The sequence below is a fragment of the Canis lupus genome, chromosome 13 (genome assembly GCF_003254725.2).
Source record: "Canis lupus dingo isolate Sandy chromosome 13, ASM325472v2, whole genome shotgun sequence".
Classification (NCBI taxonomy): Eukaryota; Metazoa; Chordata; class Mammalia; order Carnivora; family Canidae; genus Canis; species Canis lupus.
Window position 1 is genome coordinate 16250796 of NC_064255.1, and position 144179 is coordinate 16394974.

Genomic DNA, 144179 nt, shown 5'->3' on the forward strand with positions numbered 1-144179 from the left:
ATAACACATAAGGGCATAGATGAGCATCTCCTCCAGATTGATGCTAAGGGATGCAAAACTTACGCCTCTTGCTGGGCCAGCTTAGCTCTAGTCCCTTCTAAGTGATGCTTATTAATAAGCTGGCATTCATCTTACTCTTGTGAGTTTATTTTATCACAGAATCACTGAGGGGAAAAAAAAAAAAACATTGCAACTTACCACAGTAAAGTAAATATCACAAGATAAATGACAATGTTGGAATGGAAACCACTTAGGGCCTCAGAACGGTCAGTCGCAAACAGTTTCTAGACTATTAGCTGTGAAAGGTTATGCCTTATGTCACCCAAAAGGGTTTTCCCCTAGATTTATAGCATGGTCTCGAGGAAGATTTATTGCCATCTTAATTTTTTCCCCCGTTTTAACTTTGTGAACCGTCAGCCTGGAATTCCTCTTAAGTTATTTAAGAACGAGTCGCTGGTTTTTAAGAAATGCTTGTGGTACATTTTCTGTGATCTTAGTATCCTTATTATGGATCAGATCATAATGCACTTGAGTAGGGACCAAACCATCCTCTTTCTCACCCTCCAGTTTTACTCGATAACATTTTCCATCCTGCTCCCTGTCCCTCGAAATTGACCTGTAAAGATACAGAAGCAGCTCTCTTGCCGTTGGGCTTCTGGGTGGGTACAGACACTGGGAGAACTGGCCAGATGTTGGAGGCAGGGAGGACTTGGGCTTGAGGCACTTACTCCCCCAAATCCCTTCTCTGTGCTCCATGGCTGGCTGCACCCTGGATGCAAAGTGGCAGCTCCTGCCAGGTAGCCCTCACTTCACAGCTGTCTCCAGGCTCCAATAACCACTCCCTCTCTTTTGTGTCATTTGTTCACAGATTTCCATTTTCTCTCTCAAAGCAGATTATGACCTCTGACCCCACTGATTTTGGACTTGGCCATTTGACTTGCTTTGGCCAATGGTATGACACTCTCTTCAGAGCAGAAGCACAGATGGCTCTGCCCTTCCTCTGCCCTCCGTCATGAGAACGGCATGTCTTATGTCTCTTAGTAAGAGACTACGGTGGACTGGGGTTTTCAGATGAGAAGGCAGGTGCAACTGAGCCACGTCAGCCAAGCCTGAGCCCACTTGAGCCCAACTGAGCGAGGCTGAGCCCAGCAGAGTCAAGCAGAAACACTGCCAGCCTACAGTCCTCGGTAATAATAAGCACAGGAAATGCAAGTTTGTGTCATAAGCCTCTGAGATACTGCGGTTGTCCTTGATCACCACAAAAATCAGCTGATACGCTCTCATTGCCCCTTCAGATCTAGGGGTGCAACTGGCACCTGTTTCTTCTAGGTTCCTAAGCCTTTATAAATAGCTCCTTTATTAAAGACTTCTCGATTTCCCTGGTATGATAAGGTCATCTGTTTCTTGCTGAGACCCTGACTGATAGACGTCCTGTTTAGAGCTGAGAGGAAACCACACAGAGGCTGGACACAGGGTAACGTCTACCCAACTCTATGAATAAATAACAGTGAGGAGAAAAAGAAGGGCAGGAGGGAAGAAGAAGAGAAGGGAGAGGAACACATGGAGAAGGAGAAGAAGAGGAAGAGAAATAATGGAGAAGGGGGAGGGGGAGGAGGAGGAGGAAAGAAAGAAGCAGACCCTCCACTGAACAGGAGCCAGACCTGGGGCTCGATCCCAGGACCCCAAGACCATGACTCGAGCCAAAGGCAAACACCCGACCAACCTAGCCACCCAGGTGCCCCCCACCCTGGCTACTATTAATGATGCTCCTTTTGTAAAGAAGGAAGATAAAGGGAGGAAGCAGCTCCTTCCAGGTTGCCCACAGCGAAGTCCAGATAAATTGGTCCACAGCCCGGAGAGAGAAAACATCTGGTAAGGGGTGGTGGGAAGGCCTTGTGATGACAGGCCTAAGAGGCCCTTGAAGGACGGGGTGGGAGGCTGGCTATTCCCGGCCGTTGGCCAGTGAGGCCCAAACGTGGGCCTAGCCTCGGGGGCACGTTGACAACCACGGTCTACAAAATACCAACAGAGAAGCAAGGTGGGCTCTTGCCTTTCACCAAGTTTGAGTCTCTGGGTAGATGCAGAAGTCCAGGTTCTAGGAGAAAGGCTCCATTGAGCTGCCCTATGGTGCACAGAAGGAGCTTCCCGGCCGCCGGGACTATGGACTGCAGGGCAAACTACGGCCAATCCGGGGCTCCCCTCTGAGTCAGGAGCGTGCATACAAGTTCCTGCAGCCCCTGGAAGCTTTGTTTCTGCTTCAAGGTTGTCCTCACAAAAGGGACAGTTTGAAAGAAGCCCCCACCTTGAACCCCCAGTCATACGTCGTCCATGCACCAGGCTGGCACGGAAGTGTGTCTCCACCAGTGCAGGCAGGTGTGCCAATTCTAATGAAGCTTCTGGAAGAAGCCATGCACCACCAGCTCCGCAGCATCACAAACGGCCACTTACAATGAACGCCTCATTATCCCCAGGGCTGCAGACCCCACTGTTGGGTGACGTGAATCCTCCATCCCTTTCAGTTTCGCATCCTTGACTGTAAAGGCTTCCGGTCCCTAGTACATCTGCCACGCTCCTTCACCTCTCCTGAGAAGTCCTGACTGGGCTGCCCTGGATGGTGGTTGAGCAGAAGCATTCATTCATTCATTCATTCATTCATTCATTTGTATATATATTTTTGTATATTTTTTATTGGAGTTCGATTTGCCAACATGTAGCATAACACCCAGTGCTCATCCCGCCAAGTGCCCCCCTCAGGGCCCATCACCCAGTAACCCCCAACCCCCGCCCACCTCCCCTTCCACCACCCCTTGTTGGTTTCCCAGAGTTAGAGGAGTCTCTCATGTTCGAGCAGAAACATTCTATTGCTCAAGCTCCCGGGTTGAACCCCAGCCCTGCGATGGACCGGCTGTGTGGCCATGGGCAAGTCACTTCACTCCTCCTTGGCTGTTTCCTCAACTGTCTAATTCATTTTAAATATTGATGGCCAAGCCAAAGAGCAGTAAAGCCCTCTAGGCCAATAAAGCAGTAATGCCCACCTCACAGGGTTGTTGTAAGAAATAAATGTCACCCTATGTGGAGAGCTCAGAGCGGTGCCCGGTGCCTGGTGGGCAGGGGGGACACGTGTGCATTATTTGCATCTGGCTTAGCTCCCGAGAACGGTGCTCACTCGGTCTGTCTTTCCAGAGGGACTTGAACAAAGTCCTTCAGGGAGGGATTCTGTGTGTCTTACTCCACATCCCTAGCTCCTTGCCGGGTATGTAGTAGATTTGGGGGAAATGTTTCACGTCGGCTGGTTATTTTGAGCCTTGCTCAGCCTCTCCCCCTGCCCCACACTTGGGCTGGCTCCATCAGCCCCCCCGGGGGACAGAACAGGTCAGGCCCCTTTGAGGCTGATCCGATAACAGCTAACCCACCCAAGTATGGTCTTCCTTTTTTGAGACCAATCATCCCCCTGCCCCTCCAGCTGCTCCTGGGTAGACCACATACACTGCGTCTCAAACTCAGAGGCCCACAGGGGCCGGGAAGGGAACACACTGGGGTGCACCAGGGCAGAAAAGAACAGCAGCAAGGGCCAAGGAGGTGCCTGCCTGGAGAAGGAGGCTCCCACCCACCTCCGGCTCATCACTGCCATGGAGTCTCCCGGTCTGGTGGCACCATATCCCATATCCTCTGAGGTCTCCAGAGCGGCCAGATGTTTAAGGGCCCTCTCCCGATGCTTAAATGTTTGTGACGAGGTCAAAAAGCTTCAAAGTATTTTGGTGATCAAATAACACACATCTGGAAAAAAATTAATCCATGAGATGATAGACGGGTTAATCAGCTAGAGGGAGGGAATCTTTTTACAATACGAATGTAGATTAAGTCACCACAGTCTATATTTTAAATATCTTACAACTTTGTCAATTACACCTCAGTAAAAGGGGGGTGCGGTGGAGACGGGGGGGAATAATGCACACCTGTACTAGTTAGCAACTGGTGATTGAAGAGCAGTAGCTACCAATCAGCCCACGGACAGTCTGAGTACATAGCACTTAATGGTCCCAGCACAGGACCAGCCTTCAGCTACAATGCTAACGGACTGACAAACTAGTTCTGAAGATGGCCTGGTTCTGCACTCAAGTCGCTTACTCTGTCCTGTGGCATGCAGTCCCTCTGATGATCTTATTTACTTTGGTTCAAAGCCCCATTTTTCTCTCACTCGTTATTTTGCTAAGTATTTACTGAGCAACTACTATGTGCTGGATTTTAGAAACTAGGAATGTAGCAATGTACGTGATAGATGATCTCTACCCTCAGAGAGCTTGTAGTTTCAAGTATTAGGCTTTGATGACTTCCTGATTTTTACATATTGATGATTATATAAAAAAGATTAAAAATTAGGGCAGCCCAGGTGGCTCAGAGGTTTAGCACCTGCCTTCAGCCCAGGGCCTGATCCTGGGGACCCGGGATCAAGTCCCACGTCGGGTTCCCTGCATGGAGCCTGCTTCTCCCTCTGCCTGTGTCTCTGCCTGTGTGTGTGTGTGTGTGTGTGTGTGTGTGTGTCTCATGAATAAATAAATAAATAAAATCTTTATTTAAAAAAAAGGAAGATGGAGAGAATATTCAGCAGATTCTCTGCTGAGCACAGAGCTCGATGTGGGATAGATCCCACGACCCTGAGATCATGACCTCAGCCAAAACCAAGAGTCAGACACTTAACCAACTAAGCCACCCAGGCGTCCCACCTTGTGGTAATTAAAAAAAAAAATTTTTTTTAATGGAACACAGCTCGGGTTCATTACTAGATCATTTCTCTTTATAGTTTTATCCAAATTTAATATATGTTCTGAAAATTGAGAAAAGTAGAACTCTGATTCAAGAGGAGGGGAAGCAACATACCATTTACTGACTGCTGGGCATGTATAGCCCTACGTCTACAATCTCCCGCGATCCTATTCCTTCCTAGAGGAAGCTATTATTGCCTTCATTTTACCAATGAGGAGGCAGGGTCATGGAGGTTAGGTAACCCCACAGGAACACAGCTCCTAGTGTTACTACTGCATGCTCTGCCCCAGTATAGACCACTCGGCACCAGCCATGCACCTGCCATGTCCAAGGCCAGAATTGTCCTGGGAGTGGTAAAGCCTCATGGGTATCTGCTAGCTGCCTGTGGTCAACCATACTGATATTCAAAGCCTCTAATGCCGTTCTTGGAGGGAGATTTATTTCCCTGCCCCACTAGCAGCAACCTTGGCTATGGGACTTGATTTTGCAAGAGGAACATGAGCAGAAGAGATGTGTGACATTTCCAAGCAGAAAAGCCAGCTTAGAGCTCAATGCAAACAACACAACTTTCAAGATCGAGGCTGTTCCATCCGCCTGGGTCAAGGAGTGATGCCGCCCACAATGAACATGAAGCATGACTGCAAGATAAGCCACTGGCTCACAGATCACTGAGATGGGGTGACTGGTCACTGCAGCATGACCTCGACTCTTCAGGGCTCGGAAACTTGCAACAGGGAGATCCACCCTCTGACGTTTGTCATCTTTTAAAATTTACGATAAATACTAGAGTGGGCCAAGAGTCCACAGTCAGGTTGAGTTGGGCCCGAATCCTGACCTCACCATCCTTGCCCTGCGCCGTGTTGTCAAGCCGTGCAACCCTTCTTAGCCTCCTTTTCCTCGTGTATAAAGATGGGAGTAATGATCTGACCACATACACATTTGAGGCAAAGCCTAAGTGAGATCACCAAGGGAGAGGCCCTTGATCTGTCTCCGGTACTCCAGAAACATGCCCTCAACCTTTCTCCATCCCTAAGTGCCACCCCGACACACACACACACCTGTGCACACGCACCCACATGCACACCCTCTCCCGGTTCTCACAGCACGTCCCCATTCCCTGTGGGCCCTCTCTTCCCTGTCCTGTCCTGATGGCCAGGTGCTCAGGCCATGCCCATCCTCCTCTGTGCCTTTCCTAGCACTTAGCTGTCCCCTGCCCGCACACCCAGCCACTCATCTTCCTTCTGACGCCTTCCCTTCCTCCCTCCTCCAGGCAACGACTGTCTTACTTAAGAGACTCGACCTCCTTCCCTGCATCTGTAATCATCAGTGAAATGCTGAGCACAGCTGGATTTTCAAAGCCAATGGTTAATTGCAGGGAGCCGAGGGTGACCCAGTGGCAGTTTCAAGTATTTGGAGTGTGAAATAATGACGACGCCGGCGAGCAGACAGCCTGAAAATCAGCGGATAGCCCCCCTGAACAGCTTCCAAGGGTTCTGATGAAAGCCGCCTCTCCCCAGCTGCTGAGGCTTGTGCTCGAGCTGGGAGGCGGACGAGAGCCAGAGACCACCCCAGGGAGCTGCGCGGCGGGAGAGTGCATCCTCAGACCTGCAGAAGGGGTCTGGTAACTTCCCAGTTACCATGGCAGCTGGGCTCCGAGAGGATCACACAGGAACTAAGCAGCAAAACCTTTAATGAGGTGCTGACCTTGAGGACCCAGGTCTCCCCCTGGCCACAACCGTGATTTCCTGATCCCCATCACGGTTAATGAGTGACCCTGGCTGAGGCCCTCCCCACAAAGAACAGGCCTGACCGCATCATGGATGACCAGGGCGCCTGATCAGATATGTCATTACCTCGGCTTAGTACTCTCAAAACCAGCAGGACAGTCAGTCTGTGCCTCCCGTCATATCTTTCTTTGCCCACTCTACAATCCAGATTGATGGTAGGCGGACAAATACCCCAAAAGACCACTCTACAGGCCATCATGTGGTCTCTTGGGATTATAAGCATAGATGGAATTTCCTCAAGATTCTTCAACTTCTAAGACACAGCATTTTAAGGACTCTGTGTGCCAGCACTGGGGACAAAGCAATGAAAAATCTAGGTCCCAGCTTTTAAGGGATTTATAGTCAAAGGGGAAGAAACACAAACCAATAAGCAATTTTAATAGTGAGGTAAGCCCTGGGTGGTGATAGTGGAGAGAGGCAAAAAGTGCTGACCACATGATAAGTGCTGGGCAAAAATGGAATCAACATATCAGGCACCTTCTGCCATGGGACATTTGTACCTCCCATTCCTCTGTCTGGAACATTGTCCCCCATCACCAGTGTACCGGCTTCCTACTTTTGCTTTACCAACTTCTAGATGTCACCTATATTGACTCCTGGCCCATCCTCACATCACTTCAATTTCTTAAATTGGTCATAATATCTCCTACCTCTGACTGACTCTTTTTGTCTTCCTCTTATAAGCACCCTTGTGATGACACTGGGTCCACCAAGAAAATCCAGAGTAATCTGCCCATATCAAATTTTTAAATTCAATCACATCCACAAAGTCCCTTTACCATGTAAGCTAATAGTCATAGTTGTGGAGATTGGGATGCGGACATATAGGGGGGGACATTATTGGGTGTATAGCAACCCTCATGGCTCCTGTCCTTAAAATCTTGGTTTAGGGGCACCTGGGTGGCTCAGTGGTTGATTGCTGCCTTTGGCTTAGGTTGTGATCCCTGGGTCCTGAGAACGAGTACTCCCTGTCTTCCCCACCTTAGTTTATCTTCCCCCCCACTTCTTATATCCCCATGTGCAGTATTATTATTTGCTCATTTATTTTTTTTGACCCCCTATCTCCTCAATTAGAATGTAAGTTCCATGAAGGTAGGTACTTGGTTGGCTCTATGTCACCAGAGCCTAGAGCAGGGCCTGGCAATTAAAATGAAAGAAACTAACCTACAGATATGATGGCGTTGATGAGGGGTAGGCCAGGCCAGGGGCAGTCAAGAGAAGAAAGGGGCATGGGGGGCCATAGGCAAAGAGAAAACACGAACATGCAGGAAACACAGTTAGTTCCAGAGACAGAAAGAGGTTCAGCAGCTCTGAGGTGGACACTTTTGGTTGCCCAACCACCATCCATTTCCCTACTTCCCTTCTAGCAGAAGCCCAATTTTGAGCACATGAGCACCTTCCTGTACACACGCATTCAATGCAACTCAACCCAGTGCTGACCCCATGCTCTGTCTGTATCACCAAGACCCTGACCCCTGAAGGCTGCATTTCCCAGCTTCCCAAGTCAGCCACAGTTTGACCCATGGAATGTCCTGGTAGGAAATGGGCAGTGTTATGGGCTGAAGTGTTTCCCCTTATCATTCAGATGTTGAAGCCCTAAGCCCCAGTGTGATTGCATCTGGAGATAGGGCCCTGAGAAAAGGGTGGGGTCTTAATCTGAAAGGACTGGGCTCCTCACAGGAGGAGGAGACACCAGAGCATTCATTCTCTCTCCTAGTGCACGCACAGGGGAAAGGCCATGTGGTCTTGGACATACAGCCTCCAGGACTGTGAGAGAACAGACGTCTGTTGTGTGAGCCACCCTGTCTGTGTCTTGCTATGGCAGCCTGAGCTGACCGAGATGGGAAGGAAGGAGAAAGAAAAAGTCAGACCATTTCTCTCTCTCCTTCCCTGACTCAGGCGCTCTAACTCATCAGGGACTTCTTTTTTTTTTTCATCAGGGACTTCTGCTAGACAGATCCACATGATCGCGGCCTCTGTCAGTGACCCAGGCCCCATTTGTGGCCTTTGTCCCTTCACCTATGCCTTTCTCTTTGCTAATCTCTTGACAGCCATATCACCACCCGTTGGCTTCTCAGCCCTCCTTTACCCGCCTAATCCCCTTCATTCAATTCCTTCTGTTGTAAGAACTCAGAGTCCCTATTTCCCTGGTTAGACTCTGCTCGACACTTCATATGGCACAGAAGGTGTGTGCGAGGCAGGCAGCACCAGAGGATGGTGAAGGGCACTGCAGGGGCCAGTTCACCGAGTTCCTTGCCTCTCAAATTGCTGAGGGCATCAGAAGCTCAAAGTGGGGCATATCCAGGTGGCAACGGGGAGTCAACACAGAACATCTTCGGCAGGGGGAGGGCCATTTTGAGGGTTCCATTTCAGCAAGATCATGTCATAAAAGGCATCTACCTCCACCACCTGGAGAATTTATTCTGTGGGGTTTACATTCTCCATATGGTTTCTCTAATGCTGTGTAGACACTAAGACTTCTCTTCCAGAACAAATGGCAGTGGGAAGGGGAAATGAGACAACAAAGTGAACAGAGGTGAGAGCTGGCCCTCCTACTCACTCTGGATCTAGACTTTGTACAAACCACCTCCCACATGGTGGGACGTGCCACAGGCACCACCATGTCCCCACACCTACCCTCCTTCTCCTTACAAGCCCCGTATTCTTGCGCTTCGAAGCCAAGCAGGAGCTGAGAAAATGCAAGCCAGAAACACCCCAGTCAGCACTCTGAATACAGAATTTATCTGTTCCAAATAAGGGTGTCATATGGGTGATGCAGCGAGTGCCAGCTGGTAGCTGTAACTCAAAAGGCCAGCATCTTGGTCTGTACAATCAATCATATGCAGCAAGCAGAGGCCGATTTGTTCTTTGTCATCCTTCACCAAAACTTCTCTCTCCCTCTCTCTTACTTGGTTTGCTTTCCTCCCTTCTTTCCTCTTCCCTTTCACTCTTTTTTTTCTTTTTAAAATATTCTTGGAAACACTTTTCTGCCAATCACTGTCAGCGGCTCCTCAGGCCTGGGTAAAGCAACAGCAGATGCACAGATTTGGAAACGAGCTACGGAGGGTGCGTGGGAGGGAGTATTCCTCTCTTGCAAGAAAGAGAAGATAAAACATGAAACGCTAATACAGCCCAAGACAGATTCTCATCTAATAAGAACCATTCTTCAGGTGCACAGGCGGGCAGAAAACCGAAATGAATGCTTCATCACACAGAGCTTATTTCTTTTAAGTAATATTAAAAATGTTATTCTCCGACAAGAGAAGGCTGCTGAGATTTATACATATTGCTAATATATTTAAGGCAGAAGAGGAAAAGACCACCCTGTGTCTCCAACAGGGGCACAGAAACTAAACAGAAACAATGTCAGAAGTCAAGGTAGGGCTTTCCATCCCAAAGGGCTGGGAATCATCTGAGACGCTCTTATGACCAGTGCCCTTGATTATCAGAGGGTCTGGTTAGGGTGTTTCGGTGAAGGTAAAGGAGTTTTAGGGGCACTGGCCTCTTTTAGAAATCAACTAAGATTTCTAGTGTTTTAAGAAAAGCCATAGATTTCAGAAAAAGTCTCATAGGAAAGTCAGGAGATCTCTCTCTGTCTCCTGGCCCCTCTCCCACAACACCAACGTGCATGAATCAGGGCTGATGCACACGGGCCATCCTCTGTCATCTTCATGACCTGCGCAGAGCCACCGACATCACCGAGGATCCAACAGAGCCTATGCCTGGGAGGCTGCGTGGGGTCGAGTGGACAGGACACCACCTCGTGCTTAGACTCTTGCTGTCCGTCGGCAAACATTAAAGTGACATACTGTGTCCTTGAGATACACTCATAGGACTAATTTTATAACCTGTTCCTGCACTTCATTTCTCAATACAGGGGAGATGACCAGGGCCTCTCCTCAACACTAGAGGTCCTTGGTAGCAATGGCCAGATAAATTCTTCATCAATAAGGCCAGGATGTCCCAATCCCCCAAGGATTCTTTGGAATCCAGACTTCTTTGGATTTTTGATGTACAAAGTCTCAGCCGGGTCTCCTTAAGAATGTATGGTTGGTGGGGAAGCGGTCAGTTCTTTTTCCTGGGAAAAAAAATGCAACCACTGAATCCCAAAGGAAAGAATATTAGGAAAGAACAGAAATGATCCTTTTTTAAGCCCCCCAGAATTTCTAGGACAGCTTGTCAGACATCAACTCTATTGTCTCTCCCTGGAAAGCCCCTGCCTCTCACTCTCTCTGGAAGAGGCTTTCAGACCCTCTTCACCTGGCCAACCTCTAGGTGTCTTTCTAACTTGGCCCCAGGAAATCCCTTCCTCCACGAAGTCTTCCCAACCTTTCATAATACCAGGCTCTCTGTGATACCGTCTCCTGGTCTCCCGTGCTTCTCTTCCATGGCTCTAACTACAACTGCAAATCATGCTTTGCTTCTGAGATTAATACCTGTATCTCCCTCCAAACTAGAAATTCCATGAAGGCAGTGTGACAGCCCTAAAAATGGGCCACTCAGGCCTCCTGCTGTCCCGAGGCTGACAACTGGCCCCAGCTGCTGTGCTCCAAATCCACCAAAGTGTTGTGCCACGGCCTCATTCCCCGTAGGCTATGCCCAGCACTGACCTAGGAAGCACTGAGTGGAGATCATTCCTGCCGGATGTGGGACTCCTCTGAGAGGGCCAAAGCTTTCTTAGAACTGAGCAGCAGTCTGAGATTCTCGCTACTCAAGTTCCTTCCTGTTCTCTCTCCTTCACAGGACTATCTGAAGGCTCCCCCCACCAGCTCCCTCCCCTTTTTCTCTCAAAAGGCTTCTGCTTCCTGAGGACTCACACTTACACAGGCAGTAATTCTCACTTATTCTCCAGTTTTTCCTGGGCCTGTCACAAAGCCTGGTGTGTAAGAGGTCCCCAATTAATGTGCATAAAATGAATATATGCTTGCAGACATGGTGAAGCTTGGATGAGAGAATGTGGATGAATCAGAGCAAATCTAACTCATCCTCTGGGAAACTGAAGGAAAAAGCTGTTCTCGACATGGTAACATGGTATCCACACAGTATGGTCATGGCTACCTTTAATTGAGCACCGTGTACAATGAAGGCATTGATTACACAATTTATACACGTTAATTTATTGTGTTCTTTACAAAAGCCATAAAAGGTTAATCTTACTCCTATTTTGCAGATGAAAAAATTGAGGCTAAGTCAGAACAGTTTTAAGTTTTGCTGTAGTGACAAAAAACCCCAAATCTTGGTGGCTTAAAACTATCATATGTAAATCTGAGTTCTGTGCCTCCTGTTAACCTTCCAAGGAAGTCAAAAACACTTCTGAACAGTGCCAGGCACCAAAGTGTGACCTTGACATCCTGAGTCGGTGAGGCCTTGCTCAAATCACACGGGAACATCTATAACTTCTTTGCTTGAGTTAAGCTTCAGGGACCTGAGGTCATAGCAGCTGATCGTTCCGACACTCCCAGCTCTCAGCAGGTCTGGCCAACCCAAATCAGGTGGCTTCCCAAACACAGTGCAGAGCCCCCTCACTAACCATTCTTGTCACGGTGGAAAGCTGGGACAGCTCTTTCAAAGACATGGCATTTTATTAATTTTAGTCTTCACTGCTGTGACTGTGTCCAGAACCCCCAATTCTGGGCTTGTTGTTTCAGCCAGGCAACTAGAAAAGAGTTTATTTGTATTTCAGTCTTCTTATTTCCCTCCCCTTAATAAACATTAAAATCTCCTAGTCTCCCAACAATTTTTAGTATGACTAGTTATCCCAAGTGGCCAAGAGAATTCGAATGAGCTTCACTTTTGGTAATTCACCGAGGCAAGTGCCAAGGTGGGCAAATCACATAACCAACTGATTCTCTTTTCACAATGTCCAAAGCACAAAATTAAACTAGACTATTAAATAAGCTTCTTCAAACTATACCGTTCACTCCCAGCTCCCCCAACCCCCGGGGGCCACATTGGGCCTCATCAAGCCCTCTGGGCTGCTGACCACCACCATAGACTGGGGTGAAAGGGTAAGACACGTTGCTCCACCTCTGGATGTGCTTAGTGAAAGGGAAAGCGACAAATGATATCACAACCATCTAGACAGTGAATCCTGAATCCACTTTCAGGACGTGTCTCCACTGAGAGATCTCAGAAGGGGCCACTCCAGGGACATTAGAAACCAGCAAGCGAAAGGAAAAAGAGAGACCCAGTTTCCACATGTCCTGCTTGTCCCTGACAGGCTGCAGCCTAGGGCTCACAGCTCTGATGCTGCCGGAGCTCCTGCGCCCTGAAAGCAACATCTGGTTTCCTGATTCAAGCCTCTCTTTGTCAAAACAGGTTCTCTCCCGGCAGGGTCTTGAGTCCCTCTAATATTTCTTAAGCCTAATTGGAGACGGGGGTCTGAGAAGCCTCAGCCGTTCCTGAGAGTCAGGGAGTCCCAGGGAGGGAGACCTTGGTCCCATTCCTAGGACCTGCCAGTTGTGTTGGCCGGAGTCCTACATCCAGCGAGTTGTGATCTGAGCCAATCCCATAACCAATTTCAGTACCTCAGTTTCCCTACCCATAAAACTTAGCTCTGGGACTTGGGAGCCTTAATGAGCATTGGCCTTTCCTGGATAAATTAACCAGGTGCCGGAAACATCTGTGGCTGGAGGCAGAGTCTGCTGTATAAACAGAATATTGTATTCTTATACACAAGACTGCAGCTAGAGCTCAAATACCAACTAAACCTGACTTCATCCTAAGTCCTATTCAGTAAGTATCTTGGGAAAAGTCAGTCCCTTCTCTAGACTAACGTTATATTTGAAGAACTCACCTTCTCATTTACCTTGCTCTATTCTTCTCACAGGACAAAGAGATGCCTGTAAAAAGTGAAGAGTCAATAATTCTTAGAGCACCGCTTTCCATTTAAATCATAACAACACTCCGAAAATAGATACCCCAAGAGAACGTATGCTCTGGATGGACAAGGGCAGTATCTTATTCACAAATATATCCATAAAGTACTGATCCCTAGAGGATACGAAAAAAGAACTTGTTGAACAAGTGAACAGATACTAGCCCTAGAAAAATACTGTTCTCTGTCTGCATAGGTTTTTTTTTTTTTTTTAAGATTTTATTTATTTATTCATGAGAGACACACAGAAAGGAAGAGACATAGGCAGAGGGAGCCCGATGTGGGATTCGATCCCAGACCCCAGGATCACGCCCTGAGCCAAAGGGAGAGACGCTCAACCACTGAGCCACCCAGGTGTCCCTGCATAGGTTTTAGACTGCCTTTCTGGCATGTCCTTCCACGCTGTTCTTAGTTTAAAGCTTTATTAGGGCAGAAAATAGAGTCACTTGATAAAACTAGTAAGGCTCAAAGACGTCAACTTGACAGGCCGTAGCAGATCTGGAAACAAAATCTAGGTCTCCAAACACCCAATTCAGTCTTCATATCTTTACAACTCACTGCTTTCCTTGGTCTGAAGTAGGGGTCCGAAAACTTGGTCCCGGGGCCAAATACCGACCATCGCCTGAATTTTTATAAATAAAGTTTTACTGGAACACAGCCGCACCCATCTGCTTACTTATTCTCTGTGGCTGTTTTCCTGCTACAAGAGCAAAGCTGAGTAGTTGCCATAGAGACCTTCTGGCCCACAAAGCCTAAAATATTTACTGTGTGGCTCTTTATGGAAAGCACGCCGACCCCAGCTCTCTAGCAACCTTCCCTAGAATCCATAGCCGTCCTGGAGCTACTGCTAGAGACCAGGGCTCCTTGGTCACACTGTTTTGATCACGTGGCCTACACAACACCAGTCCACCAACGCTTGCTACTGTGAGTGTCAAGAGCTCCACACCCATTACCTTATGTAATTCTCCCCACAAGCATAGGATCCAGCTGGGCCTCACTATGCTCATACATAGCGTGCAAACGGAACCAGGCTGAATCATGTGAAATTGTTGTTTTTTGGTCAGTCAAATCCTAGCAACTTCCACGTTGAAGATGTGCAAAGGGCAGCACAGTTAAGTGGAAGTACGCAGATGCTAACCAACTCTGTGCCTTCGCCACTGGCTATACAGTTGCTTCTTAGAATTTGACGCTCAACTTTTTGTATTATTACAGGTTGTGCAAATCTTGAAGAACCCAACCGAATGCCGTTCAAGTAAACTTTTCCTAAGTTTATGTGGCTGGAGAAGTTCTCGGGATCTCCCCCCACCCCCCTCAGGTAGCACATATAAATATCCTGCAAAACTAGTCTTCCTTGGGACACACTGTGGAGACACCTCCAGTCCCCCATCCCCATCTGAGAGGCTGCAGCATTTCATGTCCCCGTCCCCCTGACTGTGCCAGCTCCTGCCCCCTCAGAACACCCACACAACTGCTCTGGCGATGCCCAATTTGAGACACACTGTACCTCCCTCCACGGGCAAATGGAACTCCATTTTCACTAAAATAACCTGAATAGTCCATGCTGTTGCTGCAGGCTAATTCCATTTACAGGAATAATGAAACTCCATCCTTGGGTGGCGTTGGATGTTCATTTAATACACTTTAACCATCCCATACCTCCCATTTGTAATGCAAATAAACTGCATCTTCCATCAGAACCGCTCACTTTCCCTCTAAGTCCAAGTTCTTAGGATTTATGTGCCGGATCAGTCGCAGGCTTTTTTCCAAAGGTAGTATCCAAAATCCAGTATCCAGAGGCTGCCTTTTAGTCCAGGTCAATTAAACAATGTACTTGGCTGTTTCCCCCCCTCACATACACCCCACTTTTTAAAAGAGAATAATTGCTAGTATATGTAAAGTTTGCAGTTGGGGCCTCATTTATTACAAATTTTCTCCAGGAATAATATTTAGGTCCATAACTTATCATAAGTGTCCTCTCCTACCCCCTCCTAAAATATTAACTTGGTAGGGAGGTTAGAAATCTATCATAACCAATGACAGACACCCATGCACAAAAATAGCAAGTCTCAAGTTTAATATTTTATTGCCATATTTTGAAACAACTGGTTACACAGCTGCTACTGTTATCTTCCAATTATTTCGCATTTTTCCAGAGTTTTAAATGCAAGCTGTAACAAATTAAATCTAAATTTCTATATGCTCCTTAAAAAAAAAAAAAGTTTCAGAGAACACTACCAAAAAAAGTTGAAGTAGAGAGGAAGAAAGGTTATCGACAGCAAGAAAGAGAACTTATTTTTAATGTCTACAATGACTTGTTCCACTGCCACCAGGTTTGTGGGTACGCCTTCCCCCAGGCGGTTCATGCAGCCTCCATTCCCAGCAGGCTCTTAGTTTGAGACTCTGCAGTTTGCTAAAAATGCACTTCTCCCTGCCAATTTTGTAAAGGTGCTCAAGAAATCCCTTCACTGAATGCTGAATGTTTTGCATGCTCTGGTGTAACACTACCAGTGGTGCTCAAATACCCAAGGAATTTCTCCCAGGATTGAATGGGTCATGTTTCGGTGCTATCAGTTCAGAAAGAATTACAAGTGATTTTGATTGACTACAAAGGCAGAGAACAGTGTGATTATTTTTTTCCAATATCAACATGATTTTTACCATGAATTATGGGCCTTGGGGGTAATATATTTTTGCTTAAAAAAAAATACTTAATTGAATCTTGTGTTTTTTTTCCTTTTGGAAAAATCTGGCTCCTTGACCCTAATTAGGGGAAGCTGAAGATGAACATAGAAGGCAGGCTATCACAGTGCTTCTCCCTCCCGCTGCTGAGATTCAACGTAGATTTCATGTCACCGCGGCTTTGTTTGGTGCAAGGCTGTGAAGTGGCACACACTTGCTGTCCTTTTTGCTGTAGCATGCTAGCAGGTGGCCCCTGCAATCACTGCCGGGTAAACAGAGCCCTGCTATTGTAGCAGATACCCTGTACTCCTGGTTTGAAATACTGGTGACTCAAGAGAGAAATTCCCTCTGGGACTCCTTCCAGCCTTTGTCTCCTCTCCCTCAGGCCTGGGTTCTTTCTGCGATGCCTGGAATCCCCTTCCTTCTCAATGATCTGGCCTATTACTCTTAACTTCTAATAAAAGTGGCTACTCTTTACCTTATTGAAATGTCTTCCCCAAATTCTCTCTGGCAACTTAAAAAAAAAAGGATTCCCAGGACTGATTTCAAGACCTTTTTAAAGAAACTCTCCAGGCCTTAATGACACAGAGACACACATTCAGGAACAACCAGCAAGCACTGGGATTACCCAGGATGGCCGTCAAAGTGCAGGTTGCTTGGCTCTGACCAACACTTAGCTCCTAATTCGGTGTGTCTGGCTTGAGGCCCAGGAATGTGCATTTCTGACAAGCTCTGGGTGATGCTCCTCCAGGGGCCACACTTAAGAGAACCACTTGCTCTTGGGTAAGCCTCCTGAGGGTCAGGATATACTGCCCCTTTGTTCCCAGTGTGAGTGGTATCTGGCACATTCATCTGAATGAACACCTGAAGCTGCCCTAATATTGACACCACACACAAGAAAACCCGTGATGATCACCATCTTTAAAGTGTTAAGTCTAGGATTCTACTTTCATCCCACAGTGATGCTCCACTTGCAGAGATAAAACCCAGGTGCCAATTTAGACACAGAGACTCAAAAGTGCTAAACCTACAGGGTAAGGTTCTACACTCGATTCTCTTTAAGGAAAAATGCCACTCTTATTGGTTGGCTGGTAGGTTGGTTGACTTTTCATCTGAGAGGTAATGAAAGGCAAGTGAACACCTAGTATATGAAAGCATCAGGAGAAAATCATCATTTGTCCAAGTGTGCCTTAAACTGGGAGCAAAGATTTACTACTAACATTGAATTTATTCAGAATCCATGGAGGATTTGCATGGCTAGCCTCTAATCACTTTCAGCAGAGCACCCCACAACTGCCACAGTCCGTTGAAACAAGATGAGAGATTGTCATCAGAGATTTGCCACATCAGGGCTTCATGAAAATACAAAATCAACACCTTCCCTTTCTCCCTCTTCTACCCCAGATGATTTCTGAATTTCTGTACATTTGTTATTTAACAGAAGCATGAACAGAATGACGTGAACATCACAAATGCAAATGTCTTTGTTCCTAACAAATTGCTCTAGCTTCTCCCCTTCTCTAAGTTTGGAAGTGGGAGGGAATGGACTCCATACAGCATTTCATCTTAAGTACAGAAGGCAAAGGCGAGTTATATTTTTCCAAAATTTTCTGTTAGGAGTCTTCACACACACACACACACACACACACACACCCTCAACTTTTTTTTTTTTTGCAACGCTGCTCTGTACTTTAATAAAACTGACATCTGCATCTCTAAAGAAATACTTTACTGTCAAAAGCATCTAACTTAGTCTCATTTGCTTGAAATGTTTTCATCTCAGACCAAATTTAGAATAACCCACCACCTGTTTACACCACCAATCTCCAGCAATGAAGCAAAAACTCACCTCTTCCATCCACTTCCCAGATGGAACAGTCAAGGTGACCCAGATATCCAAGAGATTTTTAACTAGTCCCTAACTCCTTGAGAATGTCTACCTTCGTGCTTCAAATGTTGCAGAGTACACATGAACTTTGCAGTGCATTGGAGAGCATTTCCCTCATGGAAAGATTCAGTGTAACACTTGATTGAGCTCTTTACAAAATTCTGGTCGGGGGGGTATAGGGTGAGCAAAATGGGTGGAAGGGGTCAAAAGGTACAAACTTCTAGTCATAAAATAAGTCATGGGGACATCATGTACAGCATGGTGGCTATAGTTCATACTATAGTGCATATTGCAAAGATGCTAAGAGAGTAGATCTTAAAAGTATTCACCACAAGAAAAAAATTTTTGTAACTATGTACAGTGACAAATGTTAACTAGACTTACTCATTTTGGTTATTTGGCAATACATACAAATATCAAATCAAGAAAAAGAAAAAATACTGAGGCACAGAAGAATACTGAAAGAAGAGTGAACAATCTAGGCTGTTTTGGAAAGAATATTTAAAGCTCTTGGAGCCTCTTTCCACATCTGTGAACAGGAGGTTTGTGGTGGCCTGATCTGTTGATCAGGCTAGGTTCCCTCCTACTCTAAAATCCTATTAAAATTTTTGCTAAGTAACCTTTATTCTATTACCTCTTAAGGTTGCGCCTTTTCAAATCTATTAGGCCTAACAGCAAATAAGCCTTGGCATATACATGGGTTGAGTTAGGTATTTTTGAGATTAAAAGCAACAAAAACCAACTCAAAGGTGCTGAAAAAAAAAAAAAAAGCAGTGTTACTAAGATTCAGCTATGCTTTTATGAGACCCAAGGGCAGGAAGACAAACAGGGACAGAGGGACTGGAAACAGAAAATCCAAGTGTTAAGAACCGGAGGCATGCTTTCATTTTTGCACCTCTCTGCTTCTTCCCCTACACGCCGCTGTGCAACCCAGCCCTGTATCACAAATGGTTACAAGAGGTTAAATATTCTCTACTCAAGAAAGAGCCTGAATGGACACTAGAACCCCTGAATCTCATTTCTTGCACATCAACCAGAAAAGGGTCCAATTATAAACAAAGACATCGAGAGCTCACCACTGGGAGCTTATGAATTTAGGACTTGCAGTGAATCACTGTGATGACGAGGGTGACACAATTCTCTGAAATTGGTGAGTGAGGGGAGAGTGGTTCACCACAGAGAAGATACATCACGGATGGGAATCCATATTGAACTAAGAATTATTTTCCTCGAGCTGTGTCAAGAAGGGAAGTTGTCCCAAGTACTGGAAGAGGACCCAAGACCTGAGCTCCAGTCCTGGCCCTGCCACCTAGGAATATGTTTGCTTTAATCAATCACTCTTTTGAAGTCTGGTTTCATCTAAGCAATTCATTTGAGCAAGAATTATATGTTTCTCACTCCCTTAGTATTCTCAATACCAAGCACATTGGCTTCAGAATGCATTTGTCCTCCTTTCCCATTCTAAATGAGAAAATATATGGGAAAGTACTTTGTGGACTGTAAAGTAATATATTAATGTAGATCATTCTTCAAAGCTGATTCAAATGCAACGTAACTAACTATTCACTTTCCTCAAGTATCTGGGTCTTTCGCCTCCATAATAAAGGTCCCCCTCAGCAGGTATGGACTATCAAAGACTATATGCCAAAACAATACCACCCATCCATTAAGACCATACTAGATATTTTATGTAGGCAGCACATGCATTTTGTATTTCTTTGGCCCATTGCCTCATGAGAGTGCATTTCTGTTATAGTACAGTGGGCTAGGAGTGGAAATCATCAGCAGCAATTCCTCTCTGTATCTCATTAGAGGTCTAGTTTCCCCTTAATGCACATGAAGACCTTTCATTAGCAATAATGGGAGCTGCACGCATCAAAGAGAAAAATAGACCCTCACCATTGTGATCTAGGAGATGAGGTTACTGGGACCCTTGCCTGCCTGACTGGAGAATTATGACATTCAGAAATGCATGATCAGATTAAGGAAAAATTAAAATCTGTGTGACTATTTTAAAAAATAAAATGCAGTTTAAAAACCTCAAGCCAGAGAAGGGCAAGAATCAAAACTAACACACACACACACACACACACACACAAAATAAAAACACAAGCAGACTGAATCTAGGAATGAGTTAAGCAAGTGAAAGCCAAATGACAAGATAAACAAAGGTGGGGAAAGATTACTCGGGGGATCTGACAAAATAAGAGCTGTTTCCAATACATACAAAGTAAAACATTGGCAAGAGAGACTATGGTCCAAGAAGAAAAGGCAAGGACCATTTACCGTCAGAAGCGGTAAACACTGCTGAAAAGTTAAACAAATCCTTTGCCTCCATGTCCACAAAGGAAGATGGAAGATGCCAGAAATGGCTGTGCCCTGGAGAAAGGTCAATGAAAAAAAATATTACTGAAGGAAATAGAAGTGACACCTGAGTTTATGTCTTGAGGTTGACACAAATGCCAGAAGCAATATTTTCCTGCTGCAATCAACTAAACTTATAAATAAGGAGACATGGGCCACCCTGTATTGTTAGAGGTCTGTTAAAGTGGTAGAGTCTTTCACTTTTGTTCAAATATAGAAACAGTAATTTGGGGATTAAAAGAAGAGAAAGTCATTTTTACCTTTCTTTGTAGTATAAGGTCAATGGATTATGATTTTCTTAGTGTTTTCTCGAAAGGAAGATACACATAGAAGACCAAAGATGTATCTGCAACCTACTGAAAAGGGCTTCCAGCAAGTCCCACTACAAGAATAGATTTGGCATCCCATCTACTATCCCTTCAACTCATGAAGGTTCCAGGGAATACTTAAATTAGTAAGACTCTAAGGCTACTACATCCAATCTTTTCAAAGAACTGAAATGGGTTGTCTAACTCAGTCCTAAGAAAATGCAACTGATGTCAACATCAATCCCATGGAATCAAACAGTGCCTCTAACAAACAGATCATATGACAATTGATGTGAGGGCCTAACTCTGTGAGAGTTCTGAGAACAAGAATACAGGGAATCAAAGAATTGTCTAGGATGAACCAAACCCCTATGGACTGGCCCAAGCTGGGGGTAGTAGCTCTTGGAAAGCATTTCTGCATCCATGGATTTTCTCTCTTAAATCACTATTGAGGCTTTGGTATAGCCATTATGGGTTCTACTATAGGGCCAATCAGGCTTAAAGTACGTATCACTCTTTTTTCTACATAAAAAGAAAAAGAAAAGCTCAAGGCAATGGGCATTAGGCCACAGCTGTTTGCTCCAGCAAATTAGAATTTCCCAGTAGTTCTGGCTCCCCAGCCCCTCCCTCCCAGTCTCAGGTAATCTGGAGTTAGATCAATCCTATTCCAATCCATGCAAAGAGGTTCACTCTAATTTGGAAGTCACCACACGATAAGCCAGCTCTAACTCCTCCATTGCACAATCTTGACTATGGGATGCAGAAACCACCCACTGCTTTTTTTTTTTCTCATCTTTGTAAACATTAAGGGACTCGGGATCCTCATTTCCCCCCTCATTATTTATCTACTAACTGCTGCCACAACAGAAGGAATCCTGTTGAGACAGACCAAAGCACTGTCCAAGACACTGATGGCTTGATCAGGCTCTCTGCAGATGGGCACTTGAATCATTGCTAAAATAGGCCCTACAGGCATTTGGCTTGACCCCACGTTAGTATTATCTCTTTAAACATCCTTGTCCCGTTTCTATGATAGGACTATCACAGAAGAAGATGCCCAATGAGAAGATTAAGGGGAAAAAATGACTATCATAAACAAATAAATACATAAATCTTTAGGGGATCCCTGGGTGGCTTAGCAGTTTAGTGCCTGCCTTTGGCCCAGGGCGCTATTCTGGAGTCCTGGGATTAAGTACCGCGTCAGGCTCCCGGCATGGAGCCTGCTTCTCCCTCCTCCTGTGTCTCTGCCTCTCTGTCTCTCTCTGTGTCTATCATAGACAAAGGGGAAAATAATGGACAAATGGCATATATTTAATATGAATGAGAAATGTTTACCATAAAACTCAAATAATTCTTTCGTAAGACTCTAATATCTACATCAGAGTTCAATGCCAGCATGGTTTGAAAGTGAAGGTTTCACTTAGATTTTCCAAAGACTGTTAATAAAAATAGTGTGAACAACACTAAAAACACTAAAATCTGAAAATCCAAAATGATTAAGTAAACATTAGATAACTACACCTCCATTTCCAGGCTTCCAAAAATGCAGAAAATAGTTTTTAGTTTACCTCAATATTTAAAAAATAAGGTTATCCGGGGCAGGCTAAAAATTTATTCTCTCAGGTAGTTTCAATTAAGAATAATGCTATGTCTTCTAGAACCTTAAAAAGGTGATCAATGATCATGGGGTCAATTTCAAGTATGTTTTACTTTTCCGCTTTGTCACATTTAATTTTCCATTAAATTAACATGCTAGTTTTTTCTGTCTTTTTGTTCTTGGGTAAGTGAATGATTTATTAGACCTGATACTCAGTTTATGAGCTTTTCTCATTTTAACTTGAAGAAACTGCAAATATTTATAGAAGATGAACCATACGTATCTGTTCCTGAAAAATGTCAGAATATAGCACTCAAATCAAATGCCGAACAGAAGCTAGTCTCTAACACTACATACTGTGCAGATTTAATTTCCACTGACATGTTTCCCTAAACAGTTTTTCCCACTACAGTAATTCCTAACCCAAAACACCTAAAATATTCCATTAAGTGTGTACTCACATATTACTCTGAGTTATGGGTATCTAAATAGTCATACGGAATTTAGGAAGTAACCACGTCTTTAAAAATATAATTGAATCCTGTTAAATTAATCTTACACCATGAGGAAAACAGTAATTATGTTTGAGCTGATTTTCCTTCCTTCTATTTTGCTATTTGATACCTCAAGGGTGTTTTAACTCCCAACAGAATTCCAAATGTAGGGAATTAGAATGCAAGGAAATAAACCAAGAGTATATAATCCACAAGGACAGAGACTATGACCAGTTTTGCTTATCAATACATCTCATCTATGTAACACAGAGTCACACTCAAAATATGTGACTCATATAAGGAAGCACCATGGGTGGGAGAGCAAATCAGTATAACCTTTCTTGAAGGCAATTTGGCAATACGGGTAAAAAGCCTCAGAATTTTACAGACTCTCTGACCACTAAGTCCATTTCTAGAAATTTATCCTAGAAAAATTAACTTGTGTGAGCAAATATCTGAATTCTACAATGTTCTTTTTAAAAGATTTTATTTATTCATGAGAGACACACAGAGAGAGGCAGAGGGAGAAGCAGGCTCCATGCAGGGAGCCCAAATGTGGGACTCGATCCTGGAGCTCCGGGATCACGCCCTGAGTCAAAGGCAGATGCCCAACCGCTGAGCCACCCAGGCGTCCCTGAATTCTACAATGTTCAAAGGCCATGACCTTTTAAAAGCAAAACCCTGCTAACAATCCAATATCCCAAGAATTTAACTCTCAACATAAACTCTATGGCATCTGTGACATAACAACCACTGTTCTAGGTGCTTTACCCCAATCTTCAGTAAACTTTTTTTTTTTTTTAATTTTATTTATGAGACGCAGAGAGAGAGAGAGGCAAAGACACAGGCAGAGGGAAAAGCAGGCTCCATGCAGAGAGCACGACGCAGGACTCAATCCCAGGTCTCCAGGATCATGACCTCGGCTGAAGGCAAGCGTTAAACCGCTGAGCCACCCAGGCTGCCCTTCAATAAACTTAACACTCACACCCACCCTATAGGGTAATATACTTGTCTCCTTTTCTCATCTAATTTGGATGAGGAAAATGAGGCACAGGGAGACTAAGCAACTAGTTTAAGGACACCTTAGAGGAAAAGAGTCAGGTTTCAATCCAACTGTTTGATTCTGGAGCCCCAGGGGTACCTCCAAAACAATATGGGGGGGGGGGGGAAGGGTTTCTCAACTCTTCTTATCCTTTACCCATTCTTTGTCTTCCTATGGGCCATATCTTCAAGGTGAGAATCACTAAATAAGAGCCTCACAGACACACTTCCACCAACTGTAGATCTCACTTACTTTGGTGTTAAAATAGCAGGATTTTTTATTTTTAACAAGATTTTATTTGAAAGTGAGAGAGTGAGAGAGCCAACGATAAAGAAAGAATACGAGCAGGGGAAGATGCAGAGGGAGAAGGGGACTCCCCTGTGAGCAGGGAGCCCAATGCAGGGCTGGATCCCAGGACCCTAGGATCATGACCTGGGCCAAAGGCAGATGGTTAATCAACTGAGCCACTCAGGTGCCCCCTTGATGATCTCTCAAATATTAAGTTAAAAGGTTCCCCCTCCCTCAAAGTAGTACTGTTTTTCCAATTCTTCTCTCCCCACTTAGAAAATATGCTGTCAGCATGTTTCATCGTATAGAAAAGATAAACAAGTTCTAAATAAAATATATATACACAGAATGTATTTCATTTTCATACAAAATATGTTTTTTTGGATGAAACTTTTAAAAAAATTATCGTGCCTGATTAATGACCTATCAACATGGGGACTGGTTGACCACTACCTATGGAAGTGAAAAAGTGGAGCAATGAGAAGCATGCCAAGCAATTCTAGGCCTGAGGATGAGGGCTGCCTGGGCAAGCTCACAAAGCCTGGACTTCTAGGGGCACTACTTTGGGAGCAATGAGGTAAAGAATTCACAGTAGGTGCCAGGGCCTCCGGGTCAGGAGTTAGGACAAGTAGCACTGGACTATATGTTGAAATGTGGCACCTCAGATGTAGCAGCAAAGGTGAGGGAGCCCCTAGCTCTGAGCTTGATGTAGCTTCTGGTCAAATCTGTTTTATCTTGTGGAGATAAATAGCATAAGCAAAACAAAAATAACAAGCTATATATACTACACGTAAAATCAAATAAGCAAGCAGTCAAGGTTGTTTTATTTTTATTTTATTATTAGCTAGAAAGACTTTTCAATACACAAATGTATTTCTTCCAAGGATTGCCCCAATGTGATCTCAAGAGTCCATGTTAACTCCTTTTCTGGAAACTTCCTTTTCTCAGTTGTTGTATTCCTGAAGAGCCTGGGCCATGAAGAGTTTGCCCAAGTTTTGGGCAGTGAACTCCTTGATGTTCTGGCAGTAAGTGTTAATCTGGCCTGTGCATTGGGGAAAGTGAGAAAGAAAGTCATAATGTTCCACAAATTACAAAATGACTTAGAACACTAGGGAAGCAAGAAAATCAGCATAATACAGAATCATCAAAATTTTGTTTTCAATCAGGAGTTTATAGGAATCAATTCTGTTTGTCCCCACCTTTATAATAAAGAACATAAGTTCTTCTGAAAAGAAGCTACCTTCCACTCTTGGTTACGTGAAGACTGAAGAAAAACTACAGTGGTTACATACACATTAGCTGTTCAGAAGGCAGTGACCATGGAGATCGGACACACGCTGTACTAAGACAAGTGGGAAAACAGCACGGACTCTCCTCAGCCAGGTACAAAGGAGATGCGAAATCACAGAACTACAAACGAAATGGCCCCACCTGACCCAGATGTGCACAAGTGCAGGAGTTGTCAGGCTGTGCTCTGAAAATATTAAGGTTTCCTTTTCTGATCCAAGACAGAGCAGAAACAGAGTCCCCATGAAGAAAGGGCTCCGTCACTGCTCTTTAAGTCTTAAAACTCATTATCTAATCTGATACAACATTCATGCAAGGTGTTTTATATATATAATACAACTCCGCCTGAACTGGATGTTAAGTAAGGAATGTGCCTCGGTTTCCCAAATTTAATTTATATGTGTTCTAGAAAGTTTTTAAAAATCTGGAATCTGACCCCACCCCCCCTACACACACTGAAAATGTATAAGCAGAACTGAGAAACTGTGAAATATCAGCTTTTCTTTAAGTAGGATTTTCACTCTAATAAATCTCTCACAGGCAACCGGCTGATTGAATCAAACAGTATTTAGCAACATTTATACAGAAATAAGGTTATTATAGATAAATAAGAGCAAAATCAAGTCCTGACATAGGACATAAGACTCCACCACTGAAAGGCAGTATTAAATGGTAGATACTCCCAAAGCACATCCAGAATTGCATTCCTGTTGCTACAATGTAAGGCAAAGTAAGGGAAATCCTTTTCCTGCAGTCAGAAAATCCAATTCAGTTCAAACACCCACATGCAGACGTGGGGCTAGGCTGGAACATGAAAAGCAAGCAGCTTGAGCTGAATGATCTTCTGCTTTGGAACGTAAACATTTTCCGCTGGTTTCTATGAAAGATGACTCAAATAAAATCTTTCCACTTTAGAAAGTTTATAATGCCATCTCAAAAATGTTTAGATAAACACAGAATGAAGAAGCACTGAAAGGACCTTAGAAATAACAAAGACTGACAAATTCTTAAATTTCAGAAATTATAGGTGCTAGATTCGAATTCATCATTCAACCATTTTAAATACACTAGCTTTTACGATGTATTTTTCAGTTTATAAATCTCTTCTTGTCTTCTGCTTCCTAAGGAAAAGAGAAAACTAGCCATGTTTGCACTGGCTAACAATACCTGCAATGAGTAGAGAATCCATCCTGGCAGGAGGCTGAGGTGGTTTGAAAAGTTTGGACAGATCCTCCTCAGGCAGTGGGGGTTCTCCCCGACTCTGGCGCTGCATATTCTCCTGCTGGCGACGCTGCTGATACTAAAATTCAGAGAAGAAATGATTTGGTTATTTTTCTCTACCCGAGGAGATAAAAAGCCTCCTCAGTTATGCAATCAGAAAAACCCCGTTGCCCTGAATTCCAAGCTCAGTTTTATAAATGGTAATCCATGGTAACTCCTCCTTCTAAGAAGCTAATAAATATGACAACAAAGAAAATTTCTTTATCGGAAACTCTTGTGTTACTCTGAGCTCTTAAGAGTCTATAACCATGGGATCCCTGGGTGGCGCAGCGGTTTGGCGCCTGCCTTTGGCCCGGGGCGCGATCCTGGAGGCTCTGGGATCGAATCCCACGTCGGGCTCCTGGTGCATGGAGCCTGCTTCTCCCTCTGCCTGTGTCTCTGCCTCTCTCTCTCTCTCTGTGTAACTATCATGAATAAATAAATAAAATCTTTAAAAAAAAAAAAAAAAGAGTCTATAACCAATGACATGCAGCAAACTGGTTATGTGGCAAATGAGGGCTTAAAGGCAAAGAAGCTCATGATTAGTGAGTGAAGGGCAGTGTTTTTACCATTTAGGAAAATGGGGTAAATGACAGCATTATAAGTATGACTCATCTTAACTGTAGTAACAAAGTAATCAATCACCACACTGGGGAACTTTTTCAACTTTATCCCTACTGACCAAAACAACAATAATGCTGATGATGCTGATACTGTTAACATCATCACTATTGTTATTATAGTAAATACTTCTACTAATCAGCTGTGCTTTTAGCTCTATAGCTAAGAATGAATATTAGCTTCGATAATGTTTCAAAAACTGTCAAATTAGATTCCTAGAAATCTAAGAAGGTGGGCATACATCTAAAGGTATGTACAAACTTACTGAGAAAATTATAATCAAGAGATTAATACTTATGGGTTGCTCACAATAGCAGAGGGAAAATATCCCACATGCAGCCTTAGAAGGTCAGGTAATGAGAAACCAAGGTGGTAAAAAATTTAAGAAGGAGAATACCCTCCTTTTTGCAAAGATTTCTAAACTTATCACAGGGTTTGAGGGTAAAAGCCTGACAAATCTAAAAAGGGTACTGAATGGTGCTGGTACAAATGAACATCAAATGCAAAATTTTAAGACATGCTGGAAGTCTGGAAAACATCTATAAGATTGGTTCCAGAATCAAGTGTCTTGATACTCCAGGTTGCATCCTTTACCTATGGGAAGAATCAGCAGGAGAATGGAATTAAGCTAGGGTTTTTTTTTTTTTTTGTCTTCCCCTGATCCTTTATAAGTTTTTTTTACCATTGCCATCTTTACCACTCATTTTCTTTTCGGTTAAAAAGTATATACTTTATAGATTCATATGTCTTTTAAATCCTCAGTGCAGCAGAAACAAAGTATTTCAAATTTTACTATATATGAATATTGATATTAAAACAATTTTTAAAAATATAAAATTCTCAGAGACATTTAAGTTGTAGTTGTGTTGAAAACTATAGTTAATACCTAATTTAACATATATTTTAATGAACACACAGTAATCATATACAAATGCTTTCACAGATGAACATTCTGGAATCAACTTATCTATGAATCAAATGCTATAAGAACACTGCAGAGCAATACAGTCTAAAAACAATATTCCAGGAACTGTGAAAATCATGTGACCGTCAAGCAACACGAATAAAGAAAAGGTTAAATGGCCACAGCAGTATATATGTGCATATGAGAATATTCAGATAATTCTGGGGTTTTTATCTGTATTATACTATCTATTTCACAGCAGTTGGTCTATTATTTCCTATCAAAATTGCTTGCTCTTAATCACAATTGCTCAGTTTTTCAAATGAACTGAAGATTGCTAACTATGCTGCAATGAGCCACTACCAAACCAATTATAGTTAGTAAAGAAATGAGCTGTGACACTCCAGAATCTCTTTTGCCTCTGATTTTCTCAATAAATGTATCTCTTATTTGCATAACACTGCCATCACAATCTGAGCTTAATACATCGGCTCTCTTTAAAACAGGTATTTTTAAGTACAACTTAGAAATAATATATGATAATAAATTAAATATGATGTAGAGTTACTAGCTAATAGTCAATGCTTTATCAAATATGATTTTGATCATTTTGAAGATAACTCTTGAAGCACCATACTTAGAAATGAATTGTGTTTGTCAAATTTTCCCATAACACTAACCTGATGTTTCTGCTGCTGTTGTTTACTCGTGTTCCTCATGTATGTGTTATATTTAACTATATCTTGGCTCATTTCATCCACTCTGTCCATCAGCAACTGTAGATTCTTCCCCAAATGATTGCTGAAAGGTAAATATACCGACATATCATACTTTAAAGCTATAGCTCTGCCACTGCTCTAAACACTCCTGAGATATTATATTGATCTGTCATTTGCCAAATGAATGAGAGCACACATATGCATGAAAGCAGGGGACAGGAAAGAATCTGAGTCAGCTTGTTATTAAACTTTCCATACTGAACCCACAACTGTAACCACCAGAGTATCTGATATAGCTCAGTTTCTTATTGTCAGAGCATACATATATCAGGGTAGGGGCTGTTAAACGTATCTAGCAGGTTATAATGTGTATTTTCTGAACAACCATGTTTAACTTAAGCTCAGTACTCCTGCACCTTTTTTCTTAGCACAACCCTCTCCCCAACTGTGCTGCAGAGCATTTAAATGAGGAGCCATGCAAAGGAAGGACCATGCCAACACACTAAGACTTCTGGTACATGGTTTCTCTATCTAGCAGGTTCTAAAAGAACAACAATAGCATTTATTCTGGAAAGCCAAGTGAAGAAAGAAGGCTCCTTTCTTCTTGCCCTTCCTAGAATCTGTAGTACAGTCATTCACACTTCTTTTCCTCTTCAGAAATTCCTATTACAATTCACTTACCAAAATCACCTTAGAAAATGATGCTCCCGGTTAGTACTCTGAACACCATATTCATTAATTTCTGCTTGCAACTATCTCCTACCAGAGTAAAGCCTGCTACTACATATATGTATTCTTAAAATAACTAGTTAACAAATAGTATTTGCTCATTCATTTCAAACAAGGACAAAGTACCTATTATGTTCTGACTTCAGTGTTAGCAAACAGAGAAACAATCATGAATGAGACATTCATGGTCTCTATCTTCACTGAGCTTACAAATGAGTGGGAGTGGGAAGGAGAAAAAAGACATACAGATGGTATGGTTGCCATATCTCTTTCCCTTCAGGAGAGAACAGGCTGAAAGCAAACGATCAGAAGGAATCAACCAAGCAACAAAGTATTTCAGGCAGAAGACAGCATCAGTGCCGAATGCCTGAGCAGGGCAAGAACTAGGCAGACAAAAGGAAGAGGTCTGGCATGTCTGGAGCACAGGGACAGGTTACAAAGGACAAGCACAGCTGGGAAGCCATTAGATGCACTACAAAATACACCAACCACAGTTAGCGTGAACGAGACTCCACAACTTCAACATAAATGGTGTCCTTGAGTTGTACATGGTTGCAATAGATTTTGCCATAAACTTTTAAATGACTGGGGCATCTGGGTGGCTCAGTGGTTGAGCATCTGTCTTTGGCTCAGGTCATGATCCTGGGGTCCTGGGATCGAGTCCCACACTGGGCTCCCTACAGGGAGCCTGCTCCTCTCTCTGCCTATGTCTCTGCCTCTCTCTGTGTGTCTCTCATGAATAAATAATATCCTTAAAAATTATTTTTTAAATTTTTAATGACCACTCTGGCTACTATGCAGAGAACAGACTGGAGAGTAGAAACCAGGAGATTAGTTAAGAGTTGATTGTGGAGTACGGGCAAGGATATAGAGAACCCAGAACACCCATACACTGTGGTGGGAATGAATTTACAATGGTACAACTACTATATGAAAAATAGTTTGGTGGTTTCTCAAAAAGTTAGGTTACCATACGACACGGCAATTCCACTTCTAGGTAGATATACCCAAGAGAACTGAAAACATTTGCTCACAAGACACCAGACATGTATGTTAAAAATTGTATTATTCATAATAGTCAAAAAGTGGAAAAAAAACAAATGTCATCAAAAGATGAATGGATAAATTGTGGTATGCCCATATAACAGAATACTATTACGTCATAAAAAGAATGAAGTCCTGATATATAAATAAAACTTAAAAACATTACACTAAGTAAAAGAAGCCAGATACAAAAGGCCTCTTGCTGTATGGTTCCATTTATATGAAATATTCAGAATAGGCAAATCCGTAGAAACAGAAAGTAATGAGTGGCTGCCAGGTTGTGGAGGAAGGACGGGTGACACTGTAAATATATTAAAAATCACAGAATTATACTCTTTAAAATGGTTAAGATGGTAGATTTTACATTATGTAAATTTTATCTCTACTTTATACTCATTTTCTTTCAAGATTTTATTTATTTATTCATGAGAGACACATGGGGGGGGGGGGGCGGGACACAGGCAGAGGGAGAAGCAGGCTCCATGCAGGGAGCCCAACGTGGGACTGGGACTTGATCTCGGGTCTCCAAGATCACATCCTGGGTTGAAGGCGGCGCTAAACCGCTGAGCCACCGCAGCTGCCCTTATCTCTACTTTAAACACTATACACACACACTCATACATACACAGAATTATTGTGGTATTACAGAGAAAACAGTGATGGCTTAGATGAGGATGGTAGCAGTAAGCATGGGAAAAATGGGCAGAAGTGAGAGAAATTAAGAGCGACTCCCAGTTTCCTGGCTTGAGCAGCTGAATGGTTGGCTATGGCATTTCAGAGAAGGGGCAGGTTTAGGAAGGAACAGACTGGGAATGTTGGGAATAAATTAAAGTAATCCAGTTACATTATGAATCCTAAACGGACTGTATCTGTAACCTGGAGAAAATTAGCAAGTTTTGGCTCCTTCTTAAATAGCAGAAAGAGCACAGAAAGGGGGGTGGGGGGCACACCACACATGTGCACGCATATGAATAAATGTAACCTCTAAGCCTAGGATTGGCTGTGTGTGTGTGTGTGTGTGTGTGTGTGAATAAATGTACCCTCAAATCCTAGGACTGGCAGCATCTACATAACCTTGGCCCAGTGACTTGGCCTAATGACTTAATCTTTTTTCAAAAGTTTCAGTTTTCTGAAAAAGTGCTTTTTTCCAGTTAAATTTTCATATTTTTCTTATTCCATTTAATTGCATTTTAATTTTGTGAATCATTTTTTTTTACTTTAAAATATTTCTTTTTCTTTGGAAATGAGATTAAGTATTTGTTTCTGTTTCCTTCTAATTTTTTAACAGCTTGATTTTAACTCACCTCTAATTAAGTGTCTGGGCCAATGTTGCAAGCTGAGCAATTAAAATGATTTTTTCTATCAAGCAGCTACTCAAATGTCCAGGTCCACTGAATGCATAGCCACACTGTGTTCCAAACTCCTTCAAGATTAAAATTTAACAATAATCTGTCCGCTAAATGTACTCTTTCAATAGCTACTACTGAGTATACATGAACTTTGCCAGTCACTCTACCAGCTACTGAAGCTATGTAAGACATTGCTAAACTCCACCTATGCTAGTGAGAAAACAGGAATGCAAACAGATAAACACAGCATAGTGGTGTCTTTGCTCTAACAGAATGGAAGCAGAAAAGATAGTTTGGTAGGACCAGATGAGACCTTCCAGATTATTTGACAGTCGAATTTTGAGTTTTTGAAGAGGATCTGGAGACAAGGAAAACAGGAAGGACACTGCAGCTACTGGGTGAAGGCAGTGTGTTCGGACACTCTGACATGAAAATCAGAATGCCTCTGAAGAAATGCCCAGAAGGGTGAGACTGGGAAGAAAGACAGCAGTGAAACTAAGGCAGACAACAGGCACAGCACAGTGACTTGGACGCCGGGACTAGAAGTTTGGATTCTATTCTAAGGCCAGTGGGGAACCAGTCAAAAAGTTAAGCAAAGGAGTAATATAATCATACAATTTGCATTTAGCAAGATCACTACAATGAAAGAGGAAAAGGTTAAAAGCGGGAAGTTAGGAGACTGCGAAAGTAATCAGGACTAGAAATAATGAGGCCCTGGCCAAAGGTAGCAAAAGACACAGAAATAAGATGAAATCACCCCAGGAATGTACACATGGGAAGACAGACCCTGAGGTACAATGATATTTAGGGATGAGCAAAGAGGTCTCACTGTGGAGAATGAGAAGGACCAGAGTTGTAGTTGCACAGACTCCAAAAAGAAAGGTTATTTCAGGAAGGAGTCATCAACACATTAAATGTTTGAGTGCCTACAACACCCAGTAGTAACACAGTGATAAAGTCACCCTTTGTGACTTTAGTGAGAGCTCTGACAACAGAGAAGAAAAGGAACACTAAGAAGTTTGACTATAAAAACAGGTGAATACAGGACGCTTGAGTGGCTGCTCAGTTAGCCACCCAACTCTTGATTTCCACTCAGGTCATGACCTCAGGGTTAGGAGATGGAGCCTTGCATGGGGGAGGAGTCTGCTTAAGACTTTCTCTCCTTCTCCCTCTGTTCCAACCCCCCACCCCATACTTACTTGTGCTCTCTTTCCAATAAATAAATCGATCTTAAAAAACAAACAGGTGACTATGAACCAAAAGATGAAAGGAAATGGATAATAACAGCATGAGGTCAAAAAGTGCTCTTTTTGTAACTTTGTTTTTTAAGATGAAGGAGATTTAAGTTTAAACATTCTTATTCTTGGGAGATGTATGTTCAAACAGGGGTTAAAAGTCATGTCAGCAATTCACTGTCACATGGTTCAGAAAAAAAAGCATGTACTTATGTGTATGGACAAAGAGCAGGTACAAATATGGCAAGATGGATCAGTGGTGAATCTAGGAAACGGTTTACGTGTGTTCATCAGCTCATTCTCTTTCAGTTTTTCTAAGGAGCTGAATATTTTCAATTTTTTTTAATGGGAAAAACAAGTCAAGAAAGCTAATAGAAAACCAGTACAGATAGCAACTGAAAATATGAGGAAAGAGTATAGAAGAATCAAGTTGGATCCCAAGAAGGCAGGATGGATGGGAATCGGACAGCCTTAAGGAAGGGGGAACCAACTCTCACTTCCCCAGTAGAAGATCTGAGACTCAGAGAGCTGGCAAGAAATGCTGTCATTACACAATTAGTTAGGGTGGTGGGTCAGAGATGGTAGTGATGGTGGTAGTGACATTGGAGAAAACCATAAAGTACAGTTACTGCCAGATACAGAGACAGAGCTATTATTTGTTTCCACACCTTAAATCCTAGAGACAGATTATACTGATTTTAGCAATGAGAAAGGTGCTACTAGAATAGACCTTCCCTCTCCACCAAAAAATGTCTTTGATATAAAGTACTATTATTATATATTGTTAGATATATCCAATTACTGAAAGAAGACAAGCACAGATATGTGGCCTTTAAGCATTTCCTAACATTTATATTACTACAATGTTTTTCAGAAATATATCCAATAAGAAACACTCAAAAATTTGCATGACAGATATTGAAGGACAAAAATAATTAAAAATAATACTTATTTCACAGATAACATTCACAGGGAATCGGGTCCATTACCAAGAACAACTTTATGGGGATCTTTTTAGTACCAATTCAACTAGAATACTGAACTAGGGAATTATTGCTAGGAGTTTCAGTAATATACCCTTTTCTTTTATTGTCAAGGAAACAAAGAACTGAAAAACAGCTCACTTAAACAGATGTGAAACCAAGACATGCAGTGAGAAGTCTGCTCTGGTTGCAGGATCAATTTATCCTTATCCTTAATGTATAATGCCCATCCTCAGTTTACTTGTTTAAAGGAGAAATAAAAACAGAATCATTTCTTCATGTGTGAAAAGCTGAAGACTTGGGTAGCAGATTTTTAAAAATTTTTAAAGGCTGTTATGAAAACAGCCATTGCTAGAACTTCCAACAAATACAATTAAAACTAAAAAAGAAAAAAAAATTAAATGAAAGGAAATGTAGTATGTTTTATTCACAGCCTAAAACAAATTTATCAAGTAAACCAAAAAAGTGGAATCCACATATGGGTTGTGAAAAGCAAGACCAAGCAAAATATTTGAGGAGCTGTTTGGACATGATTTCTGATATGGTTTCTCAGAAAAAATCTTATGGTGACTGGCCTGATTATCATCATGCTATTAAAGTTGGAAATTAAAATTTGAAGGGTGCCTGGGTGGCTCAGTCAGTTAAGCATCCAATTCTTGATTTCGGCTGAGGTCATGATTTCAGGGTCGTGAGATCAAGCTCCATGTTAGGCTCTGTACTCAATAGGGAGTCTGCTTGAGATTCTCTCTCTCACCCTCTCCCTCAAACCATCCCCCTGCTTGCATGCTCTCTCTCTAAAACAAATAAATCTTCAAAGAATTAAAATCGGAGATGTACAAAGGTTATATTTCATTCTTATAAAACAGTACTGTCAGTTTGGATGAATACAATAGCCGATTAGTATAGGCACTGCTCCAGGGTTGCTTGCCTTATTTTTTTCCTTCCAACAAGAACACAAATTTACCTTTTAAATAATTTCACACGAAAAAGAAGGGGCCCCTCTTTCAATTTCACTTAAAATACAGAAGATAAAAACTATAATAAAACATTTTTCTAGATCTTAGTTGCTATGGCAAACTGGGAACGTTTTCTTGGCTATTAAAAATGCTGTTTTGGGGCCAACTGGGTGGCTTAGTCCATTAAGTGTCTGCCTTCAGCTCGGGTCATGGTCCCAAGGTCCTGGGATCAGGCCCTCCCATTCCCTCTGTCCGCTCATGCTCTCTCTCTCAAATAAATGAATAAAATGTTTTAAATAAATTTTTTGAAAAATGCTATTTTGGACAAACAGACATTATGGACCAGCTCATTGGTAATTTAAAGCACAAAGAGGCTATATTTGTTTTGTATGCTCAATAAACTTGGAAAAGGTGAAGGCATAAATTATATAAGCAAACGCTTTCATGTAGTAAATTTAAAATTACTGTATAACTACATATACTTAATACATCAAATTGTAACCTTGCACACTAAAGAAATGTTCTTAGCGCAATGCTTTAAGTACAGGTGTGCTGAGTGTGTTTGCAAAAGCAATAAAGAAAAGTATGACCTTCTAAAAGAGACAAATTAAAGGACTATTATGAATATATGTTTGCAGTCAACAGTACACTCTTCAGTGCCAAATTAGCCTTGCAAGCTGGCTGCATTACTTAGCACTCCGTTCACCATGCAGTTTCCGTCTCCTTCCTCTGTACAGACTTTCTAGTGGCCCCTATGATGGATTCATGCAATAAAAAGTGGCACTTAAAGCACAGTCCTATCCACCCCAGAGCACAGAAAACAACACTGGGTTCTCTGGTCCTCCTGGGTTTACCCTAGTTGTCTTATAACAAAGAAGTACAAAGTCTGTAGATTCTTTTGTATAAGCTTCTATCTGGGATAAGAGAAACTTGATAAACAACTGTGCTTCTATTCCAAAGTGGTTGCTTAAGAAAACATACCTTGTTTCTTCCAGTCATTCAACAAATGCATACTGACTACCTACTACTCTATTTAATTTCATTCTACAGGTCTGCTGCTAGCATACTCCCACCACAAAACAATCACCAAGATCAAGCTTACAGGGGATTTCATAGGAGCTACCTATAGATGATTCTGCTTATATTTCTGTTAAGAGCAATAAATGATAGAAAAGAAACATTAATTCCATAAAGGAAATAATCTATTTGGAACACATCAGTCAGCACTTTACCAATACAATAAATAATATCTAGCAACTAGATAGCTAAACCAGTCACAATGGAGGAAGTTATGTCACCCCCATCTAAGATACCAAAAGCCAGGGTCAGATTCGGAAAATTCTAATTTTAGTTGAAAAGCCACATTGGAAATTCACTAAGAGTCTGCATCTGAACAAGGGCAAGTGCTACCAGTAAAACAAAGAAGCATTTGCATTTTTCACAGTTTTCCTCAGCATTATTGAACATCCAGACATAATACCATAATCCTCTAAGGACAGTGTACAATAAAGCTAAGCACCCCCTCCCCCAAAGAGCCCTCCCTCATGGGCATTTACCGTATCAAAGCAAAAATAATACAACAAAGGCATCAGAGGGTTCTTATAACAGTATTATTAGTATTCGAACACTGTTTATCAGTTTGGCCTTTTTCCTGAATTCTCAGCAGGGCTGGACAAATACTACGTGTCGTAATACAGGTCCTAAGAACCTCAAAATGTACTTGGGTAATTTTTTTCTTGGTCCATGAGTTAAATTCTAAGTGAAAGAATATTTTCACAGAAAGTGTTGTTGTTGTTTTTTTTTTTTTAAAAGGACTTTTCATTAGACAGGGCCACTTACCTGCTAGCAAGACTGAGCAATTCATGTTTATCTGCTACAGCTGACTTCTTCTCAAGCTCCCACATTAGGACGTTGATCAGATGTGAGTTTTTAATTACAATCGGCACTTCTTCAAACATGTGCTCAAAGGTGATATTTCCCTTTTTCAATCTGTGAAGCGTGTTAAAAATACTTTAGTCTGGTGGTCAGAAGTAAGTGTTAAATTGACTATTTCATACATCTTTCCCTAATTACAGGCCCTCTCCAGGATCTCTGTTTCATTAGCACTCTTTTAAAAAGAGAGAAACTAGTTTTACAGAGTCAAGCTGAAGCTGAATGATATGAATAACATTGAAAACAATCCAAGTTTGAGCTATAAAGCCCCAAAAACAAGATTCTTGGCAGAAGAAACTAGTCTTTCTTTATAATCAGGTATCTTCAAAATTTCATTGATACTAAAATGTAAATGTCATGGGAAATTATGTTATATAACTTCTATCTAAAACATTTAAATAAATAGCTGGAAAAGAGAAATACTGCAGTTCTTGGAAAGTTCCATTTTAAAAGTCTACCAAACTAAAGAAATTAACAACTAGCAGAACACTCACAGTATATCTTATATACAATAGTTCAGAATACAGCAAGAAAATGGTTTCTCATAAGTTAGTTTTAACTACCATACCCAGGAGTTGTTCATGAGTTAGCTTTTAAAATTTTTTGCAACCTAATTTCTTAAAAAGCTATTGGAAAACTAGCAAAAACCTGTCCCAAAGCTGCTAACTTTAATAAGAAACCAAAATTCCCTTAATTAACAGAAAATGAAAGAATTCTAATTTTCAAAAAATTTTAACAAATATTCCAATGCCATTATGAAAAATCATAAAACAGCTTTACCAATTAATTCTGTGCATATCTAGCACCCATAAAATTTCCAAAATGCCACATTCCTTACTGATACCTTAAAATGTTTATGTCTTTCCCATCCCCACCTTCATGAAATAGGACCCAGAACATAAGACATATAGCTCACAATTATCCTGACACAGAGCTATGGCAGCCACTGGTCACTCATCCCATTCTCTCTCTTCAAATCCAGTAGCTATTTAATTCCCCCTCCAACTGAATTCATACACAGTGTGAACAACAGATGAGACATTCCATAAAGAACAGTTTAAACATGGAAAGGGAGAAATCAAGAGGCACTTGGCCATGCAAAACTCTTCTACAGTCCACATGGCAAAAGCATTGCCACACCACCACCACCAAGGATTCAATAAATGTGGCAAACTACAATCTTAAGAGGAAAACAGCCAATGCTTTACCATATGCCTCACAGGCCCCCAAACACTTACGCTTCAGGAGAAAAATCCTTCTCTTTACAAACTTCCATCAGTTTAGGAGTCAGTCTGTATGCTTTCAGCGAGAGGGACCCTTGGGCAGTTTTTATGGGATCTCAAATAAGGAAAAGAGAAAGAAATTACTAACACTTTTGTTACTGCCATTGCTTTGCTTGAATGACACTGGTTCTAGGCACACTATTACTAATCGTACAATCTTTGCAAAATGAAGATCAAAATAAATGATCAGAACTCAGTCTGAAGCAGATTCAAATCATATAGCAAATAGTTAAGTGAAAAAACATAGGAACCCTATCATCCTACTTGTAATAGGTAGAGTAACTTCCTCCCTAAGGTAAAAACAGAAGATTCAAAATGCAGTTATTTTTAAACCTATTCGTCTGCTTGATCCAGAAATCTTGGTGAAAATTAAACATCTCCTATGTTCTGTCCAGCTTATATTCATCTTGTATAATTAGAAGAAAAATATTAATGAATATTAAATATGAAAATACACCATGAAGTTGTGTAATTCAGTGGACTAATTTAAATGAATGGCCCTGTGAACAAAAGTTTATCCATCCTAGTAATCATTGTCCAATTTTTTTAGTTAAAAGAGATTCTAAAAATGACTAAAAAGTGCTATCACAAAAGTGTCTTTTTAGTTTCAGAGAAACTTATTTGGTCAAAACTAGCTGCTTACACACTCCATGAGTAAGGGAGCTTAGCACTTGCTGCATGATAACGGCTCCGGCATGCCAATATTCGCCTAAAACCTGTGTTAACATTCATGTTGTCTGAAACTTAACACAGTGAAACTTTTAGCAATAGGTGATAAAATGAAAACCAAAATAGATTGAAACAAGTGGAAAATTCATCAAGGTCTGATGATGCAATGTTTCCAGCCAATATAAGTACACTTTAACAACTTGTTCTTTACTGTAATCCAATTGTTAACATACTGAAACAATTTTGGGGCAGCTCATAAGATTGATCGTATTCATTAGTATTTTTTCTGACAGATACTCAGGACGTTACATTTACTTCTCAGCTGGAAACTATATGCAAGTCTGCCAGATATGGCAAACTGTGAGTGTTTGGGGAGGGGGAAGGCTATAAAGCTGTTAAATTGCCTACAGTTCTGATACAGCACAGAACATCTGGTCTGGAGAGCTTGAGGAAACACCATTAAATAGGCCGAAAAGAAAAAAATCTTTGTGCTAAGAAACAGTCCAGGTTTTGTACGCTGCTGTCAGAGGTATAAAAAAACTTGGCACACTGTGTTATGATTGGTCAGTCACGTACAGAGCCAGACACTCTAGCAATTGGGGTTTGTTAGACATCTGGTCTAGTTCCACCAGCCCCTTCAAATGAGGGAGGGGAGATGGAGGAATAAAAATGAAGCAGCTACTCCAGCATTCCAAAATGTACACATCAGGGCTCTGATAGCAAGAAAAATAAACAGAAAGAAGGAAACCCTGTCTAGACTTAGCTGCTGCTGAGGCTGCTGCAGAAACAGGGTTGGTATTTACTTGAGAAGGCCTGCCAGGCTGCTCTTAGAGGCAAAAAGACAGAAAGCAAAAATAGTAGTAATAACATTAAGGGAAGAAAAGAATAATAAAGGAAACTCCTACTAACCGTAAATGAGAACGACAGATTCTTCAATGGCATGCTGGTAACTGAACTGAGAATCCAGGAGTGCTCGGGTGACGAACGAGCCATAGTACGTGGACTGATACCAGCCCACGTGGAGGTGATCAATGTTGACATGGCGAAGGCTGCGCATCATTTCCATCTGATACTGGACTAGATGACAGGGACAGAGGAGTAAAAGAAAAACTAATGATGCTACAAATAGTAAAAACAAGATTTTTTTGAAATGAATTTTTACACAACCATTTATTAGCTAAAGGGCACAGGTTTCCAGGTTTAAAATTCAGTCAGTTCACATATAACAAAAACGAATTTAAGCTTTCAAATCATTTCAAATCACTGAAGCTTTCCTTTTTTCAATAATGAAACGACCTACTGTAGAAAACTTACTAAGAACACATTAATGCCTTGTTCTAAACAAGAAATTATTTATTAAATGTAGTTTTCACTCATTTCTTAAAACTCTTAAAAATAGTAATAAATCTTTAAGAAAAAGATTTGTGTATTTGCTAAACTGGTTGGTTTTTTAAGATATTCATTTGAATTAGTAAAGTGAGAATACTTATCAAAGTCTCTTTCAACTCAGCTTTTAGAACTGAGAGGTTAAAATCATCAAGAGAATGAATAGGGAAACAATTAACTACCATATTATTTAAATATGAACAGAATACAAGCCGTAGCTGATTTAAAATATAAGAATTCATTTTTGCCTTCATCTGGTGCCCCCTGCTGCATATGCTAAATTTTAAAAATAATTCTTTTTTTATTTGTATGTTCTTCTGTGTTAAGTAACAGATATTAATTTTTCATCAGTTATATGTTAATCACCATGTATAGAATGAAAAGGCTGAAAGGCTACACTTTCATCAAATTAATGACTATAATGTATAACATTAACTTAAAGCAATATTTCTAGAATAGGTGCGAACTGAGACCATAACAAGTAAAAGATTTTAAGAAGCAATAAAGCCCAATAATGAGTAGCAAGTATGTAATACAGGAGAAAATTTTATAGTCAACATAATATCCAAGCTATTTCTATTATAATGAATGTACAGCTATGTGGAATAAATATATTTGCTTAACTCGGAATCTTACCATTTCATTTTTAAAACTCTCGATCAGGTTTTAGCAAAAGTAAAATGATATGCCTGTGAATTCCTTGGTTATAGCACTACGGTTTTATAAAACAAACAAGATTCAGGATCATGAAGTAAAAAAGAACCTCCCTCAGATGTCACAATCTTATTTTTCAACATTTGTTACTAGGCAAAGAAATTATAAATCTGCTATTCCAAGGAAGGTTATAATTCTCATGATAAAATATGGCAGCCAACTTTTTAACTATTCAAGAATTGAGTTTTTTAGTTTTTCTTTTTATATACAAATATGATGGCCTCAAGAAGAAGTGGTATAAAATTAATATGATAATCGTATATCAATCACCTTTTACTTAAATTTTTGTCTCTCCAGCACCTAACAGACCTCCTTCCCTTTAACAGATTCATACACACCAACCACAAAAATATGATATAGAACCATTGCTATGGTCTCTTTCTGCTTTAAAATTCCCTCTTTTAAAGTAAAATCACTCTTTTGTCTAATGGAATTTAATCAAATTTAATGCACACAAAGTTCCAATATCACAAGTATAACAGGAGTCAGACTAAATTTACTATTCATTTTAAAGGAGTAGGGAAGAGATGGGGAGAGATTACCAAGCAATTGATAGTACAAATGTGGTTGTGTAGGATGATTTTTTAAAATCAGTATTTTCAAAATATCTGCCAATATACAATTTAGGTGTGTTATAAGCAGAAGTTAGATTCAGTTTACAACAGTAGGAAAAAAAGAAAAGACTTGGAATCTTGGGATCTAGGTTCTCATACTAGATCTTAGATTCTTTTTCTATGGGGAATCTTGCTGTCCAGTTATTGCTCCTTATCCGATGTTCAGCCTTCCCATCTCCAGAAAGATTTGAGAGCACATCACAGTCAAAATGTTTTGACTTCACAGTGTTCACTGAATATGCTAATTATAAGTAGTAATTTTACTACAAACTAAGCAGAGCCTCCAGCATCCATTGATACTTAAAAATGCATTCCTCTGAAAAAGAGTTGGTAATCTTACTAAGTCAGTCCCCAAATAGCCTCAATACAAAATGTTTTATAATAGCATTTTCAGGATGCAGGAGGTAAAATAAACTTTATGATCAGTAGCAAACCTCCAAATTCCTTCTTCACTCAAAATCTTACCTACTTTACAACCCCTTGGACAAGAATGAAAATAAAGTATTCCTCTCAGGTAGGAAGAGACTAAGGAATAGAAGGCTTGTCTATGGGAGATACCACTGCTCTAGTGTATTCACTTCTTGAGAATTTACAAGTAGAGAGATGAGTTTGCAAGGCTCTAATAAAAACCTATTTTTAAGGTCACAAGAGTTTTCATATGACCTAAATATGGTAAATAAGTATTAAAATGTAAGGGGTAGGAACAAGACAAGTAAGTTGATAAATTGGTTCTAAAAATCTACAAGGCAGTGGAATTTCACTATTGCACAAAAAATATATTCTGGACCTATTCTACATGAAACTCAACTTTAAAAATTAAAAAACACAAAGAATGCCTCTTGGAGGCATCACACACAGAAAGATAGGATCTTAAAGGACTGCAAGTGATGGGACACCTGGGTGGTAGAGTTAGTTGAACATCTAACTCTTTGGTTTCAGTTCAGGTCATGACCTCAGGGTCATGAGACTGAGCCCCAAGTCAGGTTCCATGTCGGACTTCACACTCAGCATGGGAGTCTGCTTAAGATTCTCTCCCTCTCCCTCTGCCCCTCCTGCTCATGCTCTCTCTAAAGTCAATGAATAAATCTTTAAAAAATAAAAGGACTGCAGTGACCTGTGAAAAGATAAGCATTGGGGCTCATCTTTGAAGCTGCAGCTTCAAAGTAAAGTTGGGGTACACTGAGGCCCAGTCCTTACCAGGACTATTCATATGAGCCTCTAGTAAGTGCACAGTTCAAAGAGGTAAGTTTAATTCAATTAAAAAATATATATATATGAAATGATATGCTTTTCTACTATATACAAACTGAGGAACAAGAAAAACCTCACAGCCAGCCAAGTGAACTGCTTTCTCTGCAGACTTTTCAGTGTGTGTCCTCCCTTCTAATGATGACAAAGACAAGTCTTCTCTTCCTTCACCCACCCAGTGTTTCCTTTCTTTCTCCTCCAACCCAAATTTTCAAAAAGCACAAAACCAATCTGCAAAAGAACCCTCATAAACCTAAGTAAGGATAAGAAATGCACAGCAGACCATCCCATGAAAATGGTCTCAAATCCATGCTCCAGGCAGCTACCACCAAATGATCTGAGCTGCCACACGAGCTAACACCTATTTACCCCTCTGGCCTATGGAAGACACAAGGGAAAAATCGTGACATAGTGATGTGCCAGTAAATTTTATGCAGGAAAGTAAGGATGGATCATTGCAGACTCTAATCTCCCAGGTGAATGCCACTGCTTTTATGGCTATGTAGTTCCTCTCAGAAGTTACACTGGAGGTGGGTACTTAAGGCACACAAGAGACCCAATTCAGCTACAATACTAAGGTAACAGGAGAGAGGAGGAAGCTTTTGCTTTCTGGAAGTGGCTGTGAGAATGCCTTGTCCCAAGCCAGAGGCTCTGGGTGAGTGGGAGATAGAGCCATATTAGCTTTCTCCTGCCCAGCTAGACTCACTTTACTGGGCTGGAGTTGTAAGAGAAAGACATAAAAGATTTGTCTAGGCAGAGATAAGGTTCACCCCTGTCTAGGAAGTGCCTCACACCTCAGAACTCAAGCGAATAATAGCAAAAAATAAAAAAATAAAACGAGAAGAAAGGAAAAAATGAGGCTCCCTGATACAAAGTACCACAACTCCCTATTGTTAATGCAGGTCAATGAAATAAGGAGCACTTCCTGACATCTTTGAGGGTTGGTCTAGGACTAGGCACACTTTCACTTTCGTTCTAAAGTTCTCATATTTAACAAAAAGAAGCCCAAGCAGCAATTTCAACCAATGATATTTGCCTCTGAATTAATATTCCTGGGGGAGTTCCCAAAGATGAAGAGCAAGAGGAAAATTGTTTTTGGAAGGGGACGATTTTTAAATCATGGTAATATCCAACAGAAGGAATTGTATAGTGAAAAGTTTAGGAAAGAAATTTTTAATTTTTAAGCATTCTTAGTCTAAAAAGCAAATATCCTACTGACCAAGGAGAAACAGTACACAGCAAATAAATTTCAAAAACAAATTGGTAGTTACTATTAAGCCAACTCAAATTACTAATACAAAAGCTATACTTATTAACATGCAACTGAAGTGATATACAAAATTTGGAAGGATATTAAAAATGAGCTGAAGTTTTATAAATCTCTTCAACCTCTAGAATTGTCTTAATTGGTAAAGCCTCTCCCAAGCAAAGGAGAGCCTGGTTTACAACACTGAATAACTGTTCGAAGTTTGGCACCAGTATATTCACATTCACTTTTTCCAGATATCCTCTTTGCAAAACAGTCAATTTTAAATTGCCTTGAGCTAAAACTGTCTTAACTGAGGCAGGCTGCCCAAAAACTATTCCTTTCAAAAATCTACCACATTTGTTAGGCTTTCTCATGTTTTTATCTCCAAATATGAAAACACTGAAAATAATATGTTGTTTTATATTTAAATGCTATATCTGGAGTTACACTGGCAAACAACAAAAAACCTTTAAGAGTTGAGTCCTAAATATCACTGAGAAGAACAAGGAATTAGAAGCTTTTTAGCTCAGTAGAATAGTTAATCAACATTCTTCAATTCTTCACCCTCATCTTTAAAATCATCTTTTTTATTTTATTATTTTAAGTGAGCCTTACTGAAATATAATCTCTCAGTAAAAAACAAAGAATTGCCACAGTAGGCTAGGCTGTGATGAGCTGAAGGCAGAAAGTTAAAGCTGTAACATAGTCCAAAACTCAAGATTAATGTATGTCAGACTAAGGGAGGAAAAAAAGGGTTTTATAGATATCTTATTAGGGAACTTTTAAAAGATAATGTGACCTAATTTAAATTTTAGAAATTAAAGACAACTTAATAGATGTACTGTTTCATTTAATGACTGAAAACTATTATTGAATAAATACAAATTATTTTAAAATAAAAATAAATGATAAAATTATATAAAAATACACACACACACACACACACACACACAGCCTAGATGCAAAGGACAGAGCTAAACACCAGGAGAGAAACTCGCACTTACTGAGCACTTACTATGTCAGACTTCCTGCGAAGTGGTCTACATATGTTATTTGACTTTATTCCTCACAATAACTCTAATGAGCTAATCACCATTACTGAAAACCTCTTAAAAAAACTGCTTACCACAGCTTGAAAAATGGCAGGACTCAATCTGACTTCAGACTCTCTGACTCCAAAGCCCAGGCAACCACTCACAGAATTTCATCTCCTCTTACTGGTAAAGTGTAAATTATTTTTGAGCCAATAAAGCATAACACACTAACACAACAGAAATATACAATTTCTAGATTTTGAGAAAACACAGCTTGTGCACGTTTGACCACTAAATCAACAAATAATTTAGCAATACCAGCAAGATTTTAAGTTAAAAACTACCTAAAAAGATTTGTTAAATATCCAAGTCCATAGTTATCACAAATATGTAATCAAACTTCTCAACACTGCATTCTATGTTATTATTTGAAATTTACGGCAATACTACCTTGTAACTAAGAACTGGCTTAGATCAAAAATGGCTTGTACAAATACATCAAGTAAGGGAACAGCCACCGGAATTAGTATAAATGCTCTCTGCAAGCAAAGAAACCTACTAAGTTCAATCTAGAGATGCAAATGGCTTTAAAAGCAAACAAACAAACAAAACCCCACAACCTGAAACAAATCAATGATTTCAACAAACATGACAGGGAAGTGGAATACATCAAAACTTCCTAGCTGTTTTAGCTCAACGGCTAACCTAAGCAGGACTTTTAAAAAAATAATTACAAGCTTTTTTCCCAGCAGTAGCATGGGACACCAGTGAGCACTGACAGGCTATGAACTGTGAAGGCTTTGCCTCATTATTTAACAAGACAAACCATTCTGTGCTTTCCTCTTCATATCAGACTTTCTGCCAAGCTGCACATACGTTTCAGGCAGTGTTCAAAGCTAGTAGCAGATGTAGATTTAAGCAAACAGAATGTGCATTTGAAGAAAAAAAAACTTAAATAAGAGTCTACTTTGGGTGAAGAGAATTATGGAATAACTGCATATTCTCTTCACCCAGTCTGTATCATATATTCATCCTTTTTTTCAATTAATACATCTGTTATTAAGGCCACCCCTGTGAATGCTTAAGGATTCTGGTAACAGTTCATTTTTCACATTAAGTGCTTGATATATATTCTACTCTATCTAGAGTAGAATATGAAAAATACTACTTTTCTTAATAATCTTACAGAAATATTTTTCAATAGTTCATTTGTCCTGGGTGGTTTAATTTCTTCTTTAAAGTGTTTATGAATTCTGACCAATAATTTCTTCTAAATGCCAAGATGAAGATAAGGAAGGGAGGGGGCTATCTTTTAAGACAAGTAAGAGCTCTGAAAACAGGAAATCAGGAGGGGTTTTTTTTTTTTTTTTTGAGGTCTTTATGTGTCTCTAAAAAGTCTTTTATGAAATAAACTGGACTCTTTACAGAAAATAACATGTACATCTTGTACAACCAAATCATGAAACACAACCAAGAGATCTTATTTCTTTGAGGTCATGAAATTTAAAATGTATATACATTTATGCCCTTGGTCATGAAAACACATGCAGGTAACTGGATGACAGAGAGAGCAACTAAGAAGTTAACTATATGTCATCTGAGATCTGTTTATACAAAGTGAATTCACCTGAATGAGACAAAGGCTATAGATCTCCTTGCCCATCACCTTGAAGAATTCTATCTTGAAGAGCAGCCTGTTGACCACTGCTACCTCTTGCTACAATTACAAGGATGATATGTTAGAAGATCAAAGGAGAATCTCTGGATTCAGAAAAATACATGTTTCATACTAGGTTACAGGCTCTTTCATGAGGACAAGTAATACCTCTGTTATATTTACAGCTATATATCAGGTACTACATTAATTCTGGCCCAAAGTTAAGTACTGAAAATATTCAGAAAAAAATAGAGTATTTCAAAAACATGATTGTTGTTAATGTACTAAAAACGTCACAACTAATAATAAATTATATATATTATATATATACACATATATAAAATTTTATAAATACATAACCATGTTCACAAAGGACATGAATTAGCTTACTTTAAAACATCTAAAATCATCAGTAAATCAGGACTAGGCAAAGTATAAGTTAGAATACGTAAAGTAGAAATTGCAGGTGAGGCAGAGACCCGAACAAAATCAAGTAAACCATAGATATTTTCATTTGAATACACAAATTTGGCTCTGAGCAACCTGGCCATCAAAGCAGTAAGGGAAATATGGTCATTTATATTATTATCCAAAGGGAGAAAAACATCAGAGCTCAAAGTTGGTAAGACTTTTCCTAGTACTAGTTTCCCTAGTACTAGTACTAGGTTTCAAAGCAAAACTGTGCAATCTTTTGAGAAACAGAAGACATTTCTGTAATAGAATAGTCACACTTGATTTACCTTTCCTATAAATCTGAGTTTTTAATGTAAAACAAGGAAAGAATGGCCTCATGAGTACTTGTTACAGCAAATAAAAGTCTACAGAAGAGGAAGAAGGAAGAGGGAGGAAGAAGAGGAAGAAGGAGGTGGGAAGGAGGAGGAGGAGAAAGAGAAGGAGGAGAAAAGAAAGAGCTGCCAAAATGAATTAATATTTTCATCCCCCGGGGCACATGGGTGGTACAGTCAGCTGCGTGTCCAACTCTTGGTTTCAGCTCAGGTTATGATCTCAAGGTCATGGGATTGAGCCTCAAGTTGGGCTCAGCGGTCTGCTAAGAGCTTTCTCTCTCCCCTTCTCTCTCTCTCTGCCCCTCCCATGCACATATTCGCTTCTCCCTCTAATAAATAAATAAATCTTAAAAGTTTCATCCCCTATCAATTCAAACTCCAGTTGTTCGAAAAATATAATGAGATGTTTTAGCAGTGAGCAGTAAAGTTTCATAATGGAGAACAAATGATCACTTCTGAGAGGTACTGTTTGGAATGTACAAGCAAAACTGTACTGACACCATTTACTGAGCACCACCTGTGCTGGGAGCCTCATAAAGTTATAGTGACACCATTTTCTAAAAAGTGCCCTCTTCAATATGGCTGCCCAACAAGCTGGTGGTAGTTAATGCATTTATCTCTCTGAGCTTTAATTTCTCCAGCTGGAAAATGGTGATTTCCACTTCCAACCATATAATGATGGCAATTTAAAAAATTTACCTCCAGCCCACATGGCTTTGTGCTTACTGAGCATTTTCAGGAGAAAGTCCCATAGATACTACACACTATAAACATATACACTGACTTTATCCATCCCACCCAAAAACCCTAATCTTGACCACATTGCTCATATTCAGCTTATATAGCTATCTACTGTTTGAACTGGTCTCAAATTTATTTTCTCCAAGGCATTTAGAATGTTTCTTAAAGATTTATAAATGACTTGGGAAAATGTTCATGAGATGCTACTAGGAAAAAAGGCAGAATATAAAACTATAAACCATATAAATGCCAATATGTGAACAACCTGGGTTCCTCCCTCCTTGTAGTAGGAAAGACTAGGAAGAAATATGCTAAAATGGTAATGGCAATAGTTCTCCAGGGAGTGACATCATACATTATTTTTGTTTTCTTACTTATTCTTGCCCTTACTTTCCATGTTTTCTGGCAAAAGAATTGTGCAATACATATGACATTAAAGGCATATATGCAATATGTATCAAAAGAATTTTCTACTGCTGGCTAACTGGCCTACATTTACCATGCTTATCAAATAACCTGGGTACTAGCACTCCTAAATTATGGGAGCAGGGAATAGAACAAGGTTCCAGACTACTCAGAATCTAAAGTAGCCAACCTGGTCTAAATACCATCTGCTCTAGACTGAATCATAATTCACCCACTCAAAATTCTTAGTTAAAGCCCTAACCCTCCAAGGTGATGGTATTTAGAGATGGGGTCTTTAGAAAGTAATCAGGTTCAGTTGAGGCCATGAGGGTAGAGCCCTCACAATGGGATTAGTGCCCTGTAGATACAACAGGAGGAGACACCACAAAGTCGGCTTCCTCCCTTTCTCTCTCTCCCCATCTCCAACCACAGGCAGTATGGACTACCTGTGCCATGTGAAGTCACAGTGAAACGTGCCAGCTCTGTAGCACCCTAATCTTGGACTTCTAGTCTCCAAAACTGAGAAATAAATTCCTATTGTTTAAACCACCAATCTATTATATTTTGTTACAGCAGCTGGAGCCAAGACACAATCTTTAACACATACCAGTTGTATAACCTACACAAAATTATTTTGGCCTAGGTCTGCTCTGTTGTAAAATAAGAGGGAAAACAGTACCTACTTTAGAAAGTAGTTAACCTCAGGAAGAATTAAATAGGTCTTCACCACCACCTATTATTCAGAAATGCTACTTAGAATTGAGAAGTCATGGCACTTATCTAAAGTGAAGGAAAAGGTTTTGGAAAATTGGATTTGATTAACTTGGTCTCCAAGTGTCATATAGACTCTCTTTTGCCCATTTCCATATCAGGAGTAGGAGGGAATGAGGAAAACAGAGAAGGAGGTTAGAGGTTGTATGTGTGACTACAAAAAAAAAAAAAATATATATGAATCTGTAACATCCATTTCATGAAACTGAATTCATATGTACAAATATGAATATGATCAAAAAAAATCTAGCATGAGAAAAGATTATTAAACCAAAAAAATTACTTCTTAGATACTAAAACTATAAGCTAATTATATTCTGCACAATAAAGAACAGATTCAATAAAGAAAGAGACAAGCTACAGAAATTAGATTTCAAGAAAAGGTAATCTTGGGTGTTCTATTATTACTGTGTATATAACAATATAACTGCATTGTACTATATAAGTTTCTATCTCCTGATTCCATTTGCAACTCTTCCAAAGAAAGAAAATAAGTCCCCTGCCCCCTCCCAACAGGTGACTTTAAAAACAACACAGAATGCAGGTGGGGATGGGAAGGAAGAATGAGCAGTAATGACAGCTTACATGGGAATTAGGTAAAGGCTACTGGAAATACTGTCACTCCAAGTAAAATAGTAAACTCAATCAGATATAGCAAACAGCTTTATAACATGCCCCTATTGCTTAGAGAGATGATCCACTCCGGCAGCCTCAACTTTCCAAAGATAGGTTCCTTTACCTTCAAGCATCATGATAATTTGGACTAGAAAACCAGTACTAAAGATGCCATAAGAAGAAAGCCTAAGGGGCCTAGTCTTTGAAGAATATCCCTAACTATTAACTAAAGAAGGGAAAGCTGGCAAAAATGGCAAATGACCAGAGTTAAAGAAAAGGTTAGGAAGGGCAAACAATTTCCTATGGATTACTTAAATCCACTCTCCATTCACCTGTTTTTGTGTGTGTGTGTGTCCCTCACCTCTTTCCCCACACGCTCTGCTTCGTCCAAACTTACTTTTATAGGAGAAGGAACATAAGAGTTCTATGCTGAGAAAATAATCAAGCAGAAATCCTTATGGCAGCCACAATAAATCTGAGGTTAGAAAACCATGGCTTATTTTTAATGAGGCCATGTTGCCTTTCCTGTTACAATCTCCTTTTCCCAAAACCATATGCACATGCACTCTTGTAGAGAGAAGATCGAAAGCTTTCACTAAATTTTCAAAGGGATTCAAGATCCAAAAGATGAGTAACCAGTACTGAGATGCCATGGAGGACAGGCCAAATGTGGTCCCACCTAGGGATTACCACTCCTCTCTACGTATGTGGGGAGAGGAGAAGGGGCTAGGTGTGAAGCAATAATCGATTCACTTCAGGGGTAGCCAAACAGCAGCACAAACAGCAATGAGATCACTAAAGATAACACTATCCAGAAGAGTAAGAATGGCAGGCCAAAGGACCAGAGAAAACACCAACTTTCAGCAAGATACTCAACAATGTCACTTTTACCCTTGTCCTACCAAGACCAGGAAGTCCATCATGGAGAAAGCTGGATGGAGGCTTCACCTAAACTAATCTGTGACCAAGACTAGTAATTCCCAAAATGGCCAAGAGAAAACATGCGCTTACCCACACAGCGACAGTGCTTTACAAGCTAAAACTGTTCTAAAGGCAGGGAGGGAGTTGTGATCCTAAAAGAGAAATAACCCTTCTCTATTTGGGAAGAATACACATTTTGGGGGGAGAGGTTGGTCTCCACCAAAAATACTATATTCTAAAAACCAATCATATTCTGCTATGATACAAATGTACCTTGGCAATACAGCTCTACAGACACACACTAACACGAACACCATCCTCAGGCAACTCAGCAACCCTGTTATCTTTTAGAGTTTTTACAGAGATCTCTACATGCCATTACTGAGACATATCTAATCAGCTGTCCTATGTAATCTGAAGCTCCTAAAGATGTTTTTCTATGGAAGGCCTCTTGGATTAGTGAGGAAGATGAAATACAGTGTGCAGGAGGAAGCAAAAATCATTGAAAAGCAAGAAAATTACTACAGAAAGATGTTGGAAGGCTACAAAACAGATCAAATAATTCTCTTCCGCAATTGGCAGGCAAGATCCTGCCAGATGTTTGAAATAGAATTAACCTCTATGGGCTACACTGATAGAAATAAACTGCATAACTATAAATAAATAAATATCTAGGGAAGCATAAATAACTATCTAGGAAGGGCTATCTTTGTTTTACTTTCTCTGAATTTGTTTCAGATTATTTCTCCCACCCCACAAAAAAAAAAAAAAAAAAAAAAAAAAGCTGTCCCTCACAGCAGTGTCCATAGATACTGAGAGCTCACAACTTATGCCAAGGCTTTTGAAATTATGCCAAAGGCAAACCAAACAGTATCTCCTTAAAAAGCTGAGTTTAATCAGAGTATTTGCAATGTTTCAAAGCATTTTCAAACTAGGTAATATTACCTTAACAACAACAAAAACTCTCTTTCATCTCCCAAGGGTGTGTGTATGTATGTGTGTCTGTGTGTTTGTGGTGTATATATGTATATGTATATGTATGTGTTTGTACAGACACATTTTTTCCCTTGCAGAAAAGATTACAATAGTCGGTTAGATAAAGGCATTATAAATGGCTTACAGATGTTTCTTCCTCATATTCTGGGGGAGAAAAATCTTAAACAGCAAATTCACACATTCATCTCTTCATATATTCATACAAGTATTTATTCTGCCAGACTTTTAGGTGCTGTCCAGCACTGGGCAATGAAGACAGAAAGGTTCCTGCAGCTGACATTCTAGTAGAGAAGAGCAGATATGACACACACAGTGATGGCCAGCATTCCTGGATCTACACAAATGTTTAAACGTTCCCTAAAGAAAATATCTGGGCAATCCTATATAGTTCTCTGTACATTTAAAATGAAGAAACTATCTCTGTTAATAACAACCAGGAAATCAAGTTTGGGAGTCAAAGACCTGGCTTCTTACTCTGCCAAATAATGCAGTGCAAAAAAATATTCGCAGGCTGAGAAAACAGGAGACCTGAATTCTATTTTGGCCTTGCCAGTAAATACAATAAAATAAAGCAGGGGAAAGCCTCCAAGTAACCAAACTGTCCTTTAAAATACAGTTTTAAAACCATCTAGACTTTATCTCAACTGGAAAAATGATTTGGTTTAATGCTTATCACATGATAATGATGACAAGCGTTTTAAAGCAAGGACCAGATAAAAATCCTCCAGAAATAAAATTTCATTGTGTTTCTTTGCTAAGCTTTGAAGTTGGAATCAATGATCTCTATAATGCTTTTAGATGCTAATATTCCACAGAGATAAATGAAAAAAGTCAGTTTCACTAAAAAATATGGTCTAGAAACTCTAACGACAAGCGTAGGTCAGAAGAGCAGAGGCAGTAACAAGGATCCTAGCTTAAAACGTGATAAGAGTTCTAGACTAACAAGTATATGTGGGCTCCCCACACAGAAAAAAAAAGGCCTCAGGCTAACCCTGAAGAAGGAGGAGTTTTGAAAGAGGCATCAAATTTTCTTTCTAACACTTATTTCAGACAAATAAGCAGTGGAACAGTGTCTCTCTCTCAAACTTGTATCATCTGGTACATCATTTATTGGACATTTGGCACTCATGAAAACCACCAATTTCAAATTTTAAAAAATGTTGTTATCCTAACTTTAGTTATATAAATAAAAGTTTGATTAAAATTAAGAACAATAACAAAACTACTGTATATCTGTGACAGAGATGCTGTGCATGATGTCCAGGGTTTAACACACAACCTGGAGATGGATGATGTGGGTTATAGGTGGTATATCTAAGAGACTTACAGGTTATCAGGAAATGCAACAAGTGTTTTGTTACTGTCAGATGATCCTACATATAGATCTGTCCAAGGAACACATTAGGCCTAAAAACTACTATTTCAATTAGGGAAATTCTGGAAACTAGATTTTAACCCTTGATTTTATTAAGCTCTGGAGCTATTCATGTCCTACTGCCATATTTAGATATAGTTTTTAAAATATGCACAGCAATCTCATCAACTTCTTCCTCAAATAAATTAAAACTATCAAGGCTTAGTAAAGTGGAAACAATCTACTTATCCCAAGATCACAATCCTAAAATTAAAAGTTGTGATTTTTTACTTAATTGTAATGCTAGTTAGGTTACTACGTGTTTAGCTAAAATATGCCACCTTTAGCAAATTATTTGAAGGAATGGAAATAGCTTTTATCGGCACTGTCATAAAGAAAGCATAAAAATTTAATGTCAAAGATTCATGCAGACATCTTTCTCCTGCTAGGTAGTACTGGAAAAGCAGGGTCAGATTTTTCATTCAGCATATTCTAAAGACAAACACACTCAGAGGTTGAAATTTTAATTTCATTACTTTCACTATTTCCCTCCATACTAAACTAAGATTAGGAAACAACATTATTTTATGAAATCTAAAATTCCACTGAGTACAAAAAAAAAGAAGGAAAGAGGGCTGGCAATTTTAATTCTTAGACATCATTGATTAAAAAAAAATGCAACCCACTTTCATTGATGTTCAGGTACAAAAAAAGGAGGATATGGGAGGAAAATTCTAGAGTCAATGAAGCTGTTCCCTGTAAACAAAGTGGTGTGTGGGTGAGCACTGTGGTAACGCCCTTTTCTTGCTAAAAACAAAACTGTATTCACCAGTACTGATCCTAACATACTTTTTTTCCAGACTGTATCACAGCTCACAAAATAATTGTTAAAGAAAACTCTCCCCTCTTCAATCATGGATCTTCCATGATGAGCAAGAAAATTACCTAGCACTTCTCTGTTATAGAAGAACAACATACATGTTAGGTTAGAAGAAATGCTTCTGTGCATATCAATTGTGAACCTGAATGAGTATTTAGTAACATGAACATTTAAAACAGTGTTTTTACATACTGTATCACTTGTATTAAACAATAGTATTTAACAGTCATTTTGTTAAAGAAACAACATAGCTACTCTTTGTTCCCAAACATAGTATTTGTCATTAACTCTGCAGCTGTTTTATAAGGTTCACTGCAACAGTGTGACTCCTGCTTGTTTGTGCTTTAAAAGAAAGTACTGCTATGAATGATGCTCTGGTAGTCGGGATTTGACCATTCTTAGCTACAAAATTCATTATTTTTGGAAATAATTCTTTGGAAAGTATTATTTTAGATTTGTACTGGAAAAAACTTTATTGATTTAAAAAATATGTCACTGTAGTTTTTTTTTAAACACACAAATGTTCTGATGGCATTATGCCACCACTTGAAAAAGTTTCATAAATGACTAAAAACTTTGGGGAAAAGGGGAAAATGACTCAAGAAGTCAATAAAACCTATTTTCAGGCAGCCACAGTAATAATAATTGTGTCACAGTAATTCCTAATTACTAAGCACCTATTATATTTCAATCAATAAATCAGACACTCCCCATATTTCATACTAAGATAGGTCTTAGTTTTTTCCATTTGTCACATGAGTAACTTGTTCATAAAAAAGGCAACCAACAGTACTCAAAACTAGCCTTTCCCAGCTACCAAATTCACCTTCTTTCCAATATGACATAAAAATGCTTATGTCCTATAACTGATTCCTCTACTAGAAATCAGCAATAATATTATAATTTACATTTCAGGGGGAAAAAGTTGTTATTAAGAGGTCATAAAAATTTTTGAACTACCCAATATGTCTGGTGACAGGAACATTTAACTGTGGTATGTTCATGCCTTCAAGTGTTTACAGTACAGCTTTAACAACAATGGTGAAGATCATTTAATAACACAATATGATGATCTATGATGTGAGACTGATGCAAAAGGTAGAAACACTAAAATTAAAATTTTTAGACATTTTAAATTTTAAAAAGCATTCTAAGTTGAAGGAAATATACCAAATTATTAACAACCACTGTTAAAGCTATAAGATGAATATCTTTTCCTATTTTCCAAATTTCCTAAAATATTCTATTGCCTTTTTATAATTCAAAAAACAGATTTTAAAAAGGAAAACTTAGCAAGAACTAAAAGTTCAAACAGAGTACATTCTGTTCTTTAATTTGTAACAAAATTCACATGCTCACAAAAGTGATAGTTAAGTTTAAAGATACAGATAAGATAGGGAGAGAAAAAGCAAAAGAAAGATCAAGAATTTGAGGAGTTCAGCAACAGAAGCATTTCAAGAGGTAAACCAGATGTTCCTATGGAATTGCAGCAGAGGGTCTAGGAGACAGAAATTCGAAATGTCAAAGGCTACATTCAGATCAAAGAGCATAAAGTAGAGTCCATTTACTATAGAATTGTCCATTACACTGAAGGGATCAAGCCACACTAAGCTCTCAGCAAAACGCAAAATTAAAATCAGTTGAAGGCTGTTGAGTAAGAAAGTACTGGAAAGATGAGAAGAGTGCTTCCTCAAGCATTTCATCGGGGAAAGGAAGTTTAGCAATCAGGTCGAAACTCAGAGGTCAAAAGCATAATTTAAGTGAACAGTGTCTCATCTGAGGCAGTAAAAAGTTACTAACAATAATTAGCAAATATCCACTTTATTTGATTTCACTGCCACCATGTCTTTCTCTCCAAGCATCTCTCTCCTGTTTTACTTTTATATAGATTAGGCAATGTTACAGATACTTTTCTCTAAGGACTTCTCAAAACCAGATTAAAAATATTCTTTAAAAAAAGATATTCCTGCCTCCAGAGGCAGCACAGTTCAAATGCCCTCAAGAGACACTTCACAGGTCACACTTGAAGAGAACAGAAGGTGCATACTCTTGTTAAATTACTCATAATAGGTAAAAAGAAAAAATTATCCTGTTTGGTCTGTATCTAATAATTTTACCGTCCCTACAAAATTAAAATGGAATTTTCACTAAAGATACGCAAAGTGGTAGGAATCACTTGAGCAGGAAATATTTCATGTCTTGGGAATGAAAGTCTTACCTTCCAATTGCCTGTTACTTCTATTCAACAACCTAATCAAGAGAATCTACAAAAAATAAAATATTGTGGAATGTTGCCTGCTATAGTTGTGATGCATGAACTTTTCCAAAGAGACCTTTGCTTAGATGATAATCAACTGGTACTGAATTATGACTAGTACATTAAATGCCTGTTCAGAGAAATTAACTAAACTTGCATGAATATTTAAGGTCAAAACGTGTCACAGTTCCCACCATCTACTAAACAATAACATTTTACAGATGGCACCATAAAACAAAAACTTCAATAGATACCTGCTCTCCTATCAGAAATAAAAGCAGATAGAGCCATACATCACGCAGTAAACAGAATGGCTTTTCTGGTCTCAGTGCCCTATATGTATCCTTAGTATGAGAGATTAATTTGCCTACTTTACACCTGACTGTTAACTTCATTTTTGAGCTTCACTTGTTTATATATAACTGTGCTTGGGCAGCCAAAACAAAATACCATATACTGGGTGGCTGAAACAATAGAAATTTATTTTCTCACAATTCTGGAGGTCAAGAAGTCCAAGATCAAAGTGCTGGCTCCTCAGGTTCCTGGTAAGAAAGAGCCTTCTTCCTGGCTTGCCCTGTGTCTTCACATGTCAGAGAAATGAACGCACAAGTTCTCCAGTGTTTCTTCTTGTAAAGACCAAATTATATCAGACTATGGCCCGAGCCTCAGCATTACATCTAACTCTAGTTACCTCCCAATGGCCCTATCTCCAAGTATCAACACACTGGGAGTTGGGGCTTCAACCTATAAAATTTGGAAGACACAAATAACATACACATTTTGTTAGTCCATAACAATTTCTATTTCACTTTCTCAATTTGGCTATGGTGTGTGTGCACAGGGATGGATGACATAAACTAAAAATGTTTAAATCATGAAGTTTTTAAATAAAAAAAAACTGTTGATGTCAAAATATTCATAGAAAAGACTAAAAGGAAACAATAACAAAACTGAGCAAAAGCAAAAAACATAATCTCCAGCTATAATGAAGTTGCTGTTTTGTAAATGCTAAGGTCATAACTAGCACTGAGTGATTTATATAACCATGCTAGTTACATATGTTGAATTGTTTTTAATTATAGCTATCTTTATTTTTTTAAAGCCACAAGATGACTAATAGCCTCCACTGATTGGTAGCCTACCCACTTCTCATGTATTTGTGATAATCCTCCAAACAGTTCTATGATGTGGGTACTATTATTACTCCCATTTTACAGACAAGGAGAGTATAAGCATTGTCTACTACAGTAGTACAATTTTAAAATACAGAGTTCAAAGGAATAAAATATGATCTGTCTCTAATTAACTCCTTATCTGGAAAAAACTAATCACAAACCTGTAAACTTTCATTTGATTATTAATAAAAAGAGCCTGTCTCTGTTCTGTTTTAATCTTAAAGAGAAGCTATTATGCTACAACCACTAGAGAGAGCCAAGATGAAACTGGGCGGAAAGGATCAAGGTCTCACCAGATAGAAGTCTTATAGACACTAGAGCTTTTTCCAAAATATTTGATTCAAAATAGAAAGAACAGAGAGTGTATCTTCTGAAATAATACACCTACTTTAAAACTATTCTTGCTCAATCTCCCCTAAAGTGAAGATGTATAATGAACACAAAGTTTCCAAAAGAGAAGTCATGGTGACTTTTCCCTTTTCTCAATTAATACACCTTTTAAAATTACTTTGCCGCTATTCTATTCCTACCATTCCAAAGAAACAAGATGATGCATTTTTCCTTAGATACTACTGCTATTTTTACAAAAACAGCACTCCTTAATGTTACATAAAACTGCTAGACCATTACTGATGGGAAGGAAAAACAAAGAAATTTGGAATATCATGAAATCTTTTCCAGACTCAAAATTATGACTAGTGCTAAAATTCAAAGACTGAAGGAAATAGATAAGAAAATAATTCTTTTGAACTGTAAGCATACACTACAGGAAGTATGCATAGCATGAAAACAACACGGCATTTTACAGTGCTTCTAAATCAACATCCTGCAGATGTTATGATTAAGAATATTCACAATTTGTTCAATTATAAATTGTTTTAAATTGTCAAATTAGCAAGAACTCATATCTGCTTCAAATGCTCTTTTGGAAGGAGTATGCAAATCATAAATATATGCAGCACAATCAACAAAGAGTACTACTTTACTACTTAGTTCGTAAGAAGTACTTCTTGAAATATATGTATTTCCCAAACTTTTTCATACAGAATACAATATTGACTAGGAAAATATTTATAAAGTGTAGTTGCAGAACAAGTTATTTGATATTATGCAAATCACCCAGTCTTTCAGGTTATAAAAGGCTGTGCCTTTTTTCTCTCTTACTTATAAACAACCATAGTATGTCTAAAATAAACTTAAAATTCTGACTTTTTACAGTGCTTGATACAAGAAACCAGAAGTTTGCCCTAAAGAGAAATGGAACATCTGGTGAAATGTGTAACGTGCCTCAGGATCACATCTGTTGCTAAGGTTAATATTCCAATGTGATAGCTGTAATCTCCATGCTAAGTGGTAAAGGCATAATGGAGAATAAAAAGGTACTAAAGAAGTACCTTCTTCAGCCACAGAGTGCTTTTTTTTTTCTCAAGCAAAACGCTAACAACTGGGCCTCACAGAGTACTCAGAGAAATATTTCTGTAATAAGTACACACTTCAGATCAAAACACATACCTATTCAATAGACTCCTTCTACCATGTGATTGCTGATTACATCCCTCCCCCAAGTACATTAACCAAGGCATTAATCAAGACAGGATGTATGCTATTTCTTGTCTGTGATTCATCAATCTATTCTGCTTTTATTTTCAATTCACCAATAAGAGAACCTGGGGTAGAAGAAACAGGCAAGGAAAACTAGCAAGTCCAGATAACCAGAGAGATGGTATTATTAACTCAAAAAAGGCTGCTTTCAAAAGCACACCATGCTTAGCAGCCTTTCTCCTCCATTTACTTTTAACTTTCAATTTTCTGCCATAAACAGCAACAACAAAATTCTATGCTTTACTGCAGTATAAATTGCCTTACATTTGTGACACTTTTAAAAGCCCCTACTGTGCCATCAAAGGTTCCCAAACAAGGAAAGATCTGCACAGCAGGAGAGGAACCCACTTACATTTTCTAACAGCTGTGAAGGATCAGTCCCCTAGAGTAATAGAAATCAACTGCAAACTGAAAAGTGTTTAGAAATAAAATGTTTCCATCACCTCACACTATCAGCTACTTCCATTAGTACTCGTGAAAGAGACACTGCATTTTACCCAACATTTTAATACAATAAACTTTACTGACAGAAGAAAAGAGAACACAATTACAGACTAATCCTACTATTAAACACAGGAAGTTATCAATGAAAAGAATGAATACTTAACTTCTCATTTCTGCTGCTTAACTACTGGACTAAAGAACTAATCACAAAAGCCTTAGGGGATAGTTTACAAATGTTATTTATGACATTTATTTTGGGTTCCATATTCTGGATTAAATAAAACCATATTACTTAAAATATAAAGCATTTAGCATGACATCAGGAATTGATTTTACACCAAGTTCAAAGTCAATGATAAGCTCTGTGGAAGTGAATTTTTTTATGTGTGGTGGTTCTGCGCATATCTTGACTACCTACAAATCAGAAAGAATAATAGTCTACATATCCTCGAAAATAAAAGATGAGGGACTAAAAAGACTCAAATCACCCATTTTACATTAAAAACAGGAGGATGTGAAAAGATTACCAAAATCATTACAGAATGAGTTGCCATCTATTTCTAGGTGTTATGGTGAAAGCTGACAGCCAGCCTTGACTCAAGCCATAGGCCTGCCTTCAAGCAGTTCACAGTAGGTAAGAAAGTCATATTAACAATACCCTCTGATAAATTCAATAGATATATAGGGTGCAGAATTAATGCACAGGGGACTATGGAACAGAGGCAACAGGAAAGACTTTACAGAGGTTCCAAACCTGTGCTAGTTTCTAAAGGATGGGCAAGAGCTTGCCAGGCAGAACAAGTGAGCAGTATTCTGGCCTGAGAAAACCACTATGCAAAGACACAGAGGTGTGAAAGACAGACATTTTTAGGGAACTCTATAAACAATCTCATACTGTATCACGGGCACAGGACAAAGAACAAGAGATGGGATGGAAACACAGGCCTGAGCCAAATCTGAAAGGGCCACAGGCCAGGGAGAATTGGGTTTCACTGTGCAGGCAGGAACGTTATCAGAGAAGGGTTTTAAGGGAGAGGAGCCAGGAGTGACACTGTCAGACTTCTGTTTTACGGCATCACTTTGGAGTGGAAGATGAACCCAAAAGAGAAAGACATGGGCAAGGTGATCTATTATGGGGCTACTGCAATAATTCAGGCCAGAGATGATAAGGAAGTTAGGTATGTGGACAGCCTGAGTAGTTAACACGAGAAATGGAATACGCTCAACAACTTTACATGCTACCTTTAAAAGGGGTTCATGGAAAAGTAAGTGTGCCACTAAGGCAGTATCAAAATTCCCAAAAGCATTTTAGGTTGTATACCATATTAAAAAATTAATACAATTTTAATTTTAGGAATCACCAAAGTTTACATTCAAGAAGGGGACTAGAAATCCACGTTCTGCCTGCCCCACCCTTGGAGCCCCAGCAAGAGACATAAATCACAAACTGCTATCATAAAATCTACAAATCAACAGTGCAACCAGCAAGTTTTCAAATAAACAACTGCTACAATTTATAATTCCATTATTTTGTTACTATATCATCTAAAGACAAATAGATGTAGGAATTCAAGAAAAATTAATGCAGCCATTTGACAGGCTTATGAAGTGTTTTCTACTTGGCTCTGATTTTTTTTTTTTTTTTTTTTTTTTAAGTTAGAAGGGCCAGGAGACATTTATTTAATCTGGAGCATTTTTATAGGGTTTTAAAACTGCGCCGTTTCCAAACTGTTTTTCCCACGGTTGCTTTCATTTCTGAAATAATTTTCAAACCTATTGAAAACCACCTAAATTTTTAAAACCTCTAACAATGAGGGCTGCTAAATTATGTAAATTCTTCATAATTCCTTTTAAAGTTACTTGTAATAGAAACTTGGGGGATCCCTGGGTGGCGCAGCGGTTTGGCGCCTGCCTTTGGCCCAGGGCGCGATCCTGGAGACCCGGGATCGAGTCCCACGTCGGGCTCCCGGTGCATGGAGCCTGCTTCTCCCTCTGCCTGTGTCTCTGCCTCTCTCTCTCTCTGTAACTATCATAAATAAATTAAAAAATTTAAAAAAAAAAAAAAAAAAAAAAAGAAACTTGGTCACAAAAACAATCATTCATTCAAATAAGAAACCTACAATGTCCAAGACAGCAATCTAGAATGAAGCAGGTCTTACTAATGCCCATATATACTTACAATACAAGTTAAGGATAGTTAAAAATAAAGTGCTTTGAAAGGTCAAGAGGCATATTCTGACCACAGCCTAAATGCAATACAACAAAATGTTACTGTCAGTCCAAAACAATAAAAAAATAAAGGTAAATACATATTTAGTCAGTCCGATTTAACTCCTTACTTACCTCACTTTTACCTATGATATTATTATTGGGAAAAACTAAAGAAAAAATTGAGTAACAAGGAAAACTTTGTAACAACTACTGTCAAACTCACCATAAACATATTAGACAGTAGTGAAATGCCTTCTTCTGAATATGCTCCAAGTACTAGCTCTAAACACAGAATGGTGTCTAACTCTCTCTGGTATTCATACTTTAAATAAAGGTTGTAAATGGCCAACTTTAGCATAGCATAAGATGTCTTGATATGTGCAGTGCTTTTAAAAATGTAGAAATTTGGGATCCCTGGGTGGCGCAGCGGTTTGGCGCCTGCCTTTGGCCCAGGGCGCGATCCTGGAGACCCGGGATCGAGTCCCACATCGGGCTCCCGGTGCATGGGGCCTGCTTCTCCCTCTGCCTCTGTCTCTGCCTCTCTCTCTGTGACTATCATAAAAAAATAAAAATAAATAAATAAATAAATAAAAATGTAGAAATTTTTAAAATGTAGAAATTTCACATAATAACTGGGAACAATCCAAATACCCACTGAGGATAGAATGACTACATAAAATGTGATATATTTACACAATAGAATACAGTAGAAAATGAATAAACTGCAGAAGATGAACCTCACAAATATAATGCTGAATAAAAGAAGACATAAAATACATACTGTTATTACATAAAGTTCAAAAATCAAACAAAACTGAATTCATAATAGATAACAGAGCGGCAAAACTGTAAAAGACTAAGTCCAGAAATGTCAGAAAACTAGTTGCTTCCAGTAGGAAACACAAGGATGATCTGATCAGCCCATTAAACTAAGGGAGATTCAGTGTGCAATCCATGTTCTATTTCTTAACCAAAGTAGTGGTTATGTGGGTGATGGCTTTGTAATTATTCACCTAACCACATTTGCTTTATGAACTTCTCCTGTAAATTATGCAATAAACATGCTGTTACATGGGATATGTTTTATTAAGTGAAGCAAATGGCTCAAAATTAATGAGTATTCTGATTTTTTAAAAAAGAAAAAAAAATCCCAAGTAAATGGTCTAGTCACTTTAGAGAATTCTGGTATTTCCTTAATTGATCAGACATAGTTATTATACAACCCAGCAATTCCCTCCTACGTATATGCTCAAGAGAAATTACGACCTAATGTCCACACAGAAGCCTGTATGCAAATGTTTACAGCAGTATTAGAGTCCAGTATCCAACCACTAATAAACAAAATGTGGAATGTTACTCAGCCATAACAAAGAAAGAGGTTCTGATCAATGCGACAATATGGACGAACATGAAAAATTTCTGAATAAGCCCATCACAAATGGACAAATATATGATTCTACTACTAGGAGGTAGCTAGAAAAGTCAAATTCACACAGAAAGCAGATGAGGTTATTAGGGGCTGCAGGGAAAAGGAATGAGAAGGTATTGCTATCCAGGCACAGAGTTTCCATCTGGAATGATGGCAGAGTTTTGAAATAGTGCTGATGGTTGTACAACATAATGACTATAATTAATGCCACTTAATTGTACATTTAAAAATTGTTTAAGTAACAAGTTTTATTATATGTATATTTTACAATTTAAAAATATGTATATCAAAAAACATGAAGTACTGACATACGCTACAATAGAGATGAATCTTAAAAACATGCTAAGTGAAAGAAGTCAATCGCAAAGACCACACAATCTATGATTCCATTCATATGAAATGCACAAAACAGAAAATAGATTGGAAAGTAAATTAGTGGTTGCTTAAGGCTAGAGGTGGAAGGTGGGGGGATAGGGAGATGACAGTTAATGATACAAGGCTTCTTTGTGAGGTAATGTTCTCTACAACTGACCACTGTGATGCTGTACATATCTGTAGATACATTTAAAAACAAGGAATTGTATAATTTAAATGGGAGAATTGTATGGTACAGGAATCTTACCCAAAAAAAAGTTGTTAAAGGGACCCATGGGTGGTTCAGTCAGTTAAGCGTCTGACTCTTGATTTCAGCTCAGGTCATGATCTCAGGATCATGGGATCTGGGCTGGGTGTGGAGCCTACTTAATACTTAAGATTCTCTCCCTCTCCCTCTGCCTCTGCCCCTTCCTATCCTCACTCACTCTCTCTACCTCTCTTAAAAAAAAAAACAAAAAACAGTAACGTATAAAATTCATTAATACAGATGAGAACAATTTTTCTAGCCTCATCTCTCTAGAAGTAATATTGTATGTAGATGGTGGAATAATCCATATTGGGGTACCTGGGTGGCACAGTGGTTAAGCATCTGCCTTTGGCTCAGGTCATGACTCTGGGGTCCTGGGATCAAGTCCCACATCAGGCTCCCCATAGAGAGCCTACCTCTCTTCCTATGTCTCTCATGAATAAATAAATAATAATACTAAAAAAAATACCTATCTCTATCCATGACAGAGAGAGAGAGAGAGAAAGAAAGAACGAAAAAACAAAAGAACGAAAGAAAGAATACATTTAATGAAATATTGCTAATATGGACTCTGGTTCAAGACCAAAATGCCATTTTTTTAGTTCTGACTCACTTGTCATTCTTTACAAACCTGGCTTTCAGTAGAGGAAAGATGTACTTAAAAAGCGCTAAGGACACTCAAAAAATATGCTCTCACATGTACTTTTTTGATTGCTCAACATGTACTAAACCTGTGTTTCCTGCCTACCACATTACATTCTTCAACTGTTTAAATTCTGCCTCAAAACACCACTACCAGTAAGCTCCACCTACTAAAAACAAACTTTTAAAATGAATCCTATAAAAGAAATGCCCATCTATTTAAAACGGGGGGGAGGGGTATATAAAGTTCCTATTTCAAAGGTTTGATAGATTAGACACAATGATTTTTTTTATTTTAAATCCAATATAGTTAATATACAGTGTTATATTAGTTTCAAGGGTACAATATGATTCAAAAGTTCATTATGATTCGAGTTACTCAGTGCTCATCAAGTCAATATACTCCTAAACCTCTTCACCTACTTTACCCATCCCCCCACCCACCTTCCCTCTGGTAACCATCATCTTTTCTCTATAATTAAGAGTCTGGTTTTTGGTTTGTATCTTTTTTTTTTTTTCAGTTCTTTTTCTTAAATTCCACAAATCAAATCATATATTTGTCTTTCTCTGACTCCTTTATTTCATTTAGCTTTATACTTTATAGATCCATCCATGTTGCTGCAAATGCCAAGAGTTCATTCACTTAAATGGCTGAGTAATACTACATTGTGTATATATACTACTATCTCCTTTATCCATTCATCTATGGATGAACACTGGAACTGCTTCCATAATTTGTCTAATGTAAAAAATACTGCCATAAACATAGGGGTGCATGTATCCCTTTGAATTAATTTATATATTTTGTGGGTAAATAATACCCAGTAGTGCAATTAATGAACCATAACCCTTTTTAACTTTTTGAGGAACCTTCATACTATTTTCCACAGTGGCTGCACCAGTTTGCATTCTTACCAACAGTGCCAAGGGTTTTCTTCACATCTTCATCAATACTTATTTCTTGTGTGTTTAATTTTAGCCATTTTGACAGATATAAGGTAATATCTCATTGTAGTTTTGATGTGCCTTTTCCTGATGATCAGTGATGTTGAGCATCTTTTCATGTGTCTGTTGGCCATCTCTATGTGTTCTTTGGAGAAATGTGTTTATGTTCTCCCCATTTTTCAACTGGACTATTTGCTTTTTTGGATGTTGAGTTGTGTAAGTTCCTTATATATTTTGGATTAGCACTTTAACAGATATGTCATTTGTAAATATCTTCTCCCTATCTTCAGTAGGTTATCTTTTAGTTTTGTTGATTGTTTCCCTTCACTGTGCAAAAGCTAATTTTTATTTTGATGTCGTCCCAATAGTTTATTTTTGCTTTTGTTTCCCTTGTCTTAGGAGACACACCTTAAAAAAAAAAAAATGCTGCTATGGTCAATGCAAGAGAAATTACTGCCTGCACGCTCTTCTAGGATTTTTATGGTTCCAGGTCTCCCATTTAGGTCCTTAGTTCATTTTGAGTTATTTTTGTATAAGGTGTTAACAAACTATTACAGTTTCATTCTTTTGCACCTAGCTACCAAATTTCCCAACACCATTTGTTTAAGAGATTGTCTTTTTCCCATAGTATATTCTTCTTTCTAGCTTTCTCAAAGATTAATTGACCATATAATTGTGGGTTTATTTCTAGGATTTCAATTCTATTCCATTTATCTATTTATTTATGTGTCTATTTCTGTGCCAGTACCATACTGTTTTGATTACTACAGTTTTGTAGTATAACTTGAAATCTGTGTTGATGATATATTTACAGTTTTGTTCTGCTTTCTCAAGATTGCTTTGGCTACTCAGGGTCTTTTGTGGGTCCATACAAATTTCAGGATTGTCTGTTCTAGTTCTGTGAAAAATGCTGTTGGTATTTTGACAAGGATTGAATTAAACCCAATTAGATTGCTTTGGGTAGGGATAGTATGGGCATTTTAATATTAATTCTTCCAACCCATGAGCACGGAATATCTTCCCACTTGTTTGTGTCATCTTCAACTTCTTTCATTAATGTTTCACAGTTTTCAGAATACAGGTCTTTCACCTCCTTGGTGAAATTTATTCCTGCCTGTTTCATTATTTTTGGTACAATTATAAATGGGACTGTTTTCTTAATTTCTCTTTCTGATGCTTCATTATTAGTATACAGAAATGCAATGGATTTCTGTGTATTGATTTTGTATCCAGTGACCTTACTGAATTCATATATCAGTCCTACCAGCTTTTTGCTAGACTCTTCAGAGTTTTCCATATATAGTATCAATCAAATAGTAAAAGTTTTACTACTTCCTTACCCAAATGCCTTTTATTCCTTTTTCTTGTCTAACTGCTATGGCTAAGAATTCTAGTACTATGTTGAGTAAAGCTGGTAAAAGTGGATAGCCTTGTCTTGTTCCTGACCTTAGGGGATAAGCTCTCAGTTTTTCCCCATTATCCCACTGAGTATGATTTCAGCTGTGGGTTTTTCATATGTTGGCCTTTATGATATTGAAGTATATTCCTTCTAAATCTAGTTTATTGAGGGTTTTTATCATGAATGGATGTTGTACTTTGTCAAATGCTTTTTCTTTTGAAATGATCATATGGTTTTTATCCTTTCTCTTGCTGCTGTGATGTATAACACTGATTGGTGAATAATGAACCACTCTTGCATCTCTCAGGAATAAATCCCACTTGATTGTGGTGAATAGTTTTTCTATTGTATTGTTAGATTCTGCATCCTAACATTTTGTTAGGGATTTTTTGCATCTATATACATCAGAGATGTTGACCTATAGTTCTTTTTAATAGCGTCCTTATCTGATTTTGGTATCAGGGTAATACTGGCCTCATAGAATTAATTTGGAAGGTTTCTTTCCTCTTCTGTTTTTTGGAATAGTTTCATATCAGTAGGTATTAACTCTTCTTGAATCTTCAGAAGAATTCACTTGTGGAGCCGTCTGGTCCTAAACTTCTACTTGAGAGTTTTTCTATTTACTGGTTTAATTTCATTGTTGATAATCAGTCTATCAAATCTTCTATTTCTTCCTGCTTTGGTTTTGGGAGGCTATTGGCTTTGAGGAATTTATCCATTTCTTCTAGGTTGTCCAATTTATTAGCATATAATTTTTCATAACATTCTCTATAATCCTTTTCTATTTTTCTTTCATTTCTGATTTTTGAGTCCTTTTTTTTTTCCTTGAGTCTGGCTAAAAGTTTATCAATTTTGTTGATCTTTTCAAGGAACCAGCTCCTGGTTTCAGGAACCATTTTTTTTTTTTTTTTAAGTTTCTATTTCATTTATTTCTACTTGCATCTTTATTATCTCTTTTCTTCTGCTGGTTTTGGGTTTGGGTTTTGTTTGTTCTTCTCGTTCTAGCTCCTTTAGGTGTAAGATCAGGTTGTTTGAGATTTTTCTTGCTTCTTGAAGTAGACCTGCATTGCTATACAATTCTCTCTTAGAACCACATTTGCTGCATTCCAAAGATTTGGGGCCACTGTTTTTTCATTTTCATTTGTCTCCATGTATTTTTTTATTTTTCTCCTTGATTTCTTGGTTGACTCATTCACTGTTTAGTAGCATGTTACTTAACCTCCATAAGGTATGTGTGATCTTTCCACAATTTTTCTTGTGGTTAATTTCTAGTTTCAATGCATTGCAGTAAGAAAAGATGCATGGTATGATTTCAATCTTTCTGAATTTGTTGAGACTAATTTTGTGGCCTAATACATGGTCTATTCTGGAGAATGTTCCATGTCCACTTGAAGATATATTCTGCTGTTTTAGGATGGATTGTTCCATTAGATGCATCTGCTCCAATACATCATTCAAAGCCACTGATTTTCTGGTTGGATGGTCTATCCACTGACATATGGGAGGTGTTAAAGTCCTCTACCATTATTATATTACTATCAATTACTTCCTTTATGCTTGTTATTAACTGCTTTATGTACCTGAGTGCTCCCATGTTGGGTGCAAAAATATTTATGTATAACTGTTATATCCTCTTGTTGGAATATTCCCTTTATTTAGTGTCCTTTGTCTCCTGTTACAGTCTTAAAGTCTATTTGTCCAATATAAATAGAGACACAATAATTTGTATATTATTCCACTTGGATGAGAGATATTCTCATAACTAGTGAAATCACGAATATGAATTGCCTGTACCCAGTGCTCACTGTTTTACGCTGGTAGATAAGGTCTTGCTTTCTAGTAACAACCTCCTATAAATCCTCCCTTGGATCCCACTCTAGCACCATTTATTTCCGCTACTGGACCAAGCTAAATGTAACAGACTACAAGGATAAATGTAGAAAAATATACGCATAATTTTGCAAGCACTCTGAAAGGCTTCCTAAACCTCATACAAGTTCAACATGATTTCAATAATATTACATAAACTAAGAGAAACTAAAGGAAACAGTCATCCACTTCATAAAGACTTAACAACCAAGATTTCTCTTAATGGTGAGTTCTTAGTACATTTTAAAAGACCATGAGATTTACAAAAGTACAACTATGTATTTTTTTCAGGACCTTGATTTTAAATATATACATTGATGTATATATACAAACATATAAAAATGCTATAATAGATGCCTTTATATATACAATATATGCTATAGATGCTTTTAAGATACTTATATATATAACATATATAAAAGTATATAACATATATATAAAACTATCAATACACTAATAAAGACCAATTAAGTGCTGATTCACAGAAAAGACCACCTAGCTTATTACCTTTGATTAAAAGTAAATATATAAATCCTTGTTTATTGGTGGTAAAAAAAAAAAAAAAAAAAGTAAACATAGTTTTCAAATCTAACCTAACTGGAACTTAGGCAAAACATTTAGAGAATGTTTTGGTACAATAGTAAGAATTAAACTCAGGAAAAACATATAATCTGCCCTTCAAAAAAGGAATCCTTTTCCTGCCATTTTCATTTTATACTGTGGCAGACATTTATTTAGAAATACAGTACACAATAATATGTTTAATGAATTTATTCTCCAAAGTAAAGTATTAAAATAGTCAATATCAAATTTAAGAGAGTCTAAGAGAATAGCAAGCCTTCAATTTGGTTTCTATAATCTGCTATGTCTTAATAAATACCAAGTTCTTCTATCTGGCATAAAGCTTAAATTAATTTTATCTCTCTAGGGACACCTGGGTGGCTCAGCAGTTGAGCGTATGCCTGTGGCTCAGGGTGTGATCCTGGAATCCTGGGATCAAGTCCCACGTCAGGCTCCCTACATGGAGCCTGCTTCTCCCTCTGCCTGTGTCTCTGCCTCTCTCTCTCTGTCTCTCATGAATAAATAAATAAAATCTTTAAAAATAATAATTTTATATCTCCATTCATTCATTCATTCATTCATGAGAGACACATACATGAATGATGTGTCTGAACCCTGGGCTGAAGATGGCGCTCAACTGCTGAGCCACCCGGGCTGCCCAATTAATTTTATCTTTATGCCAATTCCTGCTTACCTCTTTCCACTTAGGAATAAAGTGAAATCAATTTATATGCCAAAGTAACTAACTTTGAAAAAAGATTTCTTAAAGCCCAAAATCTTTAATATCCAAAGTCCATGTCCAGAAAAGCATGCAATTAAACAAAAATGTTATGCCTCCTAAAAACTAGGTAAGTTTTTGGCCTTCAGTAACATTGATGCAAGAATCTATTAGAAAGTCAAAATAACAAATTTGGCTGTTAGATTACCAAATAGAGGTAAAGTATTCCCAAAAATACAGTGAATGTTCAAATTCAATCTGTAATTTTTTAATCTTATAAGTACATTATTAGCATCATTTATAACCACAAATTTTAGTAACTGTTCATAATTATAAATGACAGTTTAACAGAACTGCCTACCTAGGAGTAAGGGGTTGCTATTTTCAGGGCCAATTTTTTAGAAATAAAGTTTTAATGCTTCCCAAATGACATCACTCACAACACGATAATGAAGAGAATCGCACTGCTGCACTGATAAGTGGATGCTGAATACTAAACTGGGCAGCCTGCTAGGCCAATTCACTAAACCACTTTGAACCCATGATGGAAATAAAAACTACAAATTTGTGAGGAGTACACTGTAGTGCAGCTAAAAATATTTCTAACATAAAATTTGTTTTATCTATTAAATCTTCCTCCCAAAACACAGACTCAAAAAATAAAGAGTTTCAACCAACAAATGGAAAGTCATTTATGCTTAAGATAGAAGCAGTAAGCAAGGAAACATCCTGCAAGCATCAACATCGGAGTAGGTCAACATAAAATTATTTGCTCACTTATATTAGTTCAGTAAGTTTTCCCCAAAATAACATATGCCTGTGTTTCAAAATTCAGTAGGTGCAAAATGAAAAGTAGATCCTCCTCACATTCCTATGCTCCTCATTCAGACTTCACCCTCTTTCCAGTGTATTTATCTTTAAAGATGCAGTTTATGTTTATACAAGCCATTACCAATAAGGATACATAAATTCATGTATTTTCAACACAAATGGTAGCATACCAAAAAAAAAGCCCCCCCCAAAATATTACCTTAAAAATATGTCTTAGAGATTTCCCACACCTGTTCATAAAGTTTTTCATATTTTTGTACAGATGTGTGGCATCCCACTGAATGGATATAAAATATTTTAATCATTCTACTGGTGGACATTAAAGTTTTTTCAATTGGGCAGCCCAGGTGGCTCAGCGGTTTAGCGCCGCCTTCACCTCAGGGCCTGATCCTGGAGACCCGGGATCAAGTCCCACGTCGGGCTCCCTGCATGGAGCTTGCTTCTCCCTCTGCCTGTGTCTCTGCCTCTCTCTCTCTGTGTGTGTGTCTCTCATGAATAAATAAATAAAAATCTTTAAAAAAAAAAGTTTTTTCAATCTTCCAATACCACACATTTCTATAATCAATATTCTTGTATGTAGTTCACTTCACATATGTGTTAAGATCATACATACATCAAATTTCTTTAAGGGAAATTTTAAAGTAAAGAACTGTGACCAAGTATTTCCATTTTTGATACTGGTATCCCCCACTTTTTGAAAGTTCATGTTAATTACTTCACTTTTACAAAAAACCTACTAAAAGAAATTCAAAGAAGACTTTCATTTTTACAGAAAAAAAGCAAAGTTAAAATCACTCAGAATTTCTTTTCCAACAAGCACCCCAAGCAGTATGAGTGGCACCTCCAAGATCTTTCCCGAGGAACCTACCACTCAGCATCTCAGCATCAAGCTACCAGAGCCCTCAAATGTGTCTATGAGCATCAGTCCTTTATCTTAATTTTGCACATCCATTAGCAATTTGTGTCCTAAAGTATCACAACAGATTAAGAGATTATTTTTTGGGTGTGAGAACTCAGAAATTTCTCCATATAAATTAATGGTAATTACATTTTCACTTCATTATCATTTTGGCTTAAAATAGGTTTCACAGAAATGTTTTACTTTCATTCAGAAAGCAGGAAAAACTTGTCTTGGGATGCCTGCGTGGCTCAGTGGTTGAGCATCTGCCTTCAGCCCAGGGCGTGATCCTGGAGTCCCAGGATCAAGTCCCACATCGGATTCCCAAATAGAGCCTGCTTCTCCCTCTGCTTATGTCTCTGCCTCTCTCTCTGTGTCTCTCATGAATAAATAAATAAAATCTTAAAAAAAAAAAAAAGGAAAAACTTGTTTGCTAAATTTCTCTTCATACAGTTTGTACCAACTTCAAACTCCATCAGCAATATAAGAGGGTCCCTATTTTTTTACATAGTATTTGTCAAATTCAGCGTGCTACAAAACTTTCTAATCTTTGCAAATCTAAAGTGTGACTAATGGAATTTTGTTGTAATTTTAAACTCCCATCTCTTACACATCATGAAGAAGGTTGAGTTATTTGCTATCTTTTCCTGTGAACTCTATGAACCATCTTTGGCCCACTGTTTCCAGTGGTCTACTTGTTTTCTTTTTCCCCCATGTGATTTGTAAAAGTGATTTAAACATAATTCAGAAATTAGCTTTTTGTCAGTGCTGAACTATAAAGATTTTCTTTCATTTTGCCATATAGATGTTTTAATTTTTATTTTTTTGAATTATCAACCATGTATTTTATTTCTTCTGGGTTCTATGCCATACACAGAAAGATCCTAATCTCTAAGATCGAATATTATATAATTCACTCATGTTTTCTTTCGTTCTTCCATGATTTTATTTTTCATTTTGTTTTTATTACACTGAAATCTTTGGTCTATATTATAAATTATTCTTGAGAAGTAGTTCTGTTACCTCTCCCTAAAAATATTCCTAAAACTAAGTTATGTTCAGATGAGATCGAGATACTATGTGATGTATATAGCTTAATCATTCGAAGGAAGCAGGAACTAAAACTAACTCATGGAGGTGGTATTATAACACAGTAACAGGGACTAAGAAAATAAAAGTTTCTCTCCAGAATTCCTTTATTCATCCCATGATCAGCCCGCATCATCTTTAAACAACAATTAAGAAAATCCCATCTAATGCAAAGGCATTAAAAACTAGAATCAACCTCTTAAATTCTGTAAGTCCACACCCTGGGGAGCAGAAGGGTGTACAATGGCCCAAAGACTGAGCAGGTGAGGATGGTGTCCAAGCCTAAACAGAGTAAGAAAAGCAGCCCCACAAGAGGATGGCTGGCATGGGGTGTCAAAGACTCAAGAAAGTGGGGAATGTGGAAGTGATAGATGAAAAAGTCAACTGAAAAGTCAGCATCTGACCTCAGGGTTAAGGAAGGCAAGCCATAGATAGTGTAGAGGTCACTTCAAAGGCAATCAACTTGAGCAATGGAAACCCGAGTAAGGCAGAAGGGCCCACAGTGACCCCCTATCCCCTTGCTGAGTATAAACAGGCCCATAGGCAACCCACCTGAAAATATCCATAAGCCATAGCTAACCAATGGGTTACCTAATGCCTGGGTACATGTACCAAAAAAAGACAATTCCCGGTTCGCATACATCTCCTCACCTTCCCCCTTTAACTGCAACTCCCCAAACCCCACCACCTTCCAGGAGACAGTTCTGCTTTGCTCTCCTACACACTCCTTCCTTGTAGTGTACTGAATAAACTATTTTGTTCTGCCTTGGATAAATTCTTTCACCGCCCGCACACCAGCTTCCACCGGATTGTTGTCCCACATTTGGGGGCCCCCATTCAATCAAGAAACACTTCATTTAGGCACCACCTTAAATATATACATTCCCTAACCCTGTCAGCATAAAAGGCCCAGAGGAAGTGATACTGCAACAGCAATAAGCACACTCAGTGCCCAGTTCTCATCTTCTAAATACAATTCCTCTTGGGGAGAATAAGGGCTCCTTTGAGAAGTGACTGAATCCAGACCTGTGACAGGGAAATACAAAATCAATCTGGAATATCGTGTTATGCCACAGAGCAAGGAAATGATGCTCAAATAATTGATGAGGACATTGTAAAAGGCCACAGCTACCTGGAATGGGATCCTACTGATCAAATTTGGGATAAAATGAACATCAAAATAAATAATGACAGTAACGTATAATAATAACCCATTGAATAAAAAAGGAAACTGTGAATATACACAGATACAAACAGATATATGATTAAATTGAAAAGTTTTTAAATAGGCTGCTTACAAAGTTCCCAAATACCCTACCCCTGGACAAATACTCATAAATGGTTCTTGCCTGACACTATTCAAAGTTTTCTAGCTCTACTATAATTCATAGTTAGGAATAGTGATTAAGATTTGATAGAAGATAAAAGCAAATTTCATGACTACATCAAAGATTAGATTCCAAGGCACTAGAGAAATTATTTCTGAAATAATTTGTTACTACTATCTATAGGGTTCCATAACTAAGGCTTCAGAATATGTACAATTCAGTTTGTTGTTTGTAGGATATTGAATTTCTCTTATATACTCATACATTTAATCCTTGTATCATGCTTAGTCCTCTTGAGAAACAAAAACCAAAGTAATTTGTGAGAGTAAAATTGATGTATAAATTTGACTACAAAACATAGGAAGAACAGCCTAACCTCTAAAAACAGAATGCAAAGCAGAGACCAGAAACTTTTTAAAAAGAAAAAAAAGCAAAATAAAAACAGTTAAGGCAGTACATGCAGTCAAACAAAAAAGGCTAGAACACCAAACCTCCCCATATTATAACACATATAAGGGCACACAAGTGGCAGTCTCACTCACTGTGGCTTTCCTAACAGGTTACAAATCCCCCCCAGGGGAAATAATGGGCCTGCATTAAACTCTTTAAAAAGAAAGGACAGATTTTAAGGTTTTTAGGAAAGTTTAATTTTTAAAAATGCATGCCTCTTTGCAAAAAAAGACCTATTGTTTGTTGCCTTTACCAACCTTCACCAATGCTGACAGATCTGCTCCCTTTACACTTCTGTTCTACTACCAGTAAATAACCTTCCTACACACTGGGAACAAACTGTGGAGTTCATTCCATTGATGAACTTGTGAATTAAACTGACATTATAAGGATGACCACTCTACCAGGGAGCTTGTGAATCACACTGGCATTATAAGAAGGTTCCCACTGCATTATATTACAAACTTACTTTTTTTACCCCCTTTACCAGAAACCTCTAGCTAAACCTGTCCTCCTCATACTGAATTAGTAATGGTTTACGTTTCTTCCCTCAGGGCCCAAACCTTTATTTGTTCCTATTAAATATCATACTATTTAAAAATCTGAATTTCAACTTGCCCTGATTACTTGGTATTATACAATGCAAATTAGTCTACTCAATAAGGCTTGATGTTGAAATTTGATAAGCATAATCTCACCTGATTAAATTATGCTATGGTGGAAGACAGATTCCATATATTTCATATGGCTCCAGGCATACAATGAACCCAAAATCATACCCCAAATGTACCCAAAATTGTGAAAAATAACAATATCTACTGTTCACTGAGTGTTTACCATGAGTCAGGCATTGCACCTTACTGTTATACATGCATTCTTACCTAATCCCCAGAACAATTCTGAATGGTAGATGGTGTTATCACACTCACAATCAGATCAGATTCAAATGCAGCCAAGTCTGTTTAACATCAGAGCCTATGCTTTGACTATTACACCAGAGGGCCACAATCATGGTTACTGGGTAGCTCTGATTTCACATACCAAATAATTATAATAGCAGCTATTTTTACCACAGCTTTATTCATTCATTCATTCATTCATTTTTGAGAGACAGTGTGAGAAAGGAGAGCATGAGCAGGGGATGGAGCAGAGAGAGAGAGAGAGAGAGAGAGAGAGAGAATCTCAAGCAGGCTCCAAGCTCAGTGCAGAGCCCAACACAGGGCTCAACTTCAGGACCCTGAGATCATGACCTGAGCCAAAATCAAGAGTCGGACACTTAACCGACTGAGCCACCCAGGCAACCCTATTTTCACCATAGCTTTACTTAACTGATTACTCTGATACAAAAATGTGACAAGGCTGATTATTTAAAGAAATACATCATATACATTTCATTCAAAATGAGTTTAAGCCACAATTTTCTACATTCTCATAAGCCTAGCCTACAAGTCAAGTTAGCTATCACTCACTAATACAAACTACCCCCTTACTCAGAAGACATAAAATTTCTCATATCTACCCCTTCTCTTCATTCTTACTACCAATACTCTGGTCTTCCTCTAATTTCATATTTTTCCTTAAAACAGATATGAACATTATCATAGTATTCACAAAGAGCCTTCATAGTTGCTTACTGTCAATGGCATAAAGGCCAAACTGTTTAACAAAATGGTCACAACAGACACTATGTTGTAAGTTACCAATTGTCTTCATTTTACAAATGAGGAAATCAAAACTAAAAGATATTAGCACACCTTACATATATAGCTACCTTTGGTCATGCAACAGCCTCTAAATGGCTAACCACACCAACTTCTCCCTACCCCCATTTTGAGAAATCCTAACCTCATGTTACTTCCTACCTCTTTAATGCTGCCTATTCCTAAATATCACTGTTCAATACTTTTTTCCACTAAGAGATGCAAGACATTTTTCATATCAGTAACAGAGGTGTGGCTGTTAAGAATTTAGATGTAAGGTTGACATACACACACATTCATGCTATAGAAATGAGTTACACGTTATATATATAAATGAGGTGTAGCTCCACCATCTTGTCATGCAATTGTATCATTTTGTGAATTACAATAAATAAATACCGATTTGATGACATTTATTTACATCTCCACTCATTTCACAGTTCTATTTCCCAATAATTTTTGTCATCAGTAACACTGGACATTTGATGCCTCTAAATTCTACAGCTTTTCCTTAAATTTCACCAAAACTGCTAATTTAAATGAACACAGAGGTGTTCTGATCTCTTTTAAAGATCTATTTTTTAAAAGATTTTAATTTATTTATTTTATGGGGGAGGGGCAGAGGGAGAGGCAGAAAGTCTCAAGCAGACTCCCCACAACATGGGGCTCTATCTCACAACTCTGAGATTAGGACTCAAGCTGAAACCAAGAGCTGGACACTTAACCTGCACCACCCAAGCACCCCTCTGATTCTTCTCCTTTAACGGTAAGGACCCTGAAAATCAACCACAATGACAATGTAGATTTTTTGTTTTTAATGGAAATAATGAAGTAGGAGACAAAGTACTTTAACAGTCTTAAAAAACTACTGATAATCTGGCCCTGGAGCAAGAATGCTGGGTGGTGGCCATAGCAGTTGAAACAAAAGATTAGAGCCAATTGTCAATCTCCTAAACTCTTCAAGTGCTTCTTTAAGAAGAAACCTCTTCACTTCTTAGCTACTGTTTAGCAAAAACACCAATGGTCAAATAGCTTACTCTTCCTCTTTCTAGTGGATCAAACAACATTCTTTTTAAAAATGGAAAAAATCAGAAAGATTTAGACAGCTTGAAAGAAACCCAGAAAGGCATAAGTAAAACTGCCATTCAATATGGAAGTTAAGTTTAGCATGCTTAGGGTTCAGAGTCCATTTTTAATGCAAAAGCTAAATTAAACATAACACTGGTACTTTTAAACACCTTTTTTGAGAAATGGGAAGGGATTTTTCTATCACTGCTAATTTACTTAGAAATTATATGCTTTCTCAAGTTAAATCCACCCTTCTAAACATAGCGTATGCTCAAAACATTCTAAAGGTACTAAACTAGTACCTTTAATCATAAAATAGGACTTCTGGTCTAAATTTATTTTGTTAAATTGCTTTACTCTAATCAGTATTTCTTCAAAGCTATGGAAAAAAAACCTTTTTTCTAAATATGCTAAAATTAGGGAAGAATACATTCCCTAATCACAAACAAAATTAAAACAAAGGAAACTAAAACAAATTTTTCATATGACTCAAGCACTATTAAAACTGTTCCACTCACTACTAGAGCATCAAGCTTAACTTCAGCTTTGTAAACAATTCACAAACTCCTGTTTCAGTTCTAGCCATTCAATAAATATTTTACTATTTACCACATGCCACTGTTCTACATTCAATAGAAAAAATAAGCTGATGAGCATCCAGAAAAGTAAATGATAATAATTGAAAAAGATAATTAAGATATAGCCCAATAGTCCTTATTGTATTTATTAACTACGAGGGTGTTTTTCATATACTTCAGAAATTCTTTGATATCCCTTCCACCAGAAGATGAATTTAGCTTCCCTCTTCGAGTATGGGCTGGACTTAGGACTCACTTCTAGGGAAAATAGTCACTATTCAGTGGAGAAACCTGGCACTCGCCATCCAAACCAAGTAACCAAGATTAATATCACTATGTTGAGTTAACAACACAGCACCTGATATAATGTGATGAGAAAGGCACTTGCTTGTATTCTTCCACAAAATCTGTAACATTAATCTGATCCTGAGAAAATGTCAAAACTCAAAATGACAGACAACAGGCCTAATAGCTAACACTGCTCTTCAAAAATGTCAAGGTCAGGAAAAACAAGGAAAAGATACAGATTGGAGGAGACTAAAGAGACATGACAGCTAAAGGCATATGGTATCTTGGGTTGAATCCTGGAACAGAAAACACGAGTAGGAACGTTGGAAAAATCTAAATAAAATCTGCAACTTAGTCAATGGTATTATGCCAATTTTGAGTTTTGACAACTGCACCATGGTTTGGTTACATAAGATGTTAATATTAAGGGAAGCTGGATGAGGGTTCCTTTGTATAAAAGGCATTGTGTCATGGAAACAAACTGCCAATAACACCGTGTAACATCACACATGGGTAATGTTAATTGCTGTTATCAAATATTCCAGATATTGAAGTGCTAATAAGCTACAAAGAATGTTCTCCAAAATCTAATTCAGATTTAGTCAGAAATGGATCCTACCTCACCTATATGAAGTTATATACCCAAAAGTCTATCTAAGATGGTATACAGTACATAAGCAAAGCAAAAGTGTCATCTAATTTGTGAAAAGCTACACAGTAAGGCACATAATATATAATATTTACCTATGTTATTTAAATATTAAACTATTAGAAACATAGTATAAGGAGGAAAATTATTCAAGCTGTTTCTTCCAAGAAAGATTTTTTTCAACCACAACATTTGTATCACAATGGTTCCTTAAGTCACAAAATTCCAAGATAGTATGATAATTCAAAAAGGATGTCAACCACCACCATACCAAGAGACCAAAGTAAGCATCACTAGTGGTTTCATGTGGCTATCATTCTACCCTCTAATAGAATGCAATGAGAAGGGCACTTCATCGCGGTGGGGTTTTCCCTCAAAACCTGTAACTCTCATCTAACAATGAAAAAATATCAAACTCAAACTGAGGAACATCCTACAGAACACTTACCTAATACTTCCCAAAGCTACCCAGATCATGAAAAACAAGGGAAGACTGAGAAATAATCATAGACCAGAGGGTACTAATGGGACATGACTAAATGCAGTGTGAAATTATGAACTGGATCCCAGAAAAATAAAGGACATTAATGGAAAAAACTGGTGCAATCTGGATAAAGTCTGGAGTTTAACAGTAATGTAAGATGATAATATTAGAGGAAGTCTGGTTGAAGACCACAAGGGGGAACTCTCTGTACTATCTTTGAAAGTTTTTAGTATACCTAAAATGATTCCAAAATGAAAAATTTAATAAAAAATAAAGACTGCAGACAAACTTTATATTTTATGTTTTTATGAAGATGATCTAATAGCCATGGGTAAACTTTCTTACAGTAAACACTATCACCAATGAATCCAATCACCAAACTGAGTTTCTATAAACATTTCAATGCAACACCAAAAGTCCTAATTAGGTCACAAAACTATAAAGAACACAATAATCATCAGTTCAATTAGATTACTACATATTCTTAAAAATCTTCAATTCAATAGCCTCTTGCTGCTTAATTAATAATATCCAAACTCCTGCAAGGCTCTCAATGGCATAGCTCCTTGTTTCTCATTCAGCAGGATTTTATTTGGACACACACTAGTCTTCTAAGAGTTGCTAAACAACGCTAAGCACATTCTCACCTCAGGGGTGGCTTTTGCACTTGGTTTTCTTCCACTCCAGGCTCTTCACTCAGCTTATCCTCACCATTCTTATCCTTCAAGTCAACTGAATATACTTTATCCTTCAGCCAAATATATCTCCATATCAGACTCCCTGAAGGGATCTGCTTAAGTGGGACACCACCCATTAAAGCATCTGCTTATTTCTTCCACAGTACTTAGCACAACTTACAATTATTTGGTTAACTCCAGTTAACTTCCTACTCCAGTTGTTCATTTTGCTATCCCTCAACATCTGGTAAAGTTCCTGAGATACATGCACAAGGTAAATATCCGGATGTGGTTTGTTTGTTTGTTTATTTATTTATTTATTTATGAGAGAGAATGCACATACAAGCATGTGGGGGGAGGCACAGAGGCAGAGAAGAAAATCTCAAGCAGATTCCACGCTGAGCATGGAGCCCTACATGGAGCTCAATCTCACAACCCTGAGATCCTGACTTGAGCCAAAACCAAGAGTCAGACACTGAATGGACTGAGCCACCCTGGCACCCCAATGTCTGTTAAATGAATGAATCCAACAAGTTGCAAAAGCTATCATTAAGACAGGGCATAACTGTGTAAGGATCCCATCCAATGAAAGAATTATTCTGTTCAAAGGGTGAAGCAAGTTTCCTTTTATTTTTATATCTTAGGATCTTTTTTTTTAATTAAAGATTTATTTATTTATTCAAAGAGAGAGAGAGAGAGAGAGAGAGAGAGAGAGGCAGAAACACAGGCAGAGGGAGAAACAGGCTCCATGCAGGAAGCCTGATGTGAGACTCGATCCCAGGTCCCCAGAATCACACCCCGGGCTGCAGGCGGCGCTAAACCGCTGCGCCACAGGGGCTGCCCTATATCTTAGGATCTTTATAGTAAAGATTAATGCTCTCAGTGTCACCAGCTAGACCCCAAGACCTGACCTTTACTGCCCACCTGCTTTACCACACTAACCTCTGCCCCACATTTTTGCTTAAGTTCTTCCTTCCGGCTCATCTCTTAACACAGGCAAATGGAAACTGAAACCACCCTTCAAGTGATAGAAACTGCCCTAACAAGACCCTCCACTGGCCCAGACCACCCAGACCACTTTGAGGATACCCCTAACTCATGCCTGCGCACAGGAACCATGAAGTGACCTCTAGAATGACCGACAACTCCCTTTATCTTATCATAATACTAAAATTTCTGTTCAAGGAGGCACACAAGCCTCATCTACCTAACATGCAATGTATGAATAGGCATGTTTTCTTAAGGTGTATGCCCAGCCTTATGCCCGCCTTACATACAATGACAAGGCTTCCCTATTTAAATATTCATCCTAATCCTTAAAAAAGGAACCCATTTACCCTTGCTCAGGGAGTCACGGCTTTGGAACTTATTCCCAGTGATCTCCTTATTTGCTACAAATAGTTTCCTTTGTGTGACAACTCACCTGGTATAGTTTCTTATCTGTGACTCACCAAAGAGCAAACTCAAGTTGGTTCAATTACATTAGGACAAAAACAAATATATCATGTCACATCTATTTCATATCAACTATTCCAAACAATATATGTACTTTCAAAATGGACCAAACAACTCCCTGAGTTGAAAAATCTTAAATATTTAATATTTTAGCAATGCCAGTATTGTAAGTACAGGAATCCCCCTGCTGGTTATCAACAACTTACATTTACTATACCCATCTGCTCTGTCATACACACCATTATCACACAACAGGTATTTTTTACAAACTATTCAAGAGGGAAAGAGATAACAAGCGGAAATTTAATTCTTCTAGAATATGTCAGATATTAAAGTCTGATATCTGAAGTCAACCCCTCAAAATGTGTGTATACTACCTTGATCTCAATCATTTGCCATTTCTTCCATCTTTCTAGAACTCACCTTTTCATTCTTATTGCTACTGCCCATACTTCATTCAAACCCCCATTATCTATCGGTTTGTCCTGCCTCTGGCCAAAAAATATTGATTTTATACTATCACACTTCTTCTGGGGAACCTAAAATGATTCACAGCTGCTTCGTGTCTATGCTGCTTTTTCAAGCGTTCAAAGTCTTCCATGATCTGACCCTATTATTTCAGACCATTCCCCCTGTACTAAGTGCTTGCTCTAATTAGCAGATTTTTCTCATTTTTCTATGCCTATATCACACGCTTATTCCTGAATCCATGCTTCTCTGCCTTTTGTCAGAGTTCATCTTTCTTTCCTCAATCTATGAGTCACATATCCCTAAAACTTAGAAGTACTTCTCTATTTTCCAAAAATCAGAATGTTACAAACACCTGGTAAACAACTCTATCCATGTTCACATCATTTTCTATTTTTAATACTTTTCTCTTTTGTCTTAACAGGGAAGAGAAAAGCGCTGTTGACTGCCACTTCCATATAATCCTTTCACTGCCAAGGGCAAACAAGATACACTAAAAGAAGAACATTACATCCTTAAGTGCCCAAAACCAGGCTTAAAGTTACACTGGGACATGGAAACTTCAAGCCAACTGATTAAGAATACTCAAAAATCAGGGATGCCTGTGTGGCTCAGCCGGTTATGCATCTGCCTTTGACTGAGGTCATGATCCCAGAGTGCCGGGATTGAATCTCGAGTGGGGCCCCCCACTCAATGCGGAGTCTGCTTCTCCCCTCTCCCTGTGCAACTCCCCGTTTGTGCTTTCTCTCTCTCTCTGACAAATAAAATCTTTTAAAAAAATTTTAAGAGTACTCAAAAATCAAAGCAGTAAAAAAAAGCACGTGAATGCATGTACAAAGCATTTATATGTAAATTTTCAAGATGGTACTTAATAATGATTATACATTATGCTAATGATAACATCCTAAATTTCTAAATCATCCCTGTTCTCCCCCTTTACTAATCAAAATGAAGATATATTTCCCAAACCAAAATAATTACTTAAATACATAACAAACATGTATTAAATATCTGTGAAAGATTATATAGTAAAGAAAATTAGTGGATAGAGTCTGTTGATTTTGATCACTAAAAATTTCATTCATCTGTACCAGACATAAGTTTAAAATTTCAAGTTCAAAGACAAACCAAGATAATTTCTCAAACAAATTAAATAAATTCTATGATTAGTATATAATTCATTCATTATGGGTGAAATAGTTCAAATCTTTCCATAAATCCTCAAAGATGTCCATCACCACTTAATACCAGTTTAAGTTAAACCAGTAGCAGTACTATATTCTCATAGCACGAAACCTGTATTTTAAAAGCACATATTTCTTTTTTTTTAAGATTTTATTTATTTATTTATGAGAGACACACAGAGAGAGAGAGGCAGAGACACAGGCAGAGGGAGAAAGAAGCAGGCTCCACGCAGGAAGCCCGACGTGGGACTCAATCCCAGATCTCTAGGATCACACCCTGGGCCGAAGGCAGCACTAAACCGCTGAGCCACCAGGGCTGCCCAAAAGGACATGTTTCTATCAAATAATAACTAATTCAATTATGCCAAAAGTCCTGATAGTACTCCACTATCATATGATAAACAAAAGCATAATTATGATCCAAGCAAAAAACTAAAGAGAAGCAAGGTCAGATAACTTGATATTCAACTACTATACTTTCAAGCTTTTAATTTTATGTTTACAGATTTTCTCATTCTATGGCTCACTTAGCTATTGAAGTTGCACCTCCCTAGAATTCTGGCTTGGGCAGAGTCTTTCTTTAAAAAAAAAAAAAAAAAAAATCTCTTCACAGTGAAAAAAATTATGGTCTAACTCACAAAGATGACGAGAAACCTTAGCAATTTAAACAGACAAGCCTTGAAATAATATTGTGATCAAAGTATCAAGCAGCTTAATAAAACCCAGGTGGCTCAGGCTTATCATATATGGTACTCATTACCACAATTGCACTATTTAATCTACTTCCTGGTGTCAACAAAAACTTTCTGTTATTAATTCCCCCCAGTTATGGATCTGCTTAAGTTTACTGCAGTTTTCTGATAAGCTAACTCTTCGTCCAAAAAAATTTAAAAAGAGAGAGCGGGTCTCCTTTTAAATGTTTTAGAACTGGAGCCATGGCGGGTAAAACCACAGAAACCACGGTGGCTTTGTATTATTAGTCATCTATATAAGTATGTTAATTCCTAAGAAGGTACCAGATGACTCATGGTTAACACAGTTTTATAAGGGCTCACATGTTTACATCAAAAAGGTAACCATATGCACATAAAAAGAACTGTTTACAAGTTATAAACCTCAGATTCAAATAAGAGATTTATCCACTGACAAAGGTACACAGGTTAGATTGTACCAGTCAGTTCCTTCTCACCCATACAAAACTTTTCCATCATCCATATGATTCTCTGGTTACAACTTTAAGATTTTGAAGCAATTTTCCTATCTATAGGTCTTACTGACGTTTTTCAAAGGTACTTAACTGTTTCTCAGGAAACTTGTTTTAGAGCATAATTTGTTTCCAAAAAGATTCCATTTGGCACAGTAAATATGTGCATATTACATCTACCTCCATATTGGTGCCAAACACCGAAGCAGCAAAAAGATTATAACCAAAGATAGAGAAGAGTAAGAAAAGGGTAGCATGATCATAGTTAAAATCCCCGGACTTCCTACTTGGTCTCAACCACAGATACACACTGTGACATCCAAAAAGGTCAACTGTGAGAGGTGTACATGTTGCACACCTCCAGTTTACAGACAGTTAGTTGTACTGGTTACAAAGGAAAACCACTAAGTAACTGCTCAGTGTTTCACGAGTGGCACCCAGCGTTCAAATAGATTCCTTACAACTAACTAATCCATCTCCTTTCCATGCTCTCTTCTCTTTCATTCTGCTTGCAGATGGCAGTCACAGCAGATTGGAAACAGTGCACAACATACCACTTAATAATGCATGTACTCAGTCTCTATCACTACTGCCTTTTTAAGTCATCTGCAAAGCAATGTATTCTAGAAAGTTTTCCTGTGTCAGTCAACAATGATTTCCTAAATTAATTAAACCATCTATTCAACCTATTGTTTGGAACTGCATTCAGTAGAACTTAATAAACTATTTTCCTCCCTTAATCTACCCAGATTAACCTATAATTACTTTCTTCATTCCATGTAGCAAAATATCAGAACCCATGCTTTCAGTATTTAAATGGGTTTCAAGAGTCTGAGCCGAATGTACATATTCAACTAGTATTAATTTTCAGTTGACCTAAAGGTTAGAATTGTCCTTTGTTTTTTTTACTACCTAGTGTATATACACAAACTTAGGAAACTTTCTGAAGTTTAACATTAAAGTCAACTATGATTCCAGTAGTGCTGACAGTAACTGGTAACACTAAGAAGTAAACGTCTAAGTAAATATATCATCCTGCCAGTTACAACTGCAGGCATCTATATCACTCACAGTGATTTTGACAAAATACTAGGATTATTGACAACCCTCCTAAATTGTTGTGGATTACACATTTCATGTTGGGGTTTCTTTTTTTTTTTTTTTAAGATTTTATTTATTTATTCATGAGAGACACAGAGAGAGAAAGGCAGAGACACAGACAGAGAAAGAAGCAGGCTCCACACAGGAAGCCCGATGTGGGACTCGATCCCCAGACCCAGGATCACCCTGAGCCGAAGGCAGAGGCTTAACCGCTGAGCCACCCAGCCATCCCTCAAAAGTTTCTGTTGTGATCTACTCTGCAAATGTGAAAACTGAGGCTGGAGAGACCCCTGATTTCAATTAGTAGTAAGCCAGAACCTTACCAGAACTTTGGCTAGAACTCACTCTAAACATCCTTTTTTTATGCCTTTCAGAAAAGTTTGCAAGATCTGTCCATGAATGATTTTGGGAATTCTCTCAACTAAGATTATAATGGGGGGGGGGGGGGGGGCGGGTAGGGAGGACAGGCACCTGGGTGGCTCAGTCGGTACAGTGTCTGCCTTGGGCTTAGGTCATGATCCCAGGGCCCTAGGATCAAGACCCATACCATGCTCCCTGCTCAGCGGGGAGCTTGCTTCTCCCTCTGCCACTCCCACTGCTTGTGCGTGCTTGTGCGTAAAATCTTTTAAAAATATATTTAAAAATGACTATAATATTTATGCATACACACATCATTTCCATATATGTGAAACTGGCTATCTTCTATCAGGGTGTTCACAGAATAGAGACAATTCTAAAGAAATTCAAGCCTGGATTCTGATAAAAACATCACAGTCTTATTGTTAGCTAAAGGAGCAAGGAAATAACTCAGATATGGCTTATAATGATCTTAATATTTCATATTATGTCTATACCATCCCATTCCTCAAGCGATCACCAAAGAAAATGGCTAATACCCATCCAAGTTTTATGTCACCACTCTTCATAAAACCTTTCATTTCACTCTCCCCTAGTACTAAATCTTTTTGTATTAACTACATTTTCAGGGCAGGAGTGGTGATAGGAGTAATAGGAGAAGAAATTTTAAATCTAAGAAGAAGTAATTCACATTACCAAAAGAGTCTTGGTGATAGACTTTTTAAACCAAGTATATTTATTTACAGATTAAATTATTGTCAGAAAAATGTTCATCTAAAATTCTAGGAGTCACTACTAAATGAGATCAAAAATAAAAACAAAGTATTTCCACTATGAAAATGAAAAACAGATAATTTACAAATTTTCAGGAACAAAATTATTTTAACGAAACAACAGAAACACTCTGAATTGCAAACTTGGAGACACAGATTTGCCAACATATACTTGTAAACGTGAGTCATTCCCCAACTACATAAAAATATTTTCTGGACACTTTCACCTAAATAACATTATAATCTTTACTTTATACTAATAATCTAACTTACTAAAATAGGGATGCCTGGGTGGCTCAGCAGTTGAGCGTCTGCCTTCGGCTCAGGGTGTGATCCCGGAGCCCCAGGATAAGGTCCCACACTGGGCTTCCTGCATGAAGCCTGCTTCTCCCTCTGCCTATGTCTCTACCTCTCTGTGTGTGTGTCTCTCATGAATAGATAAAATATTTTAAAGTCATAATAATAATTCACTAAAATTATGTGCTAACAAACCTTCAAGTCAAATATATCGCTTAGAATAGCTACGTAAGTTCTTTACATAATGAAGACTTCAGAAAACATTCTTAGTAGAAACATAGGTACATAACAGCCAGTAGAAATGCCTGGCTCCTGGTTCCCACTTAAATATTGATTTGATGAAATGAATAACAAAGGAATAAAGAAAAAAAAGGGGGAAGGTAAAGTGAAAGGAGATGAGCTAGATAGTGGTTTGAGGACAACTGGTATTTGTAGAGCAACTGCTGCTACTGCCCTGCTGCCTGCTGGGGTTATTAACGGCATGCTCCAAGTCCAAAGAGCCCCACCTAGGACTCTGCTGTTGGACTCTTACAGCCACAGTTGCCAGTTGCAGGGTTAGTAACCTGCCATCAAAAACTCCCTCTCTGAGGTGAGCACTATTCAATTCTACAAAACAGTCATTACGTAATATTTCTACAAAGACCACTAGGATAACCTTGTGATCTTCTCACCAATCAAGCAGGGAAAAAAGGTCGCTGTATATTAAAATGTCTGTAGGTTCAATGTTAGAGAAAACAAAATGAATGTATATGAGGATAAGGGTAGTGGGGAGATGTAGGGTTGCATGATAATGCATTAAGTAATCAATTATACTGTTACTTAAGCCAAAATAAAAATTGCCTTTGTTCTCAAATAAATTAGAAAGTGTCTAAAATGCACTGGGTAAAAATTACTACTAAAAAATAAAGCAGCTGATGACCCTCAAGGTGGAAAAAAATAAAGGTATGAAAACAGCACTCTCAAAGTGGTGTAAAAGGTTAGCCACAAAAGTAATCACAAATGGATAAAAGTTTCAAGATCTATGAAAATTTCACCTAGTAAGATAAGTTGGTTTGCATTTCTGGGCAAGATAGGAAGCAAGTTTAAACTGTGTTGCTTAAGACAATTTTTGGAAAAGCAGAAACAGCAAGGATCTTTGGTTACACACTGTAACTGTGGCTTTCTGACATTTAATTAGTGCCAAAACAGTTCATTTTTAATGGTTATTACCTTAATGTTCAGTAATAAATTCAAATATCTATACCTAAAGTTGTTGTGGTTCAAAAGTTAAGACAATTTTTATTTAATTAAAATGTAAACCACTGGGAATAGTAATTTAAGGATTACACTTTTAGACTTGGGAAACTTAGGAATTTTAAATACTATTTAAGTACTGTATCCACCTGTAATTTTCAAATCTTAAAGTATTACTTTAAGTCTGCACAAAATTTGAACACGTTTTACTTGGCTTCTTTCCAAACCATAGCACTTACACTTTAGGGACCAAGGGAGGGTATAGTGTAAAGCGCTTTAATTTCTTTAAGCAGAAAAATCTTTTACCTTGACCACATTTTCAATAGAATATATCCTTCCATGCACAGGAATTCCTCAACTCATTTAAAAGGAGGGAATAAACCTAAGTTTTAAAACATTAAATGCAAAAAATTTCTTCAAACTTTTAAAAAGCTAGACTTTATTCCTACTCTTGTATTTACTATCTTGAGACATCCAAAGTAAAAGAACAAAAAAGTCATAAAAACACTGGGCTTGATGCTTCACATTTGAATTGTATGTCTCATATTCTAATCACCTTAATAAACCAAAGACTAAACATATAAAGTAAAATTCTTAAGTTACTTCCAAATCACAAACCAGACTTTCTGAGCAATCAAAATAATTTAAGTAAGCAATAATAATCTAAAGTTCATTGCCCTGAATATTCAGTGATAAGCCATTAAATGCAAACAGTTTAACATTTTCAAAATACTACCATGAATATCAACAAAGATATCAGTACCCAGGAGAATTATATCATAATTCAGTGTACAGATTCTCTCTAGTTACCTACCTATACACTGTTTCATTTAAAATGAAATATATATTAAATGTTTTATTAAATATTTACAATTTATTAGATATCACATTTAAATATTTATCAAATATTTTACATAGAGCTAAGCGCAGCATGAGTCCTAGATTTCTATAAACATGGCCCTAAATTATTGTCAGGAGTCCTTTATGTATCAAAAAAAAAAAAAAAAAAACCCTAGATGTCAGAAACAGCTTCCCCACCTGGATACAAAATCAGCACAAAATTTGAAAAATATTGTCAAGGAATATTATTACCACTGAACAATAAAGATAAAGATGCCAAGTTGAATTTATAGTCAATAATTTGCTTTGTTTCTAGAAATGCTTGTATTACTTATGCAGGCCCAGAAATGTGAATTGCAACAAATTCACAAGATGTAACTTCCTTAAAAATTACTTAAAATACAAACAACATCCACCTACAAAATCAAACTTCCGCTCTCCTGTGGAGTCATTTCCCTGGAGGAATTATTAGCTCATACCTGAGTGTTCGCATCACTTTTTGTCATTTCCCACTCTAGACTTTTCTCAATTCTGTTTCATAATTCTCCCACCTAGTATCTTTCCAAAGCAGTGACCAGGGTTCCCTTTCTTTGGATCTTTTCCACCACCCATTCCATGTAATTTGCTGAATAAATGCTGAAATGAATTACTAAGAACTAGTTTTGTTTTCTGAGATATTTGAAACATTTTATCATACCTCTTAAGGATCTGAGGTCACAAATTAAACATCCTCTGACTTCTCCAATAAGTTTCAAAACACACTCCAAAATGATCTATATGTATTTCCAATATCTGCACCAAGAAAAGCTATTTGGAAAAAAAAATGCAGTAAAAACAAGATTTTTTTTTCAAAACTGAATCTGCGAACAGATCACAATGATCACTGATTATTCACACAGACAGAAGATAATACAAAATAAGCATCATGTCTTGTCACAAAATGTCCCCATCCGTATTAAAAAAAAAAAAAAAAAGAAGAAGAAGAAGAAAGAAAGAAAGCTTTCTCTATCCTGACTCAACTCTTCCCTGAACTGAAAGCAATACAAAGCCAAAACAGTAATTATCGGGGAGGTTTCAAGCAGTGTTGCCCTGGGTGTGGGCTGCAGGCAAACTAAGAAGAAAGAGAAGGTGAGAGTTCAGGAAGCAAGCGATTAAGCAGAGATTTTCCCCAATGCAAACTATGGCTTGCTTAAGTGGACAGTGTTACAAATAAGGTAGCTACATAAAACCTACTCTCTCTGAACTCCCAGTATATTTTATTGTAATTCCATTTTTGCCAATTCATATTTTGGCTTTGAAAAGTCTGTTGAATACTCTACATAACTGCTTTTCTTTTGGAAGTTTAATCATAACAAAATAATTGTGTTCAACAGTCTAAGGTAGTATTTCTTGCTCTAACACCAAACTTGAGTAAAAAAATAATTTTCGAGTATGTGGAAATGAACAAAAAAGCCAAAAGCTGTCTCTGTGTACATATCACGTCTGTGTGTGGAATTACTTCACAAATTCTACATGCTGCACACGTTCGTACTGTCTGAGTCAGTTAGGCATCATTTCATTCCCCTAACTGCATTTTAGTAGTACAATATAGTCTTCATGCTTCGTTTTTGAAGGAAACTTATTTGAAGTCTAAGCATCATCCTTTGGACTGACTTAAAGAGAGCAAACTAAGAAATCTGTCCATTCCAAATATGAAAATTATGGATTTGGCTCTGATGCAGAATAAAGTAAGCTTCTTATATCACCTGCAATATTAAATTGATTTAGTCTGCTGAAAAACAAGACAGTGAGTTATTAGATCTGTGTTTAATTCAGTGCACTTTATAACATATTTAAGGAATTCAGTTGTATAAAACAGTATCTGAATCTTATCAGATGAAAATATTTTTCCCTTTTAGCAAGCCTCGGGTAGCATGTCTGAGAAAACAAATTAGTCTCCAGTTCTCCTAAGCTTGATAATAGTGCCCCCTAATGGGAATTTTAATATGAGTCTTTCTACTCAATTTTTAAAAAGCATATATTCTCTAATATGAGCAAGTTATCTCACTTTTAACCACAAAGTAAATCCAGTAATATAAAAGAATATCAAGATTGAAGCCACTTAAGGGAGAATTATCACATGTGGAAAAGCAAAAAGTGAATTCATGGAGAGAAAGAAAAAAGAAAAACTTCATGCCACAAGTTTTCCTGGTTTTGAATCACCCTCTGGTAACATAATCCAAAGTGGCACTGATCTCATAAAGAAATTATCCTTCAGCTACGTTTCTAGTACTCAGTAAGCAATTAACATTTGTTAAATGAAAGATAGTACAGAGTCAGGAAAAAACTAGCTCAGAATTGAAGTCATTCAGTGTCACATTGATCTAAGTATAGAGCTGAGATTCCCACCCAAGTTTTTTGGCCTTCTACCATTCATTACCTTTCCATAATACAGGCATACTCTGCTTTTGGAAGTTTGTGGTATACCACTTCACTTTTCCAAAAGTCCTACTGAAAGAAATCCAAAGAGAATTTTCACTCTTACCAAAAGAGGCAAAAAGCGAAAATAACATTCAGCATTTGTTTTGCAGTGAACTGTCAGAGGCAGCACAGATGCCAAGCAGCAAGAGTGGCCCTAACAAACGTCCCCACTATCAAGCTGCCATAGCTTTGAACTGTGCCTGTAAGCATCTGTGCTTTATCTTGATTTATTTTGTGCATCCATTAGCAAGATGTGTATGAAGGTATCAGAAAAGCCTAACAGAAATTATTTCTTGGGCCTGGGAACACTCAAAATTTTTTCCATATAAATTAATGGTATTTGCCTCTTCACTTCGCGACAAAGGTTTCATAGAAACACTCTATTTTCACGGAAACCTGTACCTGGCTCACAAGTCTGCAACCGTGAATTAAATGTTTTTCTTCCCTAATATCTATAGACAGTTCCCCTAAACATCAAAACTCAATTGGGGGCGGGGGGGGGGGAGGGTCAAAAGAAAAAAATGCATTAAAATAAAGGAAAAACTACATCCTCTGATACTTTCCAGATGCATGTGAAACAAATATCCAATGATATCAGTGTTTTTCTTACAGTGCCCACAATACATTCTGGACTCAGAGTCAATGTTAAGACAACATCTAGATGGAATAAGCAACAAAGAAAAAGTCATCTATTCATGACACAATGAGAGAACTATTACCTTATTCTTTAATCTTATGAGAGACGGAAAATAACAAGAAGAAAAATATGTGTACGTGTGTGTGTGTGTGTGTGTGTGTGTGTGCACATACACTAAAGAAAAGTGGTCAAACTTTAAAGGGCTGGAGAGTTAAAAAAAAAAATTCAGGTTTGGTGCCCATATGGTCTCTGTCACAACTAGCCAACTATGCCACTGTAGCAGGAACGCAAGACACAGAAACTATATAAATGAATGGCCATGGCAGTGTTCCAATAAAACTTTACATGCAAAAGCAGGCCCAGATTGTAGCCTGTCAGCCCCTAATTTAAAACATTTCACTTTGAGATCTGAGATTAAAAATCTCCACTTTACATGAGGCACCAAAACAAAAACACAGAAACAAACAAACACCTAAGCAACTCAAAATATTTAATCATTAAAACTATTAGTTTGTGAGATCTTTACTTCCATAAGGTGAAGGGTAGAAAAAAAGGATATTCCCTAAATAAATATTGGTTTTAGTAGGCATAAAGTAACAGAAAAGCAGCACGTAAACCAATGGATGTTTAATGATTTAATATAATAAACATGAAGGGCTCTTCTAGTCCAAGATATATTCATATAATGAGAAAATTTAGCTTTTGCCTAGGTTTGATAAAAATCAAATGGTGACTACATACTAAAGCCTATTCAAATTCATTTATTTAATGAATTATGTTAGAGAACCTAAAATTCAAGACTGACTCTCTCTTAGGGTAGGAAGAAATACAGAGTTATGATCTTAGATTTTTCACATGCAAGAAAAATGGCAAATCCTACTAGCTTATAAAGATAAATTAAAAACATGGCTGTTTTACCAAAAACCAGATTTCAGTTACAAAATAATGATGCCTCCTCATTCTATATCCTTTAATCACTGACTTCCAGTTCACTAAATGTCCAAAAGCAACAATATGTAGAAGAAAAATCATGAGACTTGGAACCAGGCAGATTCAAAGATTTCAATCCCTATTCTATAAATTCCCAGTTAAATTATTTTTGACAAGTTATTTGTCTTACTGAGCATCAGTTTCCTAATTTGGAAAATGGGACTGATAAAACGTTCAAATGTGCAGATTAATTACAGACTATGTACATATAATACACAGCACACAATACTCAGCAAGTTTTTTTTTTACTATTTAACGCTAAACTGAAAATTCTTATTATGTCTATGTTGTTAAAACACCTTTTTAATGAGCTTCTTAAAGTACCTGTTAATAAAATAGCATGTTGGTCAATCACCTGAAAGCCATTTAAAAAGTCAGCATCCAGGGATCCAGATAAAAAATTAATTAAAAAAAATTAATAATACATTTTGCTTTGCTCATCTACCCAAATTGCACTGACCATTATTTCTTACACGTATTCTAAATTGAGAATTTTATAAGGCAAAATTAATTACCTGAAAAACTATGTGACAATATAAACCATTCTGGAAACAATTCTACTCCCAACTACGCCACTAACAAAGTAACTGAGTCACTACTAGTGAACCTCTCAGACTCCTCACCTGCAAACCAAAAACTATGTTAACAATCCCTTGTCATCTCCTATAGTCTTCCAGCTCTAATAGAGTTATTACTGAGATATAATTAAGCATCTCCAGATAGAGTGGTAAAGAGAGGAACTGAGATATCCTAACACTCCTGGAATAGAGTGCAGAAAAATCCCAACCATAATCTGAGAGTATTACAGTACTTCAGATAAAATATTACAGTTCAAGGATGCCTGGGTGGCTCAGCAGTTGAGCATCTGCCTTTGGCTCAGGGTGTGATCCTGGGATCCAGGATCGAGTCCTGCATTCCTTCTCCCTACATGGAGCCTGTGTCTGTGTGTGTGCGTGTGTGTATCTCTCTCTCTGTTCTCTCATGGATAAATAAATCTTTAAAAAAATATATTACAGTTCATATGAAACAAGGAGAGCTTAGCCACCTTAAGAAAAAAAAGTACATACTGCACAAAAGTTTTTAAAAACGTAAATACACAAGTGCCTAGAATAAAACAGCCTTGTGGTTAGTTTCTAAAGGTATTACTTTAATGAAAAAATGATTTTTGTAGACAAACTGCAATATCAAGGTACTAACCTTAGCAAGAATACGTTTGGTGTCTACAAAATAGCTGGAAGAAAATAAAAACACAAATAAATGGAGAGACATACTGTGTTCACATACTGAAGATTTAATATTGTTAAAATGCCCATGCTACCCAAAGTGATCTACAGATTTTATGTAATCCCTATCAAAATCACAATGTATTTTCATGGAAATAGGGGGGAAAAATCCTAAAATTCATATGGAATTTCAAAGAACCCTAAACAGCCAAAATCTTGAGAACACAAAACAAAGCTGGATCACATTTCCTGATTTCAAAACATATTACAAAGCAACAGTAACCAAAGCAGAATGGTACCAGCATAGCATTCCTAGAGGAAAATATAAAAAAGAAACTTCCTAACATTGGTCTTGGCAATAATTTCTTACATGTTACACCAAAAGCACTAGCAACAAAAGCAGGAACAGACAATATGGATTACATCAAACTAAAAAACTTCTGCAAAGGAAACAACCAACAGAGTAAAAAAGTAACCTACACAATGGGAGAAAATATCTGCAAACCATACATATGATAAACTGTTAATATCTAGAATACACTGAGAACTTCTTCAATTCAACAACAATCCTATAAAATGGGCAAAGGGCCTTAACAGACCTTTCTTCAAAGCATACATACAGACAACAAGCACATGAAAAGATGCTCAACATCATTATCCCTCAGGGAAATAGAAATCATAACCACACTGAGATATCACCTCATACCTATTAGAAGGATCGCTATCAAAAAAATAAGTAACCAGAAAATAACAAATTTTGGTGAGGATGTGAAGAAATCAGAACTCTTGCCCAGTAGTGGTGGGTAATATAAACTAGTGTAACTACTATGAAAAACAGTATGGAAGTTCTTCAAAAAAAAATTAAATACAGAATTGCTATATGCTCTTGCAAATCCCATTTCTGGGTATACATTTAAGAGAACTGAAAACAGAACCTTGAAGACATATCTGCAACATGATCCAAAAGAGCCAAAAGACGGAAACAATCTAAATATTTATCAACAGATAAATGGATAAAGTAGTACATACATATCACAGAATATTATTCAGCCTTAAAAAAGCATATCTTGTCATATGCTATAACATGGATGAACCTTGAGAACATTAAGCTAAATAATCCAGTCTCTAGAAAGACAAACACTGCATGATTTCATTTTTATGAAATATTTAAAGGAGTCAAACTATTAGAAACAGAAAGCAGATGGGACACCTGGCTGGCTCAGGCGGTAGAGCACGTGACTCTTGATCTCAGAGTCATGGGTTTGAACCCAACTTTGGATATAGAAATTAGTTAAAAATAAAATATTAAAAAAAAAAAAAAAAGGAAAAGGAAAGCAAGTCAGCAAGCAAGCAGGCAAGCAGAATAGTGGTTACCAGAGGCTGGCAAGGAGGAAAAGAACTGGGGTTGGTTAAAGGATACAATTTCAGGTTTCTGCCAGATGAAAAAATTCCAGAGCTTTGTTGCAGAACCTGCATATAGTTAACACTCTATATTACACACCCAAAAATGGTTTAAGATGGTAAATTAAGCTACTCATTCTTATCATTATAAGAAAAAAGTTATATAGAAAATGATCCCTGAGGGTTCAAACAAATGGGAAATTATTGACCTTGGCCTTTGGTGTGAGCTGTAACTACTAATGGCCTTTGCTAACAAAGCAATTATATCTGTAGCATAAATAAATAAATAAATAAATAAATAAATAAATAAATAAATAAATAAAATCAACCAACCAACCAACCAAAAAACCCCACAACTCCTGAAATGTTCAGTGTCTTCTTTTTGAAATAGATGGCTATGCTGATCCTCTTAAACATTAATTCAAAATACTATAGAAGAAAATGGATGATGGACACATAATGATAATCTCTATCCTTCACCATGTCAGTCATTTGCAAGTGATTTAATGATGGGAAACTTAACAGCAGAGCTCCTCTCCAAATTACAAAATCAGAATCTCAAATTCCAAATAAGGCCAACTACTGAAGTTTTTAATATAAATCCTCATTTCAAATAATTTGCATAATTTTTTCAAGAAACCCAGTAATCAAATGTACTAGGCTGGCCTGATAGGCTCCCAATAAGAGATAATCAAAGATTATGGTAAGATCTGTATTAAAAACCATTTCTAGAGCTCCTGAGTAGCTCAGTCAGTTAAGCATCAAACTGTTAAATTTCAGCTCAGGTCGTGATCTCAGGGTAGTGAGACCAAACCTCGCATCCGGCTCCAAGTTTGACACAGAATCTGCCTAAGAGTCTGTTTCTCTCTCCTTCTGCCCCTCCCTCAACTCACAAGTCAACATTTGTGTGTACTGTAGTCGTGTGAAATAAGTACCCTTACCTTCATCAAAATCAGCATCATCTTCTGTGTGCTGGGGGAAAGGAAAGCAGTTGGTAATTTCAAGTCGATCTTCTACAACCAAGCCCAAAAGCACTCCTTGAACCACTTCAGTTCCTTGTCCCTCTTCCTGATAATGTTTGATTATTTTTAATACCACCTAAAAGAAATACAAAAGTAAGTTTAAAACGATCCTAACAATTTACATTTCCTTATTTCAAAGGAAAAAAATGAACCAAAATAGTGGGTTTGCAAAAATCACAAAATTATGTGACAGAACTAACCAAGTTTCTTACAAATCAATTCCTTTACTCTGATACAAGTAATAAAACTGATATAATCTAAATGTACATCTGTAACTCCTAGAGTTTGAAGATATGTCAAAAACGTCCAGTACATGGGGATCCCTGGGTGGCTCAGAGGTTTAGCGCCTGCCTTCGGCCCAGGGTGTGATCCCGGAGTCCCGGGATCAAGTCCCACATCAGGCTCCCTGCATAGAGCCTGCTTCTTTCTCCACCTATGTCTCTGCCTCTCTCTTATGAATGAATAAATTTTAAAAAATGTTTTTAAATGTCCACGTACAGCACTTATGACCTTCAGGTCAAGGCTTCCAAAAGGTCTGGCATCCAGGAACGCCTTCAAAAAGTATCATCTCAATCCAAAGTTAATGTCTGTTAATAGGATGATAATTTCCTGACAGAGACGATAAAACCATCAATAAAACTCAGAGATAAGGGCAGCCCCGGTGGCGCAGCCGTTTGGCGCCGCCTGCAGCCTGGTGTGTGATCCTGGAGACCTGGGATCAAGTCCCACATGGCGCTCCCTCAATGGAGCCTGCTTCTCCCTCTGCCTGTGTCTCTGCCTCTCTCTCTGTGTCTATAAATAAATAAATAAAATCTTAAAAAAAAAAAAAAAAGACACAGAGATAAAGAACTCAATTACCTGAAAACCTGAAACAAACTATTCCCCTGACAATTTCAACATCTCAAGATGGTTCCTGAACAGAACATCTCATTAAGCCAAAGAAAGCAACAATGAAAACCTGTATCCAAGAAGGATGTTTGGTAACACAAAAAACAAAGAACAAAGTCTCCAGCACTAGCTAATTTTCCTCAACCAGAAAGATACACCAAATAACCTTTAATGGAAAAACTGGCTCTTATATTACTCCCTCCTATCACATTTCCACAAAGATAAAGAAGTAACACTGTAAGGCTGGACATGCAATTAATTTAAAAGTTCACAGTAACAGTACTCATTAATTATAATTCCTAGGAAATAAGGTTTTTATTTTTTTTTAAAGGTTTTATTTATTTATTCATGAGAGACACAGAAAGAGAGAGGCAGAGACACAGGCAGAGGGAGAAGCAGGCTCCATGCAGGGAGCCTGACGTAGGACTCTATCCCAGGAATCCAGGATCCCACCCCAGGCTGAAGGCGCTAAACCACTGGACCACCGGGGCTGCCCGGAAATAAGGTTTTTAATGTATGTGAAGTGCTTTGAATGCAATTGGCACATAGTATTTATTAATAGTAGTAACATCATTTAGTATAAGCACATGACCTGAAGACTAAAGGGCAACACAATCTAAAATGTAGTAAGTTCCCAGAGGGCAAAATAAGTCTTACAACAAAATGCTAATTAGTATTTTACTGATTTGTGTTTCACTTAAAACAAATACATTATGACATAAATTAATCATAGATAACCAGTTAATAACAGGTTATAATTAGTGAATATTATATGCCAGGCAATATTCTTAATTATTTCATGTGTATTATCAAATCATGTAATTCCTATAACTATTTTAAGAGAAAGGAATATAATCTTTCAACAAACAAGAGAACAAAAGCAGTGGGGCGCCTGGGTGGTGCAGTCAGTTGGGCATCCAACTCTTAGTTTCTGACTCAGGTTGTGATCTCAACATCATGGGACTGAGCCCTGTATATGGCTCTGCATTCAGCACAGAGTCGGCGTAAGACTCTTTCTCCCCCTCCCTCGACCCCTCTCCTCTCTCTTCTCTAAGATAAATAAATAAATCTTTAAAAACAAAACAAAACAAAAGCAGAGAGAAAATAAATGGCTAAAGGTCACACATCCAAGAAGTGGAAAAACCAAGTTTTAAACCAAGCCGAACTCCAAAGCTTTGTGAGTATTTTAACTTTAATAACGAGAAAACTGACTTTAATATCAATAATTCAATAACTAAAACAGTGGATTACTCACAGATTAACTGACCCCAAAAAGATTTAACTGACCCCAAAAAGATTTTACACCAATGAGACCCAGCCCTTTTAAGGATACCAAGCAGTTAGCAGGGAAAAGAACTTAACGTGGAAAGTTAATAGGATGATAATTTCCTGACAGAGAAATCAGCCAACTGATTAAGACCATCAATACTGTGAAATAAAGAAAGTGCACCATCTTACACATTTGTACATAAAAGACCTCTTCCCCTTCTTGAAAAAGCACAAAATGAGCTTTAAGTCATGCAGGTATGGGTAGGAGTTCCAGTTCCAACATTTACTAGCTGTGACCCTGGGAAAGCTATTTGATCTTTCTAAATCTTTGACTTTTTTTTTTAATATTTTATTTACTTATTCATGAGAGACACAGAGAGAGGCAGAGACACAGAGGAAGAAGCAGGCTCCACGCAGGGAGCCCGACGCGGGACTCGATCCCCGAACTCCAGGATCATGGCCTGGGTCAAAGGCAGGCGCTAAACTGCTGAGCCACCCAGGTGTCCCCTAAATCTTTGACTTCTAATTTGCAACATGGACACTATTAAAAATGAGATAATGTATGATAGATACTTCACACAGGGTCTGACACGTAATAAATAATAAATGATCAAAATTATTGATTTTTGTCAATAAAAAGCACTAACTAATAAAAACCACTTACTCAATTTATTCAATTCAATTGAATATTCAATTTACTTCTCTGCTAAGGGCACTTGTTGTCACACTTAAAAAAGAAACATGGATGACTAAGAAAGGATAAACAGAACTAATTAAAAGTTATTAAAAACACACCTATCAGCTTGTCTAGGTTGCCTAGGTTCCTAGACACTTAACCCTATCAATGAGATCACTGAACTACTGTTGAAATCAAAGTAAATGAGAGATGAGAGATGCCAGAAGACAGAGGAGCTTAATGCAGATCTTTAGACAAACTCTAGAGTTGATTCAACAGCTGGCACTCACATGTGCAAAAAGGAGTGTGATGACAAGGACCCAGCAGTTTCAAAAAGAAGCCAGTCCAAAACAACCCCATTTCCTTTTACAAAGAAAATTAAGAAAAATTATTATTATACTTGAAAATTAGTTACCACAATACAAAAATAACTTATACGGAAGCACCGTCTTAACTGTAACAAAAATGAACTGTAGATCAATGGGAGTGGAGGGATAGGAGAGAATATAACCAAACAGCACCGCAGCTTGATATGCCTAAAGAATCATTGCAACTTCATATAGCATCAACAGAAGTACAGTACTTCAAGTAAGAGAAATTATCACCTGTCATATTCAGTTCTCTATGATGACCAGAAAACATTTACAGGAACAGTACCCAACCAGAGATGGGAGAAGCAGGTGGTTTAACTATCTGCTATAAACAATCAACATAAATAAGTATACACAGAAAGGGGTAATTATAAGTAAGAAAGCTTAAAACCCTGTGATGAGAACTAGTTCAATGAATTCCAATCTCTCTCCAGAGTAGAGCCCATCACAAACAGCACTCTCTAGTGAGGCACAAGAGGATGTGTCTTCTTTTGAAAGACACACTAGACCACAGGTGACAGTATCAGGAAAGAAGGCTTAAATTTTAAGGATGAATTCTCTCTAGCATTTAATGCTGTTCAAAATAAAAAGACTTTAGTCATCAGTAAAATAATTCCCTATCATTTATGATCTTGCACTGTAATGTAATCTGATAAAACATCCAAAAATATTTTTTTAATTTTTCTATCAAAATTAAGCTAACTCATTCTTCAGTCTGACATCTTATGCCCTTATTTCCTACATACATGCTAAAATCTCTATTCTTTAGTTCAAAAACTCATGTAATGGACTTGCAATTCAAACTTGAGAGATGTCAAAAGGAAACTCCTGATCAGAAGGAACAAATTCACATGCAAGTTTTTGATATTCTATAGAAATATCCAGTAATTTACTGTATAAATAAAAATGTTCGACAGATGTTTCATATTTCTAAGACAAAAAATTCATGTTCTGCTTTCCTCTTAAAAATTCTCATAGAAACGAAGAGATGTTTTTATTCACCACATCTTCAACACCCAACACTGACTGGTACTGGCACTTAAAAGATACTCAGAATATATTTGCTGAAGGAATGAAAGTTAAGCATTTATCAATAACTTACATCAAGCACTCCACAGTATCTTACACACAATGACTCAATCCCATAACTATTGTATGAAGTGAAAAAGATTTCCTCATTTACTTGACAGATAAGGAAACAGAGACAATCTGACACAGACTTATTAAATCAGGGAGGTGAGATATGACTTTCGACTTCAAGGTACTTATAATTACTTGACAATAACTGAGTAACTTTGTAACTACAAGGTTAAAACAGAATGCAGGGGCAACAGCTCTGAAGAAGCCCCTGTAACTAGGCTGCAGAAGCAAGGTTTTGTCATGAAGCAGAAAAAGTTCAGTGTAAGGTTATAGGGTCAGGCAGCAAAAGACAGTAAGGGAATGGTGCTAGAGGTGAAATTTTTTGGCTCTGACCACTAGGTATCAAGTAGCATCAACAGGAAACTGCCATTAGTTGCCAGAATGCCAATACAGCTTCCAATATTGAGCAGCACTATTCTCACAAGCCACAAGATGGGAATGTTCCACCACAGAAGTCCTGTTTCAGTCAAGTTCATCCCCTTTTATTTCCCTCCCTCAACCAACCATATGCCTCTGTCCCTAAAACAGTGCTGATATATTTTTAATTAATACTGTTTATGTCATGCTTCCTCTTTTAAAAATAGATATATGAAAGCTTAATAATCTCCAAAACAAAAACATACTCCTGTATTTTATTTTTAAGTGTCACAAATGATCCCACATACTCAAGAGCTCTATATCCCTTGTTCTCAGCTCATCAAAATGGCCTGCGGAATATTTTTAAATAAATGAAGAGTGGTCTTCACCTCGGCTATATATTAAAGCCATCAGTATTAAAGAACAAAAACAAAAGCAAAAACAAAAAAGAAAATAAAAAGCTGACGGCCTAGGGGTACTTGGGTGGCTCAGTGGTTGAGTATCTGCCTTCAGCTCAGGGTGTGATTCCTGGGATCCCAGCTCAGGGTCCTGGGATTGAGTCCCTCACTGGGCTCCCACAGGGAACCTGCTTCTCCCTCTGCCTATGTCTCTGCCCCTCTCTCTGTGTTTCTCATGAAAAAGAAAGAAAAGAAAAGAAAAGAAAAGAAAAGAAAAGAAAAGAAAAGAAAAGAAAAGAAAAGAAAAGAAAAGAAAAGAAAAGAAAGAAGAAAGAAAGAGAAAGAAAGGAAAGAAAGAAAGAAAGAAAGAAAGAAAGAAAGAAAGAAAGAAAGAAACCTCTATTTAACCCTCATAAATGAAAGTAAGAATGACAAGTAACATTTAAATATTATTATGAAAATAGTTTAGACCTCAGAGACCCTCTATAAAAGTATTGGGAATTCTCCCACTTTAAGAACCACTATTCCTGGGACACCTGGGTGGCTCAGGGGTTGAGCGTCTGCCTTCAGGGTGTGATCCCGGAGTCCCAGGATCAAGTCCCTGCATGGAGCCTGCTTCTCCCTCTGCCTATGTCCCTGCCTCTATGTGTGTCTCTCATGAATAAATAAATAAAATCTTAAAAAAAAAAAAAAAAAAAAGACCACTATTCCAGAATGACAATTAAGAAAGTGAATGAAAATTATAGTGAAGTGCACTCTGGAGAAAATAAAGAGAGGAGTGAAAAGGAGGTAACTCCACTGGAATGACCCTGGAAAGACCCCTGATGACACCTGAACAGAGTCAGCTTGGGTGAAGAGAATACTTGCCAGCTCTGGATTTCAAATTAAAATGCTAATATTTACTTTTTATGAAGTACACAAATCAAACTTCAGGAGAACAAAAAAAAACTAAAGATGGATGAACACTAGGATGGGAGCAGAAGACTTTCATGCTTTTACCAAAAGCACTGGTATATAAATAATAAACTCAATCTCCTCACAGGAAGTTATGTCTCAAGATACCATCATATTAATTTAAGATGAGAAATTTCATATAATTTTTGTAGATTAGCAAAATCCTTTCAGGAAATATTGCAATGACTTTTGATCAACAATATTTCCAATACCAGTGTCAGAGTCCATCTTTACCCAGTAAAATTCGGTCTATGAATCTACCACACAAAATTCCCCTTTTAAAGCAACTTTACTAAAGTTCAGGGTTAAAACAAACTATTTAAGAAATATACCTGGAATTTTTAGTCTTTGCAATATGCCAATTTGCAGTACCCGAATCCCCTCCACTCCTGTAGACATACAGAAATGTTGAATATACTGAATTTCTATAAAGTTTAAAATAGATCAATCAAGTGAAGACAAGGAAACCAACAACCAGAACATTAACCGTGTGAATTAACACACCGTAGTATCCAAAGGTATATCAGACCTAGATATAATATCCAAGAGCTAGGAGTTGGATTACAATCCATTTTCTGTCCTGGATCAAAAGATGGTGTCCTAGACTTCTGAGTTAATAAAGTAGAAACTGAGACCCTTCCAAAAAGTTAGAATTCCATGAAAAGTGTTGTGGAAAGGTAGAACACAGTAACTGCAGCATCTTCTAGTTAAATACAAAGTTACTACATGACCCAAATTCCTATTGCTAGGAATTCACCAGGAGAAACGAAAACATACACACATAAAGATACGTCCACAACATAACAGCATTATTCATAATAGCTAAAAACTAAAAGCAACCCAAAGGCCACCTAGGTAAAACCTACAAAAACAAATTGTACTATATCCATTGTATGTACTACTACTCAGCCCAATAAAAAGGAACAAAATACCAGTACAACAGAAGAATCTGAAAAACACTATACTAACTGAAAGAAGCCAAACAAAATGCTATGTACTATATGATTTCATTTATTTGAAATTCTAGAAAAGGGAAAACAAAACCTACCCTAAGTAGTTGCCTCGGGCCAAGGTGAGAGCTGATACTGACTGCAAATGGACACACTCTTTAGGGCAAAGCAAGTATTTTTACACCTTGATGATGTGGCAACTGTACAGTTATTTATAACTACAAAAGTTCATATTACATATTTAAAGTAGGTGAATTTTATTCTGTATAAATAACACCTTAACTTTAAAAACCTATACACATTTTTAGAAATCTGATGAAGGGGCAGCTCTGGTGGCTCAGCGGTTTAGCGCCGCCTTCAGCCCAGGGTGTCATCCTGGAAACCCGGGATGGAGTCCAACGTCAGGCTCCCTGCATGGAGCCTGCTTCTCCCTCTACCTGTGTCTCTGCCTCTCTCTCTCTCTCTCTGTCTCTCATGAATAAGTAAATAAAATATTAAAAAAAGAAAAAAGAAAAAAGAAATTTGATGAAGAAACAACTCAGATATGTAGGCACTACCAATTTTTCTCAATTCAGAGTTCAAAGATCCCCTGAAATGCTTACAAGGAACTAGGTAAAAAAGCACTGCTATATACCTGCATTATGTATAATATATGTTTTATATAAATATATATAAACACAAGCTTATAATAACTCACGTTTATAATAAGCCCAGGCAATCAAGAATAAATTAAACTGTACTGTTTTAGAAGCCAAAATAGTAAAACATTCACAATTTTGCCATTTTTTGAAGTATTTTGGAATTAATTGGATTATTTAGGTATTTTACTGATAATTTCTATATACTTAAAGGCATTTTCCTGGAAGAAAGGTCTGGGGCATTCCTCAGATTCCCCAAGAGGCCACAACACACAAAAGGTTAGAGTTTTAAAAATTAATAGTAATAAAAATGTATCACATACATGCAGGTATGCTTTTATGTCTGCATGAACAAGAATGGTGAAGGACATATCTTTTATGAATCTGTTATTATTTAGTTATAATAGGCATGTATTTGTTTTCAATTCAAAAAACATCAATATTAAGAAAAAGTTAAAAGATGGGCAGCCCCAGTGGCGCAGGGGTTTAGTGCCGCCTGCAGCCCGGGGTGTGATCCTGGAGACCCGGGATCGAGTCCCGCATCGGGCTCCCTGCATGGAGCCTGCTTCTCTCTGCCTGTATCTCTGCCTCTCTTTCACTCTCAATAAATAAATAAATAAATAAATAAATAAATAAATAAATAAATAAATAAATAAATAAATAAATCTTAAAAAAAAAAGAAAGAAAAAAAAAGAAAAAGTTAAAAGATTTTAAAATCCAGCAATTACTGCAATTTACTGCATGAAGTTTCACCCAAAAAAAACCCAAAATTTCTTTCTGACAATGCTCCTGAGTTTACAGAATGTGGACTTATCTTGATTTTAGCATGTTTCTGGGGGTATGTAAAAAAGGAGTGGGTGAAGAAGTGGCTTTGAAAGAGGAGAAAACGAAAAAATACGACTGTAAGCCTGAACATCTGCTGACTTTAAATTCTAATCTCCTGCTGATATGGTTACTCTTCACCTCTATTCACAGATCTCACTGCACTCACATACACAAAGGACTACACAATATGTGTATGTACATACCACCAAGGTCAAAGAGGTAACTTCTGGATATACAGTCTGGTTTTCAACAAGCAGAGAGGTCTGTTTAAGAGAAGCCTAACATAAGCCAATTTAAATCAGCAAAAATATCAATTCAAATTTTGAGCAAACTAACAGCAGTAAGTCTTCACCAAGAAAAGCTGGTTTCCCACTGTCCCTATAGTAGACAGAAAAAGGATCTGCTGAAAGCCCAATTAAAATTAGAGACATAAGGGGATCCCTGGGTGGCTCAGCAGTTTAGCGCCTGCCTTCTGCCCAGGGCATAATCCTGGAGTCCCGGGATCAGGTCCCACATGGGGCTCCCTGAATGGACCTTGCTTCTCCCTCTGCCTGTGTCTCCGCCTCTCTCTCTGTGAGTCTCTCATAAATAAATAAACAAAATCTTTAAAAAATAATAAAAATAAAATAAAATAAAATTAGACATAAGTAGCTTTTAAATTGTAGAACTATACCTTCTATCATTTTAAACCTTCTTGTATAAAGCTGAGTTCACAGGGAATGTTCAGAGGTTGCAACCTGTATTGTGCACCTAGAACAAGAAAACACTAAATCCATTTGTTCATCTTTTTAAACAGCTCACAGATAAAAGAAATGCTGAAAGTATTTAAATGTTTTATCACTAAAGCCAATACAAAAAAAGCCAATCTAGTGATATTTAATAATCACAATAGTATTTTATACAAGGTTCTATATAAGATTATTAGACTCTGGTTATTTGAAGATGCTATTAGCTAAATAAAATAGGTATGCAAATAGTTTACAACAGGGCTTCTCAAAGTATCCATAATGAAGAACTTATTTTCCTCTGGGCCCTCACAGACCAATACCATAGTAAAAAAAATAAAACTTACAAGAAAAGTGACATTTTTTCAAAAGAGAAAATACAAGCCCAGGGATCACACTCTTGGCTATCACAGCAATATTATACTGCTATAGAGGTTTTTAAACACTTAATCTCAACCCTGTGTTTATTTCATATAGACAGTAAACAGTTCACAAACCATACCCATATTTTAGGTGGCACTGGTTTATGGAAGCTGTAACATTAAGCAGGTAGACCATTCTCTCCTAGTTCTAGAAGATGAACATTTAGACATTATAATCAAACAAATCTTAATTTATGTTACTGATACGAAGTCTTTCAAAATATGACAATATTTCAATAGAGATATACTCCAAACTATGGGGCTATCGAGCCCAATAGTTCCTCCACCACCCCATGCTGCTTCTGTAGGAGAGGACAAGCATAGTCCTTAGATGGGGTCAAATCACTATTCTTTTAGCTCTAATTCCATTCTGAACACTGCATTTTCAACAGGGGTAAAAACAAACTTATGTCAGCGGCCCACTTTAAATTATAAGCTCTACAGGACAGAGGTAAGAAAGTGGATTATTAAAAAAAAAAAAAAAAAAAAAAGAAAGTGGATTATTTATCCAGTGAGTAAGCCTAGCTGAAGACCAACATTCAAATGTCAATTTGCTGTCTTCCACTTGTTGTACATAGTAACTCTAGAAGTAATCTTAATTTATTAACCTTAATTTACTAATTTAATCTAGATTACTCTAGAAGTAATCTTAATTTCTGTGTGAAAAAAATAATGTTCAAGTGAGAAAGAAAATTTTAGTAAAAGCTTAAAAATTATTTCTTATGATTGTATACACAAATGTGAACCTCTGGTTTGTACAAAGAAAAACTATATAGCACAGTTGAAAGGCTGGAGTACTAGAATTCAAAATAAAGTTTGGCAGCCCTCACCTACCTCCTGTGGAGATAAATCAGTCAGTGCCTATCTCACAGCACTGTTGCAAAGATCAAAAAATAATCCATCCAAAGTACCCAGAGTGCACAGTGCCTAGTAAATTCTCAGAAACACAATAGCTACTAGAAAAAACATTTCACCTAATCCATTCACTCATCTGTCCACCTATCCAACAAATATTTAGTGACTGACTAGAATATGCCAGGTCATGTCACTGACCCTTGCCTCCCCAGAATGTTCAGTTTATTCCTCAGAGATTTTTTTCAGTATAGTAAGATGTAAATATAATTTATTAAAAATCAACCACCTGGGCAGCCCAGGTGGCTCAGCGGTTTAGAGTCGCCTTCAGCCCAGGGCTGGATCCTGGAGACGCGGGATCGAGTCCTGTTCGGGCTCCCTGCATGGAGCCTGCTTCTCTCCCTCTGCCTCTCTCTCTCTCTCTCTGTGTGTGTGTGTGTGTGTCATGAATGAATGAATGAAATCTTAAAAAAAAAAAAAAACTTAATCTAATAAAGGAGATTTATTAAAAAAAAATCAACCACCTGACACCAAACTTCTAGTTTTGTTAAGACGTTATCAATCATGTTGATCTAGAGCTATTTCTTATAACAACCAATACCACAGGGTTTTAAAACAAGACTTTTAAATCTGTATTAAATTGTCAAAGTTAACAGTAAATGGACTTATTCAAAACAGCAGTGCATATGGTGTATACATGTGTTTACATATACACGCAAGTTCCCTTAAAAATATCATCATCCTTGCTAAAGGTAAAGACTAGATCCACTCCAAGAGTTTCTTAAAACTGAAATAAAAAGGCAAAACACCCAACTGCACCAGTTGCTGGTCATTTGGAGAAGAGGTCAGGCAGGATGCATGATTCCTACACTGGCTTTATTCCAGTTTTATAGATTCTGGGAGGTAAGGTCCACAGCCTGAATTTCTCACATCAATCACTGTCAAAGAACAGCTATTACCATAGAAGAATTTTAGTCTCAAAGAAACTGTAATGCCACAGAATCTCCCCTTAGCATATTCTGTAAAGTCAATAACTAGACTTTCATTTAATTCTGGCTTCTTTCACTGACTGATCTGTGAACTTGGCAGTTTTCTTATTTGGTTAAGCCTAGATCATTTTTTTCTAACACTGAACAAAGAAGGTAGTTACTGCCAAAATGTAAATTCAAAAAGCAGAAAGCAGCATTAGTCTTAAATTTAACACATTTTATGGCTCAAGTGGGATAGGGGCTCCATTTCATAACTGGCTGAGTCAAATAATAAATAGGATTTAAATCACTGCTGTTCAGTTTTGATGTGAAAGAAATTTAAGTAACTTCAATAGCGCAAAAAAAAAAAAAAAAAAAAAAAAAGACATTTTGCTCCTGACACATACAGGATTAGTTGCAATGCTCCAAAACACTTAATCAATATCACTTCTATAATATTTCAGTTGAAAGAGCATACTTCATCATTATTCTCTTGGATCTAATGTTCATCAATGGTCCACAATTTTAAAGTTAAATCAACTAATAATTGTTGCAGAAAGGGGGAGAAAGGTAAAGTAGTCTCCAGAAATTCAACAGAATAGCACTGCTCTCCTCATAAAAATTGGTCATGAGAAAGTCCAATAATGTAATCAAACATACAAATGTATAATCACAATTAAGTGTTAAGTGATGAGGATGTTTTATTTTTAACGTTAAGTTTTTACCAACTCAATGTACATAACCGATCTGCAAATTTTCCCAAAAATTAAAAAATTAATTTTTCCAAAGTAAAATGAGTGATAAAAAAGCTTTCCTGGGCGTCGGGCTCCCGGCATGGAGCCTCCTTCTCCCTCTGCCTGAGTCTCTGCCCCTCTCTCTCTCCCTCTCTCTGTGTCTATCATGAATAAACAAATAAAATCTTAAAAAAAAAAAGGCTTTGCTGGAACAAAATTCATTTCCTCTCTCATACAAAACAAACCGAAAAATTATAAAACTGCTATGAGCGATCCACTCCTAACATGTTTTAAGTTTGTTATATTGAGGAGAATGGATCACTGCTTAGGTTAGAAGGCCTTTAGGTGATCTGGTGGCACTTCAATTATAGTTTGTTTCTGTTTCTTAACAGGAGGCAGTGCTTACTAAAAAAAGTCCAGAAGGACACATTAAAAAGAGTAATTGTGACTGCCTCTGAGAAGATGGTGGTTGAAGATGGATGAAAGTGAGAGCTTCTTTTCAATACATACTCTTTTTTGCTTTTTGATTTATGTACCATAGGTATCCAAATGGCTGTTTAATTGAATAGGGTTAGTTTTCAAAAAGCACACCACAGTAATACCAGAAGAAGGTGATTATTCAACTTCAGGAGATCCCTCAGAACCAAAGTGAAGGTTATGCATTTCTGCACAAAATATAACCGTAGTTTTCTTCTATTCAAGGGAAAATATTTTGGTTTTAATTGTTTTAAAGGCTATCCTTAAACCAAACTTGAAAATTTATCTACAGTTATCTACAAGTCCTCATTTGGAGGCAAAAACAGAAGATAAAGATCTTAATAGTCAGGGTATCAGGTTAGATTTTATTTTGTGTAATGGGGATTTTCCAAAAGGTTTTTGCATTCTAGGACTATAGCTGTCCTTCAAGATAATTATTTATGGGATGCCTGGGTGGCTCAGTGGTTGAGTGTCTGCCTTCGGCTCAGGTCATGATCCCAGGGTACTGGGATCAAGTCCCACAACAGGCTCCCTGCAGAGAGCCTGCTTCTCCCTCTGCCTGAGTCTCTGCCTCTAAGTGTCTCTCATGAATAAATAAATCTTTTTTTAAAAAAGGTAATTATTTACTCAGCAGCATTGTGTGTAGTAGTAGTCAAGTATAAAATAGAATCTGTAAGACCAGTCACATGAGACTTTTGCAATAATTCAGAGAGTAAGAAATGAATACTGTAGATAACACAGTTATAGACTCACAAACTAAGTGATCCTAAAAAAACAATCCAAGGGAAACCCTATAGAGCAATCAAAGATGATATCAGAAGCCCTAGTGACTTGGGCAGATGGTGGTAACACTAACAGACAACAAAAAGCATCTCACTGGAATCACTGTAACAAGTATATTAGCATCCTAATAGGCACATGTAATTTTAAAAATATAGAATAAGATTTTGGGCAGCCCGGGTGGCTCAGCAGTTTAAGCGCCGCCTTCAGCCCAGGGTGTGATCCTGGAGACCCAGGATCGAGTCCCACATCCAACTCCCTGCATGGAGCCTGCTTCTCCCTCTGCCTGTGTCTCTGCCTCTCTCTCTCTCCGTGTCTCTCATGAATAAATAAATAAAATCTTAAAAAAAAAGAGTAAGATTTTTAAAAATACTAACTCCCTTGGCAATGATGCCAAGAAGCAGCACTTCAATCCTCTATACATGGGAAAATAAACTATATTATACAACTATTCTGGAGAGCACTTTGGCAACATGCTTAAAATCATGCATAATCTTCAAGCCATTAACCCCAATGTAGGTATTTATTAAAGCAGAGGGAAAACATTAGAAAAGTAAACCTCAAAATCTTAATGGTGCTACCCACCCTCATGTTATGAGCTTATAAACTGAGATATTTTCTTTCTGGTTTGTGTGTGTAGGCGTGTGCATGTGCATGTATCTATGAATGATTTCTCCAAACTTTCCATTCAATGAATACATATTAATTTTTGTTAAAAAAAAATGAATTTTAGCACATTACTACTGTACCACAGATAAACTTTTGCTACTTATGTCAGATTAAACTAGCTTGGGACAAGGATAGAAGTAGAAGAGGTACTGAGGAAAAAAATTCATATTAATCATCAGGATGTGAGGAGTATCTGTGGTATTTAGGTACTATTTGTAGTAAAACTAAAACTCTAAAATGTTATGCCAAAATACAGCTGCTATCCAGACTCAAACAGTAAAAAAGTTTTATATTTTGATTAAGTTAATACTAAGTTATCACTATTTTGCTGAAATCCATTTTCTCTCCCGTATTTTTGGGCTTGGTGCCAACATTAACAAAAATACAGGGTACTACTCTGGCATACACCAGTGTCCATTTCAGCGTTTTTGGGTTTTTTTTTTTTTTTTTTTTTTTTTTTATGATAGTCACATAGAGCGAGAGAGAGAGAGAGAGAGGCAGAGACATAGGCAGAGGGAGAAGCAGGCTCCATGCACCGGGAGCCTAACGTGGGATTCGATCCCGGGTCTGCAGGATCGTGCCCTGGGCCAAAGGCAGGCGCCAAACCGCTGCGCCACCCAGGGATCCCCCAGCTTTTTTGGTTTTAATGAAATAAGTACAGTTAGTTTGTCACCATATAGATGGAGATGTATACTGCACTGTAATTTCTGCTATTAAATCTTATCTTTAACAAGATATAACCATTTTATAGAATGATCTAAAATAATAAAAATTAAATTAAATTAAAATTAAAAAAAAGAATGATCTACAGTTTATGGGAAAAAATCTATTTTCTCTTTAAGTATATTTCTCATACATTGCTGAAGGAAATCATAATTTAAATGATATTTTACAAAAGAAAAATTATGAACTAATCTCCAAGAGAAAAGGAAATGCAACCAAGTTTCCGTGTCAGTGCTGAAATCGTAAGTTTTCACCCAAGAAATTAAGGAAGACCTGGTAAAGTACAAGTGAGGATATTTGACCACAGGACCCTAGTCAAAGCCTAATGCTTTGTAGAGGCTTGTCTCCCCAGTATTAAAGGCTGGACTAAGCTGAACATCCAGAAAAACGCTAGGAAGACTTAAAATACCTAGTGCTGCTCAGCAAAGCTCTTGAAATCTCAGATTTTAAGCTGAAGATCAGAATTTATATTTATATAAGAGCTAGCTGGAGCCAAAGATGACAAGAAAACAAAAGAAACCTCAATATTGTGCCACCCACACCTTTTAATGTCAAAAAAACCATTTGAAGAGTACATATGCCATTTCATCTGGGTCAGATATGCTACAACTAAAGTTAAAATTTTTCATTATCTTCCATTTACTCTGTAAAACATCGAGTTTGGAATCCCACTGTAATGAATACCAACTATTAAAATCAATACCAACTACTGAATCTGTTACTAGCAATAATTAAACATCAATAAAAATAATATATATTAAGCTTCTATTTATTACAATAGGAAGGCCACACGTTATCCTCATATTAAAGAAGAAACTAAGACCCAGAGATGCAACTGATTTTTTAAATCATCTCCCCCATGAGAAATACTGTGCATGCTATGCTCCTTAAATTATTCCAAGACAGCTACAAGAAACACTGATATATATGCCATAAACACAAGAAGCACGATCAGAAAGCAGTCTCAAAAAGGCAATGGATTTCAGATTTCAATAAGCCCTCTGACCTTAAAGGAAAGGAACAAAGTCCAGAATGTCTGCACGATTAGACAAATCTTAAAAGCATCCTAAGAAGTCAGACAGACTTAGATTTGCCTATCCTAAGGCAAGTAAAAAACCTTACTGAGGAATACCTACCAGCACTCCTCTCAATTGTCTTTGGTATGCCTCCTATTTTCTTCAATATTGATTCCCCAATATCTTACAGTGTGACCCACCAGCTAAAGTTGCCTTTTCCTAAATAAGAATATTTACTAAATTGACTTCTTTTAGCTACAAATCTTCCCCTTGAATATGACAGATTATTAAATATACAGATTCTGATATATTAGCTGTCTTGTACATTTTAAAGTTCTAAGTCTGTAAGAGCATGCATATATATATATATATATATATATATATATATATATATATGCTTCATTTGTAAAATGGGGGTAATAATGGTTCCCAAATCAGAGCTATACAGTTTCAATGCTATAATACATATAAAGTACTCTGAATAGTACCTAGCACATTAATAAGAGCTAACATCTACTGAGTACTTACAATATATGAAGCAGTTGAATAATGGAAAACAAAATGAAAAAAGGTGGCAATTTGTGATTTGAGTCCAAGCTCCAAATTAAAATCACTTTATGCCCTTGAAAAGCCACTCAGTTTCCATGAGTGACTGAATAGACATCTAATCCAGCTAATATTAGTTCTATCAGCTCCTGAAGTTCCAGGGATATAATACTGTATGTCTGTCAAATGTTTTAATCTACTATAAAACACTATTACTTAAAATTAGTGATATCTTACTTGCCAAAGCAAAAATATAAGTAGTCAAAATGTCAGACTGCATACTTAGAGTCTGTTTAGTCTCATATTAAAAATAATGCTAACAAGACTGCTTATCTGGTTTACTATCCACAGCAAATGACAAATTGGAAATGAATGGGGTAAAAGACATGTAAATTTACCAACAAAACAGTAAGAAAGAAAGGCAGCCAACTAGAAAGACAAATTACTCAAGACACCTCAAAGACACGGGACAATATAGAAATAAACAGATGTAAATACCCAAAGGGATTCAAGAGGACTGTCTAGTATGGGGCAATAAATTTTGTTCTTAATAATAATACTAAGTCATCAAAACTTGGCTAAGCTATGTCCAATATTCTCTGACTAAAGAGGCAGAAATTTATGTAATACACTTCAGAATGATTTCTAGCTAAAATGTAAAAATTTTGGTGCTTGAAAGAATTTCAAGTTATTTGACTAAAATATCCAAGTATGTGAAGCAACTTATTCTTTCCTGAAGACAATTTGGAACACCTGGGTGACTCAGTGGTTGAGCATCTTGCCTTTGGCTCAGGTTGTGATCCCGGGGTCCTAGGATCGAGTCCTGAATTGGGCTCCCTGCAGGGAGCCTGCTTCTCCCTCTGCCTATGTCTCTGCCTCTCTCTCTGTCTCTCTCATGAATAAATAATAAAAACCTAAAAGGAAAGAAGGAGCCAAGAGCCACACAATTTTTTGTTGTGAAACATTAAAAGGCCAAACTGTATTCTACTTGAGACATGGATTTTAGACTAGGGCTTCCATTTCATAGTTTAATGCGCTGCAATCTAGTCTCTGTAACTTCATGTAGTGTCTCTCTCTCACACACACACACACAAAATATACAGTCATATATGTCATAGCCTCGTATAACCTCCTTACAAATTGAATTACTCATTTCAGTTCACAAAGTACTTCTACCAACATTTTCTCATCAGATCTGAATAACCACCAGATAAGTAAGACAGGTAACATCTACCCTTAAAACTGTTGTAAGAATCAGACATAATCTAACTGAACTTTCCTTCACAGGGTCTTATAAATAGCAGGTGCTCAATTAACACTAGTGATTTTTCTTATAGATAAGACACCGATGCTTAAAAAAAGGAAGAAATATGAGTGAGTTTATAAAGCTCAGTCTCCCAGACTCACTGTGTTCCTCACCAACACATTTCTACAAAGCATTTACTGCCCCAGTTTCCTCACGATTCATTTTCAAGAAAATTTCTTGTACCACAGAACTGTATTAATTCATTTATAGTATCTTAGTGCTTTCTTTGTGTCAGTCACTATTAACATTGCAGTGAACAAACCTGACACTGGCCCTGCTCTCAGGAAGCTGGTATTTTAGTTTGAGAAGACAAGCAACAGGGCAGCCCGGGTGGCTCAGCGGTTTAGCACCGCCTTCAGCTCAGGGCCTGATCCTGGAGACCCGGGGTTGAGTCCCGCATCAGGCTCCCTACGTGGAGCCTGCTTCTCCCTCTGCCTGTGTCTCTGCCTCTCTCTCTCTCTCTGTGTCTCTCATGAATAAATAAATAAAATCTTAAAAAAAAAAAAGAGAGAGAGAGAGAGAGAGAGACAAGCAACAAATAAGAGAATTTCAACAGTAACAAAGGGCCCAACAGAGTGAATATAAAGGTCAAAGAACTGATGGGGTCACTGTAGAGCAGTTGGGAAGTACCTGTGAGGTAACATCTGAGCTGACACCCAAATGACAAAGTATATGGAACTCTGACTTTTTCATTTATTAGTAACATACTCTACCTTACTTCCAATAAAGGACGGATGAGGTAGCTAACAATTTTAAACAGTAAGATAGTTTTACATAAAGAGAAAAACAAAATTTAAAAGGAAATAAATTTCTATGGTAATTAGTTTTAAGCACTGGAACTATGAAAGATACAAATATTTTACAATTTGGGACCTGGGGGGCATAGTCAGTTAAGCAATGGTCTGACTCTTGGTTTTGGCTCAGGTAGTGATCTCAAGGTCAAGACCAAGCCCTGCTTCTGGAGTTTGGCTCCAGACTCAAGAATTCAGCACAGTGTCTTCTTGTCCCTCTCCCTCCCCCACTAACGATCACTCTCTCTGTAAAATAAATAAATAAAATCCTAAATTTTGTTTTACAATTTTGCCTTCAAATTGTCATCTCAGTGAGAAAAGAAAAATAAACAGGAAACCAGTAATGAACAGTCTATGACCATGTGTCAAGATGAGCAATATAAGCAGTCATCATAAAAAGTTCAGATAAAGGAAAAAATCAATGTGGACCAGAACAATACTTCTCAAACATTAATATGCCATAAATCACCTGATGCAGTAAATCAAGATGGGGGCCTGAGATTCTGATATACTGTATTTCTGCATTTTTAACAAGGTACCAGGTGAGAGCAACTCAGCTTGTCTCTCTAATCCATGGAAACTGGTTCGGGGGAATGACATGGGTTTTACGTGAAAAGTTCAACAGGAAGGATAAGTTTGATCTTTTCTAGGAACAATGAGATCATTTGACTACAACAAAGATCCACAGATCCATTCCTCCATTCCAAGAGGATACATGAGCACTGACTCTGCAGGGTTCTAATGGAATGGACAACGAAAAGATTCTTGTGAGATACCGTTTCACACAAGGAAAACAAGCCATCTAATTGTCCATTAATGGTCAGATGAGGACAATCATGTCATATTTATACAATGAGATGCTCTACTGTAATGAAAATGAATGAATTATAGCCACTTAGTCTAGAATGGGCTAATCTCAAAAACAATGTGAGATATGCATATATGACTCAAGACATTAGAGAACATATACTATGATTTAATTCATATTTCATCCATATTATCAATATAAAGAGGCAAAAGTAAACAAATTGTTTAGAAATACTCTATGGTGAAGCTATAAAGAAAACCCAATCCTTGAAACAAAACTCACAATAGTGATTACATAGTGGGGATTAGGGATGGGAGAAAAGAACGAAAGAGGAAGAGGTTTCAAAGATATTCATAATGTTCTATTTCTCAAGTTGAATGGCAGATAACTGGATGTTAATTTTGTGATTATTTAAATTATGTATCATAGATATAATTGCATGTGTGATATTTTGCATGTGTGAGAATATTTTGGCATTTTTTATACTTCTTTGCAAATGCTATCAATGATTTTTCTAAATACTAAATCAGGGATTTAGCCACCTGAGTGGGTCAGCAGTTGCCTTTGATTCAGGACATGATCCCAGGGTCTGGGGATCGAGTCCCACATCAGGCTTCCTGCATGGAGCCTGCTTCTCCCTCTACCTGTGTCTCTGTCTCTCTCTGTGTCACTCATGAATAAATAAATAAAATCTTTAAATAAATAAATAAATAAATACTAAATCAGGGAATTACTGGTGATGGAGATTCTAACAGTGAGTTGAAGAAAGAATGAAAAACTACAAGTCTATGTAATTGTTTAACCGTTGACTTCAAGAGGAAAAAAGTGGCAACTAAGAATGGAACACAGTGTTACGTGAAAAAGAGAACTGAACATTTTAACATGGGAAAAGTCCTGACAATGTTCGTAAGAGGAAGGTAATATTAAAGATATAGAAGATTTTATGAAATAGACCAAAGGTAGTAAAGGAAAGGGTCAATACAAGAAGAAAAACAGGTCTTGACCTCTAACAAGATGGCAGGAACAAATGTAAATTAAACACCAAGCTAACGAATTGTCCTATGTGGCTGGAACATACACTTTCTACAAGTCTTGGAAATAGAAGGAAATTAATCTGAACACAAAACCAAGGACATCTTAGTAGGCCTTGAATTCAATACAATATCACTGTAAACATTTCAGGAAGGAAGTTAACAAGATCTTAACTTTCACATTAAGTTAAGTGAAGGTTTTAATGAAAAGTATGAAGGAAAGGGGCACCTGGTTGGCTTAGCTGCTTAAGCATCTGCCTTTGGCTCAGGTCATGATCCCAGGACTCTGGGTGCCTCGTGTCCAGCTCCTTGCACAGAGAGGAGCCTGCTTCTCCCTCCCTGCTCTGCTTGTGTGTTCTCTTTCTCTTGCTATCTCTCAAATAAACTAAATCTTAAAAATAAAAATTTTAAAAAAAATGTATGAAGGATTGACTGAAGAGGGCTAAGAGAACAATTCAAGATATCACTAAAATAATCTATAAGATATCAGGACATGAACTAGGAACAGTATAAAAATGAGGGACACCTGGGTGGCTCAGTCTTTAGGTGTCCAACTCTTGATTTTGGTTCAGGTCATAATCTCAGGGTCATAGGATGTAGCCTCACAGCCAGCTAGCACTTGGTGGGTGGGAAGTCTGCTTCTCTCCTTCCTCTGACCCACACCCTTACCCTGCCCACTCCTCCTCTTAAAATAAAGAAATCTTAAAAAAAAAATAAAATGAAATCTTTTATTCATTCATTTAAATTCTATCCATATCAGCTAAAAGGTTCTATTGGAAACATAACTCATGAAAGAGCATAGTCCCTTGCCTGCCCTCAGGAGCTTACATTCTTGGTGGGGGAGACAAGAAAACAAAGACAGTTACAGGAAGTGGAAAATGCTATGAAACAGAGTGGTGTGATGGAGGAGGATGGAGAGAGAGATACATTTCGACAGGTTTGGTAGGCAAAGCCGTTCTTAAAATGCGGCGTTAAAGTCAAGGACCAGGGCAGCCCGGGGGGCTCAGTGGTTTAGCGCTCCCTTCAGCCAAGGGTGTGATCCTAGAGACCTGGGATCGAGTCCCATGTCGGGCTCCCTGCATGGAGCATGCTTCACCCTCTGCCTATGTCTCTGCCTCTCTCTCTCTCTCATGAATAAATAAATAAAATCTTAAAAAAATAAAAATTAAAAATAAAGCCAAGGACCTCGAGGATCGTAAGAAGCCACCAAGTAGTAAGAAATACTTGAGTATTTCAGGAGAAAACAAAGAACTAAAATGTCACTAGGAATGTAGTCTACAAGTAGGAGGTGAGTTTGGAGAAGAGACTAGAATAGCAGGACCTTGAAGAATGGGGTAAGAAGACTATATTTTATTCCAAGTGGACATGGTTGATGGCATATAGATGAGAAGCAGAGAAATTTGATATAGGGATGCCTGGGTGGCTCGGCGGTTGAGCGTCTGCCTCTGGCTCACGCTGTGATCCTGGGTCCTGGGATCAAGTCCCACATTGGGCTCCCTGCATGGAGCCGGCTTTTCCCTCTGCCTGTGTCTCTGCCTCTCTCTCTCTCTCTCTCTCTCTCAAATAAATAAATAAAATCTTAAAAAAAAAAATGGAATTTGATACATTTTGGAGGTGGAACTAACAGGATTTGCTGACGGAGGAAAAAAAAAAAAAACAAATGTAGGGTTAATGCCTAGGTTTTCTGACTTGTTCAAATGCATAGATGATAGGTCCATTTCCTAGGACGGGAGACCAAGGAAAGACCGAAGAGGAGAAAGGAAGGAAAGGGACATGGCCATACTTTTATTTTGGACAAGTAAAATTTGAGATGCCTATAAGATATCCAAATAGGGATGTCAGGCAAAGAGTGGGGTGTTCAAGAGTGGCACTCAAAAACCAAGTCTGGCAAGAAATATAAATCTAAAGGTTATCAGAATATAAATTATATTTAAAGCCACAAGAAAGGGGATCCCTGGGTGGCGCAGCGGTTTGGCGCCTGCCTTTGGCCCAGGGCGCGATCCTAGAGACCCAGGATCGAATCCCACGTCAGGCTCCCGGTGCATGGAGCCTGCTTCTCCCTCTGCCTGTGTCTCTGCCTCTCTCTCTCTCTCTCACTGTGTGCCTATCATTAAAAAAAAAAAAAAAAAAAGCCACAAGAAAGGAATTTAAGGAGTATCTACTGTTGTGACTTTTTGGAACACAAATAATAACACTTGAGCAACTAGGGATTAAATGGTCATTAACTATGTCCCAGAACACTGTTCTAGTTACTGACATATATTAAGCCAATTTTAATCCTCAAAACAACCGAAATGAGGAACATAAATGTAAAGATTAACTTAACCAATACCATTCAGCTAATTTTAAATTTTTTCTTTAATGATTTTACTTACTTATTCATGAGAGACCCACAGAGCGAGAGGCAGAGACACAGGCAGAGGGAGAAGCGGGCTCCATGTGGGGAGGCTGATGCGGGACTCGATCCCAGGACCTGAGCCGAAGGCAGATGCTCAACCACTGAGCCAGGCGCCTCTTATTCAGGTGGGACTCAAACCCACGCCGTCTGGCTCCAGGAGTGTGCTTTTACCTCCTCTGGTTACACCCGTCAAACAGAGACCGGATAGAAAGATGCCTAAACCCCAATCCCGAGGCCCTCCAACAGGCACAGACGGGGAAAGGGGAAGCCAACATAAGACATGTTCATCCCCACTCCACGGCTTCACCGGCTCACAAGTGGCTATAAAGTCAATCTCCACTTGGGAAGTTACGGATGTCAGACCCAGGCAGAGAAGCAATGAAGTTTACCTCACCTTCCAAAAGCCGTGGATTCCTAGATCCTTCTTGATACCTGCCTTCCCCTATGTGTCTTCCAAACGACTCTTTCTCCAAATCTAAGCGTCTCGTGACAAGACCCCAAGAATCTGTCACACACACACACCCCTAGCCTGTTCCCTAAGTCCTCAACCCCCACGATGGGTGGCAGAGAAAGTTGTCGCGCCTCCCCACAAACAGTGAAGATGAAAGAGAAAGGTTTTCGGGGAAAACTCTGTCCCAGTCTCACGAGGCCCCAGGGAGAGGCTGCCAAGCAGCGCGTCTGGCGGGACAGGACGAAGAACCGAGGTCCCCACGTGGACCCGGCGAAACGGAAGCCCACTCACCAAGCCATCTATCTGCACTTGCTTCACGGCCGAATCTCCGGACCCGCCTTTGCCTTTGCCTTTCCCCGCCGGGCCGGTGGTGGAGCTGGAAGAAGTGGCAGCGGAGCCGGCGCCTTCCTTGCGGGACGCCATCTTTTCAGCCGGACAGGAAAAAAGAGAAACGTGAGTGGCCGGAAGCGGAAGTACGAACTCCACGTGACGTCACGAGCAGCCCGGCGCCCGGGGGGCGGAGCGGGAGGAGAGGCTGGCGCGGGGCCCCGCCTCCCTCCGCTCGTCCGGCTCCCACGCTTCCGCCAGGGAACGCCTTTGCGCACGTGCGAAGTGCGTTTGCGGCTTCTTGCTCCGCAAAAGCTTTCTAAGACACAGGTAGACTTTTAAAGATGTTTCCCACCTCACGTTTAGTCAGTCTCCATGAGTCAGTTGGCCGTAACAGCGTTATAGCTCTCATGCAGGTAGCGTCTCGCCTGAAAACGATTTCACTTTTAATTTTTTTTTTTAATGAAGACATTCTTTCCGTCTTTCCAAATTTTGCCTGTTGCTTATTTTTGAAATGTTTACCCCTTCAAGAGATGTCTATGCAGAACTGATAATTCCCAAATTGATTTTCCCTAGACCCCTCCACTGAAGTCCACACCGGCATGTCCATCTGCCTATGCAACTTCTCTACTTAAATGTTCCACATGGACTAACAACCCAGACTTTCCAAAACTGAACTCCAAATACCACCTCCCTCCATAGTCTTCCTCATCTCATTTGATGACAGCTCAATTCTTCCAGTTTATTAGACCAAAAACCCTAGAGTCATCTTTGACTTCTCTGTTTCCCTCACACCCCTGCAGCCAACCCTAGCTCAGACTCTACAAGAAAGGGAATTCTAGGAAGTATGATTCCAGCTTAGCAAAGTTGACATAGTACAAATCCACCCAATTATAGGCTGTCGAAAAGAAACTCATTTCAAACATAGTAATATAGGCATACTGAAAGTGAAATGATGGAAAATATATCATGCAAACATTACGCTAAAGAATGCAGCAGTGGCTTTATCATTAATATCAGATAAAGGAGAATTTGGAGCAAAGAAAACCACCAGAGACAGAGAGAGACATTATATAATGATAAATTGGCCAATCACCAAAAACACATAGTAATTCTAAATGTGTATTCCCTAGCAACAAAGCTGAGCTTCTGTAAAGAAAAAACTCCTGGAACTCAAAGACAAATAGACATATACACAGTCATAGTTTAAGACATCAGCTCCCCTCTTTCAACAATTAACAGAACAACTAGAGAAAAAATCATCAAAAATATAAAAGAACTCAGCAATACCATCAACAGGATCTAATCAACATTTATAAAAACATTCCATCCAACAACAGAATACACATTTGTTTCATTATTTTCAAATGCCCATGGAAGGTATAAACCGTATCCTGAGCCATGAACAAACCTCAACAAGTTTAAAAGAACTGAAATCACAGAGTATGTTCTCCAACCACAACAGATTCAAACTAGAAGTCAAAACAAAAAGGTAACAGAAAATTTTCCAAATACTTGGAAGCTAAACAACATGCTTCTAATAACCCATGGGTCAAAGAGGAAGTCTTCAGGGAACTTTAAAAACACAAACACATTGAACCGAATGAATGTGAAAACATAAAATGTCAAAATTTGTGAGACACAGCTACATCAGTGCTAAGAGAAAAGTTTATAGCTAAATGTATACATTATGGAAGAGGAAATATCTCAAATCCATAACCAAAGCTCCCTTCTCAAAATCTTAGAAAAATAAGAGCAAAATAAACCTAAAGTCCTAGGTGGCTCAATTACGTGTCTGCCTTTGGTTCAGGTCATGATCCCAGGGTCCTGGGATTGTGTAGAGCTCCCCATTCGTTGGGGAGTCTGCTTCTCCCTCGCCCTTCCCCCTGCTTGTGCACTCTCTCTCTCTCTTTCCCTCTCAAATAAATAAATAAATAAATAAAATCTTTAAAATAAACATTAAAAAGGGCAGCCCAGTGGTTTAGCGGTTTAGCGCCACCTTCAGCCCAGGGCATGATCCTGGGTTCCCGGGATTGAGTCCCATGTCGGGCTCCCTGCGTGGAGCCTGCTTCTCCCTCTGCCTGTGTCTCTGCCTCTCTCTCTCTCTCTCTCTCTCTCTCTGTGTCTCTAATAAATAAATAAAATCTTTTTAAAAAAATAAAAATAAAAAATAAAATAAAATAAACATAAAAAATAAAACTAAAGCATGCAGAAAAATTTAAATAACAGATTATTGCAGAATGCTGATTATTCTGTACTGATCACCCAAAGAAGGCTGGTCAGAGTCATTACATTGTACTTCTGCCCCCCACCCCAGCCAAAAGCAGTTTGATATCATGGATATTAATGTTATTGTGGCTATTCATTTACTGGACAAAATATATTTACCCTGTATTTGTAATAATACATTCTTCATTATTTCTGTCACAGGAACTAAAGTTTTTAGCATACTTCTACATATCCCGAAAGTATTACAAATTTAGTCAGAAGCAAAAAGAGAGAGGATGGTAAGGACCTTCCAAAGCAAGCTGTGGGCTGTGCCGGGGGGTGACTACTGCCTAGAGTCAGGAAGCAAAGAATAGCCTGCCATACCTGAATGAAAAAATGAAAAAATAAACAGTCTGACTAGTTCTGCTTTGTGGCATAGTAACTCTACCCACTAGGAAAACACAGCCCGTTGAATGTCAGACTGTCACCAGTCCAGCCATATACTCTAGAAACCAGCCAGTGTTGGAGCTGCTTTTTCTGACTTGGCTAAGGCCTACTTAAATCTTTCAATGTAGTAAAATGAGAGTCAAGACACCAAGATGAGCCAAAGGATTTTTTAAAATACCACTTTATTCCTATTTAGTACACAGATGAGCCGAAGGATTTTTTTTTTTTTAATATCAGCTTATTCCGATTCAGTTGTTGCCTGCTTCCAGACCTCTGTGGAAGGCAAAGTTCCTTTGAACATCTGATAAGTCTTGAGGCCTGAGCTGAGCAGCTCTCTAGGTCATGGAGTAGATAGACATAGATTGGGCTCTGTGTCTGTGCCTGCCCAGGGCTCATAGCTAACCTCTATAGGACCAACTTAACATCCGTTCTAGCTTTTGTGGGAAGGAAGAGGGTAGGAAATAATCTGATCTTTCTATTTACTGTTCCTTTTGGGAAATAACTGTATATCCATGACAACAGCTAAGGGGTTGTCCTCTACTATCCATTAGAAACAAACAAAGCAAGGAAACTTTCAAAGCTTCCAGCAAGAGATTCTGTAAGAGATGTATGTTCTTAACTCTTCTATATAGATTATTTTCTAGAAAAGGCGTACAAAGATCTTTTTTACCCTTGGGAAAGAGATGTGGTTATGTAATGGTTATGACATCTCCAAAAATATCAGATTAGCTCTTCCTTCTTTCAGGCGTCACAAGTAACAGGGAATGGAGAGAAACAGGAAGGCTACCCTCCAATGATACTCACTTGTCAGGAGGGGATCAGAAACTCCCCTTTCTATGGAAATGAGAGGAAAGGGCAATTTCTCCTCCTCCCTATGAGACTATATGGTGTCATCATAAATAACAGGCCAGGTCTACGACACAAAAATTAGATGTAAGCAAAGCCAGAAGAAACAACATATAAATAAGGAAAAACTAAAGTTCTGGATTAAGCTAGTATACTTTTTTAGAAGTCCACAAATATTCACTTGGCCAAAGAAAATCATCAGGCTGAAAACACTAACATTTTGCTTAATATTTATTTTTTTATTTTTATTTGTTTTAAAGATTTTATTTATTAATTCATGATAGACATAGAGAGAGAGAGAGGCAGAGACACAGGCAGAGGGAGAAGCAGGCTCCATGCACCGGGAGCCCGACATGGGACTCCATCCCGGGACTCCTGGATCCCGCCCTGGGCCAAAGGCAGGTGCCAAACCGCTGAGCCACCCAGGGATCCCCTCTTAATATTTAACTAGAGTGGAAAAGATGCCTTTGGGAGATGCTGAAAGCAGATAATAACAACAGGTTTCTGCATCCAAGCTTCTTCCTAATGTTGCTCAGGATAAGACAAGAACATATGCAGAACACCTTAAATTTCTTTAAAGCAAGGTATTATAGAGGTAATACCATCATTTGTCCTTTTACTTATTTATTTTTTTAAGTGAGCTCTACGCCCAAAATGGGGCTTAAATTCACAACTCTGAGACCAAGAGTTGCACGTTCCACCAACTGAGTCAGCCAGGCACCTGCATCATTTTTCCTTTTAAAATACACTTTTTGGGGGGCTGGATTTAGCAAATATTCCATCAGTTAGGTCATTTTGGGCTATAAGTAACAAAAAAAACAAATACACACACACACAAAAACAATTTTAATTATTTTAAACAAGAAGGATATATATTCAATCACATAATAAAATTTCTAGTACGAGCATATTCCGAATAAAGTAGCATAAAATCTCAGTTCCATATCATTAGGATTCTCTTGACTCTGGCTTCTGACATGTTTTGGTTCTGTCCACAGACTGGCTACCCCTATAATTTCAAAACAGCTGCCAGTAGCAGTGGACACAATGCACTTACTTTCTTACGTTTATTGCGAGAAAAAGAAAACCTCTCCCCCACCCATGGGGAAAAAGGATCTTTCTCTTTAGTCTGATTGGGATCAATTTAAGTCCTAAGCTTCCCTCTATGTACATGTGGAATGAGACTGTGTGAGGCCATTGTTTAAAGAGCTAAGTGATTTGCTCAGTATCACGAAAGGAACAATAGAGAGATCGAGCCAATAAAAAGAAAATAATATTCATTTATACATATGACCCAGCATGTAGGCATTTTCTATGTGTTTGCTAAAATAATAATAATTTAAAGAACAACATTTGGCCTTCTCATCCCAGTATTTTGATTTATGAATTACCAACTAGTATTAAAACAAGTGATCTAGCACTGAAAACATTTGCACAGGTTCTAAGAGTGACTTTTCTTTTGTATAATATCATGTAATTAATACCTTGTATTGGTGCAATTTAATTATAAATATGAGACTTTGAAATAATATTCTACTGGATTATTGAAAGTCTGTTTAATTTCTTGCCACCAGGAGTTCAGTTTCTGCCCTAAAGTCCTCCTGCTGCTTAAAAATATATACGAAAGCATGAGTGAAATGGTTGTCTTCAACATTTTGTTCAATATAAATAAATAGTGTTTGTAGAAAATCCTTTTGATGCCATAATCTGACATAATTTTCAATCTTCGAACTCCTTTAAGTAACAGCAATAATATTTGCTTACCTAGAGTAATTTTACAAGGATTCATTAATCTTCTAAAATGCTTTGATAAGTTAAAATGAAAGACCCCATACGGTACAAACTTCTCTACTAGTTTCAGTTATGATTTAATTAAATTTCAAAGGGGCAGTTTGTTATGCATCAAAGTAAAATAGTTTGCACATTGCTGCCACTTTTGAACTTTTCCTCTTCTCTACCAGTTTTCGATTTTACTTTAATTAATACCATTAAACATTTTGTTAGTAACCTCCCGATGTAGAACACTATTCAGATCTGTTATAATGAAATACTGAATCCCTTTAGACTTAATTCCCGTGGCAGTATTTGTTCTCTGTATGATTTCATTCAGATAGACTATTACAGCAAGCAAATTTGCTAGCCTAATTTTACAGCCATCTGATAACCAATGGTGGATACTTCCTGTTTACTGCCTGGTTTGAAAATATCGTTGACAAACCGAAATCCCTTGAAATTTTTTTCTAAGAGACGTTTTCTTTATTCTCATATACCCTGGAGGAAGTGCTCACTGGTACTAGTTGGGCCAACATGACAAAAATCCTAATTGCTTTCTTTAATTGACAACTGGGTTGCACTAACATTTCCTTGATGTTTATTGCCCAAGCAGCTGGAGGTGGTGGGGGTGGGGGGTCTTCGTATTTAAATAACTTTACTCAACAGAAGATTCATCCCATTGACATATCCAGTTCAAATCAAATTGTTTAAACTTTCAAAAGAAAAAAAAATGTTAAGATAGCTTTTATTGTATGTAAAAAGGTTTAACTTAATTTGCCTTGAAAAAATATTCTACCTTTTACAGAAAATATATAAACTAGAATTTTTAGTCTGTTCAAAGAAAGGGCAATTATATTGGCAAACACAAACCGACATCAAAGTTTCATCAAAAACATCTGACAATTTAAAATTCTGGCAAGTAGTTTTAACTTTATCAGTTAGGAGTGGGTTTGGCTGCATATAAAAGAAACTGAATGTGCCATTCTAGATTTATCCTCGGATGAAAAAAAAAAGTACCATTCTGGTGAGTGATGTCGATAATGAGGGAAGCTGCGTATGTCTTGAGGCTGGGAATATATAGGGAATCCCTGTATCTTCCTTTTAATTTTGTTGTAAACCTTAAGTTGCTCCAAAATAAATAAAGTCTCGGGAAGTGAAAAAAAAAAAAAAAAACTTAAAATAATATTTTTTAAACCAAGCTAAAAGTTTACTTTTCTTCTCATGTAAAACAAGTCCAGACATAGAAAGCCTAGATTTGGAAAGATGGTCTCACAAAAAACACAGACTCCTTCCTTTATCTGCTTTGCCAGCTTAGCATGGTCTCCATGCCCAAGTTTACCTCATGGACTAAAATAGGCTTCTAGTATTCCATTCATCACAACCCAATTCCACTAGGAAGGAAGAAAGTGGAAAAAAACCAAAGTGCCAATCGCTGAGCTAAGTTGGCATCTTTTAAGCAGCCTTCCCAGAAGTCCCTTGTAACATTTATACTTATGTATCCTTGGCTAGAACTTAACCATATGATGATACTTACCTGCACAGAAGTCTGGAAAATGGATTCTTTTCTTTGAGCACGTATTAATGTCCTGAATAAAATCAAAATTCTATTACTAAAAAAAAAGAGAGATTGGGTGACAATTCACAGTCTGTCACATCCACTATGTTATATGTGATGGTTTGTGGAGAATGTCATGCAGCCATTAAAAATAATGAATGAGATCTATGCCAACTGACTTGGGGTATGTGGCAGGGGAGGATTTCCACAAGGATTGCTGGGTGAGAAAAGCAAAATGTATAAAAGTGATAAAATATGATTTCATTTTTAATAACATAAAGTGGCAAAACTCTACATGTGTGTCTGCAAATGATGTGTAAGTATATGAGTATGAGAAATTGAAGGATACACAGTAGGTTGTTCATGTTTTTTTCTGGGCAAGGGAAGAAGGGATGAATATCTTTGTGTTGTTCCATTGTTCCACTTGTCGTGATAGCCATTTTTGCAATTTGAAAAACATAAAAATGTTTTAGAACATTGAGGAGCCTCCAGATCCAACCTTCAAAACACTGTCTGCCATATATGAAAATTCACGGTAAGCAAGTCCAGGATGGAGTTTATCACAGGAGATCCTAGTGAAGAACTTAGTAGGCCCTCAATGCAGTTTACCTAAGTTGTTTTAAATGACTTATTTAGGGAAATTATTTGCTTAGGACATGTGTTAGCTACACAATATTAGAAAGAACATTGTATTCTTTTTGAACTAATGGATGTTAACCAATGTTTTAAAATATTTAAATATGAATGTAAAGCAGAATAATGTCACAAGAGATCTTTGTGAATTATCTGGAATACTAACATTTATGAAATTAAACAAAATAACCTTTATGAGTTGTATTTAATGTTTACCTATTTAATTCCATTTCGGCCATGAATCTTTCATGAAGAAGTCTTGTTTGGGAATTAGCCACACCTTGCAAGAATAAATCATTCTGTCAACTTGGCTTCATCAAAATTTCATGAAGAAAAAAACTTCAAAATCATGTACAACAAATCATATTATAAATTATATTTGATCCAGACATAATAAAGAATATGAAGGGCATGAAAAAATAAAGAAAAAAATTAATTCCCTACCTACCTGAGTTGAATGTCTATTTGGCATGGAAAATGTCCAGGGTAGTGACCTAAGAAAAAAGCTAGCAGATTATTGTTCCAGCAATATAAGGCCAAAATTATTTTCAATGACTATTAAAACTCTTAACAATGATATCATAATAATTTTTAAAGAAAATTTCAGATTTTAATTTATATCTAAATAGTTCAACCATTAATGGCAATATTTGGCTTCTGCCTTGGTTGTGGCCACTTATTGGTTTTCTAATACTAGGTCATTGACCATCAGACCAAAAAGTATTCATTGGACTACCTACTGAAAATGTCCTATTGGATAAACAGTGATGCTTTACTGCAAACCTCAGGAACATTAATATGCATAATAATGATTTGGGAAGATTGTAATAAACATCACTTCCTTTCTGAATAGTATCCCTATCCCTCAATACATGTTCCAAGCCAGAAATGGTCATTTTAAACAAGCACAGCAGAAAAGGCTCAGAAAAAGAGCTTTTTTCTGTATGTCCCACGATCATGTTTTGAGAAATACTGCTATAACAGAAAACTGTTTTAAACTTGGTAATCACCATTATTGACTGTCTTCATGTTTGTGAAATAAGGATCTGATATGCAAGCTGCACTGTCCTATATAGAAAATTTGAAAAATAATTTTGCTGTCACTTAGTAAATTAAAAAAAAAAAAAACTAGAATAAGACTCCCTAGTCCTGCACCACATTTTTCTCACGAGTAAACCTTAAAAATCAAACCAGTTATTTTAACCCAGTTATTTTACCAAGGAAAAAAGATGGCTTCATTCAGGAATAGCAGACAATTGCGATACCAGACACACGAGCTACAGCAAAACCATAGGCAAATCTGGGAAACAAAGAAGAGGTACTGGTCTTTTTATAGAGGTAATCAGAGGGTTAGAAAGACTGGGATAAACAAAAAGCCCATTGGTGTAAACTGAGAACTTTGTAGTGGCTTCTCGAGGGCTAAGTTGTGACTGTCTATCATTGGCTGGGCTGTTGGTGGGGCATTGGATAAGGAAAGCCTTTTATCCCCCTGCTGGGGTAGTAAAGTAGTATCCACCTACAGGGTCTGTTGCTTCTGATTGGGTCTGTTATTGAGTAAGAGTAGTGGGGTGTGAGAGCTCTCTCTGCCTAATTTTCCAACTCCATTGCCGTGAGGTTTCCCTTTATTAATGATCACAAATAAAATATGACCAATGGGATGAAGTTGGTAGATAAATCTGTGAATCTTATGGGTTTTTTTTTAAATGTTTTAACTGTTGCCCATTCTCTGTTCTTCTTTTTTTTCTAAAGATGTTATTTATTTATTCATGAGAGACACACAAAGACAGAAGCAGAGACATAGGCGGAGGGAGAAGCAGGCTCTATGCAGGGAGCCCAAAATGGGACTTGATCCCCAGACTCCAGGGTCATGCCCTGGGCCAAAGGCAGGTGTTCAACCACTGAGCCACCCAGGCATCCCTCTTTGTTCCTTCTTATCTTAGGAATTAATGAGGTAGAAAATTGAGATGACTGAATAGAAACCAAATGGTAGTGTACTAGTAAGTTTAAGGGAAGAATGATATGCATGTATTTAAAAAATTATGCAAATTAGCAATACACTCAGGGTCAATTAAATTTATGTTGTTGAATTTACTTTGTTCTTTTTCTTTTTTTTTACTTTCTTCTTGACTACAAAAAATTGTAAAAAGTTATTTGTGTTCTCTAAAGCCAAATAGATGGTATTCTGTGATCCAAAAGATGTTGGGTTATGCATACATTATTAAGAAGCTTGCATTTTTACTTCCGGAATATGATGTTCATTCTTGAGATATTATGTAGGATGGTGTATTGGATAAAAACAATTTTGTAAGTACATAAATATGTGCTAATAAATAATACCTCAATTAAAAAAACAAATGTTTTAACTGTTTTGCAAGGCTCGGATGGTATCATTTCTCCGTGGTGGGAGTATAGCTGGGGTGGGGAGTTGGCATGAAGGAATAAAAGAGTAACACTGGAAAGCAGTGAGCAATTATACTCAAGAATCATGAATCCAATCCCATAATAACACGTTATAGCTTCCAGTTCCTAAATTTATTTTCAGTCAGATAAAAGTGCCCATCTAAGTGTTGGTGTTGGGAATTAGAACACGGCAAACATTATAGAAGGTCTTAGTTCCAGTTTCATAAACCTGGATCTTCAAAGACAACCCCAAATGCAAATAATACATCTCAATCACTTTGTAAATCACTGTTCTGTGTTGGTTCTTTCTTTCGAGCGTTAGCCAAAGCTAGATCTGGGACAGATTCCAGGCCAGGGCAAATATGCAAAATTCTATTCTCCACATTCTTTGATTATCATGCTGTGAATTGAGGCGGATGCTTGGCAATTACTTGCTGGAGAACAACGTTTTCTAAATAACTCTTCATTAGTTGAGTTGACCACGTAATTTGTAAACTTTTGGCCATCTTTTCCCCTTCCTATTAGTACTGCAGTATGTGATCTTCACACCTCAGAGAGTGGAGACATAAAGTGTTCTTAAATTTAGTCTCACCCAGGGGCAGCCTGGATGGCTCAGGGGCTTAGTGCTACCTTCAGCCCAGGCCCTGATCCTGGAGACCTGGATCGAGTCCCACGTCCGGCTCCCCGCATGCAGCCTGCTTCTTCTCCGTCTACATGTGTCTCTCATGAGTAAATAAATTATATATATATATATATATATATATTTATGTTTTAAATAGTCTAGTCCCACCAACCAGTTGGAGACTGAGGAACTGGACCCAGCTCTTGTGAGTTGTTGCTCAAGGTGAAACAGCTTGGGTTAGTGGCAGCCATAGGACTCAAGTTGAGGGATTCTGACCCTCAGAAAAAGCAGCTCTTGAGAGTGTTTTGGGAAACACCTTGGGGAAACCATTTAGAACGGTCCTAAGGGGCGGGGGAAATGGAAAATGATGTGCTCTTCTGCCCCAACTTCGGCTCTCAGCCACAGCAGCTCCTCCGGAGGGTGGGTAGCGAGAACATTGGACTACAGGGACCCTAACCCCAGCGGTGGTTTCCAGGTTCGGCCCTAACACTGAAGACCCGCGTGCCCTTAGCAAACTGCCTTCACCTTAGGGGAAGGCCGTCGGACACACCTGCCCAGAGTCGTCCACACCTGTCCAGAGTCTGGGCCCTTTCCTTTCCCCACTTGGGAATTACACACATTGAAGGGAATGATAGATGGTAAATTACTGAGAACGATGGCGGCAGCATATCAGCGGCCCGAGAGCTCTCGCTGATTATCGTGGACCGCCAACCTTCGAGAGGCTGCCTGACGGCAGGCCCAGGGGCGCGCCAGGCGCAAGCACGGCTCCGAGGGCGCGCGCCGTAAAGCGCGGGCGCTGCGAATGAAGCGCGCGCTCGTCTGACCGTGACGTAAGCAGGGGCGGGGCAGGCCCGGCAGATGGCGTTTGCTTCCGGGGGCAAAGGCGCTTTACTTCCGGGAGGGGCGGCCGGTGCTGTAGGCGTCTCTTACCGCCGTAGGTCTCGGTCCTCGACAACCGGGCATGAAGATCACGAGGCAGAAACATGCCAAGAAGCACCTCAGCTTCTTCCGCAATAATTTCGGAGTTCGCGAGCCGTACCAGATCCTGCTGGACGGTACCTTCTGTCAGGCGGCGCTGCGCGGCCGTATCCAGCTGCGGGAGCAGCTGCCCCGCTACCTCATGGGGGAGACACAGCTGTGCACCACCAGGTGGGCCCGGCGGGTCCGGGGAGGAGGCCCGGGCGGGGGTCCTGCGGGTGTGGTGGAGGCGGAGGCACGCGGTGCTAAACGCCCCGCCCACGACGAGGCGACAGCGCAGGCCCTGGGGAGGCCCGGCGGTGTCTGCAATGTCGGTAGAAAGCGCAGCGCCACAGGTAAGAGCAGCGCCCCGCAGTGCGACCTGGCCTCGAGTCGAGGTCCCAGCCCCACCAGCGGTGTGTTTTCCGGCGAGCTCATCTCTGGGCCTTGGAGTTCTCGTCTGTGAGGAGGAGACCGTGGCTGAGGAGGCTGCTGTGAGGATCAAACCAGGTCAAGTGTGTGTAGAGCGCTTGCGGGCACCCAAACCTACCCCCGTCAGTGGTTGCTGTCGTTTGTGCACCTTTTCCTGGCGTAAATGAAACAAACTTTCAAGCCTGCTCTGTGAGGGGACGTCTTCGGTTGCTAGGCACCGAATTCCGAACTCGAGGTGAAAACCTTTGCCCGCGGTCATTTGTTTATTCAGCTGCTTAATAAGTACCAGCCGCAGGCCAGGCACTGCTCCGGTCACGGAGGATTCCTCCAACAGGACACTCACGTCCAGCCCTCAGGGCCAGCGAAGTGCCTAAGTCCGCCTCCGCGCGTGTGATTTGACCCCAACCTGTCGTGACTTCCTCAGTGTGGGGACACTTTTAAAATGGAACTTCTGGGGGATGGGAGTGAGGATGGAATCACCGAGGGTTTCGTAGAAGACATCACTTTCGAGCCCAGTCTCCTTTCGGTTCTGAGGCGAAGGACTATTTTTGTTGTTGTTGTTTTAAGATATTTATTTTATTTATCCATGAAAGACACAGAGAGAGAGAGAGAGGCAGAGACACAGGCAGAGGGAGGAGCAGGCTCCATGCAGGGAGCCTGACGCGGGACCCGATCCCAGGACTCCGAAGGCAGGCGCTAAACCGCTGAGTCACCCGGGCTTCCCCCGAAGGACTATTTGAGTGACAGAAAAGAGATGAGTGACTTGTGGAGACCTCTTGAGTAAAGAAATGGACTCCCGGATGCCTGGGTGGCGCAGCGGTTTAGCACCGCCTTCGGCCCGGGGCGTGATCGTGGAGACCCGGGATCCGGTCCCGCGTGGGGCTCCCTGCGTGGGGCCTGCTTCTCCCTATGCCTGTGTCTCGGTCTCTCTCTCTCTCTCTCTCTCTGTGTGTCTCTTATGAATAAATGAATAAATCATTTTATTTAAAAAGGAAAGAAATGGAGTCGTGAAATGCCTGGAAAAGAGGTTAGAGCACAGGATGTAATTGGAAACGAAGCTGGGAAGAAGGTAAATGGAATATACAATATGAACTGATAAGGAACTTAGGGAGTTCTTCCCCATTGGAGAGTATTTACTCAAAAAAAGTAAAAGAAAATTAAAATGCCCCCGTGAATTACTACCACTGTTAACATGCTGCAGCATCCATCCCGTTCTTTATGTATGCACATGCACACACACGGAGGAACGGACTCTTCTTGGGCATACAGTATTGGCCTGCTTTTCTTGCATAATACTGAACAGCTTTCCATATTCTAGTAGCGCCTCAGATTGGTTATAGATACCCCACAATTTTTTTATCCCCTTAGCCCTCAGGGCTGCCAGACAACTCCTTAGTTGGCCTGTGCCCTGAGTCCATCGCTTCTGGCTACACAAAACCTTTCTGTTTACTCCTGTGTGCCTAGAAATATTAATGTTTTTAATGTAGTACTATAATAAAAAAAGTTTGGGAAGTACGGCATGAAACAATATTCTATAGCATTTTTTTCCTTAAAAGATTCATTTTAACTTCAAAAATATTTTATACATACGCAAAAGTAGAGTAGTCCAATGAAATGTCTATCACCCAGCTTTTCGAATTATCCACACAGCCAATCTTGTTTCATTTATCCATCCTCCCACTTTACTAATAGTTCATTTTAAAGCATATTATTCTGTCAATTCTTGGTGTGCATTATGAAGAGATAATTGCTGTCAGACCTGATAGCTGTCTTTTAGAAAAGCTAATTGTGGTGGTGCGGCAGCTAAGTTGGAGAAGCAGAAGCATGAAGACAGGCAAACTCCTTTTATGGTTGTCCAATCAAGATACAATGGGAGCCTGGACTTTAGAGAGGAAAGGCAGGAATGTCAGAGTTCTACAAAGAGACATAAGATAGACACCAACAGCCAAAATAAGACTAACAGGTGGTGGAATAGAGGTAGGGATGAGGAAGAAAAGGTCAATTAGGATTTCTGACTTACACCCAGGGTCTGAGAAGTTAATAAACTCAAAGAGCTAGGGCAGCCTGGGTGGCTCAGCAGTTTAGCGCTGCCTGCAGCCCAGGGCGTGATCCTGGAGACCCAGGATCAAGTTCCGCGTCCGGCTCCCTGCATGGAGCCTGCTTCTCTGCCTCTCTCTCTCTATCTCTGTGTCTCTCTTGAATAAATAAGTAATTTTTTTTTAATATGAAGATTTTATCTATTACAAATAAATAAATTCAAAGAGATAGCATGTCCTGGAGAAGTTTGGAGGCAGGGAAGTACTTTAATTATAGACATGAATTTGAAGAGCTGATGTACATCCGTAGGAAACATTCAATAAATACTTGGTAGTTTGGTCCTGAAACTCCAAAAAAGGGTTCAAAACTGATGACTAGAAAGCAGTCTCTTCTTAAAACCTAAAGAGATGCTAAAGGGAGTGAGTCAACGTAGAGTCTGGCAAGAGCTGGCTAGAGAGTAAGAAATTTTTAACTAGGTAGTTCTCATAATTTTTTCTCCCTTCCTTCCACCAACTCACCCTCCCGCTTTCCTTCCTTTCTTTTCTTTCTTTCTTTGATGGAAGAAGTGCCTAGGGAGCTTATTAAAATGCTAATACTTGGCTCCATGAGAGGTGCAGATTTGGGGATGAGAAAGGAGTAGAAATTAATGCAATTATCACTTTCATTTTGATATGGTTAGTTTTTAGCTGACACTTTGAAAAACATTGGCTTATATTAATACAGAAATGCAGACTGAAAAAGCAAGTTGTGATATTAAAATGATGACTTGAAAATTTTACTTTCTGTACTGAAAACAGTTTAAAGATGTACCAGTTTGTACTTGTAGAAGCATGTAGCACTAAGGTTGGGGCAAGGCATCTGTTGTCAACTACTTGGATTCACATTTCAGCTTTACCATTTATTAGTTGTGTTTGAGCATGTTACTTGAAATCTCTCAGACTGGGATGCCTGGGTGGCCCAATGGTTGAGTGTCTATCTTTGGCTCAGGGTGTGATCCTGGGATTCTGGGGTCGAGTCAAGGCTCCTTGCATGGAGCCTGCTTCTCCCTCTGCCTATGTCTCTGCTTCTCTCTGTGTTTCTGATGAATAAATAAATGAAAACCTTAAAAAAAAAAATCTCTCGGAGTGAGGTGCTCTAAAATAAGGATAATTTTCAAGTAAAGTGGCTAACTCAGGGCTGCTTTAAGATTAAAGAGCAGTTAGCATGCAGCCTGACACATAATAAATGCTCAGTAAACTTGAACTATTATTCCTTCTACTTGATGTTTGTGTTTTCCAGGTTTTTAAAAGAGTAAAATGGCTACCATATGATTGGGGCCAACACATGACAAATTGATTGTAATGATATAGTTTTAATTTCATAAAATTGAATATTTTTTATACTTAGTTTATGTGAACAATCAATATATGACTATATATAATTGTGAGCTGCTAATAACTTTTTTTTTTTTTTCCAGATGTGTGTTAAAAGAGTTAGAAACATTGGGAAAGGACTTATATGGGGCAAAACTGATTGCACAAAAATGCCAAGTCAGAAATTGTCCCCATTTCAAGAATGCAGTGAGTGGATCAGAATGTCTGCTCTCCATGATTGAAGAGGGAAATCCTCATCATTATTTTGTGGCAACACAGGTGATCATGCTTTTGAAACCAGATTCAATTTTAATCATTTGTATTTAAATTTCATGTGGAGCTACTTATAATCAGAAAAAAATAGGTGGAAGTGCTTGGTTAAAATGTTTCAACTTTTTAAAATGAAGCCTTTTAAGTTAATTTACAGTCAATAAAAGCAGTTGTCAGTGCACCTGGGTAGCTCAGTTAGTTAAGCATCTGCTTTTGGCTCCAGTCATGATCCCAGGGTCCTGGGTTCGAGTCCCACGTTGGGCTTCCTGCTCTGCAGAGAGCCTGCTTCTCCCTCTCCCTGCCACTCCCTCTGCTTGTGTGCTCTCTCTCTGTCAAATAAATAAAATCTTAGAAAAAAAAAAAAAAGCAGTTATCATTGGAGAATTTGAGAAGAGAACCTTAAGCATAATTGATTTTTCTTCTTGATGAGGTTCTTTGTTTTTTGTTTTTTGTTTTTTTTAATACATTTATTGGGCAGCCCGGGTGGCTCAGCAGCTTAGTGCTGCCTTCAGCCCAGGGTGTGATTCTGGAGACCTGGGATCGAGTCCCACATCAGGCTCCTGCCTGGAGCCTGCTTCTCCCTCTGCCTGTGTCTCTGCCTCTCTCTCTCTCTTTCTCTCTCTCTCATTAATAAATAAATAAAATCTTTAAAAAAATAAAATAAATACAATTATTGACAAAGATATGATTGTATGTTTCAGGGTTCTTGAAGGGAAAATATGTGGAGCAAAGATTTTACATTCTGTGTTCATCAGTGTTTTTTCGTGTTCTTATAGTTCATATTTTTTCTCAGAAAGTCATGTTTCATATTACTTGAAATTGTGCTACCAATATAGAACTGTTTCTGACTTTTAAAGATTAGGAAGGGGAAAGAGAGACTCTCAGGATTGATGTTAACAAAGAAGTTCACATATATACAAATTTGTTTAAATATGCTTAGAATTATAAAATCATACAATTAGATGCAGAGCTGAATCTAGAATCTGAGTCAGCTAATTCTTTGTTGCTGTTCCTTCATCCTCTGTTAACATTCTTATCCCTTTTTGAAGTATGTCTTAGAGTAGAAACATGGGGCATTGCCTAATACATTTACCTTTGGGTTAGTTTGTAATTTGTGGTGCTACATAATGATGTCTGGTTCACATTGTTGCCTCTTAACTGTGTTCAGATTTCATGGTTGTCCTTTTTTTTTTTTTTTTTTAAATCATAAAGTATACTCCCATTAGTGAAACCGACATACTGATTTGAAAAGTAAAACTTGTGGACAGCCCTGGTGGCTTAGCAGTTTAGCACTGCCTTCAGCCTGGGGTGTGATCCTGGAGACCCAGGATCGAGTCCCACATCAGGATCCCTGCATGGAGCCTGCTTCTCCTTCTGCCTGTGTCGTCTCTGCTTCTCTCTCTCTCTGTCTCTCTCTCTCTCTCCTGAGTAAATAAATAAAATCTTAAAAAAAAAAGTAAAGTAAAACTTGTGATCTCTTTTATTTTTACTATTTAAGGCATCGTATTTAATTGGCTTGTTTAATTAATATCTGAACTAAACAATTCTTTTTCCTTTTAATAGGATCAGAATTTGTCTATGAAAGTAAAGAAAAAGCCTGGAGTTCCTCTCATGTTTATTATTCAGAACACAATAGTCTTGGACAAACCTTCTCCCAAAACAGTTGCTTTTGTTAAAGCAGTAGAGTCAGGTCAGCTTGTCTCCGTGCATGAGAAACAAAGTATCAAGCAACTCAAAGAAGAACAGGGTTTAGTGAAAAACCCTGAACAGAGAAGAAGAAAGAAACACAAGAAAATAAGTGGCCCCAATCCTCTTAGCTGTTTGAAGAAAAAGAAGAAAGCACAGGATACAAAATCATCTGCTTCTGAAAAGAAAAGAAAAAGAAAAAGAATTCGGAACAGATCTATCTCAAAAGTACTTTCTGAAAAGCAGAATGCAGAATGATAATTCTTTGAATACTTTTTAAAGACACTCATGTGAAAACCAAATTTCTTTTTAAAACTGTGGAAGTATTTACAATAAAAGACTATTATTTTTATAAATAGATATTGACCCATAAGCCTTTGAGTAAAATTATTTATATTAAAAAACACTCTTTCAGTATAAAACTGTTGTCTCTTTGTCTCACCATAGCCCTATACCCTCTAACATTATATGCAAATAGTGTTAAAAAATACAAAAGACTTGTATTTTTTACAACAAGAGGTTGTCCCCTTTCACATTCACAGAAAGTCTTCATTCAATTCACATAGTGGTTGTAAAATTTATACTTCCAAATAATAAGAATATGCTGCTACCTTTTCGTCCATCTGTTACTTGACTTTCTACTATAAAGTGGAAATTTTGCTTTTATTACTCCTCCACATTTCTAATATATTAATACTTTAGTCTTTATAAATAAAGCATTTTCATTATTATGACTATAAACTTTGCCATGCTATGATTGAATTTATTTCCTGTACTACTTTGTTATTCTGAAAGTTAATGTCCTCATTTTCTTTAAGTCTCTGACTAGGCTTTGCCTCATTTTCCAATAACTCTGTAAAGAAACTTAGGATTTTCTATATGATAATGTGAGAGAATTCCTCACTCCAGGAGATACTCCTAGAGTCCTCTGTCCTCCAATGTAGGAAGGTTTTCTGCCAGCTATGTTGCTCAGCTGTCATCCAAGCACTTCTTGCCCTTATCCAGAAACTTACTTTGTCATTTCTGTTTCTTAGGTTTTTGTACTCTTTCTTGGTTTTCCCTTTGCTCTAGTGAAGCATGGAGTGTGTAGGTAGAACATTTTTTGAGGCTCAACCAATGTTTATCTTCATTTGTTGCACTAATAATCTAGCAAGATAATTTTTTTTAATTTATTTTATTTTTTTAAAGATTTTTTTTTTTTTTAAGATTTTATTTATTCATGAGAGACACAGAAAGAGAGGCAGAGACACAGGCAGAGGAGAAGCAGGCTCACTGTGGGGACCTCAATGTGGGATAAGCTCCCAGGACCCCAGGACCATGACCTGAGCCAAAGGGAGATGCTCAACCACTAAGCCACCCAGGTGCCCCAAGATAATTACTTTAAAAAAAAAAAAAAAACTTTAAAGTAATATCTGCACCCAACATGATACTTGAAGTCACAACCCTGAGATCAAGTGTTGCAAGCTCTATTCTACTAACTCAGGCAACCCTAACAAGATAGTTCTTAAAAAAAAAAAAATATATATATATATATATATATATATTTTACTATATATATATATGCTATATATATATATATAGTAAAATATATATATATATATATTATTTTTTTTTTTGACACAGCACAAGCAGGTGGAGCAGCAGAGGAAGAAGAAGCAGACTCCCCACTTAACAGGGAGCCAGATGGACATGAGGCTTGATCTCGATCCTGAGATCATGACCTGAGCCAAAAGCAGATGCTTACCACCTGAGCCATCCAGGTGCCCCCCTTTTAAAAAAAAATATTTATTTTTTTGATACACAGCACAAGAGGGGCAGGAGAGGGAGAGGCAGACTCCCTGCTGAGCAGGGAGCCTGAAGATAATCCTTGATTGAGGATCATTTCACTCAGTTCCCCTAGAGAGTCTCTTAATTGTTTATAGGGTCCAAGGGGGAAAAATGAAAACTATTTTTATTTTTTTTACTTCCATTTGTCCACTAAGAAAGTAAATGTTAAATTCAATAGCAAAATTCCAAAATAATACTCTAAGATTGGTTATGAATGTAAATTAAAGGGTGTCTAAGAGGTCACCAGAATTTAATAGATTTTGGGACACCTAGGTGGCTCAGTGATTGAGCATCTACCTTTGGCTCAAATCATGATCCCGGGGTGCTGGGATTGAGTTCTGCCAGTCTCCCTGCAGGGAGCCTGCTTCTCCCTCTGCCTATGTCTCTGTCTCTCTCTCTCTCTGTGTCTCATGAATAAATAAAGTCTTAAAAAAATAGAACTTAACAGGTTATGTAGTAAATACATTTGAATTTTTTAATAAAATGTCTGAATGGCTGATTCTATTAGGAATCTATTAGGAATAAAATTGTCTTTTTCAGCCCTCTCCCCAATTGTTTTAATTATCCACCAGACCAAAATTACAATGTTTCTGTGCTGTACTATTGAAATATAAAGTTGGAAAAGTGGAATCTGATCTTTAACGCCTGACTTTGTACTGCCTATGACACCTTTGAATGGTGGTTCTGAATCAGTATCCCTAGGGTTTCATGATCAGGTATGAAGTACATCATGAATAAATTCTTTTTTTTCATGAATAAATTCTTAATGACTAAAATTATGTTTCTTAAATTTGAGACCAATTACATTTTTCTACAGAAATATTCACAGTGGAATTCAGAGATGCTTTTTTGGGGTAGAAAGTGAAGTTTCAGCCTTAAGTACACCAGGAATAACATTCAGGTTGTATTACCTAGCAAGCTAGGTTAGTGCTTGATTGTCATTGCATAATTCTGTTTTAAACTCTTAATGAACATTTTTTAAAAAGAAGGAAAAGATACTGGGAAAAAATGAATATAGCTCTATAGTTTCTGTGAGGAGAAAAAACTGTCAAGAGTGATGAGAGGATTACCAAATCAAATGTAGACAAAGTGATAAAATGGATGAAATGTACACTGATGATATTTTCAATATACTAAAATGCATGTTTTGGGTATTTCTCTTTTTAACAAATTTTATTGTGATTTATAATAAGTACATATATATTTGGTTTTTGGCTCACAGCTCCCCAAACCGAGAATTTCCTAAGTGATGAGAACTTAAAGGTGTCTCATGTTGAAATGGTTTTGAGAGATATCTAAGGATGGCAGCTGGTTACCTTTGGAGCCAATTATGTGATTAGAGGGTTGGAATTTCTAGTCCCACCCCACCCCTAACCTGTGGGGAGAGGTAACAGGTAGAATGGTCACTGATTTAATCAATCATGGTTATGTAATGAAGCCTCTATAAAAACCCACTGGGACTGGGTTTGGAGAGCTTCCAGGTTAATAAACAAGCGGAGATTGGGGAGGGTGACCCACTGGGAGAGGGCTTGGAAGCTCCTACCCTTTCCCCATATCTTGCCCTATGCGTCTCTTCCATCTGGCTGTTCTTGAGTTATATCCTTTTATAATGAACTTGTAATGTAATAAGTAAAATGTTTCTCTTGAGTTCTGTAAGCCACACTAGCAAATTAATTTAATGGAGAAGAGTGTTGTGGGAACTCCTGCTTTATAGCCAGAAGTCAGAAGCACAGGCATAGGTCTGAAGTGTGTGTGGGGTGGGGTGGGAAGGTGGCAGTCTTAAAAGATTGAACCCTTAAGTTGTCGGATCTAATACCATCTCTGGGTACATAATGTCAGAATTGAGTTGAATTGTAAGACACACTGCCTCTTGTATGTGTAAGGGTTAAACCCCCAATATACATTGAAATTGGGTCTAGGGAACCAAAATATATATTTATTCAGTGCTATCTGGTCACCTATTAATAGCATCTGAACTGGAAAGCTAGAAAAGTCAACTGATTTTTATAAAATAGTAATTTTTAAGTTAAAATATTAATACATTGTATTATAATATTTAATATTTTAAAACAGTAGTTATATATAGAAATATTACATATTTATAAATTACTTTAAAAATATTTTGACTAAAGGATCTCGTATCTGTACAATTCTTTTGCGAATAGTACCCTCATAACACCACCCCAGAAATCCTTAGTGCTACTTGCTTTATTTTTCTCCATACACCTTAAGGAAGGGGGCGTGGCACATGAGAGTGTACACATGTGAACATGTGATCAGAATCCAATTTGCAGTTTGGGAAAAAGAAAATGTTGAGAGCATCTGCTTTAGAGGGTAGCTACTAGCTTTGTTGGGGGATAAAAGTGAAGTACATGTGCTTTTGAACTCTGAAGTTTGCCAGACTGTTTGGTATGAATGCTTCAAAAAAGTATTTGTAGTTGAATTTCTGAGCAGGATTCTGTAGTCCCTACATTTTTGAAGCCCTACGGCCATTTCTCACTCCCACAAGTATGTAAGTCAAAACTAGAAGTCATTTCAGAACAGCTGAGTTTCAAAAGTAAGATTTCCTGTTTTCTATTTATGTATAGAGTTAAGAGATAGTATTTTATGTCTCTGTACCTGGTAAAGCAAGTTGGCTGTGATTTAACAGGTTTAATTAATAGATTTTCATGGGTGGCTAGGTGAATAGTTTGTATTCTTTAAAATGTTTTTAAACATCTTTTCTTAAGAGTTCTTAGCTTAAATGTAAATGAAAAAATACAGTAAGTTGGTATAACTCTCTATATATTTTGAGGTCCAAAACTAATTAGGAATATAGGCAAAAGAAATGTCTGGACTGAACTAATTTTTTTTTTTAAGATTTTATTTATTTATTCGTGAGAGACAGAGAGAGAGAGAGAGAGAGGCAGAGACACAGGCAGAGGGAGAAGCAGGCTCCATGCAGGGAGCCCGATGTGGGACTCGACTCGATCCTGGGACTCCAGGATCACGCCCTGTGCCAAAGGCAGGCTCTAAACCACTGAGCCACCCAGGGATCCCTTGGACTGAACTTATAAGCATATAAGAAATCATATGATCCTAGATTGGTGGCCTCTGAATATTTAATCATACATCCTTGTCAGTAAAAGAACTTTTGTCTATAACTATAAATGTATATTTATAAACTATATAGATTTTTTACTGTACAGTATAAAAATACACACAGAAAAAACCCAAATGTAAAGGATGGCGAAGATAAAATATACTATTTTAAAATCTTTGCCATTAGATGGCTTTGTAAAGCTGGTATTTCAAGTCATAAGTTTTATCAGTAATATTGGATATGAATCCACTTCTTACAATTACATTTTTTGGTAAGAGCTGACTATATCATTGGCTTTCCTTTATGACAGTATAGTAGGCAAACAAAGAGTGTACTAAGAGTAGGATGTGTCAATACATATTTGTCAAATATGTGAAAATGAAGTCACGTCTCTCAGAAAGAACAGCTATAGCGATCTCATTCAGTTTCCACACCTAAATGAGTCCAGAGGCCCAGAGCCCTTCAATTTAAGGGGAAGCTGGGTTTTTTTCAGAAAAGATCCTGAAGCACTGCTATAAGTTTCCCTGAGGCCATTTTCTAAAGTGAATGTGCATTGGAAAATGGAAATACCCAGACTTTGGGAGGATTATTAGATACTGGTTCTCAATTGATAATAATGGTGAGGGCCCCAAATGGTGCTGCTCCGACAATCAAAGTAGGGATTTATGGGGGTCAGGTGATTGAGTTACAGGCCAAGTTTGAATCACAATGGGCTCCATAGGTCTGTGAGTTCACCCTGTGTTTTTCTCCAGTTCCAGAACGTAGAATTGGTAAAGGTACACTAGGCAATTGGTGTGTCCCATGTTAGCTCCCTAATTTATGGACTAAGGATCACTAGGATATGAAGAGTCAAGGGGAAGCTGTTAGCATTTCTCCTCCTTACCAGGATAGTAAACCACGAGAATAGGATGTCGTTGGAGTGACTACAGGAATTACTACCATCATCAAACACTTGATTGATGCAGAAGTGTTGATTCCTATTACATCTCCACTTAACTCCTCTATTTGGTCTGTGCAGAGGCAGATGGACTTCAAAGCATGACTACATTATTTTAATGTTGATCAGAGGGTGACTTATTTGAAGCAGCTCTTCCAGATGTATAGTCCTTGCTGGAACAAATCCGCACTGCTTTTTGAACCTGACACGAAAAATGCTTTTCTTCCCCTCCCCCGTCCCCTTTGTTTTTAATAATTTGCTAGTGCCACCAAAAGCAGTATGTTTTTCCTTGATAGAGTCCACAGTACACCTTCACAATCTTGCTTCATGCTAAGTCAGTTTACGTGCTCTCAGCCATAACATAGTCTGCAGAGATCTTGACCATCTTGACATTGCATAAAACATCACACTGACCCATGACATTGATAGAATTATGCAAATTAAATCTGATAAGCAGGAAGTAGCAAGTACTACAAATGTCTTTGTCAAGTTTTATGAACCAGAGGCTGGGAGATAGATCCTATGAAAAGTCAGGGGTCAGCTACCTCAGTGACAGAGAGTCTAGAGCCCAAATAACCTCTTGATGACATATTATTGCACCACAACCATGTATCACTCAAGAAGGGGCACAAAAGCT

General features: G+C 38.2%; 2 protein-coding genes across 2 annotated transcripts; one reads left to right on the forward strand and one right to left on the reverse strand.

Annotated features, from left to right (window-relative positions):
• Positions 1-24906: 24906 nt before the first annotated feature.
• Positions 24907-120679, reverse strand: EIF3H (eukaryotic translation initiation factor 3 subunit H). The gene is made up of 8 exons (XM_025450462.2): positions 120443-120679; positions 96908-97064; positions 39969-40136; positions 38346-38445; positions 37015-37164; positions 28841-28961; positions 26543-26675; positions 24907-25130 (listed from the first exon to the last, which is right to left on the reverse strand). The coding sequence occupies exons 1-8, from the start codon at positions 120572-120574 to the stop codon at positions 25033-25035; spliced, it is 1059 nt and encodes a 352-aa protein (XP_025306247.1). The 5' UTR covers positions 120575-120679; the 3' UTR covers positions 24907-25032.
• Positions 120680-131834: 11155 nt separating this feature from the next.
• Positions 131835-138118, forward strand: UTP23 (UTP23 small subunit processome component). Its single transcript, XM_025450834.3, has 3 exons — positions 131835-132111; positions 135845-136019; positions 137574-138118. Exons 1-3 carry the CDS (start codon positions 131924-131926, stop codon positions 137952-137954), a joined length of 744 nt encoding a protein of 247 aa, XP_025306619.1. The 5' UTR covers positions 131835-131923; the 3' UTR covers positions 137955-138118.
• The last annotated feature ends 6061 nt before the right edge of the window (positions 138119-144179 follow it).

Bases quoted from the DNA above. Each gene is read 5' to 3' on its own strand.
- UTP23 (XM_025450834.3), top strand. From the start codon at position 131,924: ATGAAGATCACGAGGCAGAAACATGCCAAGAAGCACCTCAGCTTCTTC. The intron at 132,112-135,844 runs GTGGGCCCGGCG...TTTTTTTTCCAG, and splicing joins ACACAGCTGTGCACCACCAG to ATGTGTGTTAAAAGAGTTAG. The intron at 136,020-137,573 runs GTGATCATGCTT...TCCTTTTAATAG, and splicing joins ATTATTTTGTGGCAACACAG to GATCAGAATTTGTCTATGAA.
- EIF3H (XM_025450462.2), bottom strand. From the start codon at position 120,574: ATGGCGTCCCGCAAGGAAGGCGCCGGCTCCGCTGCCACTTCTTCCAGC. The intron at 97,065-120,442 runs GTGAGTGGGCTT...TATTTCTTTTAG, and splicing joins AAGTGCAGATAGATGGCTTG to GTGGTATTAAAAATAATCAA. The intron at 37,165-38,345 runs GTAAGTGTTTGG...CACGCTTCACAG, and splicing joins AAGGATTTTTCTCCTGAAGC to ATTGAAAAAGGGAAATATCA.